The 144,179-nt window shown below is 45.6% G+C and overlaps 3 protein-coding genes across 3 annotated transcripts; 1 reads left to right on the forward strand and 2 right to left on the reverse strand.

Moving 5' to 3' along the window:
* Positions 1 to 11,522: 11,522 nt before the first annotated feature.
* Positions 11,523 to 65,089, forward strand: TDRP (testis development related protein). Its single transcript, XM_070377734.1, has 4 exons — positions 11,523 to 11,651; positions 12,191 to 12,378; positions 61,121 to 61,224; positions 62,539 to 65,089. Exons 2-4 carry the CDS (start codon positions 12,274 to 12,276, stop codon positions 62,882 to 62,884), a joined length of 555 nt encoding a protein of 184 aa, XP_070233835.1. The 5' UTR covers positions 11,523 to 11,651; positions 12,191 to 12,273; the 3' UTR covers positions 62,885 to 65,089.
* On the reverse strand, positions 11,668 to 12,275 carry LOC138986214 (uncharacterized). Its single transcript, XM_070365024.1, has 2 exons — positions 11,974 to 12,275; positions 11,668 to 11,851 (listed from the first exon to the last, which is right to left on the reverse strand). The coding sequence occupies exons 1-2, from the start codon at positions 12,273 to 12,275 to the stop codon at positions 11,668 to 11,670; spliced, it is 486 nt and encodes a 161-aa protein (XP_070221125.1).
* Positions 65,090 to 69,813: 4,724 nt separating the features above from the next.
* On the reverse strand, positions 69,814 to 97,027 carry FBXO25 (F-box protein 25). The gene is given in 11 exon segments (XM_070377726.1): positions 69,814 to 70,103; positions 70,106 to 70,115; positions 73,946 to 74,089; positions 75,222 to 75,404; positions 76,330 to 76,514; positions 78,338 to 78,431; positions 80,101 to 80,193; positions 82,604 to 82,653; positions 83,744 to 83,847; positions 86,315 to 86,455; positions 96,893 to 97,027. Coding segments are annotated over 10 exon segments (1,074 nt in total). The 5' UTR covers positions 86,449 to 86,455; positions 96,893 to 97,027; the 3' UTR covers positions 69,814 to 70,026.
* Positions 97,028 to 144,179: the final 47,152 nt, after the last annotated feature.

Below are 144,179 nucleotides of genomic sequence, written 5' to 3' on the forward strand. Positions count from 1 at the left end.
GCCCTTGTAAAGACTATGTGATCGTCCTGCCCTGTTGCTTTTTTCCATTTACACCTTAAAAAATGAGCGATTCAGTAAGTGAGATGGAATCTACTGTGGGTCTGGGAAAGTCAGAGATTCTGTGCTGCCCAAGGCCACCAAAGGTCAGTGTGGTGGGCTCTCCCCTGTGTGTGTGTGTGTGTTGGGGAGTTTGTGTGGTATGTGTGTATGTGGTGTGTGTGGTGCCAGTAGAATGTATACGTGGTACAAGTGTGGCACCTGTGCTGAGAGGGGGTGTAGGTGGGCACGGACCAATGCCACCCCTGCAGTCACTGCCGAGGCAGCAATGTCGGCAGGGCCCTGGCCCAAGTACCCTCTGCCACCCGAGGACCTCCCACCCATGAGCCAGGCTTAGCAGCCTGTTGAGGAGCCCCCGGGTGGACACTGCAGACCGAGCTGGTGCCAAAGTTAGTGTGGAAGCCAGGGAGCAGCCCCCTCATCTCCACACTCCTGGGAGGAGGGGCCGCCCCCAGGGAGGTGGCGAGGCCTCTTGGAGGCCGGGGGCAAGGAGGACCCGAGGGGAGGGGGGTTTGCCCGGGCTGGGCTCCGGCTGGGATACGGCCCCAGGGAGCCCCCAGCCACCTGCCCGCCCTAGCCCTTTGCTCCGCGTGCCCGCTTGCCCTAGGCTGCCCGGGGAGATGAGACCTGCCCCTCTGCTGCCTCCCGGGGCAGATAACCCGGCGGAGAGAAGAGGCTCTGCCCAGAGCCTCAAAGCCTGCAGCACCCTGTAGAGCCTGTGCTGACAGCTGACGGTCCCCAACACTCACAGGTTTATGACTTTCGTTTCCACATTTCTTCAGCATGTAAAATAACTTTAGATACAGTGCAACCTCTTATCACGATTATAATTTTTCAAAGAAATATACAAACTATGATACATAACAGAGATAAGCTAGGAGGATTTACTGAAAAGCACAGGGAATTACACTCAGTGTCTTGTAATAACCTACAGCAGACTATAATCTGCAAAACACCAAATCAATATGCTGTACACGTGAAACTAAAACAATTTTGTAAGTCAGCTGTAGTTCAATAAAAAATAAAATCAAAGGGAAATAAATATTATATTTGTTAATTAAGATGTTGGGAATGAGGTACAGCAGATACAAAAAGGCTTTAAAAATAAAGATACTAGGGGCGGCAGGATACTGGACGGTAAGGGTACTCCTTTTTCCTCTCAGGGTTTTATTGTATTATTTACACTTTTATTTCTTTGGCGAAAACAGGGTTAATTAAAAGGCCCAGGCCCTTAGTCTGGTAGGAACTGCTAACAGCCAGCAGGAGACAGCAGAGCAGGCTCCTGCTGGGAGGGGAGGGCAGGTTGTGGGGGGTTGTTCCTGGGAGGGGGACTGGGGACTGCGGGAGGATTTGGAATTTTCTGTGCTTTCATGGTTCCGGAGTGTGAGGGTTTATGGTTCCAGAGTGTGAGGGGAACCGAGACTGAAGCTTGCTCCCTGGGCAGCTGAGTTATTTGGACAGTTGCTAAAGATGGTGAGCTTTACACCAGCAGGGTTCTGCCTGGGGGGGCCAGCCCAAGATGGAGCAGGGCAGATTCACGATGGAAATCCACTTACAGAAAACAAGAGGTGTTGGGGGTCTTGCTGGAGACAGCCAGGGGGTCAGATTCCCTGGGTGGTCTGCAGTAGTTCCACTGAGCTGACCAGGGGGTGTCTTGCTGAGACTGGGTGACCAATGCTGACCATCAGACACTGAGGCTCGAGCCAGGAGGGGCCGAGTTTGGGCTGAGTTTGTGGGGAGCAGGGCTGTGTGCCTCACAGAGGGCTTCGTGTGGAAGGGGTCCAGGAGACAGGACTCAGGTCACAGAAGCAAGTGCTTCACACGAGTTTACGCAGAGATTTGGTCTGGAAGCAGGGCTTTAATAGTGCAAGAGGAAGGTTAGATCAGGAATGCTGACCTGGAACACCTAGGCTCACAGAGGGCAAGGCCCTCTTGCCGAGCTTCACAGCGAGTACATGTTGTGTCTTTATGCTGAAGACGCGCCTGCCGTCCTTCCTCATCCATGAAACCTTCCCATTATTGACACCAAAATGACCTCCCAGAGTCACAGCATTTGTAAGTCAAAGAGCAGAACTATTTATACCCCCTAAGGAACTTTTTAATTTGAAAAATATAGAAAAGACAAGGCTGTATATTGTCATCATACTTATTTAACTTAAATGCAGAGCACATCATGCAAAGTGCCAGGCTGGAATCAAGATTGCTGGGAAAAATAACAACCTCACATAAGCAGACGATTCCACTTTAATGGTAGAAAGGAAAGAGAAACTAAAGAGCCTATTTATGAGGGTGAAAGAAGAGAGTGAAAAGCTGGCTTAAAATTCAACATTCGAAAAATCATGGCATCCAATCCCATCAATTCATGGCAAATAGATGGGAAAAAATGCAAACAGTGACAGATTTTATTTTCTTGGGCTCCAAAATCACTGCAGACGGTGACTGCAGCCATGAAATTAAAAAATACTTGCTCCTTGGAAGAAACTCTATGACAAACCTAGACAGCATATTACAAAGCAGACAAAGGTCCATATAGTGAAAGCTTGTTTTTCCAGTTGTCAGTGTGGGAGCTGAACCATAAAGAAAGCAGAATGCCAAAAGAATTGATGGTTTTGAATTGTGGTGCTAGAGAAGACTCTTGAGAGTCCTTTGGACTGCAAGGAGATCAAGCCAGTCAATCCTAAAGGAAATCAACGCTGAATATTCTGGAAGGACTGAGGCTGAAGCTGAAGCTCCAATACTTTGGCCACCTGATGCAACGAGATGACTTATTGGAAAAGACCCTGATGCTGTGAGAGATTGAAGGCAAAAGGAGAAGGGGGCAGCAAAGGATGAGATGGTTGGATGGTATCACCAACTCAATGGACATGAATCTGAGCAAACTCTGGGAGATAAGTGAAGGACTGAGAATCCTGGTGTGCTGCAGTCCATAGGGTCACAGAGAGTTGGACATTACTGAGCAACTGAGCAACGAAAGCACAAAAATAGAAAACAAATTTCCCAAAAATACACATGTGATTGTTAGTAACATTTATGCTGTACATTACATTTAATGATAGAAATGTGAGCGTTTACACTTTCACTATCATTATGCATAAATTTGGATATAGTCACTGAAGTTACCGTAGGATTTTAACATGAAAAATAAGATAAATTAGAACAAATCAATTGTTTGTTGTAAATTTCATATCTGTTGCAATGTGATAACTGTTTATATTTTATAGAGTAGGAAATTTCTTAAAAATTGAAAACAGCAAATACTTTTTGATCACCTTGTATATATACTTGTCCTTGTGTTAGTCTCTCAGTGGTGTCCAGCTCTTTGTGATCACATGGACTGTAGCCCACCAGGCTCTTCTGTTCATGGGATTCTCCAGGCAAGAATACTGGAGTGGGTTCTCATGCCCTCCTCCAGGGGATCTTCCCCACCCACAAATGGAACCCAGGTCTCCTGAATTGCAGGCAGATTCTTTACCATCTGAGCCACCAGGAAAGTCCAATATAGACTAGATACATAATACACATAATGCATAATTTGCTATCTAAATATGTCAAAATTCATATATAATATATATATAGTTATATATATATATATCCAACCAAGCCCCTCATGAATATGCATATATATATACCTATATACATACATATATATGTAGTTATACATATATATATAGGTATATATATATATATATATATATAGCTACAGAAGTCAAAGTGGAATTTTGTTACTGATTCTCAAGCTTAATTCCCACAGGTAGCCAGTACTGAAGTTTGGTGCAAATCCTTTGAGGCTCTGTTTCTTTTTTTTAAGTAGAGCTAAAATTGTAATCCAGGTCAATGTGCTCCAAATTCTGTTTTTTTTTTTTTCCAATTAACTAGGACAATGTATATAAAGTACTAGTGAATACCTGGTGTTCAGTAGCCCTCAGTAAGCTGTAGTTGTGGTTCACGTCTGTCGACACAGCTGAATGGAATTAGTGAGCAGTTTGTGAATTCTTGGTGCAAGTTTTGTTCTCAGCACCACACAGGATGTACTTGAGAGGATGAGAAGGGTACAGAATGTCATTTTAATAATACCTACAGGTAAGGAGAACTTCCCAGGTAGCTCAGTCATAAAGAATCAGACTGCAGTGCAGGAAATGCAGGATCGATCCCTGGGTTGGGAAGATCCCCTGGAGAAGGAAATGGCACCCCACTCCAGTATTCTTGCCTGGGAAATCCCATGAATTTCCCAGAGGAGCCTGGTAGGCTAGAGGCCATGGGGTTGCAAAGAGTTGGACATGACTGAGTAACTAATGAACAAACAACAGTTCCTCTTCAAGGGACAGATATAATGATACATCTTTGAGCTCTATGGGAACTAAAGCCCTCACTAGGAGGAAGCTGAAAAATGGGGTTGACCCTCCAGAAGGCAGACAACTAAAGTGTGGATTCTGTTGACTTTTCCCCAGTTCTATGCTGATTCTCTCCTACTCAAGCCCCTCATGAATATGCGTATACCTTAGCTTAAAGCTTAAGACCTCCCCAGTTGTGCTGTTCAGGAAACACTGCTTTTGGAAAGATCCCTGGCATTCTCCTTATTTGCTACCAGTAAAAGCTGTTGTTCAGTCACGAAGTCATGTCCCTTTGCAACCCCATGGTCTGTGGCCCACCAGGCTTCCCTACCCATAGCAAGAATACTGGAGTAGGTTGCCATGTCCTTCTCCAAGGGATCTTCCCCACCCAGGGATCGAACCCGGTTCTCCTGCATTGCAGGCAGATTGAGTCAGTGATACCATCGAACCATCTCATCCTCTGTTGCTCCCTTCTCCTCCTGTCCTCAATCTTTCCCAATATCAGGGTCTTTTCCAATGAGTTGGCTCTTCGCATCAGGTGCCCAAAGCATTGGAGCTTCAGCATCAGTCCTTCCAATGAATATTCAGGGTTGTTTCTTTTATGATTGATCTCCTTGTTGTCCAAGGGACTCTCAAGAGTCTTCTCCAGCACCTCAGTTTGAAAACATCAATTCTTTAGCACTCAGCTTTCTTTATGGTCTAACTCTCACATTCATACATGACAACTGGAAAAGCCATTTGTTATTGTTGTTCAGTCCCTCAGTCGTGTCTGACTCTTTGCAATGCCATGGACTGCAGCACACCAGCCTTTCCTGTCCTTCACCATCTCCTGGCGCTTGCTCAAATTCATGTCCATTGAGTCCATGATGCCATTCAACCATCTCATCCTCTGTTGCCCCCTTCTCCTTCCTTCAATCTTTCCCAGCATCAGGGTCTTTTCCAGTGAGTTGGCTCTTCACATCAGGTGGCCAAAGTATTGGACTTTCAGCTTCAGCATCAGTCCTTCCAATGAATACTCAGGTTGATTTCCTTTAGGATTGACTGGTTTGATCTCCTTGCTGTCCAAGGGACTCTCAAGAGTCTTCTCCAGCACCACAGTTCAAAAGCATCAATTCTTTGATGCTCAGCCTTCTTTATGGTCCAACTCTCACATCCATACATGACTACTGGAAAAGCCATAGCTTTGACTGGATCTTTGTCAGCAAAGTCATGCCTCTGCTTTTTAATTTGCTGTCTAGGTTTGTTATAGCCTTTCTTGCAAGGAGCAAGCATCTTTTAATTTCATGGCCATAGTCACCATCCACAGCAATTTTGGAGCCCAAGAAAATACAATCTATCACTGTTTCCACTTTTTCCCCATCTATTTGCCATGAGTTAATGGGACTGGATGCCATGATCTTCATTTTCTGAATGTTGAGTTTTAAGCCAACTTTTTCACTCTCCTCTTTCACCTTCATCAAGAGGCTCTTTAGTTTCCTCTTCACTTTCTGCCATTAAACTGGTATAATCTGCGTATGTGAGGCTGTTGATACTTCTCCTGCTGATCTTGATTTCAGCCTGTGAGTCATCCAGTCCCATATTTCACATGATGTCCTCGGCATATAAGTTAAATAAGCAGGGTGACAATCTACAGCTTTGTCGTACTCCTTTCCCAACTTTGAACCAGTCCGTTGTTTCATGTCTGGTTCTAATTGCTGCAGACCCTTCCCTTTCCCAATCTTTGGCTTGGTGCTGTCTGCTGGCTGACACCCACCAAAAGGTGAACCCAGTTTTCCAGTAACAGAACCACCAGCACGTGGTGGCTCAAATGCCATTGGACACCCCTGGCTTCATGGCCCCCATAACTGGAAAAATGGGACTTCACATTGGGCTGCCTCATCACCCAGATGGGCCTCTGCACCATCCCCTCCTGGGGTGAGGACCTGCTGTGAGTTCACTGGGGCTCTGGTTGCTAAGAGGTTCTTTTCGTGCCCAGACAGTGCTCTCCTTTAACACTAAGTTTGCCAGAGTAAAAGCCGACTAAGGTGAGCCTTCAAACAGGGATGGCACACTCGATCTTTATTAACAGAGCTCCCCCTCCAATCCAGTGAATTTTCAGGACTCCATTAGCCAATACAGGCAATTCAGGCTAAAATTAGTAGCTTTCTTCAAGGAGGGCTCAGTAAATGAAAGGTTAGCCATGTCTTTCTAGATCCAAAAGTGGATTCCTACGTGTAGGCATTGTGTTTTTGTGACAGTGCATTGTGAAAAGCGCATTTGTATGGCACTTTCACCATATCAAGACTTAATTTTATAAAACTCATACGTGAATGAATGAATGAGTAGGGTCAGACTCCTAGAACGCCCTGGAAGTGTTCAGAGTCCCAGGCTGCCTGCTGCTCAGCCACCTGGCCCTCCTGCTGACTTTAGCCTCAAGAGCAGGCCTTCCCTGCAGAGCTCTCCTAGAAGTTAATGCAAGACACTGTATAACTGATCTGAAATTGAGCTGTTTTATTTAGTTAGCCTGGCCTTCTTATCCCAGATTGGCCTGCATCTGCAGGAGGTTACAGATTAATTTATAAAGAAAAATCTCAAAAATGAAAAATGCAGATACACCAGAACAAGGAGGCCAGTGGTCGGGCATAGGCCCCGTGCTCTACTGGCAAGAGTAAAGGCATCCGTGTTTATTTGTTGCAAGTGTTCTGAGTTGGTTTTCCATATTTTGTTTATGGTAACTTTGAAGGGGCTGTGTTTGGATCCTGGCTTTGTTTTGTAGCCTCTAGTTTTTTTTTTTACTTTTATCACTGTTTGTGTTTGCAGTGTGTTTATTCTGACAGTGCCCTGTGGGCCCTGGAGTACAAATTCATTGTGTGTCGGTCACACATCATAGAATCAGCACCGTGTTTATGTTCAGTGTTTCCATCCTGAAATCTTTCCAGTCCAGAAGACGAAGGTTAATTGACCTGGTTTGAAAAGATGTGCCAGTCAGTTCAATTCAGTTCAGTTGCTCAGTCATGTCCGATTCTTTGAGACCCCATGGACAGCATGCCAGGCTGCCCTGTCCATCACCACCTCCTGGAGCTTACACAAACTCATGTCCATTGAGTCAGTGGTGCCATCCAACCATCTCATCCTCTGTCGTCCCCTTGTCCTCCTGCCTTCAATCTTTCCCAGCATGAGGGTCTTTTCAAATGAGTCAGTTCTTCACATCAGGTGGCCAAAGTACTGGACTTTCAGCTTCAGCATCAGTCCTTCCAATGAATATGCAGGACTGATTTCCAGTGAGATCCAGAAACGGTTGGATCTCTTTGCTGTCCAAGGGACTCTCAAGAGTCTTCTCCAACACCACAGTTCAAAAGCATCAATTCTTCAGCGCTCAGCTTTCTTTATAGTCCAACTCTCACATCCATATATGACTACTGGAAAAATCAAAGCTTTGACTAGACGGACCTTTGTTGGCAAAGTAATGTCTCTGCTTTTTAATAAGCTGTCTAGGTTGGTCATAACTTTTCATCCAAGGAGTAAGCATCTTTTAATTTCATGGCTGCAGTCACCATCTGCAGTGATTTTGGAGCTCAAAAAAAATAAAGTCTGTCACTGTTTCCACTGTTGCCCCATCTATTTGTCATGAAATGATGGGACCGTATGCCATGATCTTCATTTTCTGAATGTTGAGTTTTAAGCCAACATTTTCACTCTCCTCCTTCACTTTCATCAAGAGGCTCTTTAGTTCTTTGCTTTCCGCTATAAGGGTGGTGTCATTTGCATATCTGAGGTTACTGATATTTCTCCCGGCAATCTTGATTCCAGTTTGTTCTTCATCCAGCCAGCTTTTCTCATGATGTACTCTGCATATAAGTTAAATAAGCAGTGTGACGATGTACAGCCTTGATGTACTACTTTCCCAATTTGGAACTGACTGTTGCTTCCTGAGATTTCTCAGGGGGCAGGTCAGGTGGTCTGGTATTCCCATCTTTTAAAGAATTTTCCACAGTTTGTTGTGATCCACACAGTCAAAGGCTTCCGCATAGTCAATAAAGCAGAAGGCGATGTTTTTCTGGAACTCTCTTGTGTTTTCAATGATCCAACAGATGTTGGCAATTTGATCTCTGGTTTCTCTGCCTTTTCTAAATCCAGCTTCAACATCTGGAAGTTTTCGGTTCATGCACTGTTGAAGCCTGGCTTGGAGAATTTTGAGAATTGCTTTGCTAGCGTGGGAGATGAGTAAAATTGTACAGTAATTTGAACATTCTTTGGCATTGCCTTTCTTAGGGATTGGAATGAAAACTGACCTTTTCCAGTCCTGTGGCCACTGCTGAGTTTTCCAAATTTGCTGACTGACATATTGAGTGCAGCACTTTCACAGCATCATCTTTTAGGATTTGAAATAGCTCAACTGGAATTCCATCACCTCCACTAGCTTTGCTCGTAGTGATGCTTCCCAAGGCCCACTTGACTTTGCATTCCAGGATGTCTGGCTCTAAGTGAGTGATCACACCATCAAGGTGTGAAGTCTGGGTCATGAAGATCTTTTTTGTGTAGTTCTGTGTATTCTTGCCACCTCTTCTTATATCTTCTGCTTCTGTTAGGTTCATACCATTTCTGTCCTTTATTGTGCCCATCTTTGCATGAAATGTTCCCTTGGTATCTCTAATTTTGCAGAGATCTCCAGACTTTCCCATTCTATGTTTTCCTCTATTTCTTTGCACTGGTCACTGAGGAAAGTTTTCTTATCTCTCCTGGCTATTCTTTGGAACTCTGCCTTCAAATGGGTATATCTTTTCTTTCCTCCTTTGCTTTCACTTCTCTTCTTTTCTCAGCTATTTGTAAGGTCTCCTCAGACAACCATTTTGCCTTTTTGCATTTCTTTTTCTTGGGGATGGTCTTGATCCTTTGAAAAATGTATATATCTATACAGTTTTAACATTCTTATATAGTCCCATGAAGAAAGAGTTCTTTAATTTCTAGTGGGTACAGTATTTTTCAGTAGGTATTCTCTGGTTCTACATCAGTTTCGGGTATTTGTGCCTTGTGGATCCAGAGATATTTGGGGCCCTGGTATGTGTGCCTGTGTATTTATCTCATGATCCTCCTGACTCAGTGAGAAGGGAGAATGGGGTCTCCTGGGCTTCTTGCCACAGGCTTGGGTTCCAGGTAGCTGGCTGATAAGTAAATTTTCCCCTTCCATGCTGTGGCTCAGATGGTAAAGAATCTGTCTGCAACGCAAGACACCCATGTTCGATCCCTGGGTCAGAAAGATCCCCTGGAAAAGGGAATGGCAACCTGCTCCAGTATTCCTACCTGGAGAATTCCAAGGACAGAAGATCCTGGAGAGTTACAGTCCATTGGATTGCAAAGTGTTGAACACCACTGAGCGACTAACACTTTCACTTCACATGCCCTAACCACTAACCCTGCAAGGACTCCCATGCCCCTCACCACTGGGTCTGTTCTTGGGGCTTCTGCAGGCCTCTCCCAAAGACAAACTCAGAGCCTCTCTTCATTTTAAAACTTTTCCTGGCCGTCACATCTGGAAAATCCCAAAAGGTACAGATGATGGTGTTTTTTTTTTTTTCCTCAGAGTAGTAAAATTAAAAAACTTAAGAAAATTTTATAGAAGCCAATGATTCTGGATTTCTCAACTAATACACATTTGTTGTGAAAATACAAGCAATACTGAAGCATATCACTTAAGTAAAAAGTTTCTCTGCAGGTGTTAATTTGCTGGGCAGAGGGCTCATGAGTTTAAATTGTAATAGATACTAACAGAGGGTACATCCTTGCAAGTGTTCACCATCTTGATGGGGGAGAAAAGGGCCTCACGTTCATGAGTGGAAAAGGGTTCTTATGTTCATTTGCATTTCCCTGATTACAGTGGAGCCCAAAACTTTGTTTTTGGGCTCCAAAATCACTGTAGAAGGTGACTGCAGCCATGAAATTAAAAGACGCTTACTCCTTGGAAGAAAAGCTATGACCAACCTAGACAGCTTATTAAAAAGCAGAGACATTACTTTGCCAACAAAGGTTGGTCTAGTCAAAGCTTTGGTTTTTCCAGTAGTCATGTATGGATGTGAGAGTTGGACTATAAAGAAAGCTGAGTGCAGAAGAATTGATGCTTTTGAACTGTGGTGTTGGAGAAGACTCTTGAGAGTCCCTTGGACAGCAAGGAGATCCAGCCAGTCCATTCTACAGGAAATCAGTCCTGAATATTGATTGGAAGGACTGATGCTGAAGCTGAAAGTCCAATACTTTGGCCAACTGATGCGAAGAACTGACTCATTAGAAAAGACCCTGATGCTGAGAAAGACTGAAGGCGGGAGAAGGGAACGACAAAGAATGAGATGGTTGGATGGCATCACCGATTCAATGGACATGAGTTTGGGTAAACTCCTGGAATTGGTGATGGACAGGGAGGCCTGGCCTCCCTGCAGTCCACGGGGTCGCAAAGAGTCGGACACAACTGAGCAAGTGAACTGAACTGATTACACTGGAGTCGAATATCTTTTCTATTTCATTATATGGCTCCTTTATGAGGCAGAAAGTAAAAGTTATCCTGTATTGTACTTGGGGTTTGGGTAAGAGGCCAGAGAGCCGGGTGGGCCAGGCCTCCTCTGCCACAAGTTGGGGTTCGCTCGCCATGACTGTGACTGTAAAACGCAATACTGAGAAAAAGTAACAAATCTCGGTTGTCATAATTGACTGTCACAAAGTCCCCTCGACTGCCCGTGAACTACACCACGTATGGGTCATCTTACTTGCTGGTCAACGTCAGGTTCCCGGAAAGCGAGCGTCCGGCGCGCAACACGGCGGCTTCCAAGGTGGTGTAGCCAGCGAGCTGCCCGCTTTCCCCGCGGGCCTTCCGCTCCGAACGCAGACACATTCCCGTCCCTCTCCCCGCACCCGCCTGGGCCGAGCCCACCGTCTGCGGCCCATCCCGGGGCTCGGCCGCACCCTCTCCTCGGTGGCAGGTCCGCATGCCCAGTGCCTCCACCCTCTGTGGTGCCGGCCAACATTCGCGCTGTTACCCACCGGAGCCCCAGGCTGGACGCCTGCGCACCCCCGGGAACACCAGGCACCGAGGCGGGCCGACCCAGCGGGAACCCGAGCAGCCACCGCCTCCAGCCCCACCCACCGCGCCCCGAGCCGCGGACACTGGGGTGTGCGCATGCGCACCATGCCCGCTCCGCGTCCGGTAGCTGTCGCCATGGTGACCGGAGCCCCGGCCGCCCCGCCCCCCGCGCCGCCGCCCGGCGGGCCTGGCCGCGACCCAGAGTGGGGTGAAGGGTAAGGGGTGAAAGGGTCAGCTCGGGATGGGGGTGCGCTTGGGGTGAGGAAGTATCACGGGGTGAGGGGTAAGCAGATTGGCCAGGTTGCGGGGACCTTGGGTCAAGGGGTGAGCGGAGAGGGTCCGAGATGAGTGGGGGCTAGGTGACGGGAGCTTGGGTGAGGGGCGAGGGGTGAGAGGGTCGGTTTGGGTGCGCGGTCTGCAGAAAGAACCTCGTGGGATTATGTTAGGGGGTGGGGACCTCTCAGAGGAGGAGGCGCCTCTGTGGGGTGGGGGGGTCTGTCGGGGGCAGGGCCTGGCCGGGGGTGGGGCGGTGGTGACCTGAGAGGGGCGGCGAGCAGGGGAAGTGAAGGCCCGGGGGGTGTGGCCCGGGTCTGGAGGTGGGCCCGGGCCCGGACGGACGCCGGGTCTGGTTGGGTGAGGGAACCGAGCCCTGTCCGGGAGGGGGCGGGGTGGGCTGGGGAGGGCCCGGTCCGGGGGTGGGCCCGCCCCACAGCCCAGCCCCGCCCGGCCCCACTGGCCGCGTCCGGTCCTCCAGGAGCTGCAGCCCGGGCGTCCGTGCTGCGGGCCGGCCGAGGAGGGGCACGCACGGACACCGGCGCCCGCCCGCCCGCCTGCAGCATGTGGAAGCTGGGCCGAAGCCGGGTGCTCCTGGACGAGCCCCCCGAGGAGGAGGACGGCCTGCGGGGGGGGGCGCCGCCCGCCACCGCCCCCGCCGCCGCTCAGGTGAGGGGGCGCCAGGGGGGGCGGGGCGCGGGGCGGGTAGGGTGATGCGGGTAGGCATGAGCGGGGCTGAGGCCTGGCCGCGCAGTGGGGGAGGCGCACAGGTGGGGCGCACAGGTGAGGCCCGCGCCGCGCGGCCCTTTAATTTCCCGAGGCTGGTCCGGGCCCGGCCGCTGTGCCCTGTGGTGACCGCTCCCCCCCGCCACGTTACGAATGACTGAACCCAGCGCCCCGCCACCCCTCGCGCGGGTTTGGGATGGCGGGCGCAGTTCCCGGAGGTGGGAACCTCGGGCCGTGGCCTTCCAGCGGCGCGGGGGGAACTGTCTGCCGAGTGGACGCGGCCCTGGCCCCGGCCCGGGCCCATCAGTCCAGCGCCGAGTCCGGGGCCGCGCGCCGGGCTGGGCTGGACTCACCGGCGAGGCCTGGACTGGAGGAGGGCACCGGCCCGCCGGCGAGGTCAGGAGCTTCTGGGGACTGCAGCGCGCGCGCCGAGTGCGATAAATACCTCTTCAGATAACAAACAGACCTTCACCTCTGTTTAAACCCTGGGTTGGAGGAAGAAGGCAGATGGCCTTTATTTAGACAGACACTGCCGTTACAAGTTCGGAGATATGCCTGGAATGTTTAGAATTTTTTAATTAAAAAGGACCCCAGGTGGATCCTGTGCGCGTTACATACGCTCCCCTCCACCCCACCCCCAACGCGGTGTTCCTTTTCCTATGCAGTGAAATTAGGTCAGAAATTCAGCTTTTTTAACAATGACGGTGGTAATACGACAACTTCTTGTTTGTTAAATGTTTGGAAACCCTCTCCTGTTGCTGTTGGCGTAGGACGGAAGTTAATGGTGATCTGTGCCTCTCTTCTCGGCACTTGGAAATAGTTCACGAGGTTGTTTCTTTCCCAGTTGGTTCTAAATAACTTCCCTTGGAACTGAAGTTGCTTCATTTGGATATTTTTTTAGTAGGAGTTAAATACCCTTGGATAAGCATTTAAATATGATCCCTGTCTGTAGGGTCTTTCAGAAACCACTTCTTGGTTTTAGTGCTCACCCTACTATTTACTTTTTAAATCTCAAAATTTTATGGTTATTTTAAACAACAGCTTTCTTAAATATAATGTTGAGAATTTAAGTGCAGTTTAAATGTGGTTACAGACTTATTTAATTCTGTAAATAACTATTATTGGTCAAAGATAAGCAGTATTGTCTCTGAATGAACTTAAAGTTTTATAATCTAATTTATAATCTATTCTTCTATGTTCCGCTTCTGTTTCTCCTAATGAATCCCAAAACAGGTTTTTTTCCCCTTTTAAGTTAAATTCAGTTCAGTTCAGTTGCTCAGTCGTGTCCCACCCTTTGCGAACCCATGAACTGCAGCACGCTAGACCTCCCTGTCCATCACCAACTCCCGGAGTTCACTCAAACTCATGGCCATTGAGTTGCTGACCTCATCCAACCACCTCATCCTCTGTCGTCCCCTTCTCCTGCCCTCAATCTTTCCCAGCATCAGGGTCTTTTCAAATGAGTCAGCTCTCGGCATCAGTGGCCAACTGTTGGAGTTTCAGCTTCAACATCAGTTCCTCCAATGAACACCCAGGACTAATCTTTAGGATGGACTGGTTGGATCTCCTTGCAGTCCAAGGAACTCTCAAGAGTTTTCAACACCACAGTTCAAAAGCATTAATTCTTCGGCGCTCAGCCTTCTTCACAGTCCAACTCTCACATCCATACATGACCACAGGAAAAACCATAGCCTTGACTAGATGAACCTTTGTTGGCAAAGTAATGTCTCTGCTTTTTATTATGCTATCTAGGTTGGTCATAACTTTCCTTCCAAGGAGCAATCGTCTTTTAATTTCATGGCTGCAGTCACCATCCGCAGTGATTTTGGAGCCCAGAAAAATAAAGTCTGACACTGTTTCCACTGTTTCCCCATCCATTTGCCATAAAGTGATGGGACCAGAATCCATGATCTTAGTTTTCTGAATGTTGAGCCAACTTTTTCACTGTCCTCTTTCACTTTCATCAAGAGGCTCTTTAGTTCTTCTTCACTTTCTGCCATAAGGGTAGTGTCATCTGCATATCTGAGGTTATTGATATTTCTCCCAGCAGTCTGGATTCCAGCTTGTGCTTCCTCCAGCCCAGCATTTCTCATGATGTATTCTGCATATAAGTTAAAAAAGCAGGGTGACAATATACAGCCCTGACGTACTCCTTTTCCTATTTGGAACCAGTCTGTTGTTCCATGTCCAGTTCTAACTGTTGCTTCCTGACCTGCATACAGATTTCTCAAGAGGCAGGTCAGGTGGTCTGGTATTCCCATCTCTTTGGGAATTTTCCACAGTTTATTGTGATCCACACAGTCAAAGGCTTTGGCATAGTCAATAAAGCAGAAAAGGATGTTTTTCTGGAGTTCTCTTGCTTTTTCAATGATCCAGCGGTTGTTGGTGATTTGATCTCTGGTTCCTCTGCCTTTTTCTAAAACCAGCTTGAACATCTGGAAGTTCACAGTTCTCATATTGCTGAAGCCTGGCTTGGAGAATTTTGAGCATTACTTAACTAGCATGTGAGATGAGTGCAATTGTGCATTAGTTTGAGCATTCTTTGGCATGACCTTTCTTTGGGATTGGAATGAAAACTGACCTTTTCCAGTCCTGTGGCCACTGCTGAGCTTTCCAAATTTGCTGGCATATTGAGTGCAGCACTTTCACAGCATCATCTTTTAGAATTTGAAATAGCTCAGCTGGAATTCCATTGCCTCCACTAGCTTTGTTCATAGTGATACTTCTGAAGTCAGGCCCACCTGACTTCACATTCCAGGATGTCCAGCTCTAGGTGAGTGTGAGTGATAACACCTTCGTGATTATCTGGGTCGTGAAGATCTTTTTTGTATAGTTCTTCTGTGTATTCTTGGCCACCGCTTCTTAATATCTTCTGCTTCTATTAGGTCCATACCATTTCTGTCCTTTAACAGAGAAAAGTTGGAAGGATAGGAGATTAAGCACCCACATATATACTACCTAGACATAACGATTGTTATTTAATCGCTCAATCCTTTCCAACTCTTTGCCACCCCACAGACTCCAGGCTCCTCTGTCCATGGGATTTTCCAGAAATTTTATTAGAGTGGGATACCGTTTCTTTCTCCAGGGCGTCTTCCTGATCCAGGGATCAAACCTGTGTCTCTTCAAGTTTATAGAATTACAGTCTATACCATTTTTTTTTTTTTTTTTTAGGTACACAACAACACTCAGTGGAAAACAGAGTTCCCATATACCCCCTGTCCCCACACATGTACAGCCTCCCCCATACTAGCAAAATCCCATTTGTTACAGCCAAGGAACCTCCACTGACACACTGTTATTGCCCAGAATCCACAGTTTACATTAAGGTTCCCTCTTGGTGTTGTCTGTTCTGTGGATTAGACAAGTGTATAGTGACATGAATTCACCATTATAGTGCCATGTAGTATAGTTTCACTGCCCTAAAAATCCCCTCTTCTCTGCCTCTTCATCCCTCCCCTGCCCCCCACAACCACTGATCTTTTTGCTGTCTCCATAGTTTTGCTTCTCCAGAATGTCAGAGTTGAATCATAAGATATGCAGCTTGTACAGATTGACTTCTCTTACTGGCTGAGCAGTGTGCATTTAAGGATCCTCCGTGTCTTTTCACGGCTTGATAGCTCATTTCTTTTTAATGCGGAATAATATCCCATTGTCTGGATGTACCAGTTTACCAGTTCACTGCAGAGTGGCATCTTGGTTGCTTCCAGGTTTTAGAAATTTTAAATAAAGCTTCTATAAAACATCATGTGCAGGGTTTTGTGTGGATGTTAGTTTTTAACTCGTTTGGATAGATACCAGGGACTGTGATTCCTGGATCATAGAGTAAGAGTATATTCTGTTTGTTAGAACCAGACTGTCTGCACAGTGACTGCACCAGTTTGCATGCCCACCAGCAATGAGTGAGACTTCCTGTTGCTTCCTGTGCTTGCCAGCATGTGATGTCAGTGTTCTGCATTTTGGTCATTCTGATAGATGAGGACTGGCATCTCACTGTTGCTTAATTTGCATTTCCCTGATAACATTTGATGCAGAACATCTCTTCATCTTGCTCATTTGCCATCCGTATAGGCTACCCACTCCAGTATTCTTGGGCTTCTCTTGTGGCTCAGCTGGTAAAGAATCCACCTGCAATGCAGGAGACCTAGGTTTGAATCCTAGGTTGGGAAGATCCCTTGGAGAAGGGAAAGGCTACCCACTCCAGTATTCTGGCCTGGAGAATTCCATGAATTGTATAGTCCATGGGGTCACAAAGAGTCGGACACAACTGAGCGACTTTCACTCACTCCTGTCTCCTTCAGTGAGATGACTGTTCAGATTTTCTTGCACCATTTTTTAATTGAGTTGCTTTTTTTCCCCTTATTGTTGAGTTTTAAGAATTCTTTGTGTATTTTGGATAGCAGTCATTTATGAGACGGAGAAGGCAATGGCAACCCACTCCAGTACTCTTGCCTGGAAAATCCCGTGAACAGAGGAACCTGGTGGGCTGCAGTCCATGGGGTTGCTACGAGTCAGACACGACTGAGCGACTTCACTTTCACTTTTCACTTTCATGCACTGGAGAAGGAAATGGCAACCCACTCCAGTGTTCTTGCCTGGAGAATCCCAGGGATGGGGGAGCCTGGTGGGCTGCCGTCTATGGGGCTGCATAGAGTCAGACACGACTGAAGTGACTTAGCAGCAGCAGCAGCATTTATGAGATGTGTCTTTTCCAAATATTTCCTCCCAGTCTATGGCATATCTTTTCATTATCTTAACATTATATTTCACAGAGCAGAAGTTTTTAATTTTAATTAAGTCTAGGTTATCAGTTACCTCTTTCATAGATCACATCTTTGGTGGTGTTTCCCCAAAGGCGTCTATATTTTATCCTGGGTTACCTTCTAGGAGTGAGATTTGACTGCAGTTTCTATCTTACTTTATCAAGTGTATCTATAGTTTGGTGTGTTGAAAAAACTTTGCTATAGAAAAACAAAGACTTTTTGTGGCAAGTTAGTCATACTCTAAATTTAGTTCATTTCATCAGGTAGATTGATATTTATCCCAAAGCCAGCTTCTCTTAGAATTAAATTTTAAAATTTATGACAAGTCTAAAATAAAACTTCTGCCTACAAAATTTTATTTTAAAGTTGAAAGGAGTAGGAGTTAATACAGAAGGATTTAATGGATCTGTTAAATTGTGTCTCATTAGAAAGACATTCTCATTCCTCATTCTCATTCTACTTCATTTTCAGTCCATACCTTCCCCCTACCCCTCCCCTCAAAAAAGTCAGTTCATATTAAAACATGTAGGCTGGGAGTGCCCTTTATCTTATTCCAGAAAGGCATTTAATTTGTGTTCAAATCTGGTCAGTCGACTTGCTTGAAAATCGGATCACACAGCTATAATCTGTGTCGTTTTTTAAAAAAAGAAAAAATAGCTTAATGTTAGGTTCTAGTAAGTTTGAAATGTGAGGCATTCAGTCATTCCTTGGATTTAAGGAACACTTGCTGATGCTACTGCTGCTGCTGCTGCTAAGTCGCTTCAGTCATCTCCGACTCTATTCGACCCCATAGACAGAAGCCCACCAGGCTCCCCTGTCCCTGGGATTCTCCAGGCAAGAACACTGGAGTGGGTTGCTATTTCCTTCTCCAGTGCATGAAAGTGAAAAGTGAAGGGGAAGTCGCTCAGTCGTGTCCAACTCTTAGCGACCCCATGGACTACAGCCTACCAGGCTCCTCCATCCATGGGATTTTCCAAGCAAGAGTACTGGAGTGGGGTGCCATTGCCTTCTCTGAAGGAACACTTAACTGTTACTAAAATACGTTTAACATTATAGAAAGCAAATTTATATGAGTCTCTCCGTAGACAACTAGCCTTTTTTGTCATGAATATGTATCTATTTTGTATTAAAGTATAACAGTGAGGTTTTTAAGGTGAAACATTTATTATAATCATTTAAAAAAGATTTAGAAGTTTTAGTGAATCTAATGTTTGTTTAAACAACATCTGCTATGCATATCGTAAAACATTTCTGGATGTTCAATATTGGGTCTTCTTCCTCTTTCCAGTAGGAAGTACCATTACTTTTTTTAATATAGCTACCCATGAAGCATTTATGTACATACATAAATGTATGTTTAAAATCACATATTTGCTTTTCCACCACAAACTATTTTGTGTACTTGGAATGGTTCCCTCAATAAATAATATATGTATCATGGGGCACTTCCTGTCTCAAGCCTACAGCTGGGGAAAAAACCATCCTTAAGGCTGGGTATTATTAAATGCCAGAATTTATCTGGTTGGACCTCTCCTGATGGATGTGGAGGCAGCTGTCTTTAGGCGCTGCTCCTGGGAGCTGTGTGAGTGGTAAGAGGAAAAGTTGGTCTGAGATGATCCACATGAGGGAGGGTTCAGCTGGTTTTCACTTGCTTCAAGCTGCACTACACAGGGTCCTGAGTGTTAGTTACTCAGTCATGCCCAACTCTTTGCAACCCACCAGGCTCCTCTGTTCGTGGGTTTTTCCAGGCAAGAATACTGGAGTGGGTTGCCATTGCCTTCTCCAGCTGCAATTGAACATCTTCAGAAACAAAACTCAGGGCATTTTGGACATATTTTCATTTAAATATGAAAAAGCTTTATTTAAAAATTTAAAAGACTTTATTTACAAGTTTAAAAGGCTTAGACAGACTCTGTAGGCATTCCAAAAAAAGTCAGAGAACGTTTCAGGTGTTTTTTACTCTGCCTTGAGGATAGGAAAAACCAAGAGTCTTAGTTGAGATAACACAGAATCTTTCATGTGTGGTGCTGGGAGGGGTCTGTTGAAGTCTGTTATTGTGAGTTAGTGTGTTGCCTGTGAGGTCAACATTAATAACTTTGCAGTATATGTTAAATAAAGTTTTATACACTTCCCAGGTGGCTCAGTGGGAAAGAATCTGCCTGCCATTGCAGGAGACCACAGGTTCAGTCTCTTGAGGTGAGAAGATCCCGTTGCAGGAGGAAATGGCAACACACTCCAGTATTCTTACCTGGGAAATCCTGTGGACAGAGGAGCCTGGCGGGCTACAGCCCGTGGGGTCTCAAAAGTGTCAGACACGAATTAGCGACTAAACAGCAACACCAAGGTTTCATACCGAAACACGCACAAAACAAGGATATATATTGAACGACTGAAGAAAATGTGACCAGAGGCTCACAGGAACTTGACCCTGTATTTCCTGTAAGAGCAGCAATTCAGTATTTGCTGATTCATAGCTGTCTTGAATATTGAAAATCAACTATTTTACATTTGAATAACTTAAGGAAGCTAAAGAACTTGTGTAGAGTTATGTAGCTACTAACAGGAATTTGAATCCGGGTTTCATATTTTATATTTAAAGTGGTGGCAGTGGTTTAGTCACTAAGTCGTGTCCGACTCTTGTGACCCCATGGACTGTATCCCACCAGGCTCCTTCGTCCATGGGATTCTCCAAGCAAGAATACTGGAGTGGGTTGCCATTTCCTTCTCCAGGGGATCTTCCTGACCCAGGAATTGAACCCAGGTCTCCTGCATTGCAGACAGATGCTTTAGTGACTGAGCTATGAAGGAAGCCAGTATTTAAAGTATTAGGGCTTCAATAATTAGTGCCTTAAAAAGCAGTGATAAAATTATGTCTTGGCTCAAATTTCAGTATAACAAACATCCTAATATACTTTTTTTTTTTTTTTGGCCGTGCTTAAGTATTGTAATAATGAGTATATTTATAGAAGTCTTACTGTGGAAGGTAAATGGCTCTCTGGTGAATTAGCAGGTGAAGTAGAGAACTGTCGTGCACACACCTGTTTCTTTATGCACCTCCCTTTTAACTTCGTTATTTGAAGAAGAGCAGGTAGAATTTAAGCTGATTATTAAAGAAAGATAGTGAGGGAGGGAGGAAATGGCATAGCTTTGGACCCCAAATAGCTTGGGGAATAGAAAACGAACCAGTTAAATTGTTATAGAAGGTTTGTACAGGGAGAACTGGGAAACCCCACTGAGGGGTTTAGACTTCACCTTGGAGGTAAGTATTGAGGCCTCTGAGTCATGGCTTCCTGCCACTTCACAGGGAATTCTTGTCTGGGGAGGAGGGATTAGAGGCGAGGTGCAGGTAAAACAGGTAGGATCCTGGTATCGGAGTTCAGGCTGAAATAAGAGCCTGAATTCTAGATGGATTAGGTTTAGGACAAGTGGGAGGAAGCGAGCTTGCCAAGCCAATGGAAAGAGAGGTGGTGCCTTTTGAAGTGAAGGTCAGAGGCTGAAGGGCACCTGGAGTGATGAGGAAGATGGTGTCACCTCTGAGCAGCAGGGAATCCTGCGTGCATTGACTGTGGACATGTGACTTAGAGGCAGCTTCTACCAGACACCCCCATGGCTGAGCCTCGCAGGGAGAGTGCTGGGTAGGAGCCAGAGGACTCATCATTTGTGAGAAACTCCAAGAGCCTGGCTCTCCGTTGATGAATGAACTGGGACCACTGGCAAGGGAGTTGGTAGCCTGGCATCAGCAGACAGTCCTGGTTCCCCACTCCGTCTCAGCAATTGTGAGACATGGGGCCAGTGAGTGCATTATTCACTCTGCAGAGCCCCTGTTCTAAGCCAGAGGGTTAGAGCAGGAGTGGAGGAGCTGACTGTAAAGGGCCACATGGTGTCCGTCACAGATGTGCAACTCTGCAGCTGTCGTGTGCAGACAGCTATGACTTGTGTTGGTGAACAAGCGTGGCTGTGCTCCAATAAAACTGTAGGTACACAGGCAGGGCTGGGCCATTCTTTGCTGACCCTGGTTTAGAATAAAGATCTTTGAAGTCTATGCTAATTATGAGGCAACCTAATTCATTAGAGTTTTGCAGTGTGGAATTTGTTGTGATTTAGGGTACAAGTAGGAAGTCTTAGTTGCTAAACTTGGAAATTAATGGCAGATGCTGGAGTTCCTTATATTCTTCCTGGGCTTACATTTTATTAATTGGCCAGTGAACATTTGTGTATCTTTCTGTGCTTTCACATAAATTGTCTACTCTGGCCCTTTACTTCTCATTCCATGATGAAATGAGTCATGCTTTATAGTCAAGGAGACAACATGAAGAACAGCACAGTGATCTTCTGCATCATCTCAACCCAAACAGCACGTGGAGGTGAAGGGAACCTGGAGGTGTTGTGTCGACAGTTAAGAACTGTGTATAGTGGTGTTCATCTTAGTTCTGTAGAGCCTAGGGACTGGCAGGTGCCCTTTTGGGAGAAACTGTTGACTTCCCACTATATGTTCGTCGTGTGCACAGCCCCCCAACTGGAGATTTCACTCCCAGCATGCCTTGCACCAGCAAGAGCTCTGCGTCCAGGTCTGGGGAGTCACGTGGGAGGAACCAAGTGTGCTTGCCCACCTGCTTCCCATTCCCTTGGCACTTTGGTCAATGATGGTGGGGCTGTCCTCTGCTCTGGAGGGTGGGGTAAGGTGGGGTATGGTGTTGGTGTAGTGTTCTGTTCTGTTGTGCTGTATTCTTGCAGCAAATTTTATTATAACTAGAGGCTTTATGACATACATCTACCCAGTTCAGTTCAGTCGCTCACTCGTGTCTGACTCTTTTCCACCCCGTGGACTGAAGCATGCCAGGCTTCCCTGTCCATCACCAAATCCCGGAGTTTTCTCATACTCATGTCCATTAAGTCGGTGATGCCATCCAACCATCTCATCCTCTGTGGTCCCCTTCTCCTCCTGTCCTCATCAGGGTCTTTTCAAATGAGTCAGCTCTTCGCATCAGGTGGCCAAAGTATTGGAGTTTCAGCTTCATCATCAGTACTTCCAGTGAATATTCAGGACTGATTTCCTTTAGGATGGACTGGTTGGATCTCCTTGCAATCCAAGGGACTCTCAAGAGTCTTCTCCAACACCACAGTTCAAAAGCATCAATTGTTTGGCACTCAGCTTTCTTTATGGTCTGACTCTTAACATCCATACATGACTACTGGAAAAACCATAGCTTTGACAAGTGGACCTTTGTTGGCAAAGTAATGTCTCTGCAAAGTAATGTCTTTTTAACATGCTGTCTAGGTTAGTCATAACTTTTCTATCAAGGAGCAAGCGTTTTTTAATTTCATGGCTGCAGTCACCATCTGCAGTGATTTTGGAGCTCAAAAAAATAAAGTCTGACACTGTTTCCACTGTTTTGCCATCTATTTGCCATGAAGTGATGGGACCAGATGCCATGATCTTAGTTTTCTGAATGTTGAGTTTTAAGCCAACTTTTTCACTCTCCTCTTTCACCTTCATCAAGAGGCTCTTTAATTCTTCTTCGCTTTCTGCTATAAGAGTGGTGTCGTCTGCATATCTGAGGTTATTGATATTTCTCCCGGCAGTTTTGATTCCAGCTTGTGCTTCCTCCATCCCAATATTTCTCATGATATACTCTGCATATAAGTTACATAAGCAGGGTGACAGTGTACTGCCTTGATGTACTCCTTTCCCGATTTGGAACCAATCTGTTGTTCCATGTCCAGTTCTAACTGTTGCTTCCTGACCTGCATACAGATTTCTCAGGAGGTAGGCAGGTGGTCTGGTATTCCCATCTCTTGAAGAATTTTCCACAGTTTCTTGTGATCCATACAGTCAAAGGCTTTGGCATAGTCAATAAAGCAGAAGGAGATGTTTCTCTGGAACTCTCTTGCTTTTTCAATGATCCAGCAGATGTTGGCAATTTGATCTCTGGTTCCTCTGCCTTTTCTGAATCCAGCTTTAACATCTGGAAGTTCACGGTTCACGTAATGTTGAAGCCTGGCTTGGAGAATTTTGAGCATTACTTTACTAGCATGTGAGATGAGTGCAATTGTGTGGTAGTTAGAACATTCTTTGGCATTGCCTTTCTTAGGGATTGGAATGAAAACTGACCTTTTTCAGTCCTGTGGCCACTGCTGAGTTTTCCAAATTTGCTGGCATGCTGAGTGCAGCACTTTCACAGCATCATCTTTTAGGATTTGAAAGAGCTCAACTGGAATTCCATCACCTCCACTAGCTTTGTTAGTAGTGATGCTTCCTAAGGCCCACTTGACTTCACATTCCAGGCTGTCTGGCTCTAGGTGAGTGATCACACCATTGTGGTTATCTGGGTCATGAAGATCTTTTTTGTGTAGTTCTGTGCATTCTTGCCATCTCTTCTTAATATCTTCTGCTTCTGTTAGGTCCATACCATTTCTGTCCTTTACTGTGTCCATCTTTGCATGAAATGTTCCCTTGGTATCTTTGATTTTCTTGACGAGATCTCTAGTCTTTCCCATTCTGTTGTTTTCCTCTATTTCTTTGCATCTACCCAGTGGCCTGCTCTACGTCATGTACCAGTTACTTCATTCTCCCTCTTCTGTATCAATTAAACTTTAAAATAAAACTTTAGTATTTCCTTGTAACTATTATATCTCATTTTAGATTTTCTTTGCTAGGTATTGTCGCTAAGAGTCGGACACAACTGAGCAACTTCACTTTCACTTTTCACTTTCATGCATTGGAGAAGGAAATGGCAACCCACTCCAGTGTTCTTGCCTGGAGAATCCCAGGCACGGGGCAGCCTAGCGGGCTGCCTCTGTCTATGGGGTCGCACAGAGTCGGACACGACTGCAGCGACTTAGCAGCAGCAGCAGCATAGTAAGTTTATTGACTGAAGGTAAATAATACTTCTTAAAAAGAAAGTTGTTTTATAGTGGTGTTTTAAACAATAAATGGAAAAGTTGTGTCCTAAGATGTAATTATAGACATTGGTTGATGTGGCAAGAAAGTGTGCTAAGAAATTTTACAGAGAAAAAACAGTGTATGACTATACTTAAGAGTGGTCATCTTCACACATTTCCATTTTTATCATAAGAAATATGTATATCCCCATGTTGTTTTCTTTCCTGACACCAAGCAGTTCTCCAGTCCTCTGATACCAACTGGGTGTCATCCAGTTCAGTTTCGTTCTGACACAGCCTCAAGTTAGCACAGACCCCCCAGGTTACGGGCTCAGTCCCACACAGCTGCCCCCATGTCAGAAGTCAGCTGCCAATGGGTGGCCAGGCAAACAAGAGGAGCGAAGCCAGCACAATGGTGCAAAGGGAACCCCAGATCTGTGAAGCCTCAGACACACTGCCTTAACAATAAATGGTCCAGAAAAGCTCTTATGACTCCAGAGACCAGTTAAGAAGTTGCAGTCACCCAGGCCAGCGCAAAGCCAAGAGCAGCCGTGCTGAAGTGGTGACAGGCTGCTTCCCTTCCCGCACTCACAAGAGCCACGTCCACAAGTGCCCGTCAGCAGGACTCTCAGTGAGTGCTACGCTTACACTTGCCCAGTTACGTGCCCAAGAGAAGCTCCTCACAGGTCAATTTCTCTCACCTGATTGGCATGATTGGCACCCCTGGGGCCACTGAGAACAAGGGGAGTTCAGCTGCTTGTGGTCAGAGAACCTGCAGCCCCACAGATGGATGCTAGATGGAGAAGCAGCTTACCGCTCTGGGCAGTGACAGGTGGAGAGAAGACACGTCCCCAGAGAAGGTTTGGAGGCTCCCAGGATCTAGCCAGGCTGATTGGTGAAAGTCTTTCCCCGTATGAAGCCAGTTCAGAAAGACTTGGAGAGGTAGCAGTTTTTACAAATGCCCAAATCCCAGCCAAAAATAATGAGGCAGATGAAGAAACAGGGAAATGTGGCCCAGTCATAGGATCAAAATACATATCCAGAAACTGACCCTAAAGAAACTAAGGTGTGTGAATTAATGAAGAATTCAAAATAATAGTCTTGAACTGTAGCTTAAGTATGCTACAGGAGGGCATAGTGAACTAACTGCAGTTGTGAAAATGAACAAAATGTAAATATCAACAGAAGAAAGAAAGAAAAGAAAATATAGTCACTCAGTCCTGTCCAATTCTTTGTGACCCCATGGACTGTGTAGCCCACCAGGCTCCTCTGTCCATGGAATTGTCCTGGCAAGAATATTGGAATGGGTTGCCATTCCCTTCTCTAGGGGATTTTCCCAACCCAGGAATCGAACCCAGTCTCCTGCATTGCAGGTGAATCTTTACTGAGCCACCAGGGAAGCAAATATCAAGAAAGAGAAAGGATAAAAAAGAACCAAACAAATTCTGGAGCTGAAGAATACAATACCTAAATTGAAAATTTCTCTAGAGTGTTCAACAGCAGAATTAGAATTTGAAGACAAGTCACTTGAAATTACCAAGTCAGGAGCAAAAAGGAAAAAGAATGATGAAGAGCGTGGAAAGCCTCGGAGGCTTATGGAACACGAACGAGTAGACCAGTATATGTCGCGTGGGAGACCTAGGAGAAAGGTCAGGAAGCTTCTGAAACTCAGGGCAGGATACGGACATCCAAATTCAAGATGCCTAAAAGAGGCCCGGACCAAAACACATTGTAATAAAACTCACAAGGCTGAAGCAGAGAGAGAATCTTGAAAACAGCAAGAAAAAAGCGAGTTGTCACAGGGGAGCTCCCATAAGGTTCTCAGCAGGTGTTTTAGCAGTGACATTATAGGCCGAGAGGGAGTGGGGCGACGCATTCAAAGTGCTGGAAGAGTGCCAGCCAGGGAAACTGGATCTGGCAAAACTGTCCTTCAACAGTGAAGGAGAAATAAGGCTTTCCAAGGGAAGTAAAAGCTGAGGGCGTGCACATCACTAGATTGCTTTGCCAGAAATGCTAATGACAGGATGCAAGGTGTGACGTGAAAGCATAACACTCTGTTAAAGGCGAGTATAGAGACAGGTGTGTGGACGCTCAGTCATGTCCAGCTCTTTGCAACCTCATGGATTGTAGCCCATCAGGCTCCTATGTCCATGGGATTTTCCAGGCAAGAATACTGGTGTGCATTGCCATTTCTGCCTCCAGGGGATCTTCCCAACCCAGGGATCGAACCCGCATTTCCTGGGGCTCCTTTGTTGGCAAGCGGATTCTTTACCACTGAGCTACCTGGGAAGCCCATAGAGAAAGGTCCAAAATCTGTAATACTGTCATGGTGGTACATAAATTAAAAAATAAAAAATGGTAACTATAGTAACTATAAAATATAAAAAGATGTAATTTGTGATGTTTATAACATAAGTGGGGGCAGATGTACAGGAGTAGAATTTTTGTGTGTGATTGAAATTAAGCAGTAATTAGTTTAAGAGATTGTTGTAACTATAAAATGTGTTATGTAACCTCCCCACGAAGAAAATACCCATGGGATAAAGATGGAAGATGAGAAAGGAATCAAAGCATGTCACTACAGAACACCAAGGAAGCATGAAGGCAGGAAGCAAGAACAGAAAAGAGGAGCAAATAAACCGTAAGACAAAAACCAGTCAACAAAATGGAAATAGTAAGTGCTTCCCTGGTAGCTCAAATCGAAAAGAATCTGCCTGCAATGCAAGAGATCTGGGTTCAATCCCTGGGTCAGCAAGAACCCCTGTAGAAGGGCATGGCAACCCACTCTGGTATTCTTGCCTGGAGAATCCCATGGACGGAGTAGCCAGATGGGTCATAAAGAGTCAAACACAACTGAGTGACTAACATTTTCACTTTCACTATCAGTAATTACTTTCAGTGTAAATGTCTTAAACTCCCCAATCAAAAGATACAAAGTAGCTGAATAAACGTAAAAAATAAGTATGCAGGTACATCAAACAAAAATTTGAGTCAAAGATTCTCACAAGAGACAAAGAGGGTCATCATATGTTTATACATATTACATATATATTATATATATATATATACACACACACACACACACACATATATGTCCTATAAAGCTTTCAGTTTTCCAACACTGAGCAGAAGAGGTTAAATGACTGGTGGGCCATCGCTCACTGAGTCCGTTTAGCCCCTCTCAGCCAACAGGGGAGGCATGGTTGTGGGAATGAAGGAGAGTTGTGACTGTAGGAGTTGCTTTTCCGGTGACCAGCCACCCCAGCCACCCCACCCCACCCCAACCCCAGTCCCGAAGTTCTGAAACCTCCAAGACCCCTGTGTCGTCATATTAGCATTCAAAAGACTATAAATTCCCAGACTTTGGTGACTTTGCGCCAGGAAACAAAGATCAAGTATTATTTTTACTGTACTAGATCCCCAATATTTGATTTATTGGAACTGTATGTGGATTTTGAGTTAAACTTTTTATTAAAATATGTAAATGTTTTCTTAAAAATCTTTTAAAAAAGATCAAGTCTCAGTTTTTCTCTGTGTTTTTTTTCCTGTTGCTTTTATGCTGAGAAAGGCATTTCCTTCCTTGAGATCAGATTCTCCTTAGTTCCTTTATGGCTTCAGTTAAAAGGAACAGCTCTTTCATCTGTGTGGAATTTATTTTCTGTGAAAATAAGATTTAAGTTTTTCCTCTCAAAATAGATAACCAATTGTTGTAAGTCTGTTTTGTTTTTCTTTAAATCATTTTTCTCTTACCCTCTTTGTCACATCACTCTTACTAAAATTCTTCTCTGTTAGGGTTTGTAGGGTTTTCCCTTCTCTTGTCTTGAACTCTGTGTATTCTCGTTCCATTTCCACAGTTTATGTACTGAAGTTTTATAATGTATTTAATAACTGGTGGCACAAATTGCGTTTTCTTAGCCTTTTAAAAATGCTTTTGTGAATTAAAAACATTGTGTGCCACATTCTTAAAAAGCAGATTTTTGGAGCCATCAAACCACTGCAGCTGCCCGATGGTGAGCCCAGAGGGGACTCAGGCTGGCAAAGCACAGGATTCTGGCCCCAGAGAGTGAGGTGCACAGCAGAGGAATGATTTCAGTGAGCCCAGACTCTTGCATCTTGCCATGCATAGAGAAGCACTAAATTCCTTAACTTGGTTTTCTTTAATTATCAGTAATCTTTGGATGTTCCCACTACCTGGTCTGTGTTGCAAATATTCCTGTAGATCCAGGTGCTGCTCTGTCACTCCTCAGAGCAGTCCCTCAGGGCTACCTGGGAGCTGCCCTCAGGCTTGTGCCCTCAGGAAGTTCTTCAGATGAAACTGTTCAAATTTAGGTTGTGTTTTTTTTCTCCCAGTTGACACTTTCCTGTTTATTTATTGTATGTATGTGTCTTACTGAGCTAGATTATTATCTTTTTTGTTTTTAATACGCCGTTTTTTCATTTAGAGCAGTTTTAGATTCACAGAAAAACAGGGTAAGGCACACAGGACTGGGTAAACCCCAGTCCTCCACCTCCCGCTTCCACACATGCACAGCCTCCCCCTCTGTCACTATCCCCACCAGATGGGATGTTTGTTACAATCGGATATATTGTCATCTCTCAGAGTCCATGGTTTACATCAGGGTTCACTCCTGGCCCATTTTGAGGGTTTGGACAAACATGTAACAACACATATCCACCATTATAATATCACACAGAGGGGTTTCGTGACCCAAAGATCCTCTGTGCTCCACCCGTTCTTCCCTTCTCCAAATGAAGTCGCTCAGTCATGTCCGACTCTTTGCAACCCCATGGACACCAGGCTCCTCCGTCCATGGGATTTTCTAGGCAAGAGTACTGGAGTGGGTTGCCATTTCCTTCTCCAGGGAATCTTCCCAACCCAGGGATTGAACTCAGGTCTCCCGCATTGTAAACAGATGCTTTACCGTCTGAGCCACCAGAGAAGTTTCCCTCCTCCAAACCCTGGTGTTATTATGTCTCCACAGTTTCACCTTTTCCACAGTGTCACACAGTTGGAATGTATAGTATGTGGTCTTTTTATATTGGCTTCTTTCACTCAATATGCATTTAACTTTCCTCCATGCTATGTCTTTTCATGCCTCAGTAGCTCATTTCTTTTCAGCTGAATAATGTCCCATTTTCTGGACATACTAAGTTTATTTATCCATTCACTTGCTGAAGGACGTCTTGGTTGCTTCCAAGTTTTAGAAGTTAAGGATGAAGCTTCTGTAAACATCCATGTGCAGGTTTATATGTGATCATAAGTTTTTGATTCCTTTAGTTAAGTACTAAAGCATGTGATTGCTGGACCTTACAGTTTGTTGTTGTTGTTCAGTCGCTAAGTTGTGTCTGACTCTTTGCAACCACATGGACTGCAGCATGCCAGGCTTCTCTGTCCTTCACTGTCTCTTGGAGTTTGCTCAAATTCATGTCCATTGAGTCAGAAATGCCATCTAACCATCTCATCCTCTGTTGCCTTTTTCTTTTGTCCTCAGTCTTTCCCAGCATCAGGTTCTTTTCCAGTGAGCTGGCTCTTCGCATCAGGTGGCCAAAGTATTAGAGCTCTAGCATCAGTCCTTACAATGAATATGCAAGGTTGATTTCCTTTATGATTGACTGGTTTGATCTCCTTGCAGTCCAAGGGACTCTCAAGAGTCTTCTCCAGCACCACAGTTCAAAGCATCAATTCCTGACACTCAGCCTTCTCTATGGTCCAGCTCTCACATCCATACATGACTAGCAGAAAAACGTAGCCTTGGCTGTTGAACCTTTGTCAGCAAAGTGATGTCTTTACTTTTTAATATGCTGTCTAGGTTTATCATAGCTTTCCTTCCAAGGAGCAGATGTCCTTTAGTTTCATGGCTGCAGTCACCATCCACAGTGATGCCCAAGAAAATAAAATCTGTCACTGCTTTCACTTTTTCCCATCTATTTGCCATGAAGTGATGGGGCCAGATACCATGATCTTAGTTTTCTTTTTTTTTTATGTTTATTTTATTTATTTATTAGACATGCAGCATGTGGGATCTTAGTTCCCCTACCAGGGACCAAAGCCATGCCCCATCCATTGGGTGGGCAAAGAATCTTAACCACTGAGAACCACTGAATCTCAGAATCTTAACCACTGGACCACCAGGGAAGTCCCGATCTTAGTTTTTTGAATGTTGAGTTTTAAGCCAACTTTTTCACTCTCCTTTCACTTTCATCAACAGGCTCTTTAGTTCCTCTTTGTTTTCTGCCATTGAAGTAGTTCCATCTGCATATCCGTGGTTGTTACTTCTCTGGGCACTCTTGATTCCAGCTTGTGATTCATTCAGCCCAGCATTCCCCATGATATATACTCTGCATAGAAGTTAAATAAACAAGGTGACAACATACAGCTTTGTCATACTCCTTTCCCAATTTTGAACCAGTCAGTTGTTCTATGTCTGGTTCTGTTGCTTCTTTATCTGCATACAGGTTTCTCAGGAGACAGGTAAGGTGGTCTGGTATTCCCATCTCTTTAAGAAAGGCTTTAGCGTAGTCAATGAAGCAGAAGAACGTGTTTTTCTGGAATATTCTTGCTTTTTCTCTGATCCAGTGGATGTTGGCAATTTGATCTCTGGTTCCTTTGCCTTTTCTAAACCCAGCTTGTATATCTGCAAGTTTTCAGTTCACGTAATGCTAAAGTCTAGCTTGAAGGATTTTGAGTATAACCTTACTGGCTGCAGAATGAGTCCAGTTTTACAGAAGTTTGTACTTTCTTTCCTCTTTCTTTGCATTGATCGCTGAGGAAGGCTTTCTTATCTCTTCTTGCTATTCTTTGGAACTCTGCATTCAGATGCTTATATCTTTCCTTTTCTCCTTTGCTTTTCGCTTCTCTTCTTTTCGCAGCTATTTGTAAAGCCTCCCCAGACAGCCATTTTGCTTTTTTGCATTTCTTTTCCATGGGGATGGTCTTGATCCCTGTCTCCTGTACAGTGTCATGAACCTCATTCCATAGTTCATCAGGCACTCTATCTATCAGATCTAGGCCCTTAAATCTATTTCTCACTTCCACTGTATAATCATAAGGGATTTGATTTAGGTCATACCTGAATGGTCTAGTGGTTTTCCCTATTTTCTTCAATTTAAGTCTGAATTTGGTAATAAGGAGTTCATGATCTGAGCCACAGTCAGCTCCTGGTCTTGTTTTTGTTGACTATATAGAGCTGCTCCATCTTTGGCTGCAAAGAACATAATCAATCTGATTTCGGTGTTGACCATCTGGTGATGTCCATGTGTAGAGTCTTCTCTTCTGTTGTTGGAAGAGGGTGTTTGCTATGACCAGTGCATTTTCTTGGCAAAACTCTATTAGTCTTTGCCCTTCTTCATTCCATATTCCAAGGCCAAATTTGCCTGTTACTCCAGGTGTTTCTTGACTTCCTACTTTTGCATTCCAGTCCCCTATAATGAAAAGTACATCTTTGGGGGTGTTAATTCTAAAAGGTCTTGTAGGTCTTCATAGAACCATTCAACTTCAGCTTCTTCAGTGTTGCTGGTTGGGGCATAGACTTGGATTACTGTGATACTGAATGGTTTGCCTTGGAAACGAACAAAGATCATTCTGTCGTTTTTGAGATTGCATCCAAGTACTGCATTACAGACGTTTTTGTTGACCATGATGGCTACTCCATTTCTTCTGAGGGTTTCCTGTCCACAGTAGTAGATATAATGATCATTTAGTTAAATTCACCCATTCCAATCCATTTTAGTTCACTGATTCCTAGAATGTCAACATTCACTCTCGCCATCTCTTGTTTGACCACTTCCAATTTGTCTTGATTCATGGACCTGACATTCCAGGTTCCTAGGCAATATTGCTCTTTACAGCATCGGACCTTGCCTCTATCACCAGTCACATCCACAGCTGGGTATTGTTTTTGCTTTGGCTCCTTCCCTTCATTCTTTCTGGAGTTATTTCTCCACTGATCTCCAGTAGCATATTGGGCACCTACTGACCTGGGGAGTTCCTCTTTCAGTATCCTATCATTTTGCCTTTTCATACTGTTCATGGAGTTCTTAAGGCAAGAATACTGAAGTGGTTTGCCATACCCTTCTCCAGTGAACCACATTCTGTCAGATCTCTCCACCATGACCCGCCCGTCTTGGGTTGCCCCACGGGCTTGGCTTAGTTTCATTGAGTTAGACAAGGCTGTGGTCCTAGTGTGATTAGATTGACTAGTTTCCTGTGAGTATGGTTTCAGTGTGTCTGCCCTCTGATGCCCTCTTGCAACACCTACCATCTTACTTGGGTTTCTCTTACCTTGGGTGTGGGGTATCTCTTCATGGCTGCTCCAGCAAAGTAAATAATAAAATAATCTTCAAGAAAATTAGAGATACCAAGGGAACATTTCATGCAAAGATGAGCTCCATAAAGTACGGAAATGGTATGGACCTAACAGAAGCAGAAGACATTAAGAAGAGGTGGCAAGAATACACAGAAGAACTGTACAAAAAAGATCGTCACGACCCAGATAATCACGATGGTGTGATCACTCACCTACAGCCAGACATCCTGGAATGTGAAGTCAAGTGGGCCTTAGAAAGCATCACTCCAAACAAAACTAGTGGAGGTGATGGAATTCCAGTTGAGCTATTTCAAATCCTGAAAGATGATGCTGTGAAAGTGCTGCACTCAATATGCCAGCAAATTTGGAAAACTCAGCAGTAGCCACAGGACTGGAAAAGGTCAGTTTTCATTCCAATCCCAAAAAAGGCAATGCCAAAGAATGCTCAAACTACCGCACAATTGCACTCATCTCACATGCTAGTAAAGTAATGCTCAAAATTCTCCAAGCCAGGCTTCAGCAATACGTGAACCGTGAACTTCCTGATGTTCAAGCTGGTTTTAGAAAAGGCAGAGGAACCAGAGATCAAATTGCCAACATCTGCTGGATCATGGAAAAAGCAAGAGAGTTCAAGAGAAACATCTCCTTCTGCTTTATTGACTATGCCAAGCCTTTGACTGTGTGGACCACAATAAACTGTGGAAAATTCTGAAAGAGATGGGAATACTAGACCACCTGACCTGCCTCTTGAGAAATTTGTATGCTGGTCAGGAAGCAACAGTTAGAACTGGACATGGAACAACAGACTGGTTCCAAATAGGAAAAGGACTACGTCAAGGCTGTATATTGTCACCCTGCTTATTTAACTTCTATGCAGAGTACATCATGAGAAACGCTGGAGTGGAAGAAGCACAAGCTGGAATCAAGATTTCCAGGAGAAATATCAATAACCTCAGATATGCAGATGACACCACCCTTATGGCACAAAGTGAAGAGGAACTCAGAAGCCTCTTGATGAAAGTGAAAGTGGAGGGTGAAAAAGTTGGCTTAAAGCTCAACATTCAGAAAACAAAGATCATGGCATCTGTGAAAGGTTGTTGTTGAATCACGCGACTACACCGGGATTCTTGGCCCCCGGAGGAGAAGAATTCAATCCGGGGCCAGAGATGAGGCTTGATCGCTCAGAGCTTTTGTGTAATAAAGTTTTATTAAAGTATAAAGGAGATAGAAAAAGCTTCTGACATAGGCATCAGAAGGGGGCAGAAAGAGTACCCACTTGCTAGTGTTAACAATGAAGTTATATAATCCAAAGAATGTCTGGAGGTTGTAAAGACCTCATCAGACCTACTCCCATAATTTACATTTTAAGATATCACTGTCCTCAGGCAAGATACATCCTTGTAAAGACCAGGTCTACTCCCATAATTAACATTTTAAGATAACAGAAGGTTGAATCCAAAGACTGTCCTTAGGCAGGATACATTATTGTTATATAATCCTCCTAAGGAATGTGGAGAAAGAAAAAAAGTTTGTCCTTTCTTCCTCCTTGAGAATTCCAGACCCCTCTCTCCTTGGGGACCCCTAGACTCCCTATCAACCTGCCTAGGAAATGACTCTCTCATTCCCCCTTTTTCTTTTAGGAGAATTATGTTGCCTAGGGAAAGGGGGCATCGTTCTCGTTCCATAACTACTTCCGAGCTGACAAGGGGCGTTGTCCCTAAATTGGTGAGGCAACATATTCTCCTAATCCTCATATTGAGGATATCTGATCCAGAGGCCCCAAATAGTAGCTGGAGGAAGCTACAGCAGTAGCAGGAGTTTGAGCAACCATTTGCAACTTAAAAGCTTTCACGCGGCTAGAAACAAATCCAGTTATACAGTTACAGATGCAGGGAGCAAACAGCAAAAAAAAAAACAATCAGAGTCAAAATTAAGTCACATTATGTCCATAGTTAAAGTGCAACGTGTTGCACCAGTCCATTTTAGGGTTGGTAGATGTCATCAGATGAAGAAGAGGCATTGCATGTGATTGTTGTCGAAGGTATTCACAGACTTGGAGAAAGTCTTTTCCTTGAAGTGGGGATGTCCACCATGGGAAACCTTCCACTGATGAAGAGGGGAGCACTCCGCAGACCCAGCAGTTAGACCGATTGTGGAATGCAGCATAGGAGTGAGCCCAGGACAGGAAGACATTGTCTTGAGGATCAAACTGCAGATTCAGGATTTTTGGAGTCAGCAGTAGACTCACATAGATTATCAGGCCTATCCGTTGCCCTTTGCTTAACTCTAGAGCTCGGGTCAGAGCCACAAGCTCCGCTAACTGAGCACTGGTTTCCTGGGGGAGAGAGATTTTGCTTCCAAAACCTGTTCAGCAGTCACCACGGCATAACCTGTTTTACGCTTTTCATCCTGAACAAAAGAACTGCCATCTGTAAATATTTCCATGTCAGGATTGTCTAATGGTGTATCCTTTAGATCCTCCCGAGCTGCATAGTTTAAAGTTAGGAATTGAGAACAATCATGATCAGGTGTTTCATTTTCCTTCTCAGGAAGGAAAGTGGCAGGATTTAAATTTCCACAAACTTTAAGCTTAGTTATTGGTCCTTCTAACAACAATGACTGATACTTAAGAAGCCTACTGTCTGTCATCCAAATATTAACCTTAGAATTTAAGATTCCACTCACATCATGAGAAGTCAGTACAGTAAGGTTTCATCCATTAATTATTTTTAAAGCTTCAGGTGCTAATAAAGCCGCTGCCCCAATTACTTTTAGGCAGTGGGGCCACCCACGTGAAACTACATCTAATTTTCTGCTTAGATAAGCAATAGGTTGTTGGTGAGGCCCTCGGGGTTGTGTCAAAACTCCCAGTGCCACACCTTTTCTTTCAGTGACAAACAAATTAAATTCTGACCCTGTGGGCAAGCTCAGAGCTGGAGCTTGCAGGAGAGCAGTCTGAAGAACCTTAAAAGCCTTTTGAGTTTCTGGAGACCAAACCAGTTTGTCGGTTTGGGCCTGCTGAGTTTCAGCTATAAGTTTATATAGGGCCGGGCAAGTTGCCCGTAACCCGGAATCCAAATCACAGTAACCTGTGATTCCCAAAAATCCTCTCAATTGTCTTAAAGTCATAGGTAGGGGATGATTTAGTATAGGTTTAATTCTCTCAGGGCCTATGGCCCTGTCCCTTCTGATATAATTAGGCCCAGATATCTAACTGATTGTTGACAAAGTTGAGTCTTTTCTCTTGATGCCTTGTAACCACAGTCTGCCAGAAAGTTTAAGAAATCTTCTGAGGCTCGCGAACAAGCTTCCTCTGTCTCAGCACAGAGCAAAATATCATCTACATATTGTAACACCACTGTTTCTGAGCTATTAAAGTTTTGTAGATCCCGTGACAAACTTTGTCCGAATAAGTGAGGACTGTCACGAAATCCCTGGGGCAAAACTGTCCAGGTTAACTGAGAAGCTGGCTGCGTAGGGTCTTCAAAGGCAAATAGAAATTGACTTTATTCCGCCAAAGGCACTGAATAGAAGACATCTTTTAAATCAATTACTGAGAAATATTTGGCCCGTTCAGGAATTTCAGACAATAGAGTATAAGGATTAGGCACCATGGGGTGTAAAGGAACTACAGCCTTATTTATTATTCGTAAATCTTGAACTAGTCTCCATTTACCATTTGATTTCTTTATACCCAAAATAGGAGTGTTGCAAAGACTGTTACAGGGAATTAATAGTCCCTGCTCTTTTAAATTTCTGATGATGGGTTTTAACCCTTCTTTAACTTCAGTTTTCAGTGGATACTGCTTCTTATGTGGAAATACGTGCGGGTCTTTGAGCTTAACAACTACAGGAATAGCATTTTGTGCTTGACCCACAGATTTTCCATCAGCCCATACTCTAGGATTTACATTTTGTTCAACTAAAGGGAGAGAAAGGAAGGGCTCCATATTCATGAAAACAGAGGCATGGGCCTTGCTCAGTATATCCCTTCCCAAAAGGGGTGAGGGAGATTCTGGCATGATCAGAAACTCGTGTGAAAACAGCACAGAATCCCAGTTGCAAGATAAAGAACAACTGAAATAATACCTTTTGGCTCGTCCGGACAGTCCCATTACGGAAGCGGATCAGGAAGAAAGTGGGCCAGGGGCTTCAGTAAGCACAGAATAAGTTGCCCCAGTATCTAAAAGGAAATCGACGGATTGGCCCCCCACAATTATTAATACCCGGGGTTCCTCAGGTGTAATTAGGACGGGAGCTTGTGTGGGGACCCCCGGGCACCTTCAGTCCTGATTGTCTTGAGAGTCTGACCCTGGAGACCTACGCCTCTGGGGGCAGTCTCTCTTCCAGTGTGGTCCTTTGCAGACCGGACATGGAGCCGGGGGCGGCTTAGATGCCTGAGGGCAATCCCGCTTGAGGTGCCCCTCCTTTCCACAGTAATAGCAAGCCCATCCCTTTTCACCTGGGCCCCTCTGGGCATTTTTCTCAGGCTGTTTAAGAACGTTTTTCATAGCCATGGCAAAGGCCCTTTCCTTTGTCTTTTTTGCCTTTCTTTCTTTTCCTCATATTCCCTACCATAATAGACTGTCTGAGCCAGTTGTAACAGAGTAGCTAAAGACTGATTTGGTCCATACGCCCATTTTAATAGCTTACCGCGGATATCTGGAGCCGACTGAGTGAGAAATCTATCCTTTAAGATCACTTTTCCCTCTTCACTTTCGGGATCAATCTCAGTGAATCTGCGAAGGCCTTCTCTCAGTCTATCTAGGAATTTACCAGGAGCTTCCTTCTCCTCCTGTTCTATGTCTGCCAATTTGCCATAGTTTAAAGACTTAGAACGTGCCTGCCTAAGTCCTTCAAGAATACATCTAACAAAATGACTCTGATCCTATCTTCCTTTAGCTGTGTTGTAATCCCAGTTTGGTTCTATAGTTGGGAACGCCTGATTCCCAGTGGGGAGGGCCGCTATCTCATTCTCCCTCTTCCCTACTGATTCATTCCCAATCCATTCATCTCCATAAGCAACCGCTTTTCCCAATACTCGAGTCTTTGACTTGAGAGTCAGCGTTTGTCCCAAGATATACATCACATCCTTTCAAGTGAGGTCATAAAGCAGAGTAACACCTTTAAAAGCTCTAATATATTTTTCTGGGTCCTCTAACTAGTCTCCCAGATCCTCCTTGATTCTTTGTAGTTTTTGATAAGAAAAAGGCTTATTAACTCTCACAGACTGATTATTTCTCCCGGTGGGTGTTTCATAAAGAGGCAACAGCTTGTGTGGCTGTTCCTCAGTCTCTCTGGCTACTCTGTGCATATGATCCCAGGGATAGATTGGAGAAACCTGTTTTTCCTCTTCTCTTTGTCTCCTGTCCTCCATCTCATCTCTTACTTCTATGGTCTGAGTTTCTACCGAAACCAGAGTAGTCTGAGGTCGTACTGAGACAGGAGTTGTTTGGACCTCCATGTGGGCAGTTTGAATCCCAGTTTGGAGTCCCAGGTATGGGTGCAAAGTAAGAGGACAGGGGGGAGCTGAAGGTTTCACGCCCAAATCTATACCCTTAGGACATAAGTCTGGCATATTTCGCAGAGAGAAAAAGGGCAACACATATGCTACTTCTACCCATTTCCCTTGTTCCTTACAGAACCGGTCTAATTGTAGAACAGGATTATACTTAAGAGACCCTCCAACTGGCCACCGTTCGCCATCCTCCAATGGATACCATGGCCATGCAGTATCACATAGGAAGACCAGGTGTGTCTTCTTTAAGCCCTGGGGATCAAATCTATCCCAGTTTTTCAGGATACAGTTCAAAGGAGTGAGGCTGGAATTGTTAGCTCCCATCTGTAAGAGAGAAAAAAAGCGACCAGCGCCATTTTTCTACCAGAGGCATCCCTCTCTGCTCTAGATGGGGGTGTAGACAGATGTTACACCAAAAGCTTTTCCTTCCTGGTTGGACTTAGTCTGTCCCTTACAGACGCAGGCGCCGTACTCGTCCCTCCCAGTTCTACCACCGAGCTGGGGTGGGGATGTACCAGGGGTAGACTTGATAGCATCTCTACTTGACGTCCAGCTCTTCACCTTTAAGCTTGTTTGCCTCTGATGTCAAACGGGGTGAATCAGAGTAAACTTCTGGAATGCCTCTCAAGCTAAGACCGCTGTGGGAAACATTTGTCACCTGAGTGTCTGTGTACGACCCTGAGTATTTTCTGACTACAATAAGACCGACACGAACATAAAACTGAGAGGTTCTTTCCAAGCATCACCACACCAGTATAACAGCCTCTTCTGATCCACTAAGAGCTGGCGTTACCAAAGAAAAAAACCCATTGTAGTCCCAATCTGAGTAATCTTTAACCTCAGAGATGTTCTGGGAGCTAGAGCTCCATCTAGCTTCCGAACTTTCGATTCCTAGCGAGGCTAGGCACTTTCTTGAATACCAATCCAAGTTTGGGACCTAAGCCACAGTACACAATAACAGTATAGATCACAAGTCCCTTGAAAGTCTATGATCCGATAGATTAAGTTAGTACTTCTAATTCCCAAGGAGTTATGAAATGGTCAAAGAGACTGAAAAGTTTGACTGAGAAGGGAGAGTTCGGTCCACACGTTTTGCCCATTTCTGGTCAGTTCCCGAAGGAGATATTGGGTGCCTCTTGGCATTGGCAGATCGGTATAACGCCCTGACAGGTTTCTGCCATAAGCCCTATGAGATCACCGTGGAACCGCAGAGCAGAGCTCCTTACTTGCTTCACTCAGGGCCTGTCATTCATTCACACAAGCACATGGTAGAGTTAGTAAAGCACAGCAGAAAACATGTTCGCTAAGAGAACAAAGAACTAAAGCTCCAAGCATCCTTACCTTGTCCTGAAGGATCCTGGACAAGCCCCCAAGATGAAAGGTTGTTGTTGAATCACGTGACTACACCGGGATTCTTGGCCCCCGGAGGAGAAGAATTCAATCCGGGGCCAGAGATGAGGCTTGATCGCTCAGAGCTTTTGTGTAATAAAGTTTTATTAAAGTATAAAGGAGATAGAAAAAGCTTCTGACATAGGCATCAGAAGGGGGCAGAAAGAGTACCCACTTGCTAGTGTTAACAATGAAGTTATATAATCCAAAGATTATCTGGAGGTTGTAAAGACCTCATCAGACCTACTCCCATAATTTACATTTTAAGATAACACTGTCCTCAGGCAAGATACATCCTTGTAAAGACCAGGTCTACTCCCATAATTAACATTTTAAGATAACAGAAGGTTGAATCCAAAGACTGTCCTTAGGCAGGATACATTATTGTTATATAATCCTCCTAAGGAATGTGGAGAAAGAAAAAAAGTTTGTCCTTTCTTCCTCCTTGAGAATTCCAGACCCCTCTCTCCTTGGGGACCCCTAGACTCCCTATCAACCTGCCTAGGAAATGACTCTTTCATCTGGTCCCATCACTTCATGGGAAATAGATGGGGAAACATGGAAACAGTGTCAGACTTTATTTTCTTGGGCTCCCAAATTACTGCAGATGGTGACTGCAGCCATGAAATTAAAAGACGCTTACTCCTTGGAAGGAAAGTTATGGCCAACCTAGATAGCATATTCAAAAGCAGAAACATTACTTTGCCAACAAAGGTCCGTCTAGTTAAGGCTATGGTTTTTCCTGTGGTCATGTATGGATGTGAGAGTTGGACTGTGAAGAAAGCTGAGCGCCGAAGAATTGATGCTTTTGAACTGTGGTGTTGGAGAAGACTCTTGAGAGTCCCTTGGACTGCAAGGAGATCCAACCAGTCCATTCTGAAGGAGATCAGCCCTGGGATTTCTTTGGAAGGAATAATGCTAAAGCTGAAACTCCAGTACTTTGGCCACCTCATGCGAAGAGTTGACTCACTGGAAAAGACTCTGATGCTGGGAGGGATTGGGGGCACGAGAACGGGACGGCAGAGGATGAGATGGCTGGATGGCATCACTGACTCGATGGACGTGAGTCTGAGTGAACTCCAGGAGTTGGTGATGGACAGGGAGGCCTAGCGTGCTGCGATTCATGGGGTCGCAAAGAGTCGGACACGACTGAGCGACTGAACTGTACCTTCTTTGGCACTGCCTTCTTTGTAATTGGAATGAAAACTGACCTTTTTCCAGTCCTGTGGCCACTGCTGAGTTTTGCAAATTTGCTGACATATTGAGTACAGCGCAGTAATAGCCTCATCTTTCAGGATTTTAAATAGCTCAACTTGAATTCTGTCACCTCCACTAGCCTTGTTTGTAGTAATGCCTCCCAAGGCCCACTTGACTTCAGCTTCCAGGATGTCAGGCTCTAGGTGAGTGACCACACCATTGTGGCTATCCAGGACATTTTGTATAGCTCTTCTATATATTCTTGCCACCTCTTTTTAATTTCTTCTACTTCTGTTAGGTCCTTACCATTTCTGTTCTTTATCGTGCTGATCCTTGCTTGAAATGTTTCCTTGATAGCTCCAATTTTCTTGAAGAGATGTCTAGTTTTTCTCATTCTATTGTTTTCTACTTCCTTGAACTATTCTTTGAAGAAGACCTTCTTATCCTTGCTGTTCTCTATAACTCTGCATTCAGTAGGGAATATCTTTCCCTTTTTCCCTTTCCTTTTGCTTCTCTTCTTTCCTCAGCTATTTGTAAAGCCTTCTCAGACAACTCTTTTGCCTTCTTGCATTTCTTTTTCACTGGTTTTTGTCACTGACTGCTGTGCCATGTTACAAACCCCCAGTCCATAGTTCTTTGGGCATTCTGTCTTCCAGATCTGATCCTTTGAATCTGTTAGACACCTCCACTGTATTATAATCATAAGGGGTTTGAGTTAGGTCATACCTGAATTGTCTAGTGGTTTTCCCTGCTTTTTTCTATTTAAGCATAAATTTTCCAATAAGGAGCTGATGAGCTGAGCTACAGTCAGTGCCTGGTCTTGTTTTTGCTGACTGTATAGAGCGTCTCCATCTTCAGCTGCAAAGAGTGTAACAAGTCTGATTTTGGTATTGACTATCTGGTGAGTCCATGTGTAAAGTCATCTCTTCTATTGTTGGAAGAGGGTGTTTGCTATGACCAGTGCGTTCTCTTAGCAGAACTCTGTTAGTGTTTGCCCTGCTTCATTTTGTACTCCAAGGCCAAACTTTCTTGTTACTCCAGCTATCTCTTGACATCCTACTTTTGCATTCCAATCCTCTATGATGAAAAGGTGTTAGTTCTAGAAGGTCTTGTGGGTCTTCATAGAACCAGTCACCTTCAGCTTCTTTGGCTTCAGTGGTTGGGCATAGACTTGGAATACTGTGATGTTGAATGATTGGCCTGGGAAACGAACCAAGATCATTCTGTTGTTTTTGATATTGCACTCAAGTACTGCATTTTAGACTCTTGTTGACCATGAGGGCTATTGCATTTCTTCTAAGGGATTTTTGCCCACAGTAGTAGATATAATGGTCATCTGAATTAAATTCACCCATTCCCATTCCTAAGATGTCAGTGTTCACTCTTGACAACTGCTGCTTGAGCATGTCCTACTTACCTTGATTCATGGACCTAACTTTCCAGGTTCCTATGCAGTATTGTTCTATATAGCATCGGACTTCACTTTTACCACCAGACACATCCACAACTCAGCGTTGTTTCTGCTTTGGCCCAGCCACTTCATTTCTTCTGGAGCTATTTCTCTGGTCTTCCCCAGTAGCATACTAGACACCTTCTGACCTGCAGGGCTCATCTCCCAGTGTCATATCTTTTTGCTTTATCATGGGGGTTCTTAGTGGTTTGCCATTCCCTTCTTCAGTGAACCATATTTTGTCAGAACTTTTAACTATAACCCATCCATCTTGGATGGCCCTGCACAGCATGGCTCATAGCTTCATTGAGTTATGCAAGACTCTTTGCCATGACAAGGTTGTGTGTGAGCCATGAAGGGGGGACTTTATAGTTAGAGTATATTTATTTGCATAAGAAACTGCCAAACTCTTCCAAAGTGACTTTTCCAGTTTGCATTACTACCAGCAGTGAATGAGTCATTTGGTGGTGTCAGGATTTTGTGTGTTTTGGACAGTATCTTAATACCTGATAGGTGTGTCTTTTGCAGATGTTTTCTTCAAGTCTGGATTTTCTTCTCTCTAGAATTTTCGCTATTTTCGTTGTACTCCACACTCCTGAGGGCTGTGATGTGGTGCCAGTGGGGGCGGCGGCTCACTGCCTGAAGGGACTCAGGGAGAAGCCCGGGGCTGAGACTTTGTTCTCTGACTCTGCCCCGCTCCATGTGGAAAGCATACTACCAGACCTGTATCTGAGAAGAAATTAATATTCCCTAATATTTATTCTTGCCATTTAGGTAATTTTTTTTTTAGGTAATGATTTTTTTTATTTTCATTTATTCAAGTTTTTAAATATAATCAGTCAAGGTAACATGTAAAAGTTTTTTCTGGACATTTTAAATGTTCTCTCGAGAACAGCATTTATTCTATTGTCTTTAATTGCAATAAAGCTATTTAGTTTTGTACATTTATTTTATATTTAGCCATTTCATTAGGTCTAATGGTTCTTCATTTGATGCTTTTTCCATCTTCTAGTTATATGATCTTTGCCTAAATAATAGTAATTGTATTTTCCTTCCCAGTAGTTCTCTTTTCTGTTTTATGTCTTGTACTGATTAGAAGTTACAGAATAATACTGAGTAATAATGTGGGAGGGTGGACATATCTTTTTTCTGACTTTTTTCTAACTGGGTTATGCTGGGTAGAATATCATTTATTTTGAAAGTACTGTAAGCATTTTCATACATACACTGTTTTGAATGCCTGTATTTGTAAGTTTAATCAGAGGTAGGTTTCATAGATACAATTTTTTGTCTGGCCAAGAGATTGATTATTGAGCATTTAAAAATCATCAAAAATGTAGATCAGCAACTATATTTAAAGAGGGTGGAGGAGGGACCTAAGATCCAGTCCCATGGCTGTCTCTTCAGGCGGAGGTCAGCATTTGCGAGGTTTAATGAGTTTTTGGCTGAGTACGTGCTGCTTTTCTGGTCAACTGCAGATGTATGTGGGGCCCTGACCTGATCTGCATTCCCAGTATTTATGATATCTTTATTCAGAAATATTAGTTGAAGTGTAGGAAAATCTGAATTGCAAAATGTTTCCCTTCCTAAATTTTTTTTCCCAGGATTGAGTCCATCAAGGTCTAGTTCCTCTGATTTGTGAGATGAGGATCTTTATTTTAGGTGGTCCTTCAAGGGCTGAAACAAATATTATTAGCCTGCTGGCGGCAGCCTCTGGTTGGGGTTTGGGGGGCGTGGGTGGTGGCCCATGAGAGCTGCCAGTGGTCTCTCCCAGCTCGTGTCCCCGTGGTCTTGTGGGACTCCTGCCCCTGGAGCAGGAAAACTGAGTTTGCCATTTCCCAGTGCCTGTGAGGCCTGTCCATCCCTGCAGCCACTTACAGAGAACCACCCACGTGCTGATATGGAGCTTCTAGTCCAGGTGGTGTCCTGTGTCGACATGTGTGCGCTGAGGAGTCAGCAGGGTAGGCAGAGGCTTGCTGGCCACTGGGTTTCTGCTGAGCATGTTGGTCTAGAGGAGCTTACTGTGACTGCGGCCAGCGTGTCCTTGGCAGGTCCGCTCTGGTCCAGTTTCCTGGGGGTCGTTCGTGCAGGCTCTGTGTGGAGTCCCATCCCTCAGTCTTCATGCCGTTGGATGTATTTTTCTGTTAAATTTATGAGTGTGTTAAATGGTGGCTGGTGTTAGCTGTCTGTGCCAGGACTCAGGCACGTCAAGAGCATCACGGCTGTTGGAGTCGTGTTCGGGCATCTTCACAGAGGAGCGAGAAGGCTAGTGCGTGCCGTGCTTCTGTTGTGCACTGCTGCACCTGTGAGCCTGCTGTTAATGTGATGTGACCAGATATCCCCAGCATCGTCCTCTGTTGTTGGCCAAGGCTGGTGGAGGTGGGAAGAGGCTTTCTGACTTCTGGGTGTGTCTTGCACGCCTTTCACAGCATGTTAAAGTACAACCATCTCCCTTAATTCATTCACTCAAATGGTACAACTAAATGATTCATAGTGTCACAGATATGTGACTACAACCTACCAATTTTAGGACATTTTCAGGACCTCAGGAAGAAACCCTGTGGCTCTTCACCCCCCGTTTCCCCTCCCCAAGCAGGTGCTGGTCCGTTTGTGTCACTGCATCTTCACTGCTCTGAACTTTTATTTGAACAGAAGATCATGTAATGTGTGGACTTTTGTGACTGACTGCTTTCACTGAGCATAGTGTTTTAAAAGGTTCATCTATGCTATAGCTTATGTCAGTACTTAGTTACTTTTTTTGACTGACTCATGCTCCATTTTAGGAGAAGGCAATGGCACCCCACTCCAGTACTCTTGCCTGGAAAATCCCATGGACGGAGGAGCGTGGTAGGCTGCAGTCCATGGGGTTGCTAAGAGTCGGACACGACTGAGTGACTTCACTTTCACTTTTCACTTTGATGCACTGGAGAAGGAAATGGCAACCCACTCCAGTGTTCTTGCCTGGAGAATCCCAGGGACGAGGGAGCCTGGTGGGCTGCCGTCTATGGGGTCCCACAGAGTCGGGCACGACTGAAGTGACTTAGCAACAGCAGCAGTAGATGCTCCATTTTATCAATTTATCACAAATGTTTGGTTGTTTCCACTTTTTGGCTATTTTGAATAACATTGCTATAAACATTTGTGTAGAGTATTTTGTGGGGCCATGGCCTTGTTTTCATTTCTGATGGGTATATATCTAGGAGTGGAATTTCTAGGTGCCTCAGACTGAATGTTTATTCTCCCAGATTCATATGTTAAATCCTACCCTATGTGATGGGGGCTACGCAGTGGGGCCTTTGGGAGGTAGTTAGGTGATGTGCCAGAACCCTCGTGAACGGGACCCCCGAGAGCTCCCTGCCTCTCACACCACATGGAAGTACACCAAGCGCAGCCAGCCCTCACCACTCAACCGCTGTGAGCACCGCATCTTGGACTGCCCACCCTCTGGGCTGTGAGGAGTACACTTCCACTGTTTATAAGCCACCCAGTCCATGGTCTTCTGTTAACAGCAGCGCAGATGGACTGAGACACTGGGTCACAGGGTCTCTCTGCATGTAATCATTTTAGAGACCTGCTGGCTGTTTCCTCCACGTGATGGCATCGTTTTTCATACCCCCAGTAGTGTGTTAGGGTGTGATTTCTCCACTTCCTCACATATGTATTGCTCTGATTTCTTGATTCTAGCCATCCTTGTGGGTGTAAAGTAGTATTTCACTGTGGTTTGACTTGTATTTCTCTGATGACACATGTACTGAGCATCTTGTGTACTTCCAAGCTGTTTGTATAACTTCCTGGAGAAGTGTCTATTCTGATGCTTTGTTCATGTAAAAAATTTTAGTTATCTCTTTATTATTGAGTTGTAAAGTTCCTTTCTATGTTCTAGATACATATAAGGACTTTATCAGACATATGATAAAGTATCAGTTCAGTTCAGTTACTCAATCATGTATGACTCTTTGCGACCCCATGAACTGCAGCACACCAGGCCTCCCTGTCCATCACCAACTCCCAGAGTCCACCCAAACCCATGTCCATCATGTCAATGATGCCATCCAACCATCTCATCCTCTGTTGTCCCCTTCTCCTCCTGCCCTCAATCTTTCCCAGCATCAGGGTCTTTTCAAATGAGTCAGCTCTTCACATCAGGTGGCCAAAGTATTGGAGTTTCAGCTTCAACATCAGTCCTTCCAATGAACACCTAGGACTGATCTCCTTTAGGATGGACTGGCTGGATCTCCTTGCAGTCCAAGGGACTCTCAAGAGTCTTCTCCAACACCACAGTTCAAAAGCATCAATTCTTCGGCACTCAGCTTTCTTCACAGTCCAACTCTAACATCCATACATGACCACTGGAAAAACCAGAGCCTTGACCAGACAGACCTTTGTTGGCAAAGTAATATCTCTGCTTTTTAATATGCTGTCTAGGTTGGTCATAACTTTCCTTCCAAGGAGTAAGCATCTTTCAATTTCATGGCTGCAATCACCATCTGCAGTGATTTTGGAGCCCCCCCCCCCACCAAAATAAAGTCAGCCACTGTTTCCACTGTTTCCCCATCTATTTGCCATGAAGTGATGGGACCAGATGCCATGATCTTCGTTTTCTGAATGTTGAGCTTTAAGCCAACTTTTTCACTCTCCTCTTTCACTTGTATCAAGAGGCTCTTTAGTTCTTCACTTTCTGCCATAAGGGTGGTATCATCTGCGTATCTGAGGTTATTGATATTTCTCCCAGCAATCTTGATTCCAGCTTGTGCTTCCTCCAGCCCAGCATTTCTCATGATGTACTCTGCATAGAAGTTAAATAAGCAGGGTGACAATATACAGCCTTGACGTACTCCTTTTCCTGTCTGGAACCAGTCTGTTGTTCCATGTCCAGTTCTAACTGTTGCTTCCTGACAAGATTCTTAAGAGGTAGGTCAGGTGGTCTGGTATTCCCATCTCTTTCAGAATTCTCCACGGTTTATTGTGATCCACACAGTCAAAGGCTTTGGCATAGTCAATAAAGCAGAAATAGATGTTTTTCTGGAACTCTTGCTTTTTCGATGATCAGTGGATGTTGGCACTTTGGTCTCTGGTTCCTCTGCCTTTTCTAAAACCAGCTTGAACATCTGGAAGTTCACGGTTCACGTTCTGCTGAAGCCTGGCTTGGAGAATTTTAAGCATTACTTTACTACCGTGTGAGATGAGTGCAATTGTGCGGTAGTTTGAGCATTCTTTGGCATTGCCTTTCTTTGGGTCTGAAATGAAAACTGACCTTTTCCAGTCCTGTGGCCACTGCTGAGTTTTCCAAATTTGCTGGCACAATGAGTGCAGCACTTTCACAGCATCATCTTTTAGGACTTGAAATAGCTCAACTGGAATTCCATCACCTCCACTAGCTTTGTTCGTAGTGATGCTTTCTAAGGACCACTTCACTTCATATTCCAGGATGTCTGGCTGTAGGTGAGTGATCACACTATCGTGATTATCTGGGTCATGAAAACCTTTTTTGTACAGTTCTTCTGTGTATTCTTGCCACCTCTTCTTAATAGCTTCTGCTTCTCTTAGCTGTGAAAATAGCTGTGAAAAGAAGGGAAGTGAAAAGCAAAGGAGAAAAGGAAAGATATACTCATTTGAATGCAGAATTTCAAAGAATAGCAAGGAGAGATAAGAAAGCCTTCCTCAGCAATCAATGCAAAGAAATAGAGGAAAACAATAGAATGGGAAAGAACTAGAGATCTCTTCAAGAAAATTAGAGATCCCAAGGGAACATTTCATGCAAAGATGATAAAGTATATATTTGTAAATTTCGTTCTGTGGATTGTCTTCACTTTTTTGCTAGTGTCCTTTGAAGCACAAAAGTTTTAAATTTTGATTAAGTTCACTTTATTTTTTCTTTTGTTGCTCATGGTTTCAGCATTTTATCTAAGAATATCCAAATCTAAGGTCATAAAGATTACCCCTGTGTTTTCTTTAAAGTTTTATAATTTGAGCTCTTCTGTTTGTTGTTGTTGTTTTTATCTGTTTTGTGTTAGTATTTGTATATGATGTGAGATGACGGTCCACTTTTGTTCTTTTTCCTGTTATTACGCAGTTGTCACAGCACCACTTATTGAAAAGACGATTCTTTTCCTATTTGTCTTGGCACCTTTTCAAGGAAATTAGTTGGCCTCGGAGGTGTGGGTTTGTTTCTGGATTCACAGTCCTGTTTCATTGATCTGTTTATTTTTCCACTTGCCAGTAGTGTCTTGATTGCTGTTGCTTGGTAGAATGTTCTGAAATGATAAGAGGTAGTTCTTTTTCAAGATCATTTTGACTATTTGAGTCTCTTGTGAGTCCATATGAATTTTAGAATCAGCTTAACAATTTCTACAAAGAAGTCAGAATTGCAATGCACTGAATCTGTAGATCTGTTTAGGGGGAGAATTGCTGTCTTAATAGTGTTATGTTTTCTGATCCATGAACATTGTATGATTGTCTCATTTATTCAGACCTTTTAAAGTTTATTTCAATAATATTTTGTAGTTTTCAGGAAAAAAAAAAACTTTGAACTTTTGTAAGCGGTATTCCTAAGTATTCTTTTTGATGTGTTTGTAAATGGCACTTTTCTTTCTTTGATTGCTCATTGTTGGTATATATTGACAACTGATTTTTGTTTATTGATCATGTATCCTGTCACCTCATTGAACTGGTTAATTCTAGTAGGTTTTTAGGGGATTCCTTAGGATTTTCTCTGTAAAATATGTCATCTACAAATAGAAGTATTATACTTTTTCCTTTCCAATCTGGATCTTTTTTATTTCTTTTTCCTTTGCCTCATTCTTCATTAGGGGGAAAGCTTTCAGTATTTTACCATACAGTCTGATGTTAGCTGTGAGTTTCTCATAGATGCTCATTATCAGATTGAGGGAGCTCTCCTTAAAAATATATATATATATACTAATTGATTTTTTTAAATAGCATAACAAGCCAAAGAAACACTGAAAACTTACTGCTGCTATACTTAGCACATACAGTGACAGTTTTATTATAACCATGCAATGTGTGTAAGTTACACTTAAAACTTGAATGTTTGTGTCTTTACTTTGATTCATTTCAAACTATTTCTCATTTCCTTTTTGAGTTCTTGTTTGACTCCTTGGTTATTTAGGCATGCATTGTTTAACTTCCACCCAGTTGTGAGTTTTTCCTGCTACTGATGTTTAATTCCTCTGTGTCAGAGGAATGATCTGACAACTATGAACCATTTTATCCTATTAAAAGTATTAAATGTTTATTTTATGGACTAGCATATGGTCGGAGCCAGGTAGGCTGCAGTCCATGGGGTCGTGAAGAGTCAGACACGACTAAGCAACTTCATTTTCACTTTTCACTTTCATGCATTGGAGAAGGAAATGGCACCCCACTCCAGTGTTCTTGCCTGGAGAATCCCAGGGCCGGGGGAGCCTGGTGGCTGCCATCTGTGGGGTCGCACAGAGTCGGACACGACTGAGCGACTTAGCAGCAGCAGCAGCATGTGGTCCGTGTTCCATGTGCACTGAGAAGAATGTGTGTTCTACTGCTGGACAGGGTGTTTTATTGATACCTACTAGGTCTCCTTAGTTTGTAGTGGTTTCCATGTCCTCTGTTTATTTTCCGTCTAGTTCTATCCAGTGTTGATACTGAAGTCTCTTCTCTTGTTGGGTTGTCTAGTTTGCTTTTAATTTCTCCACATTTTTCCTTTCTGTATTTTTTCTGTTATTATATGCCTATATGTTTTGTTATATACTTCTGATGGTAAGATATAACAGTTTCTGTTTATCCAACTTACATTTCTTCCATTTATCATAGCATATGGTTGGAGCCAGGTAGGCTGCAGTGAAATAATCTCTTTATCTTTAGTAAGTTTAAAAATTCTAAAATTTCTCTTATTGATATAGCCACTCCAGCTTTTTTTGTGGTTGCTGTTTGAGTGATTTATCTTTTCCCTCCCTTTTACATTTGATCTTTTTTATCTCTGAATCTCAAGTAGTCTCCTGTAGGCAACATTTAGTTGGATCAGTTTTTAAACACAGTATGACAATCTCTGCCTTTGATTGGATTGTTTAGTCAGTTTACATTTAATAGTATTATTGCTTAGTTGAAATCATATTGCCATATTTTGTTTTCTATATGTCTCGTGTCTTTTTTGTTCAGTGATTCCTCCTTTAGTGCTTTCTTTTGTATTACATGTATATTTTCTAATGTAGGACTTTGCTGGTGGCTCAGATGGTAAAGAATCCACCTGCAGTGCAGAAGACCTGGATTCAATCTCTGGGTTGGGAAGATTTCTAATGTAACATCGTAGTATCTTATTGTTTTACCATCTGTAGTCCAATATTCCCACCCACCTCTTTTATGCTGTTATTGGCAAATATATTACACCTATGTTACATAGGCCCAGCATTACGTTGAATATATATTAGTGTATATACCTCCTTAAGTTAGTTATAAGAAGTAAAATCTATGCATTTTTACTGTGTTTTACGTTGCATTACATAATTACTTTTATCAGCGACCTTTGTTTTCTCATGTGGTTTTGAATTACTGTTTGGAGTTACTTGCTTAAGTCTAGACCATTATTTAGTGTTTCTTATAAGAGAGATTTGCTAGCAACAAATTCTTTCAGATTTGCTTATATGGGGAAAACTTATTTCATCTTCCTTTCTGAGAGATGGCTTTGTTGGGCTCAGGATTCTCGTTTTTCAGTGTTTTCATGCAGCGCTTTGAGTATGTTGTCTTACTCCCTTCCGGCCTTCATTAGTTCTCTGAGAGTCAGCTCCTACTCTGACTGCAGCTTCCTTGGTAAGTGACCAGATGTTTTTCTCTTGTAGTTTTCAAGACTTTCTCTTTGTATGCTGTGGTAAAGAAGATGTCTGGTCTTCTCTCCAACCCCCATTCCTAGCACAGAGGTTCTAAACCCTTGGGATTCCTGAGGGTCAGGAGTCATTGTTATGCCAGGGATATGACTCCCCTGTGCCCCTCCATTAGCATAAGGATGGGGCTTGGTTCTGGTACCAAAGACTAGGCATAGGAATAGAGGTTTGGGGTTTTCAGCCATGTCACCCCCAGGGAATAGAGAGGGCTAGAGACTGAGTTCTTTCACATAGTCAATGATTTAATCAGTCATGCCGACATAATGAAATTCCAATACAGACTCAGTAGAGCTTTATGGTTGGTGAACATGTTGATGTGTGTGTGAGAGACAGAGGCAGACAAGGTGACTCTGAGTTCACAGGGAGACTGCCGGAAGCTCTGCATTCCCCACCCTCTGAATTTATATCCCTTTGATCAGAAGTCCAGGTAAAGTGAGCCCCTGAAGTGAGGCTGGTGACTTCCATAAAGACAGTCTTGAGGACGATTGAGCCTTGAACTTGTTGAGTCCAAGACAGACTCCAGGTGGTTAGCCTCAGGATTGATGTTGACTCTGACTTTGCTTTACAACAGTCTGTGTGTTTGTGGGTCTCAGCATTGATGTTGACTCTGACTCTGTGTTACTACAGTGTGTGTGCTTGTGGGTCGCTGTGTTCATCCTACTTGGAGTTTCTTGAGCTTCCTGTTGTATGGATTTTTGGTTTTCAAGAAATTTGGTAATGTTCTGTTATTTCTTTGATTTTTTTTTTTTGCTAATTTCTCTCTTCTTCTGGTACTCTATTTTGCATATGTTGATGCGCTTAATGGTATGATGCATTTTTCTGAGGTCATCTTTTTCATTTTTTCTCTCTGGTTTTTGGCTTCAAGTTCAGTAATTCTTTATTCTCCAAATTAAGACCTACTTTTGAGCCCCTGTAGTGAATTTTTAATTTTGTTTATTGTACTTTTCGCCCTCAGAATTTCTGCCTGGTTCTCTTTGGTTGCCACTGCCTCTGCTCTTTTTTATTGGGTGCCGCAGTGCTGGCATGCCTCCTTTTGCTTCTTTAATGGCACTTCCTTCTGTCCTGTGAATGTGTTTATGATGGCTGTTTTGTCAAATCAAACATCTGGTTTGCTCTCAGAGTCAGTTTGTTTGTCCACTTTCTTTTTGGTCTATAGGTTTTCCTTTGCTCCTTTTTTGGCTGCTTCAGAATTTTTCATTAGAAAATGGACATTTTATTCTATTTAAATTTTTTAAAACTAAGGTATAACTAGGATATAACAGTATATTAGTTTCAGGTGTACAGCATAAAGATTTGATATGTATACTGCAAAATGAGCACGACAATAAGTCTAGTTAATCCATCACTGTAGGCAGTTAAAAGTTTTCTCTTGTGATGATAACTTACATGTGTAGTATCATTAGCTGTAGTCACTACACTGTGCATCACACCACCATGCCCATGACTTATGTGTTTTATAACTGGAAGTTTGTGCCTTTTCCCCTTCTGCCTCTGACAACCGCGGTCTGTTCTGTGTCTGTGAGTACTGTGTATACATGCTAAGTTGCTTCAACTCTGTGGGGACTGTAGCCCACCAGGCTCCTCTATCCATGGGATTCTCCAGTACTGGAGTGGGTTGCTGTGTCCTCCCTCCAGGGGCTATTTCTAACCGTATCTCTAGCCTTCTGCACTGTCAGGCAGGTTCCTCACCACTGGCACCACCCGGGAAGCCGTGTGTGCCGGGTTCTTTTTGGTTTTGCTTTGGTTTTGATTCCACATATAAGTGAGATCACACAGTATTGGTCCTGATCTGTCTGACATTTCAGTGAACATAATGTCCCCAAGGTCCATCCATGGTGCAAACAGCAAGATTTCATTTTCTATGGCTGTATAATAAACCATGTGTGTGCGTGTGTGCACATCACATTATCTTTAGTCATTCATCTGTTGATGGACATTTAGGTTGTTTTCACATCTTGGCTATTGGGAATAGCACTGCAATGAACATGAACTACATATATTTTTCCATATATCTTTTCCAGTTAGTGTTTTCATTTCCTTTGTATCAATACACAGAGGGAGAATTGCTATGTCATTCTATTTTTAATTTTTTGTGAAATTCCTATGCTGTTTTTTATAATGTCTACACCAATTTACATTCCCAAAAGCCATGCACAAGGGTTCCCTTCTCTTCACATCCTTACCAATACTTGTTATTTTTTGTCTACTGAGCGTATTTTTCTGTCTCCAATAACTTTCAAAGGGAACAAGGGATTAAGATGTGAGTTTATTTTCCTTATTGATTGTTATTTCCAGCTCTTACATATACCCATCAATCTTTTTAAGTTTATTTTTGCAGTAGTAACTTAGAATACTGCCGTGACCTATAATTAGAATACTGCCGTGACCTATAATTACTGGCTTCCTTTGGTCTGAGTTTTATATGTTTGTTTTGTTTGTTTTATATGTTTGTTTATGCAATTTGGAATTCCTCTGTTTTGACACTTAGAACAAATTAGGTTAGGTTCTTACTACTATTTTTAGTTGTATCATTGCAGATACTTAAAATTTTAGTATTGCTCATGATTATATGGTTGTTATATACAGTTAACGATTAGCTTGTCATCTCACTGTGGGAGTGGAGCTGCTGCTGCTAAGTCACTTCAGTCGTGTCTGACTCTGTGCGACCCCATAGACGGCAGCCCACCAGGCTCCCCCGTCCCTGGGATTCTCCAGGCAAGAACACTGGAGTGGAGAATGGAACCTAAATTTCTGGTAGGATTGTGGACTGTTCTGAGGGGCACCTGGTGGGTGCTCCACCAGCTTCCCTTCCTGCTCCACCCACTGCCGCCGGCTCACTGGCACCCCTTCTGACTGTGAGAGCTCAGCGGCTTGCCTTTGGAGGCCATGGCCGAGCTGGCCTTTTCTTGGGACAGAGGCCCATGGTGGCTGGGCAGGACGGGCCAGGACAGTGGTGGTGGTGGTGGTGGTGCCACTGGCTCAAGAGGGAGGTGCAAACAGCCCAGAACCCAGTGCAAAGGCGGGGCTCCAGCCATCCCACTTTGGCAGGGCCCCAGAGCTGCCCCCTCCCGGGTGGGCCAGGGAAAAGGGGGGATTGCTCACAGGAAGCAGGAAGGCCAGCTGGAGGAGAGCAGGAGCTAGCGCCCCAGGTGCCCTCGGGCCCAGGGCCCACCTGGCTGTGCTGCTCCCTGGCGGCCACCTCCTTCCAGGGCTGCCCCCTGGAGGGCGTACACACCGCACAGCATGAAGTCTGGGCTCTGAGAAGAGCTGTTTTTGCTTTCTCTCTACCTAAGCCTTGTTGATGTATTGGTTATCTGATAATGTTGGGTTTTGTCAGCTTTTTATTCCCATTGCTGTGACTGCAGAGGGTATTCAGAGGCTGCAGAAGTGGGGGGAGCAGATGGGATTTTCCTTTGGCTTCTCGCAACAGGTTAAGTTCATCTGTCTAAAATATTTATAGCAAAAAAACCCACATATTTTGGATTTCGGTTGGCAAAGTGAAGGCCTGTGTTTCTTCATCAGGATTGCTTTTTCCAGTTTCTTTGTGGCACCTTTGTGTTCATGGGATCGGGCTGCTGTAACATAACACCAGGGACTGAGATTCAAACGGCTATGGTGAGACCAGCAGGACACTTCCTGCCAGGCTGCATCCCATCCCATCGCAGGGCTCCACCTACAGGGCCTGATCCCCCTCACCCCCACATACCATCATGTCCCAGGTTAGGATTCCAGCAGGGGAATTCTGGGGAGAGACATCCATTTAGACCATTGCCTTCGATGAGCCAAAGACCAACGTTTCTCCCTTTGGCAGGCCCTCTGGCCCCAGAGTTTACCTGTTATTAAAGCCGTCAGGCACTCCGTGGCCAGTGTGCATTCACAGGGGCAGTTAACGCTCCTGCTGGATGGGTCCTTTCCAACACTTGGCAGACCTGCTGCACAGTTTGTATCGAGGAAGGTTGTAGTGGGCAGTGTGTAGAGGTTCTGATTTTCAGTTCCATAAGTACGTCACATGTATAAATGATGTTTGTTTTCATCAGGCCTACAAGATTATGTGAAGGTTGTAATTTATACTAGTTACATAAATTAAGTCATCATTTAGGGTTAATTTTTATTTCGGCTAAACAGTTTGTTAAAAAATTTGGTGTGAAAAGGAAAAATTTGCTTTTCCCCCCTGCAATCCTACTCTGAATAAGTAATTGCCACAATTAATTACCACTACAGTTAGCCAGTTAGTTTTCAAATAGCTCTTAAAAGGACACAAAGTGGAAGTTTTTTAGAAATGAAATGATTGAAAATGCAGTTTAAAACTCTGAATGAATGTATTATGTTTGGTTCCCAAATGTGCAAAAGCAGAGGACAAGTTGTTTTGTTTTACGTCTCATCGCTGTCTCTGAATAGCTTCTGGTGTGTTAGATTCTAAATGCAGCAAGATCTCTGTGTTCGCTTCCTGAGACAGTGAAGCACAAAGAAGTCGGGGACCTGGAGTGTAGGCGGGCAGTGCTTGCAGGGAACTGGGAATATAGAGGGCCGAGTGCTTGCGGGAGACTGGGAGCGTAGACGGCCAAGTGCTCCTGAGGAACCAGGCGTGTAGAGGGCTGAATGCTCACAGGGAACCGGGCGTGCAGGCGGCTGAGTGCTGACGGGGCAGCCAAGCAATGGCCTTCTCCCCCCTGAGGTGCTGGGTGCTGACAAGGTGGTGGTGCCCAAGCGGGTGCAGAGACCCACCCACCTCTCTGGGGACAGTGCCCGCTACCCTGTGCCTCCTGGAGATCTCAGTTCACACCTCATGTGGTAAACAGATCTGCTGGGGACTTTTTACAAGCTTCAAGACTCTTAATAACACTTTCTGACAGCACCCCAAAGCTAAACAAGAGAAAGAAAACCAATGGAAAAAAGGGCATGTTACCGAGCAGTGTCCTGGTCAGCAGGGCGTGCAGAGCTGCTGGATGCTGTCTGTGACAGAAGATCCAAGTCCTTTCAGGCCCAGAGCCCACCCTTCTCCAGAACCAGAAGGCTCGCCTGACAGGGTCTCCTCCTGAGACACCGGGGTGAAGACCTAGTCACATGACTGGCTTCTCCCACATACTCAGAGAGCCTTCCCAAGTCAAAAGATTCTGTTTTGTTTTGCCCATTTTCCTACTAGGTCGTTTGATTTTTTTTTAATTGTTCTATAAAATTCTTTATATTGAAGACATTAGATTTTTATCATTATACATTACAATCTTTCCTAGCAAAGTAGCTTGTCTTTTTGTTTTTCAAATTCAGAAAGAACTGTGAAGTTTATAATTAAAAGAAGAGTACCCATTTCTCCCCTCCCCACCATGAATTCTGCTCTCAGAAGTTACCACTGTTAATGTTGAAGCTCTTTCTCAAGATACTTGCGAGCAGGTTTGCAAGCTCAGTGCCTGTCTCACGTTGCAGTGGGACCCTGTGGAAAGCTGTCTCCCTAGAGACTGAGCCCTGTGCCTGTGGACTCTTTGCTCTTTGCTACTGTGTTTCAGAGGAGCGCGCTATTCAGAGCAGTCTTTTCCATTCCATCAGAGAGGTGTTTCCCAGGGCGCAGGGGGAGGTGTGTTTTATTGGACTAGTTAGATTTCTGGGTACGCACTTACCTGCCCTCAGCCCCTGGAAAACGCCACTTGTCAAGGCCTCTGTTGTGGGTCAGAGGCTGACATCTGCCGACATCTGAGGCTGCATTGCTGGACATGTCCCTCTCTGCAGTGTCCAGGCGGGCAGTGTCCTCCAGTGGCTGAGGGGAGCTTTGTTCTGAACTGGGGGCTGCTTCTTGTGCCCACTGCGCATCTGCCTTTTATTGATTTTCCTCACGAAACTCCTCTTAACTGCATTTATATCTTGAGTGTCTGAGCTCTGTCCTGCACCAGTTTCTATCTGGTGACTTTCCCTGTTCTCCTCCTCCCAGAAAATTCAGTATCTGCCTGGCAACACCTCATGCTCTTTCTGCCCACCATCTGTCGTTTAGTTTCCTGGGGCCACCTCCTCCCGTGGCCAGTCCACCACTCCAGGATGCCCTGTTTCCTGCTCCTTCCAGCAGGGACACATGATCTAAGACTGAAAATGGACTGAAGGGGATGTGGTGAGTCTCATCTCTGCCTGCCACCCAGTTCTCCAGTTGACAGCTCTTGCTCCTCCCTCTAGAGGTCTTGTCTGCATATAATGTATAAACACAGGACGTGTCAATATGCACACATGTACACAGATGTCACATGTACAAAAAGTGAGCGTGTGAGTCCCCAGATACGCACGGACAGCTGGTAGCACATTGGGGTCTAGCTGGTGGGCTTGGGTTAGTCCCCAAAGCCCCTTCTGCCTGCCTAAAGAGGCGTCAGCTGACAGACGTTCAGGTCACCCCCTCGGGATTCCACAGTGCATTTTCCTGCTCAATGCTTTTGGCACACAGATGCACTTGGCTTTGAATCAGGAACCTCTCTCTTCTCTTCTATTAGCATGAATAATTGAGTTGACTGCCAACTGATTTGGGTATTGAAAAGATACAAACATTGTTGCACAAGTGACCAAACAAACCAAGAACTCAAAGTTTAATTGGTGGTTGATCAGGAACATTTTTCACATTTTAGGACTACTACATGTATTTGTTACTATTAGCAAATGCATTTGTAGCATCACACACTCTACAACAACTGCATGTCTTCTTGTGCTCTGCTGGTGAGTCACTTTGATCTGTGCATTCCCACTGAGGAGCAGGTCCACAGCAGACCATTGTACAGTATGTAGTTTTCAGAGCAAGCCACGTGAAGCCTTAGCTGTTTCTCTACTTAGTCTAAGGAGTTTCTGTAGAGTTTACTGCTGAGTGTCATCCTAACAGATTAAAAGGGTCAGCCGGATGAATGCAGAGCCCCCATCTGGGGAGCAGGGTGATATCAATTGTAATCTCACAGTAACTTCTAATGATCCTTATTTTACATGGTATCAATTGTAATGTTTCTTTCATTTAGAATTTTAAGTTGGTTCTTTGTTTTCCTTGGTGAGTCTAGCTAAAGGTTTGTCAATTTTGTTTTCGTTTTCAAAGAACCAACTCTTAGTTTTATAACTCTTCTGTCATTTTCGTGTCTCCGTTTCTCCTCTTTGTCACTCCATTTTACTTTGTGCTCAGTTTGTTCTTTTTCTCACGCTTAAGGCATAGAGTTATGTTATTCAGGATTGTTATTTTGTCTTGTGAACTTCTTTCTTAGAACTGCTTTAGTTGCATCCTGTAAGTTTTAGTATGTTGTATTTTTTTGTCTGTCTCAAGATACAGTTTTGTTTCCTCTTTGATGTTGTTCAGGAGAGTATTGTTTAGTTTGCATGCAGTTTCCACTTTTCCTCCTCTGATGGTATATGTTGCAGTCAAAAAAGATACTATGCTTACAGTCTCCTAAGTTTGCTCAGACTTGTTTTGTGGCCTAATATATGGTCTATCATAGAAAAGGTTCCATGTGTGCTTAAATGAATGTGTATTTTGCAGTCACATTATAGAATATTCTATATGTGTTTGTGAGGTTCATTTCATCTGTAATGTTGTTCAGACTGTTTCCATATTGATTCTGTCTGATCTCTATCCATTGTTGAGAGTGTAGTATTAAATTCGCTAGCTATTATTATTGTACTGCAGTTTCTCTTTTTAGGTGTTAGCAGTAGTTGAGAAGGCAATGGCACCCCACTTCAGTACTCTTGCCTGGAAAATCCCACGGACGGAGGAGCCTGGTGGGCTGCAGTCCGTGGGGTCGCTGAGAGTCGGACACGACTGAGCGACTTCACTTTCACTTTTCACTTTCATGCATTGGAGAAGGAAATGGCAACCCACTCCAGTGTTCTTGCCTGGAGAATCCCAGGGACGGGGGAGCCTGGTGGGCAGCCGTCTATGGGGTCACACAGAGTCAGACATGACTGAAGCGACTTAGCACAGCAGCAGCAGTAGTTTTGGCTGCACCATGCAGTTTGTGGGATCTTAGTTCCCCAACGAGGGATCAAACCCAGGCCCTCAGCAGTGAGAAGGCTAAGTCCTAACCACTGGACCACCAGGGAATTCTGTTAATTTCTGCTTTATACATTTACGTGTTCCAGTATTGGGTGCATAAATATTTAATAACTGGATCTTCTTGATAGAACTGACCCCTTTATCATTATATAGTGACCTTTGTCCCTCTTCACCATTTGTAAAGTCTGTTTTGTGTTACATAAGTATAGCTATCCCTACTGTTTTTGGTTCACCATTTGCTTGAAGTTAGTTTTACATCCATTCACTCAGGCTATGTGTGTCTTTAAAGCTAAAGTGAGACTCTTTGTAGGAAGCTTATAGTTGGGTCTTGTTAACCCATTACAGTTTACATATATTTTTGTGTATCCAAGGACAGATTACTGTAGTTGGAATTATTTTTAGTACTTTTTTTCTACTTTTAAATTAGAATTATAAGTGATTTATGTACCACCATTACTGTATTACTCTTGAGTATAAATTTACCTGTCCTAGTGAGTTTTACTCTGGCTTTGTGTTTATTTTCACTCACAGAACTCCTTTAAGCATTTCTTGTTAGGCAGGTCTAGTGCTGACAAACTCCCTTCACTTTTGTTTGTTTGGGAGAGTCTTTATCTCCCCTCATTTCTGAAGAACAGTTTTGCTGATATAGAAATCTTGGTTGATAGGGTTTTTTTCTTTTGTTATAATGAGTGTGAGTGTAAAGTCTCTCAGTCATGTCCGACTCTTTGCAACCCCGTGGACTGTAGCCTGCCAGGCTCCTCTGTCAATGGGATTCTCCAAGCAAGAATACTGGAGTGGGTTGCCATTTCCTTCTCCATATCCTATGGTAATTATAATTCAGTAAGTAAATTAAGAAAATGCTTAGTAGTTAAAATATCTTTTGACTATATCATCTCATCCTCTCCTGGCCTGACAAGTTTCTCTTGAGAAATCTCTCCATATTGGGGTGAAGGGTTCCTTTGTATGTAAGTAGTGTCTTTCACTACTTTCAAAATTCTTTCTTTTTGAACAATTTAATTATGTGTCTTGGTGCTGATCTACGTGGGTTCAACTTATCTGGGGTCCTTTGGTCTCATGGATCTGGATATCCATTTCTCCCCCCAGGTTTGAGACATTTTCAGTCCTTATTGTTTTAAGTATACTTTCTGTCCCTTTCTCTTTTATTCTGTACCGATTGTGTTCCACAAGTCCCTTTGACTTTCTTCATTCTCTGTCATTCTTTTTTTCTTTTTCTCTTACTGGATACTTTCAGATGTCTTTGTTTCTCTGCACTGTCAAGTCTATTTTTGACCCTATTAAAATTTTTGTTTTGTGTTTTCAGTTCTAAGATTTTTTCTTTATGGTTCCTATTTGTTCCATGTATTGTTTTCCTAATTTCATTTAGTTACCTTTGTGTTGTGGTTCACTAAACTTCAATAGGGTTATTTTGAATTCTCTGATAAAACATTTATAGGTACCACATTTCTTTAGGGTCAGTTACTGAAGTTTTATTAGCTCCCTTAGGTGCCATGAAATTAAAAGACGTTTACTCCTTGGAAAAAAAGTTATGACCAAGCAAGACAGCATATTAAAAACCAGAGACATTACTTTGCTAACAAAGGTCCATCTAGTCAAGGCTATGGTTTTTCCTGTGGTCATGTATGGAGAGAGAAGGGGATGACAGAGGATGAGATGGTTGGATGGCATCACCAACACAATGGACATGAGTTTGAGTGAACTCCAGGAGTTGGTGATGGACAGGGAGGCCTGGTGTGCTGCATTCCATGGGGTCACAAAAAGTTGGACACGACTGAGCGACTGAACTAGGTGGTGTCACATTTGTCTGCTGTTTTGTGATTTCAGGCTCCAGAGCCATCAGAGTGACTCCAGGAAAAGGCACTTGACAGGAGAGCCCTGCAGATGCACTTCCTTTTCTCCATCCCTGCCTTCTTATTACTGTATTTCTTTGAATCTAAGGTGCCAGGCGTTAATTATATCCTGATTTCAGAAATGAAAAAGTAACAAAATCATTTCTAAGAATCTACAAAATGTGTGGTGGTGCAGCCTCCCCACCCCTCAGTACCCCTCCGCCCTGGGTTGGGAGCCCCGTCAACCTGATCTCGTTTGGCTGAAGTTACTAAACGCGGGTGACTGTCTTCAGCCGCATGGAGGTTGCCTGCAGCTGATGGGAGAACTCGCTGTGCAGACACACAGATAAGGCGGTGTGGGCCAGCTTCTCTGCTGAAGTGTCAGCTTCATGACCACTGGGTGACACGACTCGGACCTGTGTATTCACTGCGTCAGGTCTGATCTTCTCTTAACCTTTCATTAGGTTCCAGGAGCAACTTTCCGAGGCTGGAAAGAAGTGACTTCTCTATTTAACAAGGATGACGAGCAGCAGCTGCTGGAAGGGCGAAAATCCCCCAAGTCCAGAGCGTGAGTAGCCGCTGTCAGGGGAGCAGGCATTCCAGAGACAGAGGGCAGGGCCATGAGAGGGGACAAGAGGGGCTTCCTCCCTTGTGAGGAGATGGAAATGAGTTGTTCTAAGTATAAGCACTTTGAAAGACTATAGAAAAATGGAAAAAAATTTTAAAAGCTTCTCAGACCAGCTCTTGAACTTCCAGCTGTAAACTGAACTTACAAGCCTTAAAGCAGATGGTAGCCACATGTTTAAGGTGGGCAGGTGGCAGCTGTTCTAGAGAATCAAGGAAAAACCCAGTTAAAAATGCAAAGATTGCCTGTAAACTATACTTACATGCTGACAATGCTGCTAGTTAAATATTTTGAATTTAAAAAATATATATTTAGGGAATTCCCTGGTAGTCCAGTGGTTAAAACTTGGTGCTTTCACTGCTGTGGACCTGGGTTTGATCCCTGGTGGGTGAACTAACATCTCACAAGCTGTGTGGCATGGCCAACAAAAAAATGTACTTAAAGATGAAAATATAAATTTAAATCTGAAAATATAAATGGTGTTGCCAACAGCAGGTGAATCCTGGGGAATCTGACCATAGAGAGGCTGCTCCTCCGTGGACAGGGCACCTTGGCAGCACTCAGGACCCATCAGAGCCATCCAGTCCTCCCCCTCCTCTGACCACATGATTGTGACCTCCCCACCCTCTCCTTGAGGACTGTGTAAGTCAGTCCTCTGGGCTGTCTGGGTAGCAGCTAACAGGCCAGCATCTCCTGGGGGCCTTGAACTTGTGCCTGTGTTCTGCCCCTCAGTCCAGTTAAACAAGACTTGGAAGGTTGGGCCTATGTTGTGGGGATGCTCTCCGCAGCTAGGCCAGGGGACTCGCGGCCAGGGTGCTGTGTCGTTTGTGGGGACCCACTCCAGTTGGCTGCATTTTCCTCAGGGCACACAGTGCTCTGAGCTCTGAACATCTGAGGCTGCAGCTGAATAAGCCTGTGGCAAACCAACTTGGTACAGGGAATAATCTCTGTTTCTGAATCTGGGATCTGGGGCCTCTTTTCTCACGTATCTTCAGAGACAGGCTCAGCCTTCTGTGTGCCTTGAGACAGTTTGCTTTTCTGTCTTCTCCCTGAGGCTGACATTGCTTGAGTTTTGCCAAGTGGTGGTACCTTAAATATGGCATTCACAAATTTTATTAATCACGTGTATTGACTGATTTTTCCATATTAATATTCAGGTTTTACACATCTATCTGTTTGAGTTTATTTATAAAATAAACACAACTTGACATCCTAAGATGACTGATCACCAACACTTAACTCTTTCATCTCCTGTAGCACTAACTTACGATTAAAAGAAGAGTTGAAGACAGAGAAGAAGTCTGGATTTTGGGACAATTTGGTTTTGAAACAGAACATACAGTCCAAGAAACCAGATGAGATAGAAGGTTGGGAACCTCCGAAACTTGCCCTTGAAGACGTGGCGGCAGACTCAGGCGGCCCTGTGAGTGACCGTGTGTCTCGGCCGGGCTGGCAGGAGGACACCAAGGGCTCTAGCAAGTACACCAGCCTGGCCGGCGCAGGGAGCAGCTCGCGCTGGAGCCTCAGGTCGGCCGGGAAGCTGGTCAGCATCCGCCGGCAGAGCAGAGGCCACCTGACGGACGACTGGGAGGAGCTTGAGTGACCGCCCAGCCCCCGCGTGTCCTCACACCAAAGTCTGCCTGATCGTGCACCTTTGTATCTCATCTCCCTCACATTCCTAGAGTCTGCGGTGTCGTGGTATTTATTAGTATAGTGTCCCGTTTGGTCTTTCCCAGATGAAAATCACAGAGGATCTGCTCTGTGTGGTTTCATTTGGCTTTCCTCTTCAAAAGCCAAGTGAGGAAATTCCAGGCGTCCTGTGATTTCTCAGTGGACACGCAGAGGGTCCACCTGTCATCCGTGTGCTGCTGACCTTAGATGGGAAGTTCACCGCAGTGGGGATTTGCTTTTTGCCACAAAACTGTCTTTCTGTGTCCTGAGTTGCGGTTCTGTGTTCTGTGACTTGATCCCTGTCTCTGCATGTAGCACATACCTGTATCCTATGACACAAGAATGTAGCGGCCACACACTTCTTTTCTGTTGTCAGAAACCTGCAATCCAGGTGTAACGTGAATCTTCCAAAGGTCACGTCACATTGTGCTAGCTCTTTGTTTGTATTAAACCGTAAAATATGCAAGCAAATTAAACGCTGGAGAAGTGAAGGCTGTTATCTGATCCCCAGAAATACACTGTCTGCAAACACAGCTTCACCTCCCACAAGCATATGAGATGGTGACAGTGTTCCCATCTTGAGGTTCCTGAACTTTTAAATACTGATGTTTCTTTTCTTCTAAAGTTTGTTCTTATTTTGACTGCAGACTAAAGAATGCTATAAAGCATGGATCAGTTTTAATAACTTGACACTTAAATTTGTTTGGAAAATATTAACTTGCTAGTTAAGAGTTGAAATTGTAGGTAAAATGCTGAAAGTGCCTCTTTTCTGTAACACCCAGGGTTTTTTTTTTTCAAATGAGACTGTTGGACCCTGAGAAGCTGTGTGTTGTGGCTGGTTCGGGAGCGTCACTGAGCATCTCTTGTGTCTCTGAACTTGCTTGTCGTCTCCTTGACAGGTGGGCCCCACGTCAGGTACACAGCACGTGTATCCTCAGCAAGACAGACCCAACGCACAGGAGGACCACGTGTCTCTGAGGTCAGAACAGATATAGGGGTTTTTGGTTAAAAAGAAAAACCTCCAGTTACACTGTGCATTCCTCTCTTGTGAGAGCCACTATCTTCAAGGTATTCAGTGAGCAGTTCTGTGCTGTTCCACACAAGGGGTGCCATTTAGCATTTCCGTGGACTCCGAGGGGTGAAGGGGGTGACAGAGTGCCTGCCTGCCACCTGCCATTTCTCGGTCGCTCAGTCTGTGTACACCCTGTCATCTGACTACCAGCCGTCTAGCCACAATCCACACGTGTCACCTAACCATCTGTGTCTGTCATCTGTGTAGCGTCTGTCAAAATCACCCATGTCCCTCTCTCTCTAATAGACAAGTTTACTTCACCGAGCCTTGAAAGGGGGACATGTGAGTGGTGGTAAAATCCTGTTTGTGTTAGAACCTTGAAGTGGTTAATAGCGGAGTTGAAAACCGTGTTTCCTCAGGTAAACAGTTCAGCTCATTGACTGGAGTCCTTCTCCCTAGAGACACTTGCTATGACTGAGATGAGCTGTCTGAAGCAGGAGCTTCGGGCTCATCTTGGGCTAATCCTGTGATGAGGTGCAGGGAAGGGACTTGTGTGTTTGAGGTTCTGGGCAGAGTGCTCGGGGTGGGGGGCAGGTGGGACAGCCTCCAGCTCGGGGAGCCTGTGCCAGTGTGCTATGATGCTAAGTGCCTGTGATCCCCTTGGGGACACACGTGATGCACAGCTGGCAGAACGGCCCCTCATACCCCTCATTCCTCACAACCGAATGCAAGCCAGAGTGGGGTTGGATTACGCACGTGAATAATACTTATTCTTATCTACAAACATTAATGTAAAAATGAATTTTTCTTCTGTTGTATCTGATTAAAATAACTCTGTGGATTTTAATATAAATATTTATTGGTGTGCTTTGGGGGAAAGATATTTTTTTCTTGATGGAATTTACCAAAGCAACTTTATTTTGTTCACTGGCTGACAAGAGAGCGGGTCTGTCTAAATTCTGTAAACTGCACAGCTTCTCTGAAGAGTGACGTGTCTGCTCTTTTGCCTGTTGTTTTGTCATTAACAGGAAAGTGACTGGTTTTAAAGGAAGTTGAATTCATCCATAATGCTGAAGTTTTTTAAAAATAAAAACATGGTTTATATCCTGTTAGTTTGCATGGTTATTGACATCTGCTTCTGACGACTTAGAGCTGATGACATCTTCTCAACAGTTTCAGTGTCTTTCAAGATGCCAACGAAATGTGTAGATTCATGGATAAATGACCAACTTCAACCTCAGTCATCAGGATGTAGCTTTTACATATGAACGGCCTTCGGAAGCTGTTTGGAGTAATAGGCACTGCCAGCTATGGGGTTGCACAGAGTCAGACGTGACTGAAGCGACTTAGCAGCAGCAGCAGCAGAGCCCCACGTCTGAGCCACCCGCCCTGGGCCCTGCTTTTTCCCCGTCACTTGAGGAGGGGGAGCCTGAAGCAAGCCTCCCCTTCAACCGCCAGCCTGAGTAGGTTCTTTAATAGTCTTTTAAGGTTTCATCTCTTCTTTCCAAACAGTAGCCTCTTGGAGAGATACGCTGACTCCCGTTAGGAGCTGGGTAGCACCTGCAGTGCTGTCTCGAGCCAGGTGGTGAGTGCGCGTCCCACCAAACTCCTTCCCAGTGGTGTGTGTCCCGGGCAGCCTTGTCCTCACCAGTCTCATGGCCTGTGCCCTCCCCCAGGTCCTGCTCTGCACCCTCCCCTGGGGGCCTGTGGCTCTGTGGTAGCTTCATACCCCGACCCTCGGGTTCTCACTCACTTCACCAGATGCTCTGACTCTTGTGCAGGCAAAGGGCCTTCTCTTCACTCTCCCAGTTTACTTCTAGCCATTTAGCTTCTTTCCAGATTTTATGGTTAAGTCTCAATTGATACTTGACTGAACAAAAGACAGGCAGGACACTATAAGAAGCTTGAAGACAGGAACTGGCTAAAATTTTTGTAACTGATAAAATAGCCCACAGGGGGTGCAGATGGTGCTGAATGACTGACCAAGGCAGTGGCTGCCACTTGCTGTCTGGCAGAAGTGTGGTTCTGGTGGTGAGTGTGAGGCAAGGAACCTTCTGAGGGGCTTCCATGGCACCATGCCCCAAAGACAGATACCACCACTTCCTGTAGTTGCTGCTTCCCCACGAGTGTCTGAGGGGACTGCACCTGATGCTGTTGTGGTGAGTGCACGTCCCCACACCTGTGTTCTATGGTTTGTAACTGTGTTGCGTCCCAGCCCAGCCCAGCCCAGTCCAGTTGGTGCTGGCCAGCTGCCAGACTGTTCAGCCAGCTGAATACACTTAAGTTTGCAGAAAAAGCACTGCTCTAACCTAAATGTCTTTCAGTTCATATTGTGAAGAGTCTGTGCCCCCAAAGAACACAATCAATAGAGTGAAAAAGGCAACCTAGGGAATCAGAACATTTTCAAGTCATCTAGCTGATAAGGCCTTAAGTGTCCAGCTATAATAGTTCCTTCTACATTCAACAACAAAACCACATACAACTCAATTAAAAGGCAGGCAAGTTCTTGAACAAGCGTAGAAAAAGATGCTCACCATCACGAGAAATGCAAATCAAAGCCACAATGAAATACCACCTCCCACCCATTTGGATGACGACTATCAAACCAAAAACTCAACGCCACAACCTAACAAGTGTTGGCGAGGACAAGGATGGCGAGAAATGAACTATTCCACACTATCAGAGGCAGCACCATTTTACATTCCCACCATGGAAAATAGTATGGTGGTTCTTCAAAATATTAAACGTGTATTTACCACACGGTCCTGCAATCCCACTTGTGGGTGTATCTCCAAAGAGAGATTTGTATAGCATGTTCACAGCAGCTCAAAGTAGGGGAGCACCTCCACATCAGTGGTGATGAAGAAGCAGAATGTGGAGGACAGGAAAGCCCACAAGGGAGGGAAAGCCTAAGCCATGCTACAACGTGAATGAGACAGATACTAAAAGATGCCAATTATGCAGCGTATCTTCAGCAGTCCGATCCAGAGAAACAAACTAAAACCACCAAGTGCAAGGCTGGTTCAGCCAACAAGTCAACACGTGACCACCTCTGTGGATGCAGAAAGGGAACTCAACAAAACCCAACACCCCTCCATGTAAAATGCCCCCAACAACATGGGGCTGGAAGGGAGCACCTCACCCTGAAGCACCCAGAGATGCCCAGCTTGCAGCACACCGACAGGTGAAGGACAGACAGCCCCCAGGGACTGCCGTCCTCACCCATGGGGATCTGGCGTTAAAGCTGGCGAGGAAGGAAAAAAGAGTATCCCGCTGAAAGAAGGTGATGAGCCTCCTTCACGTGCAGACCTCACAATGTACATCCGCATCCCAGGGAGTCTACAAACTACCACCAGATCCATTTAGTGATTTCAGCAAAGTTCAGTTCACTCAATCGTGTCCAACTCTTTGCCACCCCATGAACCACAGCGTGCCAGGCCTCCTGTTCATCACCAACTCCCGGAGTCCACCCGAACCCATGTCCATTGAATCAGTGATGCCATCCAACCATCTCATCCTCTGTTGTCCCCTTCTCCTCCTGCCTTCATTCTTTCCCAGCATCAGGGTCTTTTCAAATGAGTCAGCTCTTCACATCGGGTGGCCAAAGTATTGGAGTTTCAGCTTCAAAAGCAGCAAAGTTAAGAGGACTTCACTGGTGGCTCAGACGATAAAGCGTCTGGCTACCATGCGGGAGACGTGGGTTCAATCCCTGAGTCGGGAAGATCTCCTAGAGAAGGAAATGGCAACCCACTCCAGTACTCTTGCTTGGAAAATCCCATGGACAGAGGAGCCTGGTAGGCTACAGTCCACGGGGTTGCAGAGAGTCAGACATGACTGACTGACTTCACTTTCTTTCTGAAGAGGATACAGGATCAGTCTACAAACACCTTACATCTTGTTTGTGTATGATTCTAAAAGTGGCATTTACAGCAAAACTAACACCAAACCCTTCGATACTGTCCCAAAAAGAGACGTGGTTCTCTGTGGACAGCCCTGACCATGCACAGCCAACTCTGTGAAGCCCCAAAAGCAGCTCCTGTGTCAGCTGCAGAACCTACCATGGCTCCTCCTGACCCACAAGTCACAACCCGGGTGGGAAAATGTACCTCAACGCCAAGACGGACACCATGGATGTGCTGATGGCACTTCCCGGGGGCCAGGCTTCCCACAGGGGTGCTGCGGGTCCCCTGCAGCTGTCCAGCGAGCACAGAGGACATGCAGGTGCCACATCATGGGCACGGAACCATGCTCAGGAATGCCACAAAAAGCTGCGGCCCAGGACAACACCCCTCTTCCTGATCTATGCCGTTCGATCGTGGGGAAACGACTGGTCGGGGCCCAGGGACAGTGTGCATGGTCTGTCTGCCCCTCCCCAACTGTACCCCAGTCACATCCCCGCCCCACACAACTGCTGGAAATCCTGCCGACCCCTGTATGTGGGTTCCGGTCCAAGCACATCTACAGCCTGTGGAGATGGGCTGATTAATGGGGGACAGCTACACACATCTCCTAAGACTTTTCATGTTGTTGAGGGGGAAGAACTCACTTCAAGAGGTTAATGTCTTCTTAAGAAATTAACACAAAAAAGACCAACACCCCAAAAGTAAACACACATTAGGTAATTTGCCAAAAGTAGAACAGAGATAAAAGTGATCAGGAAGCTTTCAGGAGGAACACCCCCACCTCACAGCCTCTTCACACATCCGTCTTCAGGGGAGAAAGATGCCACCACCCACTCTCGCCACTGCTCTGGGAATGTCCCTGCAGATTTCTGACTTGCTTCCTGGGCTCTGCTGCTTGTCTGACGTGAGGAGAGCATCATCAGATGGATGGAAGCACCTGTGCAGTGTTGCTGATCACAGAGTGATTCTTTCCAGCTGCATGGTACCGTGTCACCAATAAAAACCGTATTTCTACAAACTCTTGTGAAAAAAAGAGCTGGTTGTAAAATGAAAACAATATATATGCCGTTGATGGTTTTATGAAAAGCTTCCACCTGATTCACACACAGGGTAACTATCATCTGACAACTAAGCATAGTTTTGGCTACACCAGTTCGGCACAGAACGTGTGCTGAAAGCACAGACTCTTTTATTTACAAATACGCAAGACTGCACATTTCTACCTGCTAAGAAGGAAGCAGGAGTGCCTGGGCTTGGGTCCCTGACCTTGTTCATTTCTCCCCTGTATCTGCCGGGGCCATTCCAAGCACACATATTCTGGGTGCCAGGGTTATGCACCAGTTTTATTCTTTTATAAACCTTTATTTTCAAAATTTTCTAAAATGTACATGCAATATTTTTAAAATAAAATTATCTTTGAGAGGTTTCAATACATGATTATCAAAATCATTGACACTACTTTTTTCAGTAAGATGCAAAATTGACAAAATAGGTAGACAAACATGATTTATTACTTTGCTAGAAGAGGATTCCAAGCAGTGTGGTGCAGGCCACACCAGGCTCCCCCAGGTCAGGGCCCTGCCTGTCAGTCTTCGGCACGAGCCCAGGACCACAGCCCCAGACTGAGGCCCTTGTGGGTCTCAGCCATCTGCACAATTCACAACCCACTGCTGAGCATCCAGGAGACAGGCACATACTTCCCTGGATCCTTCTGTATCTGAGAAGACTCGTGCAGACACAACCAAAACTGTTAATATACATCTTAAGAAAAATAAATATTCTGTACAATGTCATTACAAGGATCCGTGATCTACCCTCACCCCAATCACTACAAAATCGGGAAACCATCATTTGAGTTAAGAGGCAGTCTTCTTGGCTGTTAGTGTCAGTTCAGCACAGGATGTGGTGCTGAAAACACACTCTTTTTGAACCATATTTACAAATACACAAAGTTCCAAATTTTAATGTGCTTAGAAGAATTTTTTAAAGAGAGAAGCAGAAATGATTTTGCTGGGGTTCCTTGACCCTATTTCAAAGGTGGATTTTGCTGGGGTTCCCTGACCCGGTTTCAGAGGTGGAAGCCACAGGCACCCTGCCCACAGGCCCTTTTCACGTTGCCTCCAACGCAGACTCCAGGTCATGGTGGGCCTGGCTAGGCCCTCAATACTTGAAAAGGTCGATGAAGTGCTGCGGGGACACAGGCGTGAAGCAGCTGTCCGGGTCGGCAGCCGTGCAGGGTGGCCCGAGTCCTGTGGGAAGGGCAGGGCGTTACCGCACGTGCTGGGAAGGAAGACAGCTCAGAAGTCACCAGGCATTCACTTAAATGCACCTGGACCCCACCACACAGGTATGTGGACAGCAAGCAAGAATTAGGAACACATGGCTGCTCAGCGGGGAGAGTTTCTCTGCCAGTGCATGGGGTACAGGCGGCCCTGAGTCAGGGGGCCGGGAGGAGCCTGCGCTTCCCTCCTCCCCACCCCCAACCCTGCCCTGGTCATGCTGCCCCCTCCCCTGGTGGTGGGTCAGGATCCACTCTGGAACCGCTCTGGGCACCACCCACCCACGTTCACCCGAGGGCCCAGCACCACGCCCCACGGCAGAAACACCCAGGGCTCGCTTGTGTCAGCAGACAGAACAGCCTCAGGACCTGGGGGCCAGTTAGGCCAGTGTCTGGAGACAGGACCCCCCCCCAACCCAGCCAAGCCTACACCCCTGGTCTAAAGGCAGATCGCGGGACCCCGATGGTGGCCAAGTAGGAAGGCCAGTCACACGTCAGCAGAGGCTGTGGCCTCATTGGCCCAGCCCCAGACAGGGGACGCGCACAGACGCGGGCATAGAGGAGGTACCTCGAGTAATAAAGCAAGGCGGCAGTCCTGGAGGTGGCGGAGGAGAGCAGTGAAGGGAGGAAAAAAGGGAAAACAGGGTTAGGAAGAGCCAGGCCACACCAGGACTCAGGCTGAACATGAATCATTTATGAAAATGACCAACATCACTGGGCAGTGAAACCAAGGGGAGAGCTGCCCCCGAGGCCCCACGCAGCAGCCGGAAGCCAGAGGACCCGCAGGCCGTCTGGGGCCGACCTGGCTTCCACCTCCTCCAGTCTCGGGCCCACAGCTGGTGAGACAGCAGAGCCAAATGACCGTCACGACTTCACTGAGAACATGCAGAGCAGCGGGCCACACTGGAACGTTTCTAGCAGGTTTCCCTGAAGCCCACTCACTCCCTCTGAGTCAGCTCAGTGGAATTAAGTGAACAATGTAGGTTCCATGGGAGCCAGCTCCTTCCTGCTCACCCACGGTTTTCAACTCGAGGTCAGCACCAACTTGCCCCTCTCGCCACCGGCTGGCTGCTCCCCCTCACCACAGCCCAGGGGTCTGCAGGGCTGGCTGTCGGCACAGGCCCAGACCAGTGGCCTCCTGGCCCCCGCTGCACACTGCAGTGTGGGCCTGGCAGTGGACACACAGTCCTGATCCCTGCCTTTGACTGCATTCACTCTGTCGGGCTTCCAGCCCACTCCACACCTGGCTTTAGCTGAAGTTCCTGAAAAGCAGCTAGAGGATGGGGTGAGCACAGTGGCCTCACAGGAGGGCCACCCCACGGAAGGCAGACAGGCCTGAGCTGGGCCTGTGTGCAACTCCAAGACCTCCTTTCACCTTGCCAACGTTCCCCAAAGGCAAAGCAGAAAAACCGACACAGTGTGCAGAGAGTGAAGCCAGGTCAGACAGGACGGCTTGGGGCAGCTGGGGCGGCTGCATGAGCTCGCGGCAGAGCCCCAGCCTATGTGTGTGGAAGAGGACAGGTCCGGTGGGACGCGGGCAGCACGGGCACAGTGGGGTATCGCCCCACATGGGGCTGAGCACCATGCAGCCTCCACGCAGCAGGCCTGCCCTCACGGAAGCGCCACGAAACTGGGCTGAGGCCTGCGGGGGCCAAGCTGTGTGTAGGGGTGCGGTGGCCAGCCAGGGGGCTTGCTCAGGAGCTGACACAGGCAGCAGGGTCCACCACAAATTCCAGACACTCGTTTTTTCTTTATATTTCCACCCGCAGACTCAGAAGAAAGTGGAAGGGCCTCTGGGAGAAAAAGCTGCCATGTGACCCCACAGATGGACAGAGCCAGTCCCCAAGGCTGCACAGAGGTCAAGGCGCTCGGCCTTCAAGGCAAGGCTGTGAACAACATTTCACAGCCCAAAGGCCAGCAAGACACTTGTTCTGAATTTTCATAAACAAAAGAATCTGTAGGCAAATTCTTCTGGAAACCCAAAAAATTACCTCTCCATTTTTAAAAATCCAGAATGCCCCTATTTCTTGGTACTTCACCTGAACATGCTGTATGCCAACACAGAAAGCAGCAAGGGTGCCTCTGTTCACTACATCAGAAACAGTGTCCTCAGACGGTCTAAGACAGTCTGCCACATGCAAAGACGAGACATCTGTCCCAGGGGGACACACCACTGCTCCCAGTGTCTCTGGAATAAACCTTCAGCTCGGGGGAAGCGTCGTTCAGAGCAGCGACCAGATCATCTCATCTGCTGACTCGGCCCTGAAGCTGCCACATGTCTGGGACTACCCTCTGTGTGCTGTGGCAGACTGGCTCACCCGTGTCCCACTAGCACCCTGGCAAGACTGAGCATGAGGTGCCCTGGCCTGGAGGAAGAGGTTGCACAGAACCACCACTGCAGCCGTGCAACACCTTTCCTCGTTAACTGTGCAGAACAAGCCGTGCCAGACTCCAGAACAAGTCAGAAACAAAGTGGTCTCCGGCTGGCCCCCTGCAGCACCAGCAGTAAAGCCTTGTTAACACGGGGACTCCCACCATACAACCACAGGGGTACAGGTTAAAAAAAAGCCCACGTTATCATGTATATAACCTGAAATGAAAACAATTTAAAGTGGTCATTTGTTTTTTAGCAGTTTAGAGTTGGCCTCATAATCCAGCCAACAAATTACAGATAAACAGAAAACAAAAAACAGCCACGGTGCTTCAGACCAGGCAGAAGGCACGTGGCCCATGGCCCCAAGGGAGGACCCCGAGCAGCAGGGGCAGACCGCCTGGCACCCTCCTCCCCAGTGAAATCTCACAACATTAAACCAATTCAGGCTCAAGGCAAACCACGGAAATGGTCTTTCTAAGAGGAGGTGAATAGAAGCACCCGTATCTCCCCCAGAAACTTGTTTTTATCAGAGTCTGGACGGGAGAGGAAGGGGCCAGAGAGGAAGAGGATGGGGCTGACAACTGCGGACACAGCTCAGTCTTCACAAGGACCAGACATGCTAAGTTTGGCTCAAAAAAACAGGAGGAGCCTGGGCGCTTTCATGGGCCTCTCCTCTGCTCCAGGGCTGTGCTGTGAGGAAAGCCCCTGGAGGCACCATTGCTGGGGTCCTGACAGTGGAGCTGAGGCCAAGTGTGGAAAATGGGGGTTGGGGGTGGCCTCCCTTGACTTCCAGAAGAGGCGGGGATCCTGACCCTCCTCTCAGGCTGAGCCATGAGAACAGGGGGAAGCAGCCCGCCGGGACTCAGGCCGCAGCACAGTCAGCGTGCTCACAGCCAGGGACCAGATCACGCCCTAACATCCTGCACCAGACGAGGTTGGGTGGCCCCAATTTCAGGTCCAACCATGTTCTGCTTTGGTGAACCTGTCCCTGGCCCCAGTCCCTGGGGAGACGCCGTCGTGTCATCACACTCTACACTCGGGTGGACAGTCCCTGCTGAGACACCATCATGTCATCACACTCTACACTCAGGTGGACAGTCTCTGGTGAGACGCCATCACATCACACTCTACACTCCGGTGGACAGTCCCTGGTGAGACCCCATCATGTCATCACACTCTACACTCGGGTGGACATCCCTGGGGAGACGCCGTCATGTCATCACACTCTACACTCGGGTGGACAGTCCCTGGTGAGACGCCGTCATGTCATCACACTCTATACTCGGGTGGACAGTCCCTAGTGAGACTTGATCATGTTATCACACACTACACTCGGGTGGACAGTCCCTAGTAGACACCATCATGTCATCACTCACTACTCTCAGCTGGACAGGATGTCTCTCCAGGAGCACAGGTGCTATCCTTACCTTCCAGAAGAGGATGCTGCAGTGCCGGCAGAAGTGCAGGGTGTCTCCATACTGCTCCTTGGTGGGGTAGTGCTTCTGAAGTGCAAAATACATCAGCTTCCACTCCACATGGCCTTTTTCTGAAAGGATCAAGTGTCTACAAAACTAGACAAACAGACTTCTGTTCAGACGCAGATGACTTTCATAGCAACGTCATTTGTACATCTTTAAAAGGCAACACACTGCAGGAAACATTTAATTATGTGAAATTAAATTTGAGCTGAATCCATACAATGGAATACCATGCAGCTGTTCAACAGACTTAAAGGTTTTTATCTGGAGTGATGTCCATGATGTCTATTAAGCTAAAAATAAGTTATATGCTATCGAGTCTGACGGGGACTGGTAACTAGAATGCAGAAAGTATCCAAATACAAAATGGGCAAAGGATTTGGAGAGACACACAAGCAGGCAACAAGCACGTGAACAGATGCTCAGTGTCTTGGACCCCAGAGATGGCAGGAGGCGGCACCTCACACCCTACGGGGCAGCGACCACACCCTCAGAGGAACAGGCACGGATGGGATGCTGAGCAGGCGGGCTTGGGCGTGGCCAGGGGCTGCCCGATGCAGCAGCATCTTCACAGTTCCTCACAATGTTACCCTTCGCTCATGAGCCCCGTGCCCCCAGGAGAAGGTGACCATGGTGGCCCCACGGCCTGGCTGTGCCCAATCCTCACCCTCTGATTCAGGCAGGAACCTGCTTGCTGCCTCCACCACCTGACTTTCTCCTGGATAGGTACGTGACCCCTGAGGTCTGCGAGCCTGTGTCTGAGGAGACACATGACATCTGGTCCTCCCTGGGGCCTCCCTAGGGCAAGACTGTGTCTGCTTTGGCCCTGCACGCTGCTGTGTATGTCATGGGCACCCAGCTGGCGGAGCTGTGCTCCAAAAACCACGCAGCGCGGGGGTGGCAGGGAGGGGCAGCGATAAGCGGAGACACACAGCATCCACCAGATCCCAAGGCTGGCCCCATCCTGGGAGGGCAAGGTGCAGGGAGCAGGCGCCTACCCGTGAGTCTCTGAGGGGACACGCCGCCTGGAGAGGGGCCTCCAGTTACAGGAAAGACTAATGGCCCATCCTTGACAGGAAGAAACTGCCCTGGTTCTGCTGCTCTGTTCTGGATCATTTTTAAAATTATGACTTTCTCCACATGAAAAGCAGGCTTTCCCGTAGTGATTCTAGTCCACTCCCTGAAGCGGCCAGGCTCAGCCATCAGGGCCACAACCCCCACTCACCTGCTTCTCCCCAAAGTGGTACTGGCAGAGCTTCTTCCACAGCTGCCGGTCCTCGCTGAGCGCGGACAGTGTCGGGGTCACCTGACCCAGGGTGACGATGTCCCACCCATCCGAGAACCTGTACAGGATGTTGCTGAGCATGTGCACAGGAAGGTCGCTGAGCGTCAGGCCACTGTCCACCTGCTGGGAGGGCCCGCACACTTACTCCAGCGGGAACACGGGAGCTCATCGGTCACAGTGACATCTCCCTCTTCCCCAATCCTCCCAGATGACACCCTGCAGTGGCCCTGGCTGAACCTGGGGCCCCGGACACTGAAACCCTAGTCCCAGCGTTCGCCGGGTGATGTGGCGTCACTGCACATCAGGGACTTGGGGACAGTGGCATCTGGGGCACGTGGCCTGGTCACGGTCTGGAAAGCAGACACACCCCACATGTAAGTGTCTTACAGGCGAGTGGCCCTCACAGCACAAGCCCCTGAACACGGGAATGAGGCTGCCTGGACACGGAATGTCAGAGCACCCCTGCTAACTGCAGGGCCTTAACTAGGGAATCATCACTCCCTATAAATCTCGCATTTACACGACAAATACTGGCCCAAGGTCACCTCTGAACCCAACCAGAGATAAACCAAACACAGCGTAAGACACTTTAGTGAATGGGGTCAACATTTCTCTTGGTGAAACCAGTTATCAGAATAAACACAAAACATCAAAGACAGCAAGAAATGGAGATGAAAACACCAGCCCCGAGAAGCAACAGCAGGTGAACAGTCACCACTACATGGTGCAGTCTTAATTTACTGAATATCATTCTAGTCTAAAATATCTAATCAGCTGTCAAGGTAAATTAACTTACCACCGCATCACCCACAGGACCAGCTGTTTTTAATAATTACCATCCCCACTGTCTTTCCAATGACACCTATAAGCCATTAAAGAGTCTTCTGGCCTGAATCCATCTTACGACAGTTTAATACGTATTCAGGAAATGTAAACAGAAAAAGCCTTTGGAAAAGCTGTGATAGTCTTCCACATACACTCAGAAGTAGCAATGGCTTCTGTGATGTAACAGCAGAGACTACTCACGTGCAGGCCAGAAAGCACATACCTCCGTCATCTGAAGATTCTGCAGCTGCTGCTGCCAGCGGAGAACGGTCTCTAATCGGCAAATCCAGATGTTGATGTTTCCCACCAGCACAGACTTCCCTACTCCTCGGATCAGAATGCACAGGGTGGAGCTGAGGTCTTGGAGAAGATCCTTGATCAGGCGAGGGTTTTGGTGGTCACCGAGAACTGGAATAAACAAAAACGAAACAATCCAACAATCCCATCAGCCCCCATTGTTAAAAATGACCTGCTTTCGGGCTTCCCTGGGGGCTCAGTGAAGGATCCATCTGCCCATGCAGGAGAGCCACGGGTTTGCTCCTGGATCCCGGAAGATTCCACATGCCTCAGAGCAACTAAGCCTGTGAGCCACAACTATGAAGCCCGTGCTCCAGAGCCTGGGAGCCGCAACTACTGAGCCCATGAGCTGCAACTATTGAGGCCTGAGAGCCCTAGAGCCTGTGCTCGCCAACGAGAGAAGCCGCCACGATGAGAAGCCCGTGCACCACGACTGGAGAGGCGCCCCCACTCCCCGCGACCAGAGAAAGGCCCGGGCGGCAACGAGGACCCGGCACAGCCGACAGAAAAGAAGCAAAATGGGTTTAAAATGGCCTGCTTTCACAACCCAAGGGCCTCTAACAGACAGCACAGGTGAACAGAATGTGACTTACACACACAGGGGAGTGCCACTCAGCCTTAAACAGGGCAGAAATGCTGACATGCGTCGCATGAAACCTGAAGACCTTAAGATAAGAACCAGTCACAGATGGACAAGTGTTGTTTGATGCTCCTGATGAGGTCCTTGGAATAGTCAAGTTCACAGAGCGCGTAGATGGCGGGTGCTGGGGAGGCGGCATTAGTGTGTATGGGGACAGTGTGTCAGTTCTGCGGACAGCGTGTCGCCGCTGTGGTGGCCACAGCCGCAGTGATGCGTGTGTCAGTTCTGCGGACAGCGTGTCGCTGCTGTGGTGGCACAGCCACAGCGATGCATGTGTCAGTTCTGCGGACAGCGTGTCTCCGCTGTGGTGGCCACAGCCGCAGTGATGCGTGTGTCAGTCTGCGGACAGCGTGTCTCCACTGTGGTGGCCACAGCCTCAGTGATGCGTGTGTCAGTCTGTGGACAGCGTGTCTCCGCTGTGGTGGCCACAGCCACAGCGATGAGTGTGTCAGTTCTGCAGACAGCGTGTCACCGCTGTGGTGGCCACAGCCGCAGGGATGTGACCGCTCAGTGCCACTGAGCTGTGCACTCAAGATGCACAGGAAAGATGGTATTTTATGTATATTTCACCACAAAAGGAAAATTTCACTGCATATCCAAAGTGGCATCATTTTTGAGGTATCACAAGTATGATGAGATTCGAAAACTTCCAAATGCTGTCTGATAGTGTATTTGTGGTTGAGTCTACAATTTTGTCTTTAAATCCATCTCTACTTTCTTTTATACTTAATCATAAAGAGAATTGATAGTTAAAATGGCATATTTATACATAAACTCTTAAAGTTCCATTTATTATTGGCCATTAACTAATCGAGACAAACATTAAGTTAAAAAGAAAATTACAGGCTTGTCTGATGCATAAGAACTAAGTCACAACCTTGGTAATTACAGAATCACTATATAGCAAAAGTGAGCTATGAGTAGTTAACCATGAAGGAGAACGTATCCGTTTAAAACTCAGGGATACTTTCTCAGGGACTTCCCTGCCAGCCCGGTGGTTAAGACTGCACTTCCACTGCAGGAAGCATGGGTTCAATCCCTGGTGAGGGATCTAAGATCCCACATGCCTCACGGTGTGCCCCCCAACCTGTCTTTCTCATTACAATATATTCTTCTGTGTCCAAAAGCATCTTTTAAAGAACACCACCAAGAACATCAAGTACCAAGCGGCCAACCGGAGCCCATCACATTATCTGACACCATTAATACTGGGGGTAAATGAAAGAAAAATCTAATCTCCTTGTACTAAATTAACTAAGACTGAGATCAGTAAAAACACCAGTGCTCGCCTTACCCTTCTGAACGATCTTATCCAGGATGTTGAAGTAGTTCTTCTGGGCCACACCACTCAGCGAGGTCAGCTGGGACTTTGCAATCAGCTGCAACAGCTTGAGAGGGGGAGGGGTTACAGGTGAGCATTGCCTCTGAAGGGAAGCCCACCTCCCCACCCCAGTCACCCGAGAAGAAAGCAAAGGATGCAGGTAGGGCTGCTGCTCAACCTCCGCCCTCCAGCCCCGGCCAGTATCCCGGCCACCCCTGCTGCAATCTGTGCCCCCTCCTCTGACCGCCCCAGCCTCACATGAGCCAGGCCTTCCCTGATGGCCCCCCAGCACATCTGTCCCTCTGTCTGTCCCTCCAGCTTCCTTGCCAGTCCTGCCCTCCCACCACTCCTGCAGGTCCATCGGGCCCCAATATCCACCTGCCTCCCAGGCTCCCCCTCCGTCAGAGGCTGGCTGCTCTCAGCACATGGAAGCCGTTGCAGCCCTCCTCGGCTCTGCGGGAGGAGCGGTCCTGGTGGCCAGCAGGGAGGCCAGCGGGGAGGACCCGAGGGGACCCAGCAGCAGGGCCGGCTTCTGGGACACAGAGCTGCCCCTCCCCTCCGCACGTCAGGGACACCGGTCATCACAAACACCGCTCATCTGTAGGAGTCTCCAGTGACCCACTCCCAGCTCTGTGCACACTGGTTCAGGAGCCCTGGGTCAGCCCATCCCCACTGCCTCACGTCCTGTGACTGCTGTGCCCGAGCAGGCCCTCACTGTGGCCACGCCTGTCTGTGGTGCTGGTCAGACCCGTGCCTGCACACACCCGTTCACTGCGGCCCGTACTGTTCCTGAGCAATCTGAGGCCCTCTGGGTGAGCCGCAAACACATTCCAGAACCCAGATCACATCTGCTCCTGTGTCTCTGAAAAGGGATTCTTCATCCCTCCTCTCCAGCCCTCCCTGCTGCCTCTGTCAGTTGCAGAGGGAGGAGAGAAAGTGCCAACTCACACACACTCACACACTCTCGCACACACTCTGTGTTGACTGTGGAGGCCAGAACGACAAACATGACAATCACACGCTAACTGCTGGGGAGGATCACGCCGCTAATTCTAGTGTGTCTACACACATGTGTCCTGTGCTGCAGTGATTACAGAAACCACACCCCAGCCCGGCTCGGGTCACGTAACCAGCCAGCGCTCTGTCCTTGCAGGAGCGCTCCTACAGGCCGCTACGGGGAGTACGTACAGCCTCGTGGCACTGTTAAAAATCCCAACTAACAGTTTCATGACTCATCACTTAGTCTTGGCTTAGGACAGTCAGGTGAGTAAACTTGCTAGGCAAATAAAAACAATAAATGGAATATATAGTGAGATCCCTTATTTTCTGAATGCAGGAAAAGGTAAAAATTTCTTCTAAAAATGTATCATTAACACAATAAGGCTTCTATGCAGCTCTGTTTTGTATCAATTCCCTTCTCTCCACTAGCTTGCTCCCCTCTATGGAGCAGGGCTCATGCTCTGGGAAAAACAAAGTAGAAAATGCATATGAAACCACCGGGCAAGAAACCCTGAGAGAAACTCCCGCTTCTCCCTCTGTCTCCAACGTGACACGTGAGGTGGGCTGGAGGGAGCTTCAGTCCTCCTCCTCCTGACCCCACCCCCATCCCATGGTTCTCCACCAGGAACAAGCACAGCTTCACGCAGCTGCCAAAAGGATCTTAAACACGTGACATGATCATCTTTAGGGCGCAACCACTCCACGTGTCCTCTGGTGGCTCTGAAATGAATACTCACCCTGACCACATAATTGAACCTTCGGATGTCCTGGATCGCACTCGAGAAGTCTAAGCGATTAAAAGCTTCTCCCAAAGTACAGTAGCCATGTCTCTGGAAAAACAGACACAAGTTACGATACCTCAAATCAGCCAACCAGGCAAAATGAACGGACAGCCAACGGGAATTAGTCTGTGCAACTTTTTTAATTTTCGCAAAGGATATTCATTTTCACTATGATTTATTCCATATTTAATTTTAGAGTAAAATTAAAGCCATTCTAAATCTGTCATTTATGTATAATCAATTATGTATATGCATTGACACTCTACACCACTATAGATACAAAGATAAATACTGATTAAATACTTGTCAATTTCTTTTGTTGACATGCATTTGGGGAGGCCCAAATTAAGCCTAAAATTACAAAATAACCAGATGTACTCTAGGCTGTGCAACTACAAATACATAAATCATGCTTGGCCACTACAAAAGGCATCTTCCATGAACACACATTGTTGCCATTCAGTTCCTCTGCAGGCAGTCCTGCGTTCGTCCAGCCAATCAGGATCAAGGCCGAGACCAACCTGAGTGGGGCAGGAGGTTTGAATACCAGTGGTTAGGTGGAAAGGGCTGGAGGCAATGGGATATGGCAATGGGCAGTGTTCAGGCTGGGAACAGGGGGCCGAGCACCCCAAAACCCAAGTATGTGGTAATAAGGCTCACAGGTTCGAGGGTCAAAGACCACGAAGGAAACGTGACTTTTTTTTCAGTACCAGAAACACTGCTATTTCAGATGTTTTTCCTTAATGATATGCCCCACGTTCTATATTGAGTGCTGTACAGATCTGAACCCTAGGTTTCAGAGACATTTTAAACTCTATCTCTGTTTTTGAACACTTAGAACACAGAGAGGTTTTCAGTTCAGCGTTGTGAGGATAAAGCGTGTGAATAATCACAGAAAACATGAGGAGACAGACGCGCCTCGTGTTTCAAACAGAGACAGGAGCGGGCCCAGCGGGGCGGGAGGTGCAGGGGACGCCTGGTCTCCGACACGAGACACACCCCCAAACCGCAGCAGCCTCGAGGTGCACAGAAGTCAGCAAGATACACTCGTCGCAAATGCTCAACACCACGAGCTGCAGAATGCTTCCCTGGGAGCTGTGGAGGCAGCATCGGTCATAACATGAAACCCATCACAGCCGGTAACGTTTCTCTCTCTCAGTGAACAGCATCCAGACACTGGTGTGACAGACCCTTCCCAGGCAGCAGAACTTGGTGGGCCCAGAGGAGAAGACCAAAGGTGCGATGCTCCACGGAGAGGGGCCCTCCCGACTCCCGCCTGCACCCCTGCCCTGTGGACCCAGCGCCGTCTGAGGCCTCGAGGCCCCTCCCCTGCTGCCTCGTGTGCACCAAAGCAGGACCCTGCTCTGTCTCGGAGTCTTTCATGAGCTCACACAGGTTCTCCCGGCGGCACATCCATTTAACAACAGCAACTACTGCCAAACAGCTCAGAGTAACTCCGTCTCAGGATCTAACCCTTAAGCTTCTAGGAAACGCGGCTGGTTTCAGAACATCCACTACCAACACTGCGGAGCACTCCACTCACGCTAACATAGTCTAAACACGTGCTGAACGACTCCTCCCAAATCACTTCCCCCAACTGTCGCAAGATAAGGCAAAAGCAAAAGGGTCTTTCAGGTTACAGATGGAAGCAAGCTTCCCCAGATACCAAGCAGAGAAAAAGGAAACAGACAGCTGACGTGAACAGACCAGACCTTCCGCCAAGAAAGGGCGATGGCAGGGCTTGAACTGCATGCTCTTTGCAGATTCCAACTTAACTACCAACACCACCTTCACTACTCTACAAATAAACGAGGGTTTACAAGCTGTTCCCACCCTCCCAGGACACACAGGGGCCAAGAAACAGCCCCACCAGCAACAGCAGCTCACTGTGAACAGCTCGGGGAGGGCGGGGAGAAATATCAAAGTACTTGCAGGCCCATACTTGTTCTGAAACAGCCCTCAGCTGAATCAGATCTGTACAGGGCACTGACATGCACCACACACACACACACATACTCACACCACACACACACACACAGGCACATACACCACACACACACACACACGCACATTCACCACACACACAGGCACATATACCACACACGTGCACACGCACACTCACACCACACACACACAGGCACATACACCACAGAGGCACACACACGCACACTCACACCACACACACACACACACACAGGCACATACACCACACACGTGCACACACACACTCACACCACACATACACACACACCCCACACACACAGGCACATACACCACACAGGCGCACACACACACCCATGCACATGCAAACACTGTCTGAAAGACCCTCGTAAAGCTTTCACCCGTCAGAATTTGGACACTGATTTGATATTGCAAAAGAAACAATTTACTTAATGTGACATCACACAACCAACAGAAACAATACAAAATATACTCTTATTTATAACAGAATACTTACTTCTCTTGTGCTTTCTTTATGGACATAGATCCAGTTTTCACGATAAAAACCTAGGATAAAAATTTGTTTTTAACATCTGGTGACTCATTACCAAATGAGGATTTTGAGGAGCTTCAAAAGCTGCACGTGTAACGCTGTCTGCTGCCGTGTGGACAGGAGACCCCCGGACTCGGCCACGTGCTTCACGTCCCAACATCAGTTTACAAAGTGCTGAAACGTCATTGCATGAAAGATGTCATGGCACGGCCACATCTTGGTGACTTAGAAGAAAATAGTGTCACCAGCGACTTCAGCCATCTCCAAACATAAATGGCTATAAATGTGCATTTTGTATATACCCTAATAAAAATTATCTTCCTCTTTCATTGTCCCTATATGGTATTCCATTTAAATACACTTTCCACGTAACTCCTGTCCCAGAGCTTCAAGGATCGAGACTACACTGTCCATGGGAGCCTCCAGGGGGCGCACGACTGATCACACTAACAGGCCCTCAGTGGCTCAGGGCTGAGCACATGCACAGGCGCTCTCTCAGAGCTGCCCCATCTCCAGGTGCTCGCCCACCCTGCCTACAGGCTCCAGCTCTGACCACAACTATCTCCTGTTCCGAACCAGCAGTGTCTCCTGCACCAAAGCAGTGTCAAGGCCTCTAAAGGTCAGTTTCACTGCTTGGGAGTGAACAGACCTGAATTCAGGACTGCTACTGTGACTCAGTGGTAAAAAACCCACCTGCAACGCAGGAGACACATTCAGGGTTCAATCCCTGGGTTGGGAAGATCCCCTGCAGGAGGAAATGGCAACCCGCTCCAGTATTATTGCCTGGAGAATTCCATGGGCAGAAGAGCCTGGGCAGGCTCGCAAGGAGTAGGACATAGCAACTAAACACACATAATTCAACATTCAGACAGGCTGTTCTGTGGGTTTTCCTGTCCTTTATTTCATTGCTGTAAATCTTACTGATGACTTAGTCAAGCAAACGGCAGAGCTGCGAGACTCTGACCACCAAGTCTGACCTCTGGACACACTATTGCTTATGTAACTGGATCAGCATTTCTGCCCTAGAAAAGCACTGTCAACACAATCCAATTTATCAAAACAGTCCACAAGCAAACATGAGATTATTAACATAAATGATCTTACACTGAGTATTTGTGTCATTTCTAAAATGGTCCTTTTTCCTTTTTTTGGATGCAAATTCGTGCTCTTCATTACTGAATATTTCTTCATCTTCACTATTTAAGATACTGAAACAAAGATACATTTTATTAAAATATTTTTACAAGGATTTCTTCATTTGGATTTTCTTTTGTAAAATAAATAAATAAATTTTGGTTTATTTGGACAATAAATACTTTTACAATTCAGGAGCCCAAAATAAAAATCATGTTAAAATCTGAAGGCAATCACTTAATTTTCAAAGCAATAAATCACACGTTTGAAATCACAAGGCTAATATCTAAGTTTTTTGTTTGTTCTGAGAAATATGAGGTTTATCCTGGTTATCAGAAAGTTGCATCAGGAACTGATGTACATGTTTTAGAATCTCCTAAGGATTTTGACATGCTCAACCAAGGTCATTTCAGACTTTAAAACTTATATTTATAATCTATACACTGGAAAAAAGTACCTGATACTAATGATCTGCTGTCTCCCTGATCCAATGCTGAGGAAACACCCGACATTTCTGCTTGTCCCCACATTTCCAAAGCCTCAACTAGAATTATTACTGCACTGGCACGTATTCTTACAAAGCATCAATCAAATAATGCTGCCTATTAAGGCCTTTAACTGAAGCCAGATGAGGTAAAACATGTCTTTTATCCACTGAAATACATGTAATTTAAAGCTTTCCCATTTTTTTTCTTTTGGATGATACAAGATAATAAAATCATAAGGTGATAACTAAACAATTTGAAAACACTTTCTTTAGAAAAAAAAATCTTCCTTGTAGTTAAAAAAAAAACAAACAAAAAAAGACTAGGCAAAATGCAGCCCACCCCCTTCCAAAGTGAAGACGCACGCAATGGTTACTCTCAGCACACTGACCCTGGACAGCTTTCCAGCTGGTGGCAAAGAGGGGCTCCCTGGAGATTCTGGCCAGCAGAGGTCCAAGCACCGATGCTCAAAACCAAGGAGGTCACACCGCTGGCTTCCTCGCCACCACTCTCTGACAAGAAAATTGTACACAGGCGCCATCCACTAACCCGAATTCACTTTTAATAAAAGCAGCTGAATTTGCCAAATGAATGCATTCATCACTGTCAGAACAGACTTAAACACTGGCAAGAACTGTAAATCATCAAGACAGGCAAAAGAGCACTTACCCAAAACAAACAACTTAACATCCAGTGACAGGCGCTAAATAACACCAATTCATAGAGATCGGATGATCCTGTCTGTATCTCATACCTAGTCACACACGAGTTTGCTGTCATGGATTCAAGCACTAAAGGCAGACACTCTCAAACCTGAACAGCTTTGCTAATGACAATCACAGAGGTATCCAGGAGGAGCAGAACCACACTGCTCCCCAGAAGGACATCAGAGAAGCAGAACCCAGCACGGGGGATGAGGGAGCTGCCCGGCACCTCCCTCCACGCCCTGCCCCCAGAAACGCAGGCTCAGACACATGTCTGGCTGGCCGAGAGCAGTGAGGGGCACTGGGGAGACACACCCACGTGTGCTCTGCCACACTCTGCCCTGGGCGGGCCAGGCCGCCAGACTGCCCCTCATCTGAAGAGAGGGAATGGTATGGGGACAAACGTACAGGAGAAAGTACAGACACCTAGGCACTTACGCTGTCTGACCTAGTTGAGAGTTAGGTCAATGTGAGATAAAGATATGCAGTATGATCCACGCCAAGACCCGTGACTCTCTGGAGGAAGAGGTCTCCAGACCTCCCACTCCCCAAATGCTGCAGGACACTGGTGACACAGATGGTGAGTGACATGCCACGGCCCGCCAGCCTGCTCCTGTGTCTGCAACCATCCACTTCCATCTGGAGAGGACAACGGCCCCCAGAGCCCCCTGCCGCTCACACACCAGCTCGTGAGGTGGGGACAGGCGTCTCCCTCCTCCCTTCTCCCACCAGGAGGAAGGCAGCCCTGGGGTGAAGCTGCACCCTGAACCACACAGGTGAGGCCACACGCTGGGACCCGCAGAGCAACGAGACGCGTTACTTCAGCCCCCAGCAAAGTCACAGCGCCATTCAGGCCTCCAAGAAAGACCTCTCCCGTCTGGTGCAAGCCATTATTATGGGCCTCGGACGTAGGCCACCAGCACTGCGTCTTTCCATTTCTTCTCCTTCCTCAGCTATGCGTGCATCTTTAATCGCTTCAGTCGTGTCTGATTCTTTGTGACCCCATGGACTGTAGCCTGCCAGGCTCCTCTGTCCGTGGGGTTTTCCAGGCAAGAATACTGGAGTGGGTCGCCATTCCCTTCCCCATCCTCAGCTATAATGGGAGGTTAATAACAACAACACCTATCTCTCAGAAAGCTATAAGGAGTAAACGCTTTAAATAAAAAGAAGACAGCAGCATCTGTGTGTGGGCACCAGGCACTCCACCAGGCTGAGACTCTGGCTAATAACTTGTCTCCTCACACCAGCCTGTCTGGGGGCGATTCTCAGCCAATTGGTAAGTCACGGGGCTTCAGCAGATGTGACATCAATGTTGGATGGGACACGCCGTGGCTCTGCTGAGCTAGACTCACATGCCATGGCCTATGTCACACTGGCTGTTCTCCCCCTCAAGCTCCTGGCTCCACGCATCACATCTTTTCCAGCCGTCTTCTGTTTTCATCCAACTCCATCCAGGAGATCTCCAGTCCTGGCCCAAAAATGGCATGGTTCACCTATAAAACATGGTTACTTCATGTTAAAAATGTGTAACTGATACGGTTCTTTTCATTTAGAACATGTGTTCATTAATTTTAATGAATACAATCCTATTTAAATGTCTATATGTGCCCTACATGCCGGCTACACACAAGGATAAGACAGTGAAGATAACACAGTACCTCAGTTGTCCTAACAAGGTCAGACAGATGAGGACTGGTGGCTTTACTAGCCCAATCCTGCATGTGTCATGAAAGGTGTCCTAGGGCTGACATCCCAGGTCATGCCTGAAGAAGCAGCAGTCAGAGAGTAAGGAAGAAAGGGGGAAATGACACTAAACAGAAAATCCACTCAGAAGTTAGAAGCAAAGGACACAAGACACTGACGCTCAGCCCTGCACACAGTCGAGTTTGGTGAGGCTGACCACGTAAGGGGAGGAGCGGGGAGTGCCTGACATGAGAACGAAGAGGCCACCGCTGCAAATGACTCAAAGGAGCTGGACTGCATTTTGAGGACACAGAGTGGCCAACAAAGGGACCTCTGCAGAGAGGCGACTCAACCAGATCTGAGCTTCCCAAAGACCTCAGGCTACTCAGTCTCTCTGCCAGCACCTCACGTCTTCCCAGTAATAAGTGTCCTCTGAAATTACATGGCTGCTGCCTGCCTTTCTCAAGAAAATATCATGTCTTGTTCAACTCTGTATCCCAATACCTGGAACGATGCCAGGCACACAGGGAGCTCACCAATCACTGAATGAATGGAAGAATGAATGAAACACAAGCAGATCCATGACTCAGAGGAGAGGGTGAGGCAAGAGAGTAAGGGAGGAAAACCATCAGCATCCAGACATGACCACAGGAACCGTCTCTCAGACAGAGACCAGACAGAGTAGGGCAAGGAGAGAGTCAAGCCACAAGCTCTAAGACTCACTGACATCTAAGGGACAGGCAGATGAAGAGGAGCCAAGAAAGGACACCAAAAAGGAAGAGCCACAGATGTAGTGGAAATGGGAAGGCAAGACAAGAATGGATTCAAGAAAGAAACCATCGACAGGGAGGTAAGTGTGATAAAGAAGCCAGTACGGTAAGAACTTAAAAGTATACATTGTATTCAGCTGTACAAAAGGTATTTCATAATCCAACAGGAAGTTTCAATAGAGTAACTGTGTTATACTAACCTCATGTCCAAAGTAAATCTGGGGTATTTCCCTAATATCACACATCATATCACAGAGTACACAGGAGATTAAAGTGTTTAAATACTATCTCCCAAATATATTTAATATAACTCACAAAAAATAAGCTATTAAATAGGCATTTATACAGGCTTAAAAAAGACAAAAATATTTCAGAGAGAAATGATAAGCCTTCAACAGTATTCCTGAGTTAAGTACAAGTGCCCAACATGAAACGTATGAAGTAATTTTCTGCCATACCAAGAGGATCTCAAAACCTTGTTAAACTAATTCATCAGAACACATCTTTTTTAGTCATATATTATTTAAATCCTTGCTTTAGAAAATAATTAAAAACAATTACTTAAATCTCAACAGTACATCAATAAAGCTCATATTACACTCTTGTTTCATAACTACAGATCACCCTGAAATGCAAAAGCTGCCACCCGTGTCCAGTCAATCCAGATAAAACACAAACAAGAGAAAAATGTCTGTTAGGACTACTCTGACAATTGCCAAAGTATCTTTCAATATCATATTTAAACTGAATTTTAGAAGAATCAAATGGCAACCATACAGAATATTGCCAATAGGTCCAAGATACGATTTCTTCAATGACAAATATATAAACACAGACTAAATGTATTGTTCCAGTCCCAAAGAAAGGCAATGCCAAAGAATGCTCAAACTACTAAACAACTGCACTCATCTCACATGCTATCAAAGTAATATTCAAAATTCTCCAAGCCAGGCTTCAACAGTACGTGAACCGTGAACCTTCACGTGTTCAAGCTGGAAAAGGCAGAGAAACCAGAGACCCAACTGCCAACATCCAGTGCATCATCAAAAACGCAAGAGACTTCCAGAAAAACATCTACTTCTGCTTTACTGACTATGCCAAAACCTTGCATGTGTGGATCACAACAAACTGTGGGAAAATTCTTCAAGAGATGGGAATATCAGACCACCTGACCTGCCTCCTGAGAAATCAGTAAGCAGGTCAAGAAGCAACAGTTAGAACTGGACCCGGAACAACAGACTGGTTTCAAATCAACATACTGTCACCCTGCTTATTTCTTATATGCAGAGTACATGAGAAATGCTGGACCGAATGCTGACAAGCTGGAATTTTTGCCAGGAGAAATATCAATAACCTCAGATGTGCAGATGACACCACCTTTATGGCAGAAAGCAAAGAAGAACTAAAGAGCCTCTTGATGAAAGTGAAAGAGAGTGAAAAAGTTGACTTAAAACTCAGCATTCAGAAAAGTAAGATCATAGCATCCAGTCCCATCACTTCATGGCAAATAGATGGGGAAACAGTGGAAACAGTGGCTGACCTTGTTTTGGGGGGCTCCAAAATCACTGCAGATGGTGACTGCAGCCATGAAATTAAAAGACGTTTGCCCCATGGAAGAAAAGTTATGACCAACCTAGACAGCTTATTAAAAAGCAGAGACATTACTTTGCCAACAAAGGTCTGTCTAGTCAAAGCTATGGTTTTTCCAGTAGTCATGTATGGATGTGAGAGTTGGACTATAAAGAAAGCTGAGTGCAGAAGAATTGGTGCTTTTGAACTGTGGTGTTGGAGAAGACTCTTGAGAGTCCCTTGGACAGCAGGGAGATCCAGCCAGTCCATCCTAAAGGAAATCAGTCCTGAATACTCATTGGAAGGACTGATGCTGAAGCTGAAAGTCCAATACTTTGGCCACCTGATGTGAAGAGCTGACTCATTTGAAAAGACCCTGATGCTGGGAAAGATTGAAGGCAGGAAGACAAGGGGACGACAGAGGATGAGATGGTTGTATGGCACCACTGACTCGATGGACATGAGTTTGAACAAGCTCAGGGAGTTGGTGATGGACAGGGAGGCCTGGTGTGCTGCAGTCCATGGGGTCGCAAAGAGTCGGACATGACTGAGAGACTGAACTGAACTGGTTGTTACATTATGCATCCCTTCCCTAAAGGTATACCAGTACACTCCTTTGACGAAATGAAAAAAACAAATGGAAGCCCCTCCACATACAGTATGTGTAAATACATTTATGCATAATTGCAGATGAAGGTAGTCAAAATGCACAAACTTATAGAATAAACAGGTACTATGGATGTACTGTACAAGCTAGTTAAAACTGCTGTACATTATATATGAATGTTACAAAAACAGTAAATCTTATGACTTCTCATCATGAGGAAAAATACTTTTTTTTCCTATTTCTTTAGTGTTGTATCTATATGAGATAATAGATGTTCACTAAACCTACTGTGATACTCATTTCGTGATGTATGTAAATCAGATCATCATGCTCTACATGTAACATTTGGTTTAAAAAACTGAAAATAAAAGCTACCATATGATTCTGCAATCCTACTCCTGGGCATATATTTGGAGAAAAACAGGATCTGAAAAAATACATGCACCCGAATGCGGACTGCAGCAGTGCTTACAACAGCCACGACATGGAAGCAATGGACAGAGGCCTGGATAAAGAAGACGTGGCACATACATACAGTGGAATATTACTCAGCCGCTAGAAAGAACGAAATCATTCCATCTGTAGCAACATGGGTGGACCTGGAGATTGTCATACTGAGTGAAGTGAGTCAAAGAAGGAGGAGTATCACGTGACATCCCTGATGTGTGGAATCTAAAAGAAATGCTACAAACAGTAAGACTCAAAGACTTAGAAAACAAAGGGAAGACACAGTTTTGGAGTTTGGGACGGACATGTACACTCTGCTATATTTAAAATGGACAACTGCAGAGAGAAGTGGGAGGGGGTTCAGGATGGGGAACACGTGTACACCCGTGGTGGATTCATGTTGATGTATGGCAAAACCAATACAATACTGTAAAGTAAAAAAAAAAAAAAGAAAGAAAAAAGAAATGCTCAAAATATAAGAGTCTTCCAATCTCAAAAAAAAAAAAAAAATGGACAACTAACAAGGACCTACTGTACAGCACATGGAACTCTGCTCAATGTTATGTGCCAGGCTGGATGGAAGGGGGGTTGGGGGAGAATGGATACATGTATATGTATGGCTGAGTTCACCTGATACTTTCACTATTCACTGGATACTATCACAACATTGTGAATCAGCTATACCCCAATACAAAATAAAAAATTTAAAAAACTTATATACAGTGCTATCAGTTCAGTTCAGTCACTCAGTTGTGTCCGACTCTTTGCGACTCTCCATGGACTGCAGCACGCCAGGCCTCCCTGTCCACCACCAACTCCCAAAGTTTACTCAAACTCATGTCCACTGAGTCACTGATGCCATCCAACCATCTCATCCTCTGTTGTCCCCTTCTCTTCCTGCCTTCAGTCTTTCCCAGCATCAGGGTCTTTTCAAATGACTCAGTTCTTCTCATCAGGTAGCTAAAGCATTGGAGCTTCTGCTTCAGCAGCAGTCCTTCCAATGAATATTCAGGACTGATTTCCTTTACAATTGGCTTTGCAGCCCAAGGGACTCTCAAGTCTTCTCCTACCTCACAGTTCAAAAGCATCAATTCTTCAGCACTTAGCTTTCTTTATGGTCCAACTCCTATATCCATACATGACTAATGGAAAAATCATAGCTTTGACTATATGGACCTTTGTCAGCAAAGCAATGTCTCTGCTTTGTAACATGCTCTCTAGGTTGGCCACAGCTTTTCTTTCAAGGAACAGGCATCTTTTAATGTCATGGCTGCAGTCACCATCTGCAGTGATTTTGGAGCCCCCAAAAATAAAGTCTGTCACTGTTTCCATTGTTTCCCCATCTATTTGCCATGAAGTGATGGGACCAGATGCCATGTTCTTAGTTTTCTGAATGTTTAGCTTTAAGTCAGCTTTTTCACTCTCCTCTTTCACTTTCATCAAGAGGCTCTTTAGTTCCTCTTCACTTTCTGCCATAAGGGTGGTGTCATCTGCACATCTGAGATTCTTAATATTTCTCCCAGCAATCTTGATTCCAGCTTGTGCTTCATCCAGCCCAGCATTTCACATGATGTACTTTGCATATAAGTTAAATAGGCAGGGTGACAAAATACAGACTTGTCATACTGCTTTCCCAACTTGGAACCAGTCTGTTGTTCCATGTCCGATTCTAACTGCTGCTTCTTGAACTCCATACAGATTTCTCAGGAGGCAGGTCAGGGGGTCTGGTATTCCCATCTCTTGAAGAATTTTCCACAGTTTGGTATGATCCAAACAGTCAAGGCTTTGGCGTAGTCAATAAAGTAGAAGTAGACGTTTTTCTGGAATTCTCTTGCTTTTTCTATGATCTAATGGATGTTGGCAACTTGATCTCTGGTTCCTCTGCCTTTTCTAAATTCAGCTTGAACATCTATAAGTTCTCGGTTCCTGGACTGCTGAAGCCTGGCTTGGAGAATTTGACCATTACTTTGCTAGCATGTGAGATGAGTGCAATTGTGTGGTAGTTTGAACATTCTTTGGCATTGCCTTTCTTTGGGATTGGAATGAAAACTGACCTTTTCCACTCCTGTGGCCGCTGCTGAGTTTTCCAAATTTGCTGGCATATTGAGTGCAGCACTTTCACGGCACTTTTATATATAGTGCTATATGTCACTAACGTCTCAGTAAAACTGGGAGGGGAGATGTTATGTAGAAAAATGCCCCTTGAAGAATTCTTTTTAACAGGAACAAACTGTAACAATTAAAATATCTAAAAGAGGCTTTGTTAAATATATGTTATTACACCAGGGATACAAGTGACTGTAAATAATAATTGTGTGAATATTTATTATCATAAAAAGATATTCATAGTATATTAAGTAGAAGTTTTAGGAAAATATATGCAATACTTCTGTGTATTTCTACATCTGAGCACAAGTTTATACATGTGTGCGCAGAAAAAAGTCTAAAAGCAGATAAAGCAAAATGTAAACAGTGAATACCTCTGTATGTTTCCATTTCAAGTGATTTCACGTTTGAATTTCAAGTACATTATTTTTTCTTTGAGATATTTTTATTTTTAATATTTATTTTCTTAGGTGAACATGTATTAACCATGTGACAATTTTTATAGAACACAATTTGCTGATGTGAAAGACAGAAATGGTGACATTGTTAACCTATATTATTTGATTCCTAATGTAGGTGAAGAATTATCCCCAGTATTTGTTTCTTTTTTTCTTTTATGATTTGTAAGCTCACAGGTTTAATAAATTTATTATTTTAGTTTTTTCCTTTCTTGTAGAATTTAGAAGTTTTTGTATAGTTAAATTAATAAACTTGGTTTCTCATTTAAATATATATATGTATGTATAATGCACTCTTGTACTGAGTGAGTGAAGAGAGAATGATTAAAAGAAATTCTGTGCAAAAAGCAAACCATCTGGGAAATGCGTGAAGAAAAATGAGGACATGAGCTTAGCCTTGGAGCATGGTTAGACCTTAAGTGAATGGAGAGGAAAGAAAAAACACCAATCACAGAAATGATGGGTGAGAAAAATATGAAGACAGGAATACATGTGACATGATTGAGAATAAACAGAACAGGCCGGCTGAAATAGAGAAATTTACAGCAAGGCTGGCAGGTATGTTGAAAAAGAGACTAGGAGAATGTTGCCTATCAGAGATATTGGACTTTATTCTCTAAGTAATTCAAAGTTTCGAGCAATCCAGCAATGTGAGCAACACTATTTTGAGAATCATTTGCCAGGGTCTGAAGGATAAATTGAAGGGGAGAACAGAGGCAGAAAGAACAACTACTTAAGCCGTAGAAACCTCTTGTCGACACGTCAGCTAACAAAATCATTTAAGACTTTATGACACGCATTGTACTTGCCTCTGTGAACACCATGCCCACTCACCACTTAATGCATTTATATTCAGGCCTCACAAGCAATCCCTATAACATTTACACCAAGTTTCTACTGTAAAGTTAAGAGTCATCTTGGGGTTTCCAGTAAGATAATTGATTGCTTTACAACTACCAAAACTCGACAGATAATCACAGTGACTTCAACAACTCTGTGAGAAACAAATTTATTTGGCCTTAATTTTTCAGCTGCTAGGGAGTGAAATGCAGCTAAATGGGCCATGGAAATAATAATAGTACATTTCCAAAGGTTTTATTTTCAACACAGAGTAAAAGATTTGTTTCAAAACAAATGTGTATATTCCATCCTATAAATGTGAATAATCTTTATACTTATGCTTTATACTTGCATATAACCTTTTTTTAAAAATTGATGTATAGTTGATTTACAATGTTGTGTTAGCTAAGTAATTCAGTCATATACATATTTTTCACATCCTTTTCCATCATAGGTTATTACAATATGTAACCTTATATAATACTCAAATGTAATCTTTATGCTTTAGTTCATAAACTAAAGCAGAGATTCTGGAACCACAGTGATCACAAACAGTAAACTGCCCTCCCCCCAAAAAAGAGCCATCACAGAAAAGAAAAATAAGAAAACACATGACTTGCAATGTGAAAGACTTGGCTCTCAAATTTTCAAAACTGTTCCCAGTGTGAGACATCTAACAAATCTGCATACTGAAAAACAGTATTACTAAAGTTTTGGAATGATGACAACCATCATCTTGTATGGAAATGTATCTGTCTGTTCTACTAAAAGATCTGAACTGCTAGCATTTTACAAATTTACTTAAAATCACTATTTTTTTTTTAAATTTCCAAATACAAAAATAAAAACTAGAAACTACTCCTGAAAATTATTAAATGTGTAAGAGTAACGACTCAAAGTGTGGCTACTCTTGTGAAGTAGCTGGTACAATCTGCAATATTATGCACATTTTACCAACTAATGTCAGAGAGCATATGGGGCTATCTATTGTAAACCTTTCCTTGATGTCTATTCTATACAGCAGGACGTGGAGGTGAAGCACTGCAACAGAACAGGACTTCGTGAACTTCATTTACCAGCTCAAACTCCTGCACAAGCGAATCAGAAGTAACCAAAAAATGTCTTTCCTTCAAAAAGTTAACTTTCTGTTAACTAATGATAACAGAAGCAAACATTTACTAGATCTCAGTATGGGGTAGGCATTACTCTAGACAATCTACCTCTACTATCTTTTAGTCCTTACACTACCCTACAAGGCAGGAAATGTTACAATCCCCTTTTCAGAGTTTAAATCTGTATTTTACAGATGAAGGAACTGAGGCCCCAAGGTTGGTGGAGCTGGGATTTACAGCCATGGAATCTCAATCTACGATCCATCTCTAGCACAACACTGTTATGATGGCAATTCCTGGATACCACCATCCATCTCTATCGCAACACTTTTATAACAGCAATTCCAGGACACCGTATAAAAACAGATGTCATAAAACTGCAGGGTTTTTTTCCCTTATTTTTTTTGGCTCATATGTCATACATCAGATATGATCTAAAGTAATGCCATAAACTTATAGCAGAAAGGCAAAGAAGAACTAAAGAGCCTCTTGATGAAAGTGAAAGAGGAGAGTGAAAAAGTTGGCTTAAAACTCAACATTCAGAAAACTAAGATCATGGTATCCAGTCCCATCACTTCATGGCAAATAGACGGCGAAACAGTGGAAACAGTGGCTGATCTTATTTGGGGGGGGCTCCAAAATCACTGCAGATGGTGACTGCAGTCATGAAATTAAAAGACGTTTGCTCCTTGGAAGAAAAGTTATGACCAACCTAAACAGCTTATTAAAAAGCAGAGACATTACTTTGCCAACAAAAGTCTGTCTAGTCAAAGCTATGGTTTTTCCAGTAGTCATGTATGGATGTGAGAGTTGGACTATAAGAAAGCTGAGCGCAGAAGAATTGGTGCTTTTTAACTGTGGTGTTGGAAAAGACTCTTGAAAGTCCCTTGGACTGCAAGGAGATCCAGCCAGTCCATTCTAAAGGAAATCAGTCCTGAATATTCATTGGAAGGACTGATGCTGAAGCTCAAAGTCCAATACTTTGGCCACCTGATGCAAAGAACTGACTCATTAGAAAAGACCCTGATGCTGAGAAAGACTGAAGGCGGGAGAAGGGAACGACTGAGGATGAGGTGGTTGGATGGCATCAGTGACTCAGTGGACATGAGTTTAAGTAAACTTCGGGAGTTGGTGATGGACAGGGAGGCCTGGTATGCTGCAGTCCATGGGGTCGCAAAGAGTCGGATACCACTGAGCAACTGAACTGAAAGTAATGGTTGATCTAAATATAAAACACAAGACAAGGAAAACATATGAAAGGAAACAGAGCTAATAAGTTTTAAAAGGCTATATATACCTTGCTTTTTTAAAGTCAGATGGAAAGTAAATGGAGTAACAGTACTTATCTCAATCACTAAACTGATTTTCAAAACAATAAAAACTATAACTGTAGAGCAAGAGCTATTGCTATATATACTAGGAACAAGCACAAGTTACAACGAAAATAAAAGGCAGTTTCGTATTTAGACAAAAAGCTGGCAAAGGAGTTTCTTCTCCAGTATTTATCTTACATCATCAATTTTGAGAAAATAATTTCCATTGTTCTGAGATAAGAATGACTGATTCTTCATTTGATAAGCATTTGACTTTTTCTGTTGCTTTCTTTTCCTTACAAGACTTCCAAACAATGTTGACAGATAAAACATGAATATGGCTTCTAAGTGTGGAAGAATCTTATCCAGAGAGATCAAGCAGGGGTAAATCGAGGGCTGGAAATCAGAAATGGGGTTTACCATACGAAGGCCTGAAAGATAATCACAGATGCCATAAGGAAACGGAAAACAGTCCCGAAAGAGGGGAAGTGGAATAGGAAAGAAAAGAGAATGCGAGTTATTTCTGATTAGGGCTGGAGGGAAGGGTTTGCGAGAGGCAGGAAAGGAAGGTTCCTCAGGACTCCTTTCAGATGAGTCTTAGCAGGCCAGGGCTGGGAGAATGGGCGAAGCGGAGCTTACCGCGAAGAGAAGGATGCAAAATGCAGAGGCGTCAGCTCAAGAAAAACAAGGAAGGCAACCGCAGAGGGGCCGGAGCCGAGTGAGGGGAGACGACTGACGCCGGGAGGACGGCTCTGGCCTGGGGAGGGCGGAGCCGGAGGGCGGACTCACAAGACGCCAGGCCGAGGGACGGGGATCCCGGAGACGGCGGGCGGGGGGCGGTGGGCAAGGGGGCCAACCTGGCGGGGGCGGGAGGCGGTTAAGGACCGGGCGGGGTCGTGAAGGAAGCTGGACGGCGTGTCGCGGAAGGTGGGCGCGGGGTTGAGGCCGGAAGGCTGCCTCGGTCCCCACCTGACGCGCGAACGCCTACAGTCCCCACCTGGCGCGCGCAGCATCGCACTCCTTACCTAGCGCGCCGACGATCCCGGCCCCACCTGGCGCTCAGAAGCCCACAGCCCGCACCTGACGGCGGAGCGTCAGGCTTTATTGCCGGAAGTTGCCCGCCGCCTACCCGGGAGCGCCACGGGAAAGCCCCGCCCCCGGCCGCGCTGATTGGCCGGCGCGGCTCCTCGAGGCCGTGTTGCTACCCTGATCTAGGAGTCGGCAGTCCGCGCGTGCGCAGTGGGCGTCCCCTGCCCTAACCTACTGTGCTGCTGACTGCCAGTTCGCAGTGGGTGCGGCCCGGGCCGGAGGGTCCCAGCGCTGCGGAGTCCTAGGTAAACTGAAGAATGTGGGTACCTGGGTCCTGACTGCCGTGTGGACTGCAGATCTGATCACCCCCGCCTGCTCAACTTTCCAACCCAACCGCTGCCCGGAAACCATATGAAATTCCTGGTTGTAGCTTCACTTTACGCCCAATTACCCTGTGTACCTAGTTACTTTGTATATTGAGCTTAATATTAATATATAAAGATCGCACAGAATATTCACTGAAAGTACTGATACGAAGAGCTGATTCATTGGAGAAGACCTGATGCTGGGAAAGATTGAGGGCAGGAGGAGAAGGGGGCGACAGAGAAGGAGATGGTTGGATGGCATCGACTACTCAATGGACATGAGTTTGAACAAGCTCCTGGAGATAGTGGAGTAAGGGAAGCCTGGCATGCTGCAGTCTATGGAGTTGCAAAGAGTCGGACAAGACTTAGCGACTGAGCAAGGACAACTACTGAGCTTAAGGCCCAAGTCCTTTGTATTTATAAACGGTTTAGAGTACTGCTCATTTTTTGGAGGTGGAAGTGTCAGCCTGTGGGGTTTTCCCAGTAAGGAGACAAGAATGTGGGGTACTGGGGCAGGGGAGGAGCAGAGTCCTGGTTGTGACCAGTCTCCCCCATCTGTGGAGAGGACCGGAGGCAGGAGGCTGGGGATTGACTGAGGCCAGAACCTCTCTCTGCTTTGCTTTCTCCACAAGTAAAATGGAGCCGGTAGAGGCACTCACCTCAGGGATCTTGATAAGAATTGAGTTAACATGCTCAAAACATTCAGGACAGCGCCTAGTGTACAGTCAGCAGTATGGTACATGCTCCTCATGGCCATGTTTTCATTTATCTTTGCTAAATACTGAGTGTGGACTCTGCTGGGGCATGTGTATGCAGATAAACATATCTGCGAGTGGAGTTAGAGAGAGCCTTGCTGCTCAAAAATAATGTGTGTATCCTCTGACTGGGAACCAGGACCCTGCTTCAAAGATACTCTATTGTTTCTTCTGACAGTACCTCTCTTGTCTCCACATCCACTCCCTTCCCTAATTAACAGCTGCTTGAACCTGCCTGTTGGAACTCGGAGAAGGTCATGGAGGCTGAATGCAGCCCATTTCCAAGGATTCTGTGCCCAGGAGCTTCATGGGGTCCTGCTTGGTATCAAGGCATGTACAATAATGCTCATAGTGGTTTATTGGTTGGAACAACCTATATACCTGTCTGCAAGGAAGTGGACTAACAGGTGGGAATATTCAAGCAGTCAACCACTACCCAGTGGAAGAGAATGAGCCTCTGATACATGCGACAATGTGGATGCTTATTAGGGATAGTATGTTAGTGAAGGAATGCAGACACGGAAGTGTATGCCATGTGATTCCATGTGATTCATGTGAAATTCTAGAACAGACAGAGCTAATGTGGTGATAGAATGACACCTGTGGTGGCTTTGTGGTGCCAGAGGAGGGCAGGGCAACTTTCTGGGGTGGTTTGGAATGAGAATATGAATGTGTTAAATATCACAGAGCATGTCACTGGAAGTATGTTAAACCTCAATAAACCAATACATATTTTTCATTGGCAGAAACATTTCTATCTGACTTTTCCTGATCGAATTTTATGCAACATGTTGAATTTAAAGAATCAAACAACCAGCAAATATGTTGAGTGCTTACCCCACACCCAGAATCACATTAAGAGTTGTGGGAAGTGCAGAGACACATAGAAACAACTAGGAGTTTGTGCTCTACAATCCAGGCAGGAAATATATGTAACAACAATTGAGGCAGGGAATACATGTTAGAGAGCAATCAAAAATTTAAATAAAAATTCAAAAGAACCCAAGGAAGGGCCAAAACAGTCGCAGAAATGACTAGTAAACTTTGATGAGGGGGTCATAGATGCAGAGAAATCACTTTAGTGTGAGCAGTCAAAGAAGATACTAAAATACAATTTGGCAGGTGAGGAGGGAAAGCATAGTCTCCTAACTTAGTAGGGAATCTGACAGGGCACATGTTTTTGGCAACATCCCGTACAGCCATGCTCCCTTTCCTCAAATGTAAAGCCCAGATAGCAGGTACTCCAATCTAGAAACAAAAAATGCTAGGTCTCTAAGTCTCTCCCAGTCCTGGATCTTGAAATTCCATCCACAAGTTCAAGGGAGCATCTGTCCACACAATCCTGTTCCTCAAGGCTCACACCAACCTTTTCCTTATATGGTGATGACAAGGACAGTTCTGATCATGACAATGGTGACGTGAGTGGCTGACCTTTACCTACTGCTCACTGCACAGCAGGCTTTGTGCCAGATGCTCTGCTTGCCTTATGTCCAAGATTACCCTAGAAGGTCAGTCCTATGTGTCTTGAAGATGAAGCCCCGAGGCTTCCAGAAAGCTCAGCGACCTTGTTGGAACCCCACAAGTAGGCTGATTCCAGGGTATGGCTTGGTTAGGCTGACGCCGTCATTGTGTGTCCATCCTCCCCGGGAGGCACCCCACTGGGCAGGGGCTCCTTCCCCTAGCCCTCCAGTGCTTATAGTCTTTACCAGTCCCTAGAAAATCACAGAGGCTTCCCAGATAGCTCAGTGGTGAAGAATCCTCCTGGCCAATGCAGGGGACTGGGGTTTGATCCCTAGGTCGAGAAGATCCCCAGGAGTAGGAAATGGCAACCTACTCCAGTATTCTTGCCTGGAGAATCCTATGGGCAGAGGAGCCTGGCGGGCTACAGTCCATGGGGTCACAAAGAATTGAACAAGTTTAGCAGCTACCCAACAAAAGACAACCCAAGTTTCTTGTAAATTCTTTCAGTCTCCTAAATCCCAGCCCTGCCCTGCCTCGAGCTTTGCATGAAGACTGTAAGCTCTCTGAAGGCAGGGACTAGGGCCTGATACTTTACAGAGCCCTGAAAGCCGAGTTCTCTGTAGAGAAGGCAGAGAGAGGCTAGCTACCCATCCAGCAGACACCACTGGATCTCACAACACGAGGACCAGGAACAAGTCTGCCTTCAGAGTCACCTCATATATGGTACTGAGAGCTGGCTTGGCATCTGCATGGTTGGGGCTTCTCTGGTGGCTCAGATGGTAAAGACTCTGCCTGCCAATGCAAGAGACCCGGTTTGATCGCTGGGTCAGGAAGATCCTCTGGAGAAGGGAATGGCGATCCATTCTGGTATTTGTGCCTGGAGAGTTCCATGGACAGAGGAGCCTGGCAGGCTACAGTCTGTAGGGTTGCAAAGAGTCAGACACGACTGAGTGATTAACACTTTCACTTTCTGCATGGTTAGTTCCATGCTAGCAGGTACTTCTTTGATTTCTATGCTGCTTTATTTGAGATCCAAGCCATAGATTAAACTTCCATAGATTGTTAGAACCAAGAGAGAACTGTGCATGGAGCCTAATCTTGTAGTTAAGGCCACACTTTCATGACTCAGCTGGTCCACCGGAGCAGCAGAGCTGGGCCCAACCTCCCACTGCAAACATGGCAGATGGGTTTCTGTGTCTGCTGTCCTCTGAGCCTGGAATTCTTGATTCTTCTCCCTACATCCATCAAATGGGAGACCACCATGGGTTGGGTGCAGTTGGTAAGGTGTCTGCAGCCTTTTATCAACCAACCAACAGGGATGTGTGCAAGGGCAAAGTTTGTTTCTGTGCACACCAGAACTCACGCTCACAGGGACGAGTAAGCAGGGGAAGTACTTCCTGGCCCCGTGACGGGCTCACCCAATGGTTAGTAAAGGTTGGTAGCGGTTGGTAAGGTGTTAGCAGCCTTAGCATTGCTAAGCGGCCCTCTGACTGCCCCAGACTTCACCAATGGTCACCCTGGTCTCCTGTCCTCTGCTGAGTAGGGGGACAACTGACCATATCCTCCTGGGAGGAGCACAGAGGCACAGCCTCCGGGAAATGAGCAAAGTCTACTAAGGGGATCCTTCTTTGTGAAGAAATGCATGAACAGAGCCTCTCCTGTCCAGTCGTGAGAATTTTCTGAGTTTCTGATCAAGTCACTAATTGTACAAATGAAGGCAACTGTACAGATGCCCTGTCACCCGGGCTACGGTAAAAACCTGTAGATGAAAACAGCAACATTGCCTGCTAAACAGTGGGTTTTTCCAAGCAATTTTGCCAGCAGAAGTTTACTGCTTTTTGATAGCATTGAAAATAAACAGACACAATAGAAAGGCAGTATTTTACATGCATCTGGGTTTTAGTAAATCTTTATAGTAATGTGCCACATAATTTTGGAAAATTAATTCTAGTTTAAGTATGAGCAATAAAATGGTTAATGAGCTGCATTAATCATTCTTCCAATATCTGGGGAAAAATGAAGTTAAAGCAAATCCAAATAATTTAGAAAAGCAAGGGGAAATGAATGGGTGAAAATGTCGACAGAAAGGAGCCTCATCTTTTGGAGACAAGTATCTAATGCACACATGGAAATATACAACCAGAACACAGAAATTTAGCTTCTCTGTTCACATGGAAATCTCATCGTCCTCGGAAGTGCTGGGAATGGCAGGATGAGAAAAGGGTGAATTTGTGTCATCAAGGAGTCTGGATCGGCTGGATGAAGGCGACCGCAGCCAGCGGAGGGGATGTGTGCAAGGGCAAAGTTTGTTTCTGTGCACACCAGAACTCACGCTCACAGGGACATGTAAGCAGGGGAAGTACTTCCTGGCCCTGTGACGGCTCACCTTTCCTCCACGTGCTGACCCACAGAGCATCATTCCAGGTGTCTTCACCCAACCCAAGGTCAGGGGAAGTGAAGGACGGCAAAAATACAAAAACTTTGCACAGTCTTTCAACAAACACTTTTTTCTTTTACTCCAGCCTGAAACCTGGGGCAATGTAAGTGACCTGAGCCTCTGGCAGGTATAGTGTCACTGAAAGGACTATGTAGAGTAGAGCGCGTACTGCCTACAGCGTCTTTGCTCAAGTCATTCTTCCTGGAGAACTTCTCTGACCTGTCTGAGTGGAAAGAAGCAAGGAGAAGCAAATGCCGATGCTAGAAACATGCTTAGGCAGGGAGCCTGACTCCAGATGCCTGGTTTATAGATATCCTGCCGAAACCTTGAGACACAGCCAAACTGGGACGGAACTTCCACTTGTCCTATGTCCTGGGTCTCAGTAAGAGTGGGTCCCCAGTGTAGCCTCTCAGTTGGGACTCAGGGAGGTTTTGTGCACAGTCAGTGTCTCATCATCATGATCCATGAGTCTGACACGTAGGCAGCTGTTGATGGAAATTTCAGGGATTAGTTGGCTGCTCTGCTTAAGTGACTCAATCAAGTTGCCCCAATGGTATAGCAAAACCTGGAGACAGTAGCCTAGCTCCTGTTTGTTGGCCCTACTGACTCAGGTTGGCGAGTTACAGTAAAATAAATCAAACATCTTCCCTTCCTTCTGCTTCTCATTCCAGCTCCAGAACTCCTACTTCTTTTCAAGGCAACGTAGATGTTCTAACCCATGCAAAGTCATGTAAAAGGAAGTCGATAAAAGAAAGTCACGGAGATAAATATTTCAAGATACTGTCCTTACCAGCCAGGAGAATACGTGCAGTGGTAGGAAATATTTGCCCAGCATTCTGTTTGCCAGAGAGCCTCAGAGTCCCATGGAAATAGTATGTATTTTAAAGAAAGATGTTGAGAGGAAAATAAATACGCAATTTATACAGACATGTCTCCTTTGAACAAGGACAATTGAGCTGTCCACAGTAGCTCTTAGAGCGATGAGACCTTCAGTTCAGTTCAATTCAGTCACTCAGTCATATCCGACTCTTTTCGACCCCATGAATCGCAGCACGCCAGGCCTCTCTGTCCATCACCAACTCCCGGAGTTCACTCAGACTCACGTCCATCGAGTCAGTGATGCCATCCAGCCTCTCACCCTCTGTCGTCCCCTTCTCCTCCTGCCCCCAATCCCTCCCAGCATCAGAGTCTTTTCCAATGAGTCAACTCTTCACATGAGGTGGCCAAAGTACTGGAGTTTCAGCTTTAGCATCATTCCTTCCAAAGAAATCCCAGGGCCGCCCTGAATGGACTGGTTGGATCTCCTTGCAGTCCAAGGGACTCTCAAGAGTCTTCTCCAACACCACAGATTAAAAGCATCAATTTTTCGGCTCTCAGCTTTCTTCACAGTCCAACTCTCACATCCATACATGACCACTGGAAAAACCATAGCCTTGACTAGACAGACCTTTGTTGGCAAAGTAATGTCTCTGCTTTTGAATATGCTATCTAAGTTGGTCATAACTTTTCTTCCAAGGAGTAAGCGTCTTTTAATTTCATGGCTGCGGTCACCATCTACAGTGATTTTGGAGCCCCCAAAAATAAAGTCTGACACGGTTTCCACTGTTTCCCCATCTATTTCCCATGAAGTGATGGGACCAGATGCCATGATCTTTGTTTTCTGAATGTTGAGCTTTAAGCCAACTTTTTCACTCTCCACTTTCATTTTCATCAAGAGGCTTTTTAGTTCCTCTTCACTTTCTGCCATAACGGTGGTGTCATCTGCATATCTGAGTTTACTGATATTTCTCCCGGCAATCTTGATTCCAGCTTGTGCTTCTTCCAGCCCAGCGTTTCTCATGATGTACTCTGCATAGAAGTTAAACAAGCAGGGTGACAATATATAGCCTTGACACACTCCTTTTCCTATTTGGAACCAGTCTGTTGTTCCATGTCCAGTTCTAACTGCTGCTTCCTGACCTGCATACAAATTTCTTAAGAGGCAGGTCAGGTGGTCTGGTATTCCCATCTCTTTCAGAATTTTCCACAGTTTCTTGTGATCCACACAGTCAAAGGCTTTGGCATAGTCAATAAAGCAGAAATAGATGTTTTTCTGGAACTCTCTTGCTTTTTCCATGATCCAGCGGATGTTGGCAGTTTGATCTCTGGTTCCCCTACCTTCTCTAAAACCAGCTTGAACATCAGGAAGTTCACGGTTCACGTATTGCTGAAGCCTGGCTTGGAGAATTTTGAGCATTACTTAACTAGCTTGTGAGATGAGTGCAATGGTGCGGTAGTTTGAGCATTCTTTGGCATTGCCTTTCTTTGGGATTGGAATGAAAACTGACCTTTTCCAGTCCTGTGGCCACTATTGAGTTTTCCAAATTTCCTGGCAAATTTGGAAGTTTTCCAAGATTGCTGGGAGAGTGCAGCAATTTCACAGCATCATCTTTCAGGATTTGAAATAGCTCAACTGGAATTCCATCACCTCCACTAGCTTTGTTCGTAGTGATGCTTTCTAAGGCCCACTTGACTTCACATTCCAGGCTGTCTGGCTCTAGGTGAGTGATCACACCATCGTGATATCTTGGTCATGAAGATCTTTTTTGTACAGTTCTTCTGTGTATTCTTGCCACCTCTTCTTAATATCTTCTGCTTCTGTTAGGTCCATATCATTTCTGTCTTTTATCAAACCCATCTTTGCATGAAATGTTCCCTTGGTATCTCTCATTTTCTTGAAGAGATCGCTAGTCTTTCCCAGTCTGTTGTTTTCCTCTATTTCTTTGCACTGATTGCTGAGGAAGGCTTTCTTATCTCTTCTTGCTGTTCTTTGGAACTCTGCACTCAGATGCTTATATCTTTCCTTTTCTCCTTTGCTTTTCACTTCTCTTCTTTTCACAGCTATTTGTAAGGCATCCTCAGACAGTCATTTTGCTTTTTTGCATTTCTTTTCCATGGAGATGGTCTTGATCCCTGTCTCCTGTACAATGTCACGAACCTCCGTCCATAGTTTATCAGGCACTCTATCTATCAGATCTGCTGCTGCTGCTGCTGCTAAGTCACTTCAGTCGTGTCCGACTCTGTGGGACCCCATAGACGGCCTCCTACCAGGCTCCTCTGTCCCTAGGATTCTCCAGGCAAGAACACTGGAGTGGGTTGCCATTTCCTTCTCCAATGAATGAAAGTGAAAAGTGAAAGTGAAGTCGTTCAGTTGTGTCCGACTCTTAGCAACCTCATGGACTGCAGCCTACCAGGCTCCTCTGTCCATGGGATTTTCCAGGCAAGAGTACTGGAGTGCGGTGCCATTGCCTTCTCCAATCTATCAGATCTAGTCCCTTAAATCTATTTCTCACTTCCACTGTATAATCATAAGGGATTTGATTTAGGCCATACTTGAATGGTCTAGTGGTTTTCCCTACTTTCTTCAATTTCAGTCTGAATTTGGCAATAAGGAGTTCATGATCTGAGCCACAGTCAGCTCCCCGTCTTGTTTTTGCTGACTGTATAGAACTTCTCCATCTTTGGCTGCAAAGAATATAATCAATCTGATTTTGGTGTTGACGATCTGGTGATGTCCATGTGTAGAGTCTTCTCTTGTGTTCTTGGAAGAGGGGGTTTGCTATGACCAGTGCATTTTCTTGGCCAAACTCTATTAGTCTTTGCCCTGCTTCATTCCGTATTCCAAGGCCAAATTTGCCTGTTACTCCAGGTGTTTCTTGACTTCCTACTTTTGCATTCCAGTCCCCTATAATGAAAAGGACATCTTTTTTGGTTGTTAGTTCTAAAAGGTCTAGAACTTTGATGAGACCTTAGGGCATTTATAAGAAGGAAGCACAGCTTTGCCATGATCCCTGCTGTCAGAAGTGAAGGGCCTCATGCTCTGCATTTTATTATTCAAGTATGGAAGGGGCTAAGCCTTTGACTGTGTGGATCACAATAAACTGTGAAAAATTCTGAAAGAGGTGGGAATACCAGACCACCTGACCTGCCTCTTGAGAAATCTGTATGCAGATCAGGAAGCAACAGTTAGAACTGGACATGGAACAACAGACTGATTCCAAATAGGAAAAGGAGTACGTCAAGGCTGTATATTGTCACCCTGCTTATTTACCTTATTTACAGAGTACATCATGAGAAACAATGGGATGGATGAAGCACAACCTGGAATCAAGATTGCCGGGAGAAATATCAATAACATCAGATATGCAGATGACACCATCCTATGGCAGTAAGTGAAGAGGAACTAAAGAGCCTCTTGATGAAAGTGAAAGAGGAGAGTGAAAAAGTTGGCTTAAAGCTCAACATTCAGAAAACTAAGATTATGGCATCCGGTCCCATCACTTCATGGCAAACAGATGGGGAAACAGTGGAAACAGTGACAGACTTTATTTTGGGGGGCTCCAAAATCACTGCAGATGGTGATTGCAGCCATGAAATTAAAAGACGCTTACTCATTGGAAGAAAAGTTATGACCAACCTAGACAGCATATTAAAAATCAGAGACATTGGTTTACCAACAAAGGTCTTTCTAGTCAAAGCTATGGTTTTAGTCATGTATGGATGTGAGAGTTGGACTATAAAAAAAGCTGAGCGCTGAAGAATTGATGCTTTTGAACTGTCGTGTTGGAGAAGACTCTTGAGAGTCCCTTGGACTTCAAGGAGATCCAACCAGTCCATCTTAAAGGAGATCAGTCCTGGGTGTTCATTGGAAGGACTGATGTTGAAGCTGAAACTCCAATACTTTGGCCACCTGATGCGAAGAGCTGACTCATTGGAAAAGACCCTGATGCTGGGAAAGATTGAGGGCAGGAGGAGAAGGGGAGGACAGAGGATGAGATGGTTGGATGGCATCACTGACTCAGTGGACATGGGTTTGGGTGGACTCCGGGAGTTGGTGATGGACAGGGATGCCTGGCATGCTGTGGTCCATGGGGTTGCAAAGAGTCGGACACGACTGAGTGACTGAACTGAACTGAACTGAACTGATGGAAGGGAAATTGTCTGGTAGATAGTGTCCGCACAGGGTCTTGTGGACACTGGGCCTTCAGGTGGCCTGCACATCATAGGTTTGCAAACGATGACTTCCTGCCTTAGCAAGGCTTGGTTCCTATGTCACCTTCTCACTAGACCTACCTGCAGCATGTCAGTTAAAATTGTAACCTCCTTCAGGCACTCAGAGACCCCTTCACACTGGTCTATTTTTCATCTTTATTAATTTGTTAATTAATTTATTAATTACAAGGATAGGGCTTCCCAGATGGCACTAGTGGTAACAAACCCGCCTGCCAGTGCAGTAGACATAGGAAACACTGGTTTGATCCCTGGGTTGGGAAGATCCCCCAGAGGAGGGCATGGAAACCCACTCCAGTATTCTTGCTGGAGAATCCCATGGACAGAGGAACCTGACAGGCTATAGCCCATGGGGTCACAAAGAGTCGAACTTGATTGAAGCGACTGAGCTAGGACCCGCAGGATGTAAGCTTCACCAAAACAAAAAAGATTTTTTTCCTCTTATCCACCAATGTACCTCAGCTTCCAAGACAATACCTTATCTGTACTAGACACGAAACAGATACTTGCTGAATAAGTAAATGAGCAAATGAATGATACACATCCTTCATATGAAAAATGTTCAATATACATGTTCTTGTTCTAGACTTGAAGATTCTATTGAACCCAATTGAAAAACTATACCAGGAGGATTGGTAAATTGAGATATTTCCAGATTATGTTGCTTATTTACTTGATGAAGTTTGATGTCACTATGGCCCGAATTAAAACGTGATTGGTCCTGCTCTGTGAATACTGTGTGTGTGGAAAACATTTGCTCAACGTCCTATGCGACGCTGGTCTCTGAGTTGCAGCAAGTGAGGACTTTTCCAGTGAGTGGTGTCAAGAGCAGAGAACCGCAATTTCTGAAACAAAACCAAATGCTAAATTACCTCTGCCCGCTTAACTCAGTGTCGGTTCCCCAACAGGACTTTTCACAGTGGCAACAGGAAAATGGTAACAGTATTTCAGATAGCCCTCCGGTTAAGAAAAGTGCAAAAGTAAAAAGAAAATAGGGTTCTATTGCAGATATCTGCCTAGGTAATGGCACCCCACTCCAGTATTCTTGCCTGGAGAATCCCATGGACGGAGGAGCCTGGTAGGCTGCAGTCCGTGGGGTCGCTAAGAGTCGGACACTTCACTTTGACTTTTCACTTTCATGCATTGGAGAAGGAAATGGCAACCCACTCCAGTGTTTTTGCCTGGAGAATCCCAGGGGTGGGGGAGCCTGGTGGCCTGCTGTCTATGGGGTCGCACAGAGTCGGACACGACTGAAGCGACTTAGCAGCAGCAGCCTAGAGTGCAGCAAATAGAACTCTGGGGCTCTTCCAGCTTCTGAGGGTTTATTTTGAGCTGTCCTCTGATGTCCTGTCTACCTGCAGCCTCCCGTCTACCTGCAGCCTCCCCAGAGGAAGAGGGATGACTCGATGAAATGTCACACGTTTACACCATCTGGGTTGAGTTACAGAACACAATATGCTTTTTCTCAAAACTACAGGCATTTATTTTGCCAAAGCAAGTGGAAAGAGGTCTGTGTTACCTAGTAGGTCCCTGGTTCCATCCTCAGGAGTAGCAGGAGCCCTGTGGGGGACGATGGAACCTTCATACAGGGGTAGCTTAAGGCGGGTTTAACACAGGGACTATGTACACATGTGTGGGCAGGGTTTTGGACACCCAGGAGAATAGTGCAGTGCCTGGGGCTTGGGAACGTGTTGTCCCCTGTTGTCCTTGGGTGAGCAGAGTCAATGCCCAGGACAAAAGCTGCAGAGATCGGGCCATCTGGGGGAAGACCTCCTGATAACCCAGGACAAGAGATTTATGGTTATGGAAACAGAGCAACTTTTCCTTATTGCTGATAAGTAGATACCATGATGCTGTTCCAGTGGATCTGCACGTGAACTTTGGTTCTTTTATGGCTCTCGCGAGGTGGTTTGTTACATGTGTAACTGAACAATTTAGTGTTTAGAAGTGAAACTTAGGAGAGGCAGGTCCCCGTCAACAAGGGCTGAGACGTGCAGTGTTTTCCATGGGAATTCCCTGTTGTTTGGAACCCTGCTGATGGGCTGTGGGGGGGTGGTGTGGCAGGGAATGTGGATGTGGGGAATGGGGGTGTGGGCGTGGGTGGGGCGGGAGGTGGACAGGGTCCCAGCTGAGCAGCTGGAGTTTGTCCCCTGTGGACAGAGACTCGCAGATGAAGGTGATGGCAGAAGGGAGGAGGAGCTGAGTCCTGCCCAGATAAGAGCCAAGGAGATCACATGTTCCTCCTTCTCAAGGTCAAGGAGACCTTCCTAACTACACAGGTGCAGAAAGACTCCTTGAAGGTCAAAGAGAGGTGGCCCCACCCCACAGCAGGTGATATCAACCTACCCACGGGCCTCTGTGCAGGAATCTGTCTCAGCTTAGAGACATGCATGTACACAAGGAAGGACCCCAAGATACTCCAGACAAGAACTCAGAGTCAGACAGAGCCAGGTGATTGGCCAGAGAAAACTGGAAGAAATGCCTGGGTAAGCGATTCAGACCACCCCGAGGGCATGACTCCCTCTCTGAGACCACTGGGGGTCTATCTGCTGCTGCTGCTGCTGCTAAGTCGCTTCAGTCGTGTCCGACTCTGTGTGACCCCATAGATGGCAGCCCACCAGGCTCCGCCGTCCCTGGGATTCTCCAAGCAAGAACACTGGAGTGGGTTGCCATTTCCTTCTCCAATGCGTGAAAGCGAAAAGTGAAAGTGAAGTCACTTAGTCGTGTCCGACTCTTTGCGACCCCATGGACTGCAGCCTACCAGGCTCCTCCATCCATGGGACTTTCCAGGCAAGAGTACTGGAGTGGGGTGCCATTGCCTTCTCCACGGGGGTCTATCTGCATATATTCTTTTTCCTCCTAGTATACTTTACTCCTTTCACTACTTCTGTCTCTTTGTGGAAATTCACTTTCACAAAGCCGACAGGCCAGGGCCTTGTCACTGTCCCCGGTGGTCTAGTGGCCAGGATTCAGCACTCTCACCACTATGGCCCGACCTCAGTCTCTGGCTGGGAGCTGAATCCTGCAGCAGGCCGAGGCCCACTGAGGCCACGGCGACGTGGGTGTCAGGAGTGGAGGCTGGGCTTGGGGGTTGGGGTTGTGCCTGCATCTCAGGCTTGAAGGCGCCTGTGCCTGGGGTATGACCTTCACAAGAGCCCCCTCCCCACTGCAGGTGAGACCTTCGGTTTGCCCTGTGATCGCAGTTCTCTTGCAGATCTAAGAAGCACTGTTGGTTTTCAACTTGTTGGCTTCTTAAACTTGTAAAACCACAGGCGTGGTGACATCCAGGCTCTTTGAGTGCCAACTGGGAGCCTAGAGGCTGGAAGGCCACGTTGTGAGCTCAGGGCTCTCAGCTCTTGCCCCGGGAACCTTCTGGACAGCACAGGAACTATACTCAATATTCTGTGATAACCTATATGGGAACAGAATTTGAAAAGCAATATATATTCAGTTATATGCTTATAACTGAATCACTGTGCTGTACAACTGAAACTAACATGACATTGTAAACCAACTATACTTACTTCAATAAAAAATAAACTAATAGGGACTTCTCTGGTGGTCCAGTGGCTAAGATTCCACACGTCCAACCCAAGGGGCCTGGGTTCGATCCCCTGGTCAGGGAACTAGATCCCACACATCATAACTAAGAGTTTGCATGCTGCAGTGAAGATTGAAGACCCCACATGCCACAACTAAGACCCAGCACAGCCAAATAAGTAATAAAGCTCTCATTCCAGACGACGCTCGACGCTGAGGGCTTGTATACGAGGCTCAGCAGTAAAATGCATTTTGGATGCTGCAGGCTTGGCTGGGGGTCTTGGGATCCTTGGCAGTGTGTGTCACAGGGACCCTCTACTCAGCGTGGTCCAAAAAGCACACATCTTTCACCGTGGCTCCTTGTCTACGTATGTACTTAGATGTGTTTGTGATTAATAACACATTTGTTAAATGTTACTGAACAAATAGTACCCGTTTGGCATTATACCCTTTCCCAAAAAACAAAAATTCTGAGTACAATAATACCAAGTATGTGTGCATGGAGGTAAAGTTGGGTTTTCGTACCTTCATTTGGGAACCTTGAGGGAGGCAGCTGGCAGACTGGACAGCCAGCCAGTCTGGTGTGGCCACTGCTTCCAGGAGGAGCCCCAGCCGAGTGGGAAGGCCGAGGGCCCAGGAGGAACTCCTGGGAGGCACCTCCTCCAGCGCCTTCAGGCGAGGCTGGTTAAGTCTGCTCACTTGGCAGACATCTCACCCACGAGAGCCTGGAGCTCACTCAGAAAAGAGGGGGTTGCTGTTGTTGTTCAGTCGCTAAGTTGTGTCCGATTTTGTGACGCCATGGACTGCAGCATGCCAAGTTTCCCTGTCCTCCACTGTCTCCCGGAGTTTGTTCAAACTCATGTCCATTGAGTCTGTGATGCCATCCAACCATCTCATCCTCTGTTGCCCCCTTCTCCTCCTGCCCTCAATCTTTCTGAGCAATAGGGTCTTTTCCAATGAGTCGGCTCTTTCCATCAGGTGGCCAGAGTATTGGAGCTTCAGCATGAGTCCTTCCAATTCAGGGTTGATTTCCTTTAGGATCGACTGGTTTCATCTTGTTGTCCAAGGGACTCTCAAGAGTCTTCTCCAGCACTACAACTTGAAAGCATCAATTCTTCGGTGCTCAGCCTTCTTTTAAAGCAAGTCAATGTCATTTATATAATGTTACTTTGCAACCCCATGGACTGTAGCTTACCAGGCTCCTCCATCCATGGGATTCTCCAGGCAAGAATACTGGAGTGGGTTGCCATTTCCTTCTCCAGGGAATCTTCCCAACCCAGGGAATGAACCCAGGTCTCCCGCATTGCAGGCAGACGCTTTACCGTCTGAGACACCAGGGAAGCCCATAACATCAATTAACTCTTCAAAAAAATGACCTAATGCCAGGAATCTAAATTGACCTCTAGTGGTCACTATTGAGCAAAAGGAAACTAGAGGACCTGGTACCTGATTAGTCTTTGCTCCTCCACCTCACTTTGCTCACCAGTGACCATTAGAGGTTTAGGAACCATTCACCCTGACGCAAGGTCCACTTCAATAGTAGTAATAAGTTGTCAAGAGCAACAATCTGTTATTTCAAGAGAGGCCTTAGCAAATGTCCTGAGTGGAAATGAACTTATTAAATCATCAGTCCTGAGGGCGTAATGGTCTGCCCAGGGCCAGGGGAGCAGGAGCCACAGGGCTGTCCACTCCCTGTGGCAGGTCACAGGGACCTTGGGCAGGAGTAGCAAAGAACTCCATTCTACTGGAAAAGCATCAGATGAAATGGGCTTCCCAGGAGATACAGTGGTAAAAATTCCACCTGCAATGCAGGAGACACAAAAGACACAGGTTCAATCCCTATGTTGGGAAGATCCCCTGGAGAAGGGCATGGCAACCCACTCCAGTATTCTTGCCTGGAGAATTCCATGGACAAAAAAGTTGGGCGGGCTGAAGTGCATGGGTTCGCACAGAGTTAGACACGACTGAACATGCACGCACTCACATATGAGATGAAATGGTTCTAGTTACTAATAGAAAAGAACAAAATGTTGAGGGTCCAACATGCTACAAGATACTGCATGTAGGTTAATTATGCTTTGAAGAATTCACCATCAAAGCAGGCAGGGCTGCTGCCACAATAATCATCTCTGACTCTAATTGGAGAATGACCCTTTGGAAGCAGAGCTCAGAGAAACTATTTGCAGATAACATCAAAAGAGATTTAATCATATGTCTTCCTGTTTGAAAATGTTAGATGCTGCCGTGTAGCCATATAATTGTTAATCCACCAGGTGAAAGATAGAAAACTTGGCCCACCCACTAAATCTTCTTTTTTTAAAATACGTTTTCTCTGATTGCTTGTTTTTTGATTGAGAAACATTCTGCTTATACGGTGGCTTATTTCCTGTTGCTAAACTACTCGATGTCCAAATGTCCTGAGGTGAAATATGGAAAAACAGGCTCTTGGGTCTTCCTTGACATGACCATACAGGAGGCTGGAAGTAGAGCCTCGTTTTGCAGTCTTGGGAATCAGGTGCAGGAGGGGAGGGAGCAAAGAAAGCCTGAGTGCCCAGGGCCTCCTGCACTGCAGGGTTGCCTGTCCCCCCACCCATCCTCACGTCCTGTCCCTGACTCACACCCAAGGCAAAGAACAGAGCCAGGGAGAGAAAGCAGTGGGTCTCAAGGACACATTAGGGTGGAGGTGCTCGGCCACTGGGGGTTCTTGCCCCATTCGACCTGCTTCTGGAGCTTAGCTATACCCCAGAGGTGGGGGTGCAGGAGAATTTCCAGATTTATGGGCCTGAGAAGAGGGAACTGAGATCCATCTCCAAGGCAGGCGGTAAAACTGAAGGCCAGGGCCTTCCCTGGCAGCTCAGTGGTAAAGAATCTGCCTACTGATGTAGGAGACACAGGTTCGGTCCCTGGTCTGGGAAGATCCCGCCAGCTGTGGAGCAACTGAGCCTGGGCACCACAACTACTGAGCCATGCCCCAGAGCCCTCAGGCTGCAACTACTGAAGCTGGCGTGCTCTAGAGCCTGCACACCACGAGAGAAGCCACCACAGCGAGAAGCCTGAGCACCGCAGCCAGAGAGCAGCCCCTGCTTGCACAGCTAGAGAAAAGCCCGCACAGCAACAAAGACCCAGTACAGCCAAAATTAAATAAATAAAATTACATGAAAACAAAAACTGAAGGCCAGCCTGCACCGGAACTCTACTGCCCACAAGTCAGCCTTTTAGCTGAAGAAGTTGGCCAAGGGGAGGTGGCGGGGTGGGGGTGGGGGGTGGAGTGGGGTGTGGGGGGGCAGCCGTCGCCCAGTGTGATTCAGGGGCACCTGGAGGGATGACAGCAAGCCCAGGTGGCAGTCACAGTCTCTCTGCAGCTCAGCCCATCCCTCCCTCCATGGGCCTTCAGGACTAGGCTGGCTCAGCCCATCCACTGCCCCAAAGATGAATGATAACCGGTCAGAGTCACCCTGGGGCTGGGTTGAGACCTGGAAACAAGTCAAACAGCTGGGCAGGAAGCTGTTTGGGGAAACTTCGTGACCCACGGATGTGAGGGACAAACTCGAAGGCGAGTTAGCACTCCCTTCTCAACCATGTGCTGGAGCAACAAGCCTTTGCAGCAAAACGAAAAATAGAAACAATGAGTGTTCAGGAATAGTTAAGAGCAAAATGATCATTTCCTTGCAGATGATATGACTGTATATAAAATCTAATAAAATACCCTGATTAATAAAATTTCAGTAAGATTTGCAGAGAATAAGAGCAATGCACGAAGTTCATAGTATTTCTTTACAATAGCAATAACAAGTGAGAATTATAAAATATTTATAGCCACAGTAAAATCAATGACATTCATAGTTGTGGCAAAAGCTAACAAGTATGCAAGCTCTTGACAGAGAAAACAACAAATGGGTTATTGAAAGATATAAAGAAAGCATTCAATATATGGGGAGAAGGGCCAATTTCATAGATAGAAATATTCAATTGTGCAAGCGAGCTCTCCAAAATCTTTAAATTCAATGATAATTCAATCAAAGCTCCATCAAAATTGTGGAGAACTTAACAAGCTGATTTTAAAGAATATGTGTAAAGAAATAGCTTAAGAAATGCTTGGAATGATACAGTACCTGGTTGGGGGATCAGGGGGTAGGCATAGATGAAACATACTGGGCAGGAGTTGATTATCACTGAAGCTGGGAATGGGTTACACTACTGGGCCCGACTCTTGAGAGTCTCTTGGATAGCGAGGAGATCAAACCAGTCAATCCTAAAAGAAATCAACTCTGAATATTCATTGGAAGGACTGATGCTGAAGCTGAAGCTCCAAATACTTTGGCCACAAGATGTGAAGAGACAACTCATTGGAAAAGACCCTGATGCTAAGAAAGATTGAAGGCAGGAGGAGAAAAAGGGCAACAAAGGATAAGATGGGTGGATGGCATCACTGACGCAGTGGACATGAGTTTGAGCAAACTCCAGGAAATAGTGAAGGACAGGAAAGACTGGTGTGCTGCAATCCATGGGGTTGCAAAGAGCTGGATAAGACTTAGCCTCTGAACAACAACAACTACTTTTGCATGTTTAAAATTTATAATTTTATAATTTATATTATAAATTTATAATATAAGGTTTAAAAAGTTTGAGAAGAAAAACTACCTGAAACTTTTTTTTTTTTTAGAAAAAGCCAAGTTGGGATTACTTTTAAGAAAGTGAATATATCAAAGGTACAATAATAAAGAGTGTGACAACAACACAGCAGTAGAAAAGCAGGCCAACAGAGAAACGCTCAGACAGTCCTGTACGTATTTGAGGATTTAGGGATCTGACAATGTCAGCATCCCCAGACGTTCAGTATGGAATATGGGGAGACTAGATTTCTCGGTCAGGAAAATCATTCAGGGAGACTCCTGCTTTAAGAATAAGATGAATTAAAGCCTAAATGTGACAACCCAAACACAAGTAGGATGAAATATGGATAATAAGGATTTTGTGATCAGGACATGGTGTGAGAAGAGGAAAGGACAGAATAATTACTGCAGCATGGTGCCATTTGTGTAAAGTAACACTTTCAAAAACAAGTTTGTGTAACATATACATGTACATTCAGTTCAGCGCAGTCACTCAGTCGTGTCCGACTCTTTGCAACCCCATGGACTGCAGAATGCCAGGTGTCCCTGTCCATCACCAACTCCTGGAGTTTACCCAAGTTCATGTTCATTCAGTCGGTGACGCCATCCAACCATCTCAGCCTGTATCGTGCCTTCTCCTCCTGCCCTCAATCTTTCTCAGCATCAGGGTCGTTTCAAATGAGTTAGCTCTTCGCATCAGGTGGCCAAAGTATTGAGTTTCAGCTTCAACATCAGTCCTTTCAATGAACACTCAGGACTAATCTCCTTTAGGATGGACTGGTTGGATCTCCTTGCAGTCCAAGGGACTCTCAAGAGTCTTCTCCAACACCACAGTTCAAAACCATCAATTCTTCGACACTCAGCTTTCTTTATAGTCCAACTCTCACATCCATACACAACTACTAGAAAAACCACAGCCTTGACTAGATGGGCCTTTGTTGACAAAGTAATGTCTCTGCTTTTTAATATGCTATCTAGGTTGGTCATAACTTTTCTTCCAAGGAGTAAGTGTCCTTTAATTTCATGGCTGCAATCACCATTTGCAGTGATTTTGGAGCCCAAAAAAATAAAGTCTGACACTATTTCCACTGTTTCCCCATCTATTTGCCATAAAGTGATGGGACCAGATGCCATGATCTTAGTTTTATGAATGCTGAGTTTTAAGCCAACTTTTTCACTCTCCTCTTTCACTTTCATCAAGAGGCTCTTTAGTTCCTCTTCACTTTCTGCCATAAGTGTGGTGTCATTTGCATATCTGAGGTTATTGATATTTCTCCCAGCAATCTTGATTCCAGTTTGTACCTCTTCCGGCCCAGCATTTCTCATGATGTACTCTGCATAGAAGTTATATAAGCAGGATGACAATATACAGCCTTGACATATTCCTTTCCCAATTTGGAACCAGTCTGTTGTTCCATGTGCAGTTCTAACTGTTGCTTCCTGACCTGCATATAGGTTTCTCAAGAGGCAGGTCAAGTGGCCTGGTATCTCCATCCCTTTCAGAATTTTCCACGGTTTATTGTGATCCACACAGTCAAAGGCTTTGGCATAGTCAATAAAGCAGAACTAAATGTTTTTCTGGAACTCTCTTGCTTTTTCAATGATCCAGCGAATGTTGGCACTTTGATCTCTGGTCCCTCTGCCTTTTCTAAAACCAGCTTGAACATCTGGAAGTTCACAATTTATGTATTGTTGAAGCCTGGCTTGGAGAATTTTGAGCATCACTTTACTAGCATGTGAGATGAGTGCAGTTGTGTGGTAGTTGGAGCATTCTTTGGCATTGCCTTTCTTTGGGATCAGAATGAAAACTGACCTTTTCCAGTCCTGTGGCCACTATTGAGTTTCCAAATTTGCTGGCATATTGAGTGCAGCACTTTCACAGCATCATCTTTCAGAATTTGAAATAGCTTAACTGGAATTCCATCACCTCCACTAGCTTTGTTCGTAGTGATGCTTTCTAAGGCCCACTTGACTTCGCATTCCAGGCTGTCTGGCTCTAGGTGAGTGATCACAGCATCATGATTATCTGGGTCGTGAAGATCTTTTTTGTACAGTTCTTCTGTGTATTCTTGCCACCTCTTCTTGATAGCTTCTGCTTCTGTTAGGTCCATGCCATTGCTGTCCTTTATTGAGCCCATCTTTGCACGAAATGTTCCCTTGGTCTCTAATTTTCTTAAAGAGATCTCTAGTCTTTCCCATTCTGTCATTTTCCTCTATTTCCTTTCATTGATTGCTGAGGAAGGCTTTCTTATCTCTCCTTGCTATTCTTTGGAACTCTGCATTCAAACAGGTATATCTTTCCTTTTCTCCTTTTCTTTTTACTTGTCTTCTTTTCACAGCTATTTTTAAGGCCTCCTCAGATAGCCATTTTGCTTTTTTGCATTTCTTTTTCTTGAGGATGGTCTTGATCTCTGTCTCCTATACAATGTCACAAACCTCTGTCTATAGTTCATCAGGCACTCTATCAGATCTAGTCCCTTAAATCTATTTCTCACTTCCACTGTATAATCACAAGGGATTTGATTTAGGTCATACCTGAGTGGCCTAGTGGTTTTCTCCACTTTCTTCAATTTAAGTCTGAATTTGGCAATAAGGAGGTCATGATCTGAGCCACAGTCAGCTCCTGGTGTTGCTTTTGCTGACTGTATAGAGCTTCTCCATCTTTGGCTGCAAAGAATATAATCAATCTGATTTCAGTGTTGGCTATCTGGTGATGTCCATGTGTAGAGTCTTCTCTTGTGTTCTTGGAAGAGGGGTTTTGCTATGACCAGTGCGTTCTCTTGGCAAAACTCTATTAGCCTTTGCCCTGCTTCATTCCGTATTCCAAGGCCAAATTTGCCTGTTACTCCAGGTGTTTCTTGACTTCCTACTTTTGCATTCCAGTCCCCTATAATGAAAAGGACATCTTTTTTGGGTATTAGTTCTAAAAGGTCTTTTAGGTCTTCATAGAACTGTTCAACTTCAGCTTCTTCAGTGTTACTGGTTGGGGCATAGACTTGGTTTACCATGATATTGAATGGTTTGCCTTGGAAACGAAAAGAGATCATTCTGTCATTTTTGAGATTGCATCCAAGTACTGCATTTCAGACTCTTCTGTTGACTATGATAGCTGTGTACTATTATGACTATGTACATATGTAAATATTTTTAAAGTAATATAATAATACAAACCACCAAACTGTTTACCAGTGGATCACTGAGAACAGGCCTGTGTGTTGTTTGTAAAGGATTCCTAAGCTGTATCTATTATGTCTTTTTTTAAGAGATTAGAAACAAATATGACAAAATGTATTGCTAAATTTGGGTTATGGGAACACAATATGTTTTGAAAAATTTCTCTGTACTTTTCCTATATCTTTAAATTTTTTCAAAATTGCAAAAAAGCAAAGAAATAAGAAATAACAATTGTTCAGGATGGATTTTCTTTTAAAAATTTAAAATAAAATAAAAAAAAAAGAAATAACAATATCAGTGAACAAAATGAGAGCCCAGACAAGCTCTCTGAGGAAAAGAGAAGAAGGAAGAGGTATAAGACCTCAAGGAGAGCTCTGTCCTGGGCACAGGGAGTAAACCTGGGGTCACTCAGGATGCCACGTGTGCATCTGCAAAGCCGTCTAGAGACTCGGAGGCCAAGGTGGAAGCCATGGGAAATGACCTGTGTATAATTGGTGCTCTTAAAGATAAAAACAGAAGAAATAAAGGGGGGAATTCAAGATGTGAGTGCATAAACATATCTCTTAAAAAATGAAAACTTTTTATCTGTTGGTCGTGTGTTCTGGGAATAAGATGATACAAAAGGATGGATATAAAACACCTTGATTAAGTAACTCAAACTTCAAGGATAGAGAAAGCCCCCTGGGGTCTAAAAGGAAAAGTATCAAAGGCAGGAAGAGGCTCAGACACCAGGACCAGAGGAGGGGCCGGATCACCAGGCAGTTGGAGGGCTGTTTCCCAGCCTGCGGCGGCTCCCACACAACGTATGTCATATGCTCTATATGTGGCGCTCCCCTGCCTCCCCTGGTCTCCCATGCCCCTGAAAAACAAATGCCAGGCCCTGGTCCTTGGAACGTGTGAGTGCCATCTTGTGTCTGTCCTGGGACCGCTTGTGTCCCTGAGTGTGCATCCTCCAGACTCACCATTCTGTTGCACACTGGGAATTCCCTTCTTTTCCAGCAGCCTCGGCATGTGACGAAACCTCCTCGCTCCCCACTTATCACCAGTGTAGCTTCTTGCTTGGTTGTATTGATCAAACATGTGTCTTTGACTCCACTACCTTAAATGGTGCTCTAGAGCATGACCATGAGCATTGGGCGGGGGACTCAGAAAGAGCTGCAGGATCCAGAGGGCATGGTGTGGGGAGAGTCAGCTGTCTGCCCTTCTCACCTTCAGCAGCAGAGCTCCAGGGCTGATAGTTTCACGGCACCTCAGCCTTCCAGACTCCAGTGTGGTAACTGACTGGAAGCTGCTGAGCAAGGAATTTTCCTGACTCTGTAACTTTGTGGACATGCAGAAGGCCCTGCAGAGTCACTTGAAGTGAACATATGGGCTGTGACATCTCATTTATGAATTTTGTCAGCAGAAAACACATGGCTTCATTAATGACACGGCATTTGATTAAGTTTAATCATGTAAAGTTATTACCACCATTAGGCCAGACAAAGTCACCAATAAGTGCTTTACTGAATTCATTAGAAGATGTGAAAAGTCGATGGGGAACATGTCATCTTGAAAGCTCAGCAAATTGGCAAATAAAATGACAGAGACTCTCACACTCGGGTGGCTCTTCAAAAACCAAAATGTACCTTGTCCTCTGGGACAGGCTCCCTTGGAGACCCGAAACTCCGCTGTTCCATGGGCAGCTGGTGGATCCGAACTCCTGCCTGGGTGTGTCCAGCTCTGCAGACCATGAGACCCCCAGGATCTGGAGCCCTGCAGCCCAAACAAGACGAGCCAATGGGGAGGCAAGGAAAGTCATTCCTCTTGCCCGTCATTGTGACTTCCCCCTGGTTTGTCACCATGGCTCAGTCTAGCTGGTCTTGATTCATGCCTCCATCTCTCGTTCCAAGAAGTAAGACCAATTTCTTGTGACGTTGCCTGTCTGACCGCCGTGTGCATTTCAGTAGCATGTGAGAACCAGTGATCATCTCAGGCTCTGGTCACTCATACCCCAGCCAGCTGCTCCCCAGCCTCTGTGCCAAGGCCTTGGCTGATCGCCTGCAGTCAGGTATGTTTTGAGGGCTGGGCCTTTGCACCGCCTAGGCAGTGAGGTAAGGGCAGCGTGGTCTTGGCAATGATGTTCCAGGCAGTGATGGCAGAGCCCCAGGATCTCTGAAGAGCTGAGGGTTGGCATCATTTCCAGAAGAAATTGGAACCCTGGTCCTGCACTGCCAAGACCTAGGGTCGGCCACTCCCTTTCGAGGGCATCAGCTCCCCTGGACCTGGAAGACCCATGACCAGGAGGGGTCAGAACCCTTCAGATGAGAACCTACCTGCACTTGTCTCAGGAAAGCAAAGAGGCCAGGAAACAGTGGGCGAGCCCAGAGGAGAGTCCGCCTACCACTGGCCCCCAGCATCAGGCAACGGTCTGGGATGGGGGGGCACTGTGGTGCTGAGGCCCCCTTCCCCTGCTGGTGCTTGAACCATCCAGACCTTGGTGTCCATCCTCTTTAATCCTCCTGTCCCTGGGTGTCCACATCCCCAGGGGGAGGCCAGAGTGGCTTCAGGGCATCACTCTTCCCTTGGCTGAGCTTCTCCCAGTAAATGGTTACCAGTGCTCCTCTGCTTGGTTTATAAGCACGCTGACCACATTGTGGAGGAAGGAAGTTTTATATTGAAACAAACCCAATAAACACTCCAGATCCAACGGTCATTCAGTCACAGCAGTGCCAGCTTCCCCTTGTCAGGCTTCTGCAGGAATGTTGTCCCACAGAACTGATTTCCGAGGTGCCCACACCTTCTCCATCAATTTGAATTCTTCGTGAAGAGGCTCTCTGACCTGCCTAAGTTCAGACACTACAGAGCCTGAGCCCACCCCGTCCCCACCATAGACTGTCCTCAGGAACCGAAGTCCCCAGAGCCCGTCCTAATACTGCTCTCCCTGCACCGCCCACTGCAGACGCCTCCCACCTCTGAGTCCTGCAGACAGCCCCCTGTCTTCCCAGAAAGAGCAGGGTGCCACCTTCGCTCGCTTCCATGCCCACTCTGCCCCTTCACCTGCACCCCCGCCCTGTCCTCTCTCCAGACACCAGATAGAGTCCCCAGACCCAGAGCAACATGAACCACGTCTTCACTTTGATTTCACTTAATTTCAACCTCAGTTGAAAGGCATCACCCTGACACAGGCAGGAACAGGAGCCTGTGAAACAGGTAATCCCTTCAGAGGAGAGTGCTCATGGCTAACACAGTCTTGCTGGGGAAATAAAGATAAATCTACCTGCCACAACTACTTTGGACCTGGCACACTGAAGGAGGAGGATTTGCTTTGCAAAGATCTGTGAGCTGACTGATAAGAAGAGTCCCCAGGTGGCTGATGAGAGGAGAGGAACGGGAAACACCATCCGGTCTTTAAGGAAGGCTGCTGTGGGAGGGCGCCCCTGCTCCATACCCCGCTCCTCAAGCAGCAGCCCCAGCCCCTTGTCACCCTCCCATAATGTCCCAGCCATTTCTCCCCAGCTCCGCCCACCCCGGCAGACCCTAAACCCTAGGTTCTCACCTCATGGTGCCAATCTGCACAGTCCACACTTTCAGACTGGGTCGTGGCTGCTGTGCTGGTCTGAGTCCCATTACCACCCCGCAGTGGGTGTCCTTGAGGGCTGGGAAGTTTCTTGCTTTTGTTTTGATAACATCCCCTTACACAGTCTTTCCATTGTCCTCTCTCTGCTGTTAACCATCTCTTTGTCTCCCTGCTGTACACTTCTAAGCTTTGTCTTCTGACCATTCCACTGCATTGTTACCTTTTTTTTTTTTTTTTTTTTTTGGTGTTAAGTCACCCAGTCATGTCTGACTCTTTGTGACTCCATAGACTGCAGAATACCAGGCCTCCCTGTCCCTCACCATCTCTGGGAGTTTGCCCAAGTTCATGTCCATTGCATCGGTGATGCCATCCAACCATCTCATCCTCTGTTGCCCCCTTTTCCTCTTGCTCTCAATTTTTCCCAGCATCAGGGACTTTTTAAATGAGTTAGCTGTTCACATCATGTGGCCAAAGTATTGGAGCTTCAGCATCAGTCCTTTCAGTGAGCATTCAGGGTTGATTTCCCTTAAGATTCACTGGTTTGATCTTCTCACTGTCCAAGAGACTCTAGGAGTCCTCTCCAGCACCATAGTTTGAAGACATCAATTCTTTGGTGTTCTGCCTTCTTTACGGTCCAGTTCTCACAACCATACGTGACCACTGGGAAGACCATAGCCTTGACTATAGGGACTTGTGTTGGCACAGTGATGCCTCTGATTTTCAACACACTGTCTAGGTTTGTCATAACTTTCTTGCCAGGAAACAATTGTCTTCTGATTGCATGACTGCAGTCACCATCCACAGTGATTTTAGAGCCCAAGAAGAGGAAATCTGTCACTTCTTCCACCTTTTCCCCTTCTATTTTCCATGAAATAAAGGGGAAAGATGTCACGATCTTAGTCTTTTTTTAATATTTAGTTTTAAGCTGGCTTTTTACTCTCCTCCTTCATCCTCATCAAGAAGTTAAGTTCCTCTTCGCTTTCTGCGATTAGAGTTGTTGATGTTTCTCCCACCTATCTTGATTCCAGCTTGTAACTCATCCAGCCCAGCATTTCTCATGATGTGCTCAGCGTATAGATTAAATAAACAGGGTGACAGCAGACAGCCCTGTGGTACTCTTTCAATCCTGAGCCAATCAGTTGTTCCATACAGGGTTTCAACTGTTGCTTCTTGACCTACATACATGTTTCTCAGGAGACAGGTAAGATGGTTTGGTATTCTCATCTCTTTAAGAGCTTTCCACAATTTATTATGATGCACACAGTCAAAGGCTTTAGTGTAGCTGATGAAACACAGGTAGATGCTTTTCTGGCATTCCTTTGTTTTCTCTATGATCCATTCCCACTAAAGCATGGCTACTATATGTGGCCTGCTACCCCCACATCCTCTATCAGGGACCCACACCCCAGCTCCCCGACTGCCAGCCTGAGCCTCACCCACATCCACACTCATCAATGGACGCTGCTGTTGGGTGGACTGCATCTCAGAGCCTGCGGGGCTTCAGAAAAGCTCCTGCACGCTGCTTGGAAAATCAGAAGGAGGACAGCAATAATTTTATCCTCCTGCTCCTCATCTTGTGGATATTTAAAAATGCTGCCCAGAGCATGAAAATTAACTCAAAATGGGTTGAGGACTTGAACGTAAGACCTAAAACCACAAACTTCCAGAAAGAAAATGTAGGCTGGGGGCATCTGGCAAGTGCTCCTTTTGCCACCCTCATCTGGCACTGAGTCTCTGCTGTGGCCAGGAGTCCCACACCTTGCTCCTCTGCCCAGGCCCTTTCTTGGGTCTGAATTTCACCTGCAATCTGATGGTGGCTGAGGAGGCAGGAAGGCCAGAACCAGAGGAAGAGGACGTGAGAGTGGAAGCAGAGTCCAGAAAAGAAGCTGTTCTTAGTCCTGGAGGGCAGAGGAGGGGCAGAGCCTCGAAGGCAGGGGGAGAGAAGGAGCTTCACCCATGAGAAGGTAGAGGAATATCGACCACGTTTTCTTAGTGGCCGAGAAAATTATTTCATAACCTCAAGAGAAGCGTACAGACCAGAACCTTTGGAGACAACCTTCCAGAGGAAGCACACCAAATTTGAATTTCAGTGAATGATTATACTGTCCACAAGAATAATGATGTATTCTTTTCTATCAACCCTGTTCTGAGTTCCACTGGTGAGTCGAAAGCCCATTTAAGGAGTCTGGGAAGATGGTGCCAATTTACTGATTTTGTATTTTCTCCAAATGCTCCCAGATAGACATACACTAGATTTGAAAAGCAAAACTAGCAACCTAGTCGTTCAGTTCAGTCCCTCGGTCGTATCTGACTCTTTGTGACCCCATAGACCACAGCACAACAGGCTTCCCTGTCCTTCACCAACTCCCAGAACTTGCTAAAACTCATGTCCATAGAGTTGGTGATGCTGTCCAACCATCTCATCCTCTGTTGTCCCCTTCTCTTCCCGCCTTCAATCTTTCCCAGCATCAGAGTGTTTTCCAATAGATCAGTTCTTCTCATCAGGTGGCCAAAGTATTGGATTTTCAGCATCAGTCCTTCCAATGAATATTCAGTACTGATTTCCTTTAGGATGGACTGGCTGGATCTCCTTGCAGTCCAGGGGACTCTCAAAGAGTCTTTTCCAACACCACAGTTCAAAAGGATCAATTCTTCGGTGCTCAGCTTTCTTTATAGTCCAACTCTCACATCCAAACATGACTACTAGAAAAACCATCAGTTCAGTTCAGTTCAGCTCAGTTTAGTCGCTCAGTCATGTCCGACTCTGTGACCCCATGAATCACAGCACGCCAGGCCTCCCGGTCCATCACCAACTCCCGGAGTTCATTCAAACTCATGTCCATCAAGTCGGTGATGCCATCCAGCCATCTCATCCTCTGTCATCCCCTTCTCCTCCTGCTCCCAATCCCTCCCACTATCAGGGTCTTTTCCAATGAGTCAACTTTTCGCATGAGGTAGCCAAAGTACTGGAGTTTCAGCTTCAGTATCAGTCCTTCCAATGAACACCCAGGACTGATCTCCTTTAGAATGGACTGCTGGATCTCCTTGCAGTCCAAGGGACTCTCAAGAGTCTTCTCCAACTCCACAGTTCAAAAGCATCAATTCTTCGGCACTCAGCTTTCTTTACAGTCCAACTCTCGCATCCATACATGACCACTGGAAAAACCATAGCCTTGACTAGACGGACCTTTGTTGGCAAAGTAATATCTCTGCTTTTCAATATACTATCTAGGTTGGTCATAACTGTCCTTCCAAGGAGTAAGCATCTTTTAATTTCGCTTTGACTATATGAACCTTTGTCAGTAAAGTATGTCTCTGCTTTTTAATATGCTGTCTAGGTTGGTCATAGCTTTTCTAAGGAGCTAGTTCTTTTTAATTTCATGTCTACAGTCACCATCTGCAGTGATTTTGGAGCCCAAGAAAATAAAGTTTATCACTGTTTTCATTGTTTCCCCATTTATTTGCCGTGAAGTGGTGGGACTGGATGCCATGATCTTCGTTTTTTGCATGCTGAGTTTTAAGCCAGGTTTTCACTCTCCTCTTTCACTTTCATCAAGAGGCTCTTTAGTTCCTCTTTGCTTTCTACCATAAGGTGGTGTCATCTGCATATTTGAGGTTATTGATATTTCTCTGGGCAATCTTGATTCCAGCTTGTGCTTCATCCAGTCTGGCATTTCACATGATGTACTCTGTATATAAGTTAAATAAGCAAGGTAACAATATACAGCTTTGACATACTACTTTCCCATTTGGAACCAGTCTGATGTTCCATGTCTGGTTCTAACTGTTGCTTCTTGACCTGCATACAGATTTCTCAGGAGGTAGGTCAGGTGGTCTGGTATTCATTTCCATCTCTTTAATTATTTTCCACAGTTTGTGGTGATCCACACAGTCAAAGGCTTTGGCGTAGTCAATGAAGCAGAAGTAGATGTTTTTCTGGAATTCTCTTGCTTTTTCTATGATTCAGTGGGTGTTGTCAATTTGATCTCTGGTTTCTCTGCTTTTCTAAATCCAGCTTGAACATCTGGAAGTTCTCAGTTCATGGACTGTTGTTGGGGGCCAGCATGAGGCACTCCGCCCGTGGCAAAGGTTATGAGGAAGGAGGCTCGACATACGCAAAGGCAGGATTGAGCCTCAGGAGTCCCCCTGGAAATCCTCGAGCATCTACCCCCATAACCAGAGCCTGCCTACTTTACTACTTTGTGCTCTCACCTACACCTCTGACTTTACGGGGGGCTGTCCCCCACCACCTCTTTCGGAGAAGGAGTTAACTTAGAGCTCCAGTTAATAAAAACTCGTGGGCGTGACAAGAGTGTTTTAACCTACAAACTCCTCTGAAGGTTCTCTAGCCTGCCTGACAGGCTTGTCCGGCCACATGTGATTGCTCACAGCCTCCCAACCATGAGAGGCACGAGATGCTTTAAACCTTCTAAAAACAGGTTCTTTAGAAAAGTTAGAAAACTATTAGTGTAAGTATAATGGGCTGATTAGAGATTGTATTGGTGAAGGGTTTTTCATTTGTTGAGCCAATGTTTACTGCTAAGTCTCCACATCCCCTGCCCTTACACACATTAATGAATATATAGAAGAAATAAGTATTAACCTTTGATATAAATCACATTAGACCTTAGGCTAAGTAAATTCTTTCCTTAACTAAAACCCACTACACCCTCACCCTATAGGAATGTAACTTTATTTGGGTGGCGTCTGTTTTAAGAATAATCACCCCTGGAGAAAGAAGTGTCCTGGTTGACTGACCACTGTCACAAGGAGAGGGTCATAAATTGTCAGCAGGCCCCCTGGCCAGAAGATGATGTAACACCCTTAAGACCTCTGTATACATTTGTATGAAGCACCTGACTTTGATAAAAGTCAGGACTGCTGACCCCACGTGACTTTTGCATAACATCTCAGTGTATAAAAGTAGACCATGGAAAATAAAGAATTGGGATCAGTTCCTCGAAAGACTGGTCTCCCCATGTCGCTCTCTCTCTCACTCTGGTTGAGTCTCCATCTGGAGCGTGGAACCCGCCATGCTTACCAATTATGCCTGGGCTTCTAAGATCCAACCGGGGAGGCCTCAGTGTCTCCTCTCCTTCGGGAGAACGGAAGGATGCCTGCGGCCTACGTAAGTGGTGCAAACTTCTTGTATTGAAGTTTTATTGGTCTCCCCTGTAAACCAAGCTACTCAGCCTCTTTTCTCCACTGAATTTTCCTACTGAGCCATCCTCATTCTATTACTCTTTATATCTCTAATTAATATCTAATTGAAGCTATTGTATCCTGATCTTCGCCGACGCCGTCCCCGCTTTGAACTCCCTGGATCAGCCAGGGCTGGACCCTGGCAGACTGTTGAAGCCTGTCTTGGAGAATTTTGAGCATTACTTTATTAGAGTGTGAGATAAGTGCAATTGTGAGGTAGAATTTGAGCATTCTTTGGCATTGCCTTTCTTTGGAGTTGGAATGAAAACAACTTTTCTAGTCCTGTGGCCACTGCTGAGTTTTCCAAATTTGCTGACTTATTGAGTTCAGCACTTTAACAGCATCATCTTTGAGGATTTGAAATAGCTCAGCTGGAATTCCGTCACCTCCACTAGCTTTGTTGGTAGTGATGCTTCCAAAGGCCCATTTGACTTCACATTCCAGGATGTCTGGCTCTAGGTGAGTGATCACACCATCATGGTTATCTGGGTCATTAAGATGTTTTCTGTATAGTTCTGTGTATTCTTGCCACCTCTTCTTAATACCTTCTGTTTCTGTTAGGTCCATACCGTTTCTGTCCTCTATTGTGCCCATCTTAATATCCACCCAATACCCAACAATTGCACAGTTCTGGAACAATCTGAACCCTATAAACTCAAAACTAACAGAGTTCCCCCAGCACCCAGATTCCTCCTCTCAGAAGAAATGCCTGAGTCCAACCAAATCGAGCAGATCGCACAGTAGGGGCACGAGGAGAAGAGCAGAGGGGCTTGATTCTTAACGTCCCAGGCCAGACTGTTCATCGCTTTGTGAAAACAGCAGAAGAGGAGGCACTAGGGCTATGAAGTTAAAGCGCTATGCCCGCCCACTGCTGCTTCCCAGATTCAGGAGAAGCTTTCATTTGTCTTGCTTTTTACAATAAGCAGCAGTGGACAATCACAAGGGAAATCTACACAAGCATTATCAAATCCCTGCCTACAATATCTGTGTGCCAGGAAAATGCAGGGCTTCCTGCATATTGAAACATTCCCATAATGGCACGACTATCACAACACTAACAGGAGGAAACCACCAGTCCCAGGAGTATGGGCACCGGCACCGTTCTGAGACTAATGTTTTTACGTTGTGGTCAGATTGAGTGAGTCAATACTCTGATATCATTGAGAATCAATTGTCTGAGTGAAAGGACATGTTTATACGGTGGGTGAGGTTAAGTAAAAACACTGTATTCCTAAATTCAAATGGTATAAATACAAAATGACGAGCTTTGTACACAAAAGGACTGAAAACAGTGCCCAAACCCGATCAGTAGTCACCCCCAAGTGAGCAGATTTCTCATTAAAACCATCTGTGGCTTTTGGAAGAAATGGAAGATTTCATGTCTGAGTCAGGAAATGAACAATCTAAAACATTGTGTCCACCAGGAGGCAAGAAAGCCACCATGGGTCACCAGGTCCATGTCAAAAACGTTCGCTGAAGAGGCCCCCCCTGACTAAAGACGTGAGAATTATCACATTGAAACACTGAGCTTCCCTGCGGCTCAGTGATAAAGAATCTGCCTGCCAATGCAGAAGACATGGGTTTGATCCCTGGTCCAGCAGCTAAGCCTGTGTGCCACAACTCCTGAGCCCGTGGTCCAGATTCTGGGAGCTGCAACTTCTAAAGCCTGTCTGCCTAGAGCCTGTGCTCCGCAACAAGAGAAGCCACCGCAATAAGAAGCTGGTGCACCACAATGCAGAGCAGACCCTGCTCACTGCAACTAGAGAAAAGCTCATGCAGCAACAATGACCCAGCACAACCGAGAATAACTAAACAAAAGTTTTTAAAAACACATTGAATGTTTAAATCCCTGTGAAGACAGATGGTCGTCTGGGGAATCAGGTGGTCACATCCATGCTCAGAAGACTCCAGAATTGCAGAGCCAAGGCAAGTCCAGCCCAGCCTTTTCTCTCCAAACTTGGGCCCCTCCATCATGATCACGTGGCTCTAGCCCGGGGGCTTCTGTCTGAGCTGCAGGGGGCAGGGTCCATTCCCTCCCGCTAGAGACCCTCACCTTTGCCGTGCCCTCTGCCTGCACCATCCCTCCCGCCCATGGTCATGTCCCTATGTGGCCGTGATTCGGATCTGTACACTGACACGTCTTCATTCCCCGACGTGATCACAGACTAGCACTCCATGCTTTCTTACCTGTGCTTCAGCGAGGCCCCGACGGGGGCGTACATTCCCGCCCCCCACCTCTGAGCCAGTGCTAGGCCTAGAGTAAGGGCTCACTCAGTGAAGGCATTTCTGCCCCTTGGCCTCAATTCTGATCTCCATCCCCCCCAGAGCAAGTTGTGTTAATCCCCCTCCTAACACGTTGTTCCATTTATCGGAAGGGAGGAAAAATGGGTTCTGATCCTCCCTGAGGGGAGGCCGGTTGGTTCCCTTGCCAGGACTCCTTGCAGGTGTGGCCACAGCAGTGCACCTGGGGCCAGACAGCCGTCCCTGAGCTCTGGGCCATGTTCCTGGATGGGGCAGCAGGGTGGGGAGGGGGAGCAGAGACAGGAACCCATGGCTCCGAGGAGCAGATGCCCAGATTCCTGGGGGTCATTTCAGTCCTAGGCACTGCCACCCCCAGGCATCACTATGTCCTGGGCAGGTTGGACCCAGAAGAAGCCTCATTTGGGAAGGGTTTGTCTGGGTTCAAATTCTGAAAGAGATGGGAATACCAGAGCACCTGACCTGCCTCTTGAGAAATCTGTATGCAGGTCAGGAAGCAACAGTTAGAACTGGACATGTAGCAACACACTGGTTCCAAATAAGAAAAGGAGTACGTCAAGGCTGTATATTGTCACTCTGCTTATTTAACTTATATGCAGAGTACATCATGAGAAACGCTGGGCTGGAAGAAGCACAAGCTGAAATCAAGATTGCCAGGAGAAATATTAATAACCTCAGGTATGCAGATGACACCACCCTTATGGTGGAAAGTGAAGAGGAACTAAAAAGCCTCTTGATGAAAGTGAAAGTGGAGAGTGAAAAAGTTGGCTTAAAGCTCAACATTCAGAAAACGAAGATCATGGCATCTGGTCCCATCACTTCATGGGAAATAAATGGGGAAACAGTGGAAACAGTGTCAGACTTTTATTTTCTTGGGCTCCAAAATCACTGCAGATGTGACTGCAGCCATAAAATTAAAAGACGCTTACTCCTTGGAAGAAAAGTTATGACCAACCTAGATAGCATATTGAAAAGCAGAGACATTACTTTGCCAACAAAGGTTCATCTAGTCAAGGCTATGGTTTTTCCAGTGGTCATGTATGGATGTGAGAGTTGGACTGTGAAGAAAGCTGAACGCCAAAGAATTGATGTTTTTGAACTGTGGTGTTGGAGAAGACTCTTGGGAGTCCCTTGGACTGCAAGATCCAACCAGTCCATTCTGAAGGAGATCAGCCCTGGGATTTCTTTGGAAGGAATGATGCTGAAGCTGAAACTCCAATACTTTGGCCACCTCATGCGAAGAGTTGACTCATTGGAAAAGACTCTGATTCTGGGAGGGATTGAGGGCAGGAGGAGAAGGGGACGACAGAGGATGAGATGGCTGGATGGCATCACCAACTCGATGGACATGAGTTTGTGTGAAATCCGGGAGTTGGTGATGGACAGGGAGGCCTGGCATGCTACAATTCATGGGGTCGCAGAGTCGGACAGGACTGAGCGACTGAACTGAACTGAACTGTCTGGGTTCCCAGGAGTCAAGCTCTCCTCCTATAGAAAAGCCAACCTCCGGTAGGCCCTCCAGCTGCCCCTCTAGTTTAAGTACAAAGAAGACAAGTACTCACTGGCTCAGTGCCTGCTATTCCGAGACCTAGCAGTCTTGCTGGGAAGAGGCAGCCATGGGCCAGCTCCTGGTATGACCACAGGCCACTCAGGGCCAGGCTCCAGCTGCATCTCAGCTCTGACCCGGACCCAGGCCGTTGCAGGAATGCTGTCTCCTGCCCTGAAGAGCTGGACAGACAAGAGCCCCTCTGGACTGAATAATCCTATAAAGCGCTCAGTGGCCTGGAAAGAATGTCTTTTCCAGCTTGATCTGTTATGATACGTTATTTGAGAATGTAATCCACGGTGTGAACCAGGAGTAGACTGACCGCCCCCACTGGTCCAACGTCCCTATCTCAGCCGACAGGGTCTTTTCAGAGCCATCCTCTGGCCCCGTCATGCAGGCCGTGAATGACATGAAAAGTGAATTCATTCAGTCCCTAGTAACCAGGGGAGCTTGCCACTGGAGCTGTGGCTCACAGAGGTGGGCACCAGGCTCTACAAACAAAGGAAACACAGATGCCCACATTCTCCAGCAACTGAGTTAATCCGAACCCTTTAGTTCTTTCTGAGAACCTGTCTCCCCTGTTTGGATCACACCATTGGAGGGCGGGCATCAGGGTCGGACACCTACCCGGACGCTCCCACAGCCACTCGTGCCTCCTCCTCTCTGCCCAGCAGGCCCTGCCCTCAGCCCTGTGGTCCCAGGCCCAGCCTGCAGGATGAAGTGCAAGGCCACCCCTCCTCCGGACACATGCTCTGGGGAAGTCCATGGCCTGAGGGGACACGTCAGATGGAGGAACCCCCACCCCATCTTTGGGATCCAGTCTCCGGGCTCCGTGGGGCAGAAGAGCAGGGTTTCAGGGTTGTGGAAGGAACACGGACTTGCATGAAGAAAGCCTGGGTTTCGGGAGTGATCCTGCCTGTCACTCGGGCCTTCCACACTACACACTCAGTTCCCGCACAGAGACGTGGGAGGGAGCTGAGAGTGTACCCAGTCTGCTGGGCAGGCGCTGGTCACAGAGGGCCCTGCTACACTCTGCCTTATTCGTGCACCACATCCTGCCCTCTGCTGGGGAGGAAACTCCGCCGCCCCCTGGATGGGCTTCAGGCACTGAACTCCTGGGAGTGGTGGGGTGCTGGGACCCTACCTACCACCCCGGTGCCTCCTGCCTCACACACTCCCGGCTGCAGGGGGACCTGTGGCCCTCACTACACGGGGCTCCGCCCACACGGCGTGGCCCCCCAAACAAGACACACAGGCCAGTCTGTCCTGGGAGCCTGAATTGTCCACCCCTTCGGACCAGGAAGGACCGGCAGCAAGCTCACCGCACGTGGGCAGATGAGGCTCCTTCAAGCCAGTGGGGCCTTGGCAACTGGGAGAGAGGGGAGCTACCGCCATCTAGTGGATTGTTTCTCCCTTACCTGGTTTTGCTGCTAAGTCACTTCAGTCGTGTCCGACTCTGTGCAACCCCATAGACGGCAGCCCACCAAGCTGCCCGGTCCCTGGGATTCTCCAGGCAAGAATACCGGAGTGAGTTGCCATTTCCTTCTCCAATGCATGAAAGTGGAAAGTCATAGTGAAGTCGCTCAGTCGTGTCCGACTCCTAGCGACCTCATGGACTGCAGCTCACCAGGCTCCTCTGTCCATGGGACTCTCCAGGCAAGAGTACTGGAGTGGGGTGCCACTGCCTGGTTTTAATTGAGCATTTAAAGGAGATCAGTCCTGGGTGTTCATAGGAGGGACTGATGTTGAAGCTGAAACTCCAATACTTTGGCCACCTGATGCGGAAAGCTGACTCATTTGAAAAGACCCTGATGCTGGGAAAGATTGAAGGCAGGAGGAGAAGGGGACCACAGAGGAAAAGATGGTTGGATGACATCACCAACACAATGGACATGGGTTTGGGTGGACTCCGGGAATTGGTGATGGACAGGGAGGCCTGGCATGCTGCAGTTCATGGGGCCGCAAAGAGTCGAACACAACTGAGCGACTGAACTGAACTGACCTGAATGTAATGTATATAAGGCCTTGTTTTGTTCTCATTGTATCAATTTAATCAACAGTACTTTTTTTTTTTTTTTAAACCATGTGGGTAACTTTACTGGCTTACTCAGCCTCAAGCTTTGTAGACTTTTCTTTGGTTTTCATGCAAACCAAATGCCCGGCAAGAGAATGGAGGAAGAGAGTTCTGAGTAGAGACCTGATATTCCTCTGAAGGCCCTCCAGTGAGACTTGTAGTCTGTCTGGGAAGACTGGCAGTCTGTCTGGGAAGTTTATGTGTTGTGGGTGATCCATTTGTCCCTTGAGTCCAGGAGTCTGCGGGTATAGATTCATTGGGGAGGGGGAGGGGGAATGGATGACCACTTCCTCTCTGACCTCAGTTGAATCTTCTGAGATTCAAACATGAGTGGTCAACAGAAGGCTTCTGGTTTTGCTAGAAGTCCATTTGCATGAAAAACTAAGGACACTTCCTGGGCAGAGCTGGTTTACTTTGGGTGTAGTAAAAAAACAAAACAACAGCAAGCAAACAGCTTTAGTTATAAAAGGCAGAGGTGCTTCTGAATACAGCACAGATACTATATTTGTACCTGACTTTCAGCCCGTGGCTTAAGTGTCTAAGTACAGCTTGTGGAAGGAGGGCTCCAGAGTCTGTCCTTTCCCTGCAACAAGCTTTCAAATAAAAAGGGGGCTGGGGAAGGAGAGATCCATTCAATCTGGCAACTTTGATCCCCACCCCAAGTAAGGTCACTTAAAAACACATATACGGGGGGCAAGGGTGGGTGGGTGTGATGAATTTGGAGCAATGATACTCTTAAAAGATGTTTTAATCACCGTCCTTGAGTTTGCAGTATACACTTACAACTAACCAGAGTCTTCTTTCAGATGACACCACATCACTTTGTGGGCAGTGCAGGCAGCTCCTAGCAGAATATAGGTTTCTCCGCTATCCACTTTCTCATTTGTTAGCAAGGAAAAACTGGACTTTGAAACAAATTATTTATATTGCTGCTGCTGCTGCTAAGTTACTTCAGTCATGTCCGACTCTGTGCGACCCCATAGACGGCAGCCCACCAGGCTCCCCCATCCCTGGGATTCTCCAGGCAAGAACGCTGGAGTAGGTTGCCATTTCCCCTAACTTTAATACTTCAACTCATCGTAAAGCTACAGTGATCAAAACACTGTGGTATTAAGGAAAGACTAGACAGGTATTCAGTGGAACAGAGCAGAGAGCACAGAGAGAGTCATGCGAATATACCCAACAGTTCCCTGGCAAAAGCACACAGGGAATTCAATGAGGAAACAGTAGTCTTTTGAACAAATGGTGTTGGAACAACTGGATATTTAGCCATAAGCAAAATAATGAATCTAGATGCAGATCGTACACCCTTCACAAAAATTGAAAGTGCATTGTAGAGTTAAATGTAAAATATAAAACTGTAGAACTCCTAGAAAATAAGAGGAAATCTGCATGACTGGGTTTGGAGGTGACATTTTAGATTAAGTGCCAAAGGCAAGATGCATGTCAGAAAAAAATTGATAAATTGGACTTCATTAAAATTTTAGAAGCTCAACCCAGTTAAAAAGGATCTTACTTATTTGTGGAATCTAAGAAACAAAATGGACACAGGTGGTGGTTGGAGGGGGGAACAAAGTGGGTGAAGAGGGTTAGAAGTAGAAACTTGCAGCTATAAAATACTGAAATGTACAGCAAAGTGACTATAATTAATACTATGTTATATACTTGAAAGATGGTGAGAGAGTACATCTTAAAAGCTCTCATCACAAGGAAGAACATCCTGACTATTTGCCTTATTTAATTTAGTTAATTTATATAATTTATTTTTTTGTTGCACTGCATGGCTTGTGGGATCTTAGTTGCCCTGCCAGGTATCAAACCCACGCCCTCAGCAATGAAAACATGTAATCCTAACCACTGGACTGCCGGGTATTCCCTGAGTTTGCCTTTTAAATTTGTTTGCTTCCTAAATGGGTATGCCTGTATCTTTGAAGTATTGACCAAATATTTTCCTACTTGTCCGGTGTTTCACTGGCAGTTAACCACATTGTTTTGTTACAATGAGTCGTTTTCCTCATCCCCCCACCCCCCAACCCCCCAATGCCATGAAGATATAAGAAGTAACACTCTGAAAGGAGTGGAGGAGTTGAAAGTTTGTAGCCATCATGGTGTGGACTGGGTTGAGCAAGAAGCCCAGTTCAGTTCAGTTCATTTCAGTCGCTCAGTCCTGTCTGACTCTTTGCGACCCCATGAATCGCAACACGCCAGGCCTCCTTGTCCATCACCAACTCCCGGAGTTCACTCAGACTCACGTCCATCGGGTCAGTGATGCCATCCAGCCATCTCATCCTCTGTCGTCCCCTTCTCCTCCTGCCCCCAATCCCTCCCTGCATCAGAGTCTTTTCCAATGAGTCAACTCTTCGCATGGGGTAGCCAAAGTACTGGAGTTTCAGCTTTAGCATCATTCCTTCCAAAGAACACCCAGGACTGATCTCCTTTAGAATGGACTGGTTGTGAAAGGTTGTTGTTGAGTCACGCGAATACACCAGGATTCTTGGCCCCCGGAGGAGAAGAATTCAATCCGGGGCCAGAGACGAGGCTTGATCGCTCAGAGCTTTTGTGTAATAAAGTTTTATTGAAGTATAAAGGAGATAGAGAAAGCTTCTGACATAGGCATCAGAAGGGGGCAGAAAGAGTACCCCCCTGCTAGTCTTTAGCTGGATGTTATATAGTCACTAGCAGTCTGTTAATGAAAGAAAGGAATATCTTAAAATTCAGAATGGCACCAGGCCCCTCACCCATAAGATGCATTTTGGGATAAATGGTTTATCCTGGGCCATAAAATGATTAACTTGAATCTTGAAGAAGGGCAGACCACCATACAAATAGTTTCATTTACATAGATTAGGGGAACAATATCCATACTGGTTTGTCAAGTAGGTTCTGGGCCAAGAGGCAGAACCGACTTGGAGACAGAGTTTGGGGTAAAGGCATAGTACATTAGCATAGCTTAAGACAAACATTTCCATAAGAAAAAGGCATTGGTTATCTCTAGACTCGAGAATAGCTAACTTCAGGCGAAGCCGGGTGTCATTATGGCAACACAATATTTTAAGAGAAACCTCCCTTTAAATTTGTATAGAGAAGGAAAAAATATTGCTAGTTTGTTTCCTCCTGCCGCTTAAGAGAGATAAAAATGTCTGACACTTGCAGGCTATTTCCTCTATTTGGAGACCCCTGGCCTTCCTGCCTGTTACCCTCTCAGTTGGATCTCCTTGCAGTCCAAGGGACTCTCAAGAGTCTTCTCCAACAACACAGTTCAAAAACATCAATTCTTCGGCCCTCAGCCTTCTTCACAGTCCAACTCTCACATCCATACATGACCACTGGAAAAACCATAGCCTTGACTAGACAGACCTTTGTTGGCAAAGTAATGTCTCTGCTTTTCAATATGCTATCTAGGTTGGTCATAATTTTCCTTCCAAGGAGTAAAGGTCTTTTAATTTCATGGCTGCAGTCACCATCTGCAGTGATTTTGGAGCCCCCAAAAATAAAATCTGACACTGTTTCCACTGTTTCCCCGTCTATTTCCCATGAAGCGATGGGACCAGATGCCATGATCTTCGTTTTCTGAATGTTGAGCTTTAAGCCACCTTTTTCACTCTCCACTTTCACTTTCATCAAGAGGCTTTTTAGTTCCTCTTCACTTTCTGCCATAAGGGTGGTATCATCTGCATATCTGAGGTTATTGATATTTCTCCCGGCAATCTTGATTCCAGCTTATGCTTCTTCCAGCCCAGCATTTCTCATGATGTACTCTGCATATAAGTTAAACAAGCAGGATGACAATATATAGCCTTGACACACTCCTTTTCCTATTTGGAACCAGTCTGTTGTTCCATGTGCAGTTCTAACTGTTGCTTCCTGACCTGCGTACAGATTTCTCAAGAGGCAGATCAGGTGGTCTGGTATTCCCATCTTTTTCAGAATTTTCCACAGTTTATTGTGATCCACACAGTCAAAGGCTTTGGCATAGTCAATAAAGCAGAAATAGATGTTTTTCTGGAACTCTCTTGCTTTTTCGATGATCCAGCAGATGTTGGCAATTTGATCTCTGGTTCCTCTGCCTTTTCTAAAACCAGCTTGAACATCAGGAAGTTCACGGTTCACATATTGCTGAAGCCTGGCTTGGAGAATTTTGAGCATTACTTTACTAGCATGTGAGATGAGTGCAATTGTGCAGTAGTTTGAGCATTCTTCGGCATTGCCTTTCTTTGGGATTGGAATGAAAACTGACCTTTTCCAGTCCTGTGGCCACTGCTGAGTTTTCCAAGAAGCCCCAGTAGATGTTCAACCTGGAGAGGAAGTGGTTGGAAAACAGGATGTTTCCATAGTCTCCACTGATGGCTCATTAGTGATAGAGATAGAATACAGGGACAAGATAGGTAATTAAATAGTTCATCCCTGGAGGAGAAAATGGCATCCCACTCCAGTATGCCTGGAAAGCCCTATGGACAGAGGAGCCTGGGCGACTACAGTCCACGGGGTGGCAAAGAGTCGGACATGACTGAGCGACTAAACCACCACCTCCTTCTTAAACCGCCCTCCCGCCTCCCATCCCATACCACCCCTCTAGGTTGTCACAGAACATTGAGTTGAGCTCTTCACATCATACACAGCACATTCGTACTGGCTATCTATTTAACGTGTGGTAATGTATATGTTTGAATGCTACTCTCAGTCTGTCCCACCCTCTCCTTCCCACGCTGTGTGCACAGATCTGTTCTCTATGTCTGCACCTCAACTGCCACACTACATCAGTTCATCAGTACCATCTTTCTAGACCCCTATATATACACTAATATACTATATTTGTTTTTCTCTTTCCGGCTTACTTCACTCAGTATAACAGGCTCTAGGTTCATCGATCTCACTAGAACTAACTCAAGTTTGTTCCTTTTGTGGCTGAGTATATACACAATGAGTATATATACAATGAGTTCATTGTATATCTGTATCACAACTTCTTTATCCATTTGTCTGTTGATGACATCTAGGTTGCTTCCATGTCCTGGCTAATGTAAATAGTGCTACATTGAACACTGGGGGTACCTGTCTTTTAGAAATGTGGTTTTCTCAGGGTACATGCTTAGTAGTGGGATTTCTGGGTCGTATGGTAGTTTTACCCCTAGTTTTTAAAGAAATCTCCATACTATTCTCCATAGTGGTTGTATCAATTTACATTCCTGCCAGCAGTGCAAGAGAGTTCCCTTTTCTCCACATCCTCTCCAGCATTTATTGTTTGTAGATTTTTTTGATGATGGCCATTCTGACCAGTGTGAGGTGATACCTCATTGTAGTTTTGATTTGCATTTCTCTAATAATTTAGCAGTGTTTAGCATTTTTTTATGTGTGTGTTTATTAACCATGTAATACAACTGATTAGATGATTGTATGTATGTTGACTTTTGAATGGTATCTACAACAATGTATATTTAGATTGTGTTCTTCATGTAACTAAGGATACATCTTCACAGAAGAATAAATGTTAATTTCAGGAAAAGTAAATCCTTTTAAAAAGTTGGGTTATAAACTAGTTTACTTTAACATTAAACTTTAACATTAAACATACTGTCACGCGAGTGTATGTTCCTCATCTCTTTGTCTCGTCACAACAAAGATTTGGAATGATGGACATTAAAGCCCCCTCAGCGTGTCACAGCTCTCAGGTCTTTGATAGACCGTGTTATAGCTCTCAGGTCTCAAAAGGACCATGTTATAGCTCTTAGACAAGTCAGTGTTACAGCTCAGTGTTACAGCTCTATTTTATTTAGAAGATAGCAGGAAAATCCATCTCTGAGGCGTGAGGGCACGTCGATCCAAAGACGGGAAGAGAAGAGCACCCTAGCACGCAGGCAAGAGAGAGAGAGCCCTTTGGTTCCTCTTTTTATATGTAACTCGCCCCCCCCCCCCCAACCCAGGCCTGTCCTATGTAAATTGGGCCAGCCAGGAGTGTTGTTTGCTTTTCCTGAGGTCCTCACTCCGCTCCTCGGATCTTCTTTGTTCTATTTTCACGGGCTTTTCCCTTCCTTGTCTTTTAGCCACCACCCTTTTGGACTCCTTTTCCCTATTCTGCCTACCTAACAGTACTTTCATCAAGAATCCATGGCTGATTCATGTGCATGTATGGCAAAAACCACTACAATATTGTAATTAGCCTCCAATTAAAATAAATAAATTTTCTTAAGAAAGAAAAGCAAACCAAAAAATAGAATGAAATTAGTTGTTTCATACTTAACTATACTCCTTGTTTTGTTTCTATAATAAAATTCTTAGAATTAAAAAAGAAGCAATATTTCACCCCACTAAGGGATCGTAAGTAGAAAAATGTGGGAGACCCCTGTAAGTTAATGATCACTGGAGAAAGCAGCATTGCTTAACCACAAAGCCAAGCAGTCTTGCTGAACAACAAGACCATGTGACAGAAGCATGAGACGCGCCCCAAACAATAAAACAGTGGTGACGTGAGACCAACATCCTGCCTGGTGAGCTCAATAAGTTAGCGATCCCTAGGACATGCTCTCTGCACACATGAAAAACAATAATTTGTGGACCTTGCTTGACCATGTAGGGACAAGAAAACTCCCCTGCTCAACTTGGAGGAAGAGCTGATGATGGGAGCATGATGTCTACTCAAGAAAGACAAAGAAGGTCTCCTCCATCTCCCCACTTTTCCTCTGATTGTGAAACTGTAGCCAGTAAATTCTCAGAGCACGTTCTATTCTAATGAATCACCTCTTAACTACCACATTGCTCTAGCTGAATTCTTCTCTGCTCTGAGACATAAAGGACTGTGTACCAGAGCTCTTCAGAGCCCTCCAGAAATGACACCAGTCCATTTCATTGTGTGTTAGCGTGTTAGTCGCTCAGTCGTGCCCGACTCTTTGCGACCTCATGGACTGCAGCCCACCAGGCTCCTCTGTCTATGAGATTTTCCAGGCAAGGATACTGGAGTGGGTTGCCATTTCCTTCTCCAGGGGATCTTCCCAACCCAGGGATCAAACCCGGGTCTCCTGCACTGCAGGCAGATCCTTTACCGACTGAATTACCAAGTACCAGGTCATATATCTAGTATCATGTTTTATTATTTCCAAATTAGTGCTATCAAAATTCCCAAAGAACAGACTGGTCTTACATTTATTCTCATAAAGGAGAAAACATATACCCCACTACCAGTACTAAAAAACAAAAGAAAAACTTCTCACTATAATTCAAAATACCCTCCATCCCTTCCAAGAAAAAGACTGTTAATAAATTAGTTACTTGGCAATGTATCTTATCCACACACATAAGAGCCCTTATATTTTCTAGAAAAGTTAACCAATGTTCAGTCCATACAATTTAGTTCACAGAAAATTTTAAACAACTGTGTCACCGTGAATAAAAAAGGCCATATGCCTGCTGATACAATTCCTGGTTTTAAGAATTTCAGGCACTTTTTGATCATTGGGCTTTCTGGAACTCTATGATAATTTCCTTGACTTAGAGCCAGGTTTTATGACTAAAGCATACCAGTGAGGCACTCTGATGCATCAATATCAGTTTTTATACTAAATAACAATGTCACTCATATGATGTCAATCAAACTTTGATTACAAAATCCTTAGTAAGAGTACTTAGGCATAAGATGATATCTAGTATGTGATTTAAACATTAACTATAAAGCCACAAGACAAAACTCAATATCGATAAGGAACCATAAGCTCCCAAAGAAATACAGATTCAAGGAAGGAGCTTTCACTTTTAAAGACTAAATGCAGTTAAGTTTTTTCAGAGCTCTGGGAAGTTACTTACAGGTTTTTAAAACACAGATAAGAGTGACAGTTTTGCCTCCCGATACACATTTACATAATTCTCCTAAATCTCAAGTTAAAAAAAAAAACAAAAACACTTCATTAAAAAAAGTATATGTGTATCTCATACACATATCTATATATACAACTATACAAACAAAATCTGTGTTTATAGCACATACCAGGACACACCACTTAACACTCACAATTTATACTCTTTTATCAGCAGTCATTAGCAAACTACACAAATAAAACTATTAACAAGATATAAAGATATCTGCCACTAGAGGATCTTACAATCAGGTTTTCAACAGTCTTTTGGTTGCGGTTGACAGTTCACAATTGCAGCCATTCATGAGTTCCTGGAATGTGGCCTACAGAGTTCAGAATTTCAGTGAAATAAGCACACATCTAGTGTGTTCTGAAGGCAGAGAGGAGAGTCAGAGTCCTTCTCTGCTTCCGGACTTTGCAGCCGCCTGACTCAGCCTCTGCAATGTGAATCCCCACCTGCGGGGCTGTAGGGGTCTGAAGCCCTAGAGCTGGGCTATGTTCTTCTGTTGCACAGCATGTGGGGGTGGATGGAGTTGGGGCTGTGCTTCCTGGGCCTTAGCGCCCCAGCAGCAAACTGTAGGCCTCGACGGAGGTGCCCCTGCCCCATATGACACTTCTGAATACAACATCCTCCTTTTCTCCTTACAGGGAGCTGAGGAGACACATGGTTGGCTAAGGAGCTTGTAAGCAGCTGCAAGGTTTTGAAAATCCCACCAGGCTGATTCTCTGCAAGGCAGTGTTAATGTCCTGGGGTGTCATTGATGTAGCTGATTGTGAGTGATTGAACCTGTTCAAGAGACCTGCCTGGATGGTGTCAACTTCACAATTGCCATAACCTTAAAGTTGAGAGTTATGTTATATTCAGTGGGAATTTTTAGGACTTCAAGACAGGGAGACAGCATCTCAAGCTGCCCTGAGAGAACTGCTCCGAGGAAGTGAGGAGAGGAGCCAGGTTATATACAATTTGCAACTAAGGGCAGGTAGTTTGAACATCAAAAGTATTTTTGTGAATACTTTAAAGAAAACCAGATATACCATGTTAAGAAATTTAGTGCTTTTCTATATATTGGAAGATGCAAGACTCTGGGCTGACTGACATTTCTTTCCTGTGCATCTCAGTTATCTGGGCCAGTACCTGGTGTGTTTTTGTTGCAGAAACCAGTAATTGAGAAAACCACCACCATAATCGGAGAGTTGGAGAACTCAGGTTCATTATGCCGTCGGGCCCAGAGGAGTTAACACTCCAAGCTCTGAGCCTCGAACAAAGGGATTACAGAGTTTTTATAGACAGACTATAGTTGGCAACACTAGCTTTCAATAGGCTGGTTTAAACTAAGGGGTTTTGTTTGTGCGTGCGCATGTACACGGGAACAGCAGTCAAGATGGGGAGGGGGATGCCTGACTTTTACACAAACAGGCATGATTAAGCAGGTTTGCAGGGGCCGGGCAATTGCAAAGAGCAGGACAAGGGCGAGTGAGATAAGCTCCAGTTTCTAGTATTAAGTCCCTTACTTTCTGAGATTACGTGACCTACATGATCCACACTTTGCAAGGAGCAAGCTGAGTAACAGAGGCAGAAGGAGCAGGAGGTTATGTAAAATTTTAACTTTTCCTCTTCATTTTCACGGCCTGAGCTCCTCAGGGCTCACCGTGGGGGTTGGCTGCAGTCTGATGGCTATCAGATTGGGCAGGTATTATTCTCCTTCCTGGGTGCCCTTAGGGTTCAGGTGCTCACATTGGAGGGCTGGAACCGCCAGTGGCTGTGACGTCCTCATTTACTGATACAGCAGGAAACCATTTCTCAACAGTCAGTGGGGTGTTGTGGGGGGCAGGGGAGGCCTCAGGAGCACACTCTGGATCAGGAAAGGCCATCTCCTCCCTTGGGAAGGCGACTTTGGTGGTCCACATCCCCACGGTGCATCAGGACCATCTTTTCAGATACCTAGGGAGGAGGCTGGGTGGAAGTGTAGGTGCCATGGGTGGTGAGGGGTAGCAGGTCCGAGACACAGGGCTGCTTGACTGCATCATACAAGGGCTGCACCCAGAGCTTTCCGTTCCCAGAGGCTCTTTGTAAAACGCAACAGATGGGAGGGCAGGGCAGCTGGTGACAGATCTCTGAGAGGTCCTTGAAGGCCGAGGAAGGTGTTTAAATTAAGTAATAGGTGTCAAGACATTTTGTTGAAGAAAGTGCTACCCAAATGTAAAATGTTGATTATTTCTGCAGTAATAACCATGAGGCTTCCCTTGATCTCTATCATCTTTGAGGACCCAAATAATCTACGAGGAAGCAAGATCCAGAGCTATATCTCATCCCACAAACACCCACTTATTAACTATTCGGCAGACTTCAGTTGGGAGCCATCAGTGACGCAGTGAGGGGAAGAAGCTGCTGGGCAGGCAGACCCCCTACCTCACCCCACACCATGTCTGGGGACTTTCCTAGACTTCCAGAACCTGCAACCCTGTGGAGTGTTTCACTGCACCTACCCATGTTTTCAGAGGAGTCTGTCTTTTAAAACACTCTCCTGATGTTTAATGAGTCAGTGATTATTTTATAAATGAAATTTTAGACAAAACTGACCCACTAGGTATGGAGAAAATCACTCACTGACTGACTTAGAGGAGTTTTCAGAGAAGCAACAAAGCAGACAGGTACCCTCTGAAGACAGATTCCTCTTGTTCACTCTCAGCTCTGGCTGGTTGGCCTCATGGAGAAAATGTCCCACACATATGGACCAAGATGTCCTAGAGGGTCTCTGTGCCCTTGGAGGGGGCCAGTGACTCATATGCCCTCTGTTTTCACAGAGTCAGGGGCCAACACAGAGTAAGGAAAAAATTGAGGTGGTAGAGTGGTGGAGGTTGTGGCAGGCACCTTCCCAGGGTCTGCAAAATTCATCTCAGCTAGAACAGAAGGTGAAAGGGTGGGGAAAGTGCTCACTAGTAAAAATACCAAGGAGCAAAGCTGAGGAAGGACAGAGAGGCCACGAGACCCCAATTGTCCAGTTTCCAGACCATGTCACATAAAGCCCAGTCCTTCTGCAGGCCATGGCCGCTCAGTCGTATCCAACTCTTTGTACCCCAGGGACTGCAGCACGCCAGGTCTCCCTGTCCTTCACCATCTCCCAGAGCTTGTTCAAACTCATGTCCATCGAGTCAGTGATGCCATCCAACCATCTCATCCTCTGTCCTCCCCTTCTCCTCCTGTCTTTGTTTTTCCCAGCATCTGGGTCTTTTCCAATGAGTCAGCTCTTCACATCAGGTGGCCAAAGTATTGGAGCTTCAGCTTCAACATCAGTCCTTCCAATGAATATTCAGGACTCATTTCCTTCAGGATTGACTGGTTGGATCTCCTTGCAGTCCAAGGGACTCTCAAGAGTCTTCTCCAACACCACAGTTCAAAAGCAT

The sequence above is a fragment of the Bos mutus genome, chromosome 1 (assembly GCF_027580195.1).
Source record: "Bos mutus isolate GX-2022 chromosome 1, NWIPB_WYAK_1.1, whole genome shotgun sequence".
Classification (NCBI taxonomy): Eukaryota; Metazoa; Chordata; class Mammalia; order Artiodactyla; family Bovidae; genus Bos; species Bos mutus.

Bases quoted from the DNA above. Each gene is read 5' to 3' on its own strand.
- TDRP (XM_070377734.1), top strand. From the start codon at position 12,274: ATGTGGAAGCTGGGCCGAAGCCGGGTGCTCCTGGACGAGCCCCCCGAG. The intron at 12,379-61,120 runs GTGAGGGGGCGC...ACCTTTCATTAG, and splicing joins CCGCCCCCGCCGCCGCTCAG to GTTCCAGGAGCAACTTTCCG. The intron at 61,225-62,538 runs GTGAGTAGCCGC...CATCTCCTGTAG, and splicing joins AAATCCCCCAAGTCCAGAGC to CACTAACTTACGATTAAAAG.
- LOC138986214 (XM_070365024.1), bottom strand. From the start codon at position 12,275: ATGCTGCAGGCGGGCGGGCGGGCGCCGGTGTCCGTGCGTGCCCCTCCT. The intron at 11,852-11,973 runs GTCACCACCGCC...TTCTTTCTGCAG, and splicing joins CTGCTCGCCGCCCCTCTCAG to ACCGCGCACCCAAACCGACC.